Source organism: Conger conger, chromosome 10, assembly GCF_963514075.1.
Source record: "Conger conger chromosome 10, fConCon1.1, whole genome shotgun sequence".
Classification (NCBI taxonomy): Eukaryota; Metazoa; Chordata; class Actinopteri; order Anguilliformes; family Congridae; genus Conger; species Conger conger.
Genome location: NC_083769.1, coordinates 17,378,883 through 17,523,061, shown reverse-complemented (window position 1 = coordinate 17,523,061; position 144,179 = coordinate 17,378,883). Strand labels below are relative to the sequence as shown.

The window sequence follows — 144,179 nt, the reverse complement described above, 5'->3', positions numbered from 1 at the left end:
CAGGCTTTTTTGCAACAAGGCTTCTGTAACACCAGGTAACCTTTAATCTCATTCCAGAGAACATTAAATCAGATGACCAGCTGTGTGTGTGTGTGTGTGTGTGTGTGTGTGTGTGTGCGTGTTGGGGAATCGGGTGGAGTGGGGTCCAGTTCCAACAAATCTCATTGCCTCTTCTTTCTCCCCCAGCATCTACCAGAGCTTTCCCTGGATACAAAAATCTTTCTTTTCCATCTTGGCACTCCAGAGCACCACTGCAAATTTTCTGGATGAATAATTGATTGAGATTCGTTTGGCTCTTGTGCTGCATCCTCCGGTACATTTTGAGCAATGAGTTCAAATTCCCTGCGAATGCACAGTGCTTTCACCAATGGAAGTGGTAAAATGTATGAATAAAGAAGCAGGGAAAATGAGCCTTTCTAACACTCTTTTCTGTCGAGGCAGCAGTAGTGTGAAGTGACAAACAGGATGTGGATCTTCCCTGATAAAATTAATTAACAGAAATGTCAAAACTAGTTTGGTGTTTTTAGGGTACAAATACATCCGGATGAGTCATGAGCGCTTAGAAGAGAGAGCTCAGAAGACTATCAGGCAGCATTAGAGAGTGAAGTGGATTTGTTACCAGGTGTTAATCACAGGGGCAGTACAGTTATAGCCCTGAGCAAGCCTAATAAGCGAAATGTGACACATCCAAGACACCTTGTCAGTCTGAATTAAGGGACCGGCCCATCCCTTCACTGTCTGAACAGATCAACATCTGGCCCCGTGTCTGTGCTCTGTGATTGTCAAAGGTCCAGGGCAGAATGCTAATCTCATTCACTACCTGTACTGAGTGATAACACAAACAAAAGGGCAGTAATCCCCATATCATATGAACAAAAGCGCAGTCATCCCCATATCATGCATTAACAAAAGGGCAGTCATCCCTATATCACATATGAACAAAGGGCAGTCATTTCTATATCAGGTATGAACAAAAGGGCAGTTGTCCCCATATCACACATGAATGAAAGGGTAGTTATCACCATATGACCATAGAACACCACTTGTTCTAAACATACCACAGCTATAGCTTAGCTGTAGCCAAATAAATATCACAGTTTATGAAAATATCACCAAGAATTATGTGTATTCTGGATTTGGAAGACTTCTATTGAAGTCAGCTAGCATTCATTCAGTTCTGAATTTAAACAACTGTTCCCATTTTGCCTGTTGTTCTATCAGTGTTAATATTAGTGGGACCACGATCTGCATTTTTTCACTCATAAAGATTTTTTGTACATTGCCTTTCATCATGCTATCTCCTCTTCACGTCCTCTAGCCTACTGTTTGTCTTATTATAGGCGTATTATAAGAATGGAATTAGTATGCAATGTCACTCCAGAGTTTTCTCTCTGTTGCTGTTGGCTACCTATCTATAGCTACAGTACATTTCCTGATCTGCTAATTAAAGTTCTTTTCTTGTGGCAGCTCCATACCCATTTCTCAGCGCCCTGCAATCTGGATGAGTATTTCTGACGTTTTATGGCAGTTTCCTACCGCAAAATTACAAATAAGGCGTGTTTAATTTATTAGACTGACTGCATAATTAGTAACAGCCTTAGTAAATTGGTTGTTAATTTGTTGGTATCAATGACGGCAAATGAGTCGCAGCAGAGCAATTGTTTCTGTTTCCTTAGTAAATCTGGAGCCAATGTTAAGCTGGCTATGATAAACAAAATAATTGTCCATGTTTTTAATAAGTAAATCTAGCTATTCTTTCATTAAGTCAATCCAAGTCTATTTAATAGTATTTTGTGCAATTTGTTTTTGTGTGTTGTTGTGTTCTATAACCTATACCTAGCAGTGAGCGGAGCTACTAGCTATCATAACTACATTTTCCAGTAGCCTACTGTGTAACTATTTCCATGAAGTAAAATCAAGTAGAATTGCACTTGTATAAAAGAAAACAACTTTGGCCAGTATTATTAGTGGAAAATGGGGTAAGGGGGGCATCATTACGTAAAAAATAAAACCTGTAATTGCTGCACAGATCACACAATATGGATGTAAATGCCTTCAAATCAGGACAGCTTACAGTTTCTGTAACTTGTTTCATTTCAAATCCAGTGTTTTGGAGTAAACAGCCAAACCCCACTGTGCCCTGAATAAAATGTTGCCCCTTTGTGAGTGCACCCCCAACCGGAACAGTCTAGAACCAGGGAGAGTGAGAAAGTGTTGGGGGTGTAGAAGGTAAAAGCATGATGTGCTGTAGGCCACAGCACATCTGAAGACAAAACTGTCTTCACAATTCATTATACTGTTCACCTAATGAACATGTATGCAGAACAGTTTTTAAATTCAAAAGTATCGTGTTTAAACTGTTTGCTGACTTCAATACTTAAGTGTTGCGTCCATGAACGAATTTCATATTGTATCTGAAAATACATTCGAAGAGACCGTGAGAAACAACATTTAAATCCTGTCTCCTTTTTGGAATGTTACAGATGCATTTGTTCGTCTTCACTTCATGCTGCTGTGGAAGTGCGTAGTGTACAGCTTTCTCCTGCATCATGAGTTACAGGCCACATCAACGCAGAACAAATACCGCCTGCTTTCAGTAGTTCTGTAATTCTCACGTGAAGAAGGGAGTCACAATTAATGCTTGCTTTAGTACTGTAAATCAGAAGGAATATTTAACTTGCCCAATTTACATAATCTCCACCCTGTTTTAGCGCTTTCGCTCCAGGTACACATATGCGTAAACACATTTAACTATGCATCAAAAGAAAAGTCGCAGAGAGAACTAATCCAAATGACCTCCTAATAGAGAATTTGACCCATTGTGACAATTTAGTAAATCCCATGCAGATATTGCAACCTTGTACCGACCGCTTTTATGTTAAAAAAAAAGTCACAATCCATTAATAAATCTGGCCCTCAGCATCATTAAGCACTGGCTAAGATTGACCTCGCCTTCAAAGAACACATAGATAAACAGGGTAAAGGTCATGAAAACTCAATTAACACAGCCATAAAATGCAGATTTTGAAGTTGACGTATATGACTTGAGCCGCAAAGAGAAGACAGAGGATAGCCTTGACATCAGTCGACATCATTTTCTGGAACATTCCAAGACTGTTAATGGTATTTCAGCTCTGAGGTTAATGAGTCACATAGAGCGGGTCTAAATACCCTTTCATTTCCTCTGCGGAAATAAAGAAGATTACTAATTCCACACTTGAAAAGTTCAGTGTCCTTCTCATGACTATCTAACAGGGGCTGGGCGGTTTTAGGGTCGTGACAGACTTGTTTATGGAAGATTCCAGACAATTGATTTGTCTCTGTGGGTGTTGTTTTCTGGTGCGTCCAGCTAAAAGCCGCTTTGTGCACCTCGGGCCTGAATATGACGGTGCCAGTGTGCAAATAGCTATAAACAGAGAGAGAGGACAATGGTTAGGACGGTGCTCCATGCCTCCCAGTGTGCGTGAAGTCTCCCTGGACCCTTGATTGTACTCCTCCTGCACAGTAACAGGTAGAACTTTCCAGATTGGGAGAAAACTGTAAAAAGACCTTTAGTATCTTCAAAAAAGCGGAGCACATTTGGTAAAATACGTTCAGCATACTGCATGATATTTCATGTTATATATTATTTTATTATTTATTATTTATTGAGTGACCACTTTATCATGTCTAAGAAATACCTAATAAAGTGAGTGTATATTCCTATATGGTAGATGGTAGAAGGTTGTATCAGTGTTGGTTACTTCTGCACAGAGATTAAAGTTTAATCGGTCCTCAACAGAGGTGCAGTACAGACTACAGTGAAATGAAAGCCCAGGTATTCTGAATGTATGGTATACACCATGGCAGGTAAAATCAATTCCTTTCAATATTTCAAAGCTCGCCGCTGTTTTTGGTTTCATTGATTCATTTTTCATGCTGAGCTTGCAGCCTCCCTTCCTCCGACACTTTTACTCCCAGTTTCCACCCACTCTCCACCTATTCTAAACTTTTTTGGCCAATAGGTCTGCCTTTTCCAAAAATCTTCTGGATTCAGACATGCAGCCTTCTGGGTGGGTATGATTTTCAGCCCAGAGTGTGTGTCTAGGTTGCAAATGATGTTTCAGCCATGATATGGCATGTATGCTGAAAAGATATGACGTAATACAGTGGTCCTTACTCCTGGTCCTGGAGAGCCGCAGGGTGTGTGTTGTTACTCAGCACTTAATTGATCAATTATAGCAGTTAATTACACAGTTAACTCACCTCACCTGGGGCCTGTTCCACAAAGCAGGATTACTGAGTTAGCTGGATAACGGCACTGAGTAAAACCTGGACCCTGCCCAAATCTGGAACATGGACTGAAGTAAAAAAAAATTACTTTGTGAATTAATACAGCTAATTTGGTATTCCTGCTTTGTGGAACAGGCACCTGGTTTCCTGGGTCTGAAATTGTTGCCAATATTAAGGCGAAAACAAAAACCAGCACACCCTGCAGCTCTCCAGGACCAGGAGTGAGGATCGCTGATGTAATATATCCATACTTTAAGCCAGCCTGCAGCCAACTAGATAATCAGCACCATCCTTTATCTGTTCTGCCTGCAGTGAGACCGGGGACACAGAGAAAGCAATGCACACAGGCTCTTGGCAAGAGAGATGTTGTTGACATGTTGACATGCAGCTTGTCTTGCCAACCTGCACTGCTTCTTGTATATAGTTGAATACAGTGGTTCTCAAAACTAAAGTCCTGGGCCCACCCTTTGTATGCCAGTTTTCGCTACAACCGCAATTGAAATCCGAGCATTTCAACATTAAATTTTTCATGTTTTGAGGTATTATTTACCCTCTTAAACATTTTTTTTTTTGTCAAAATTGCTATGCGTGCTATGAAGAATAAGAGACCCGTATTCACATTGTGCTACATTGCAAACAATGACATAAAAATAAGTTTAAAAGTATAACTGACCTAATTAACAACACAGGTGAATCAACTGGTGAAAGTATGAAAACCTGGCCACTGAAAAAAGCCATTAATGAAGAACTCAGACAAAGTAAAATGATAATGAGCCAAACATGCATGGTGTTCACAAGTGTAAGGACAAAGGAAAACTAGCTGACACAGGGGGCCCCAGGACTGAGCTTGAGAAGCACTGATTTAATGTGTGTGTCTGCTTTTCTGGGTCAGTGCAGTCCATCAGCTGCCCCAGAATCTATTACATAACATAGAATGTACTACATTAAGCACTACGGCAAAACAATACCAGAGAATATTGGTAGAATTCTCTTCAGAAAAGTCGTACAGCAGTACATCTGACAATGTATAATTGTCTTTATATACTCAATGTGGTTAATTACAGTAAGGGATATTACGATCCCATAGAAAGTGGCGCTAATCAGACAATAAGAATAACATTTGCATATTCATAGTTTTTGCCTCAGAGCATGTGAGAGTGTGTTTTATTCTCATAGGGAATTTTAACCCAATTTTACCTCCGCAAAACTATTTTTATGCAATAATATTTACTGTTCCAATCATTCTCCTGTTGTGTTTCTCTAACCATGTACTGTAGTGTTTCCTTCATATACTGTATAATAAGACTCATTTCATTACAATGGGTTCATACTAAAACCGTAGCGAATCCACATTGCTTTGGTGGCGAGTAAGCAGCCATTTGGAATGAATGACCCTCTGCAGCAAATTTAAAACTAGGTCATCAGAACACCTTGACAGGTGGCGTTCTCTGCGCCTTTAGGATGCAAAGCCGGTGTTTCTGGGCCAATAATCGGGTTCTGACTCTAGGGGCTTGGAGACAGAGAGCGGTTCTGTTGGTGGTTTCATGCTGGGGCAAAAAACAGCCGAAGGCACCCCACATTGATTTCCAGCATTATGTGACCTTGGAATTATAAGGTTATATCTAAGTGGTTTTGAAATATTGAGCTTCAAAGGTACCTAAGTGAATCAGCTCCAAGCAGGTACAACCTTTTACAATGAGCATTTTTTCATACTTTTTTTGTGTAAAACTTAACACATATATTTGATGCCCTATATACAATATATTTATGACACTGACTATTTTTTGTAAAGACAAATGTCACTTACAGCCTTATATTGTAATTGTAATGCCTGGGTTCATCATTGGGAAATGCACAAGGATAATAGCTGTATGGCTTGTGTGCCGAATTCCAACAAAATACATGAATGGAGAGCGTATTATCGTTGGTCCTGTAGTTCCCTGTTGTGCTGACACTGTAGGAATACAGGGAACATGAGTTACTGGTCTCTGAAGAGGAGCTCTGATGCTATGTCTGTGAAAGCTGTAAGAAGCTGCCTGAAATATTAAAGCAGTAGGGGTGTTTTTGGCGCAAGACTGACAGAATAGGGTCATCTCTTTCTGTAAGCTTTTCTTCACCCGGTGAGCTATGACAATTATACAAAGATTTTAATGAATGTTAAATGTCCCGAGATGTGGGGGAAAAAAATCTGTAAATAATATGAATGCAGAGGCTTAATTTTATAATGTCCTTGAGTGATGTTTGCCATAGATTGCATGCACACATTCACAGAAATTAAATCAACCGGTCATGCTTTCCTGCACTCTGATGGTTTAAATATTCTCTTTCTGCGCTAATGACATCACAAAATAAATACGAGACAATATGCTCCATCCGCTCAAAGCTGGCCTGTCCCCAATAGGAAGAGGGCATCGTCACCTTGCATCATAGTAAGGCAGCAGTGGGTTATCTTCGCGATGACTGAACCTTCTCCAGCCCCAGCTCTGCTGAGCAGCAGGCCGCATCATCCAGGAAATATCAGCCAGTGTCTGAGAGAGGACGTTCCTGCTTAGCGCGCTCCGTCGCTAAGGCTGTGATTCCTCTAAATGCCGCTACAGACGATGGTCTGTGCCGACCTTCAAGGGCGAAGAGCGTTTTATGTAAACAAGCGGCCTGGCCGGGGCTCCTACTATGAGACGGCTGGTCTGGTCTTTGTGCTACGCATGCCACTGCAGTGGAGGGAGGGAGGACGAGAGACAGGGAGAGGGAGGGAGAGAGAGAGGGAGGGAGAGAGAGCAAGCACCCTCCTTTGGTAACGATAGGAAGGCGGTAATGCTACTAATAATAACCATTGATCAATCAATCATACTTTTCTTCAGCTTCAGCAGCTAATGATGTTCAGAGAATGTTTAATCAGTCAAACTAATTTCAGAAATGTTGCATTTTGTTCTATCCTATTCTGTTCTATTCTATCAGAATATGTCTGGCGGTCTTGAAACAAATGGCATTTTGTAACGTCAGATCCACAGTTGACCATGTAAATCAAATAACCTACAGTATGTCAAAACTCAAACATAAATTGTATTTAACAGGCTTTTTGCTTCACAAACATTTCAAATATTTGTCCACGAGCGGTATTTTTGGCTATGCTTTGCTTAAATGAGGCCCATTTACTGTCACAAGATGAAAGCTGTTCTCTCATAAGCCAATTGAACACTGCCTGACTGCCAATACCGACTTAGCTTTGGCATATCTCTGCTGATTGGTTTATGAGTAATTGGCCTGCTTGAGGAGGGCAGCAATGATGACATCTTCCGCCAAAAAAAGCTATCCTCTTGTTCTCCGTAACTTAATTTGGCCCGGGACCCAGAAGCATGTTTGCTAGATCAGCTTTGATGATCCTAGAGATAAACCTGAGGAAGCCTGATTCTTTTCAATTTGTCTACACTTCATGAAAACAGACCCTGATCAGCTTTGCATTTTTTGCTATTTTTTGTTTAGAACAACACTTCATGTGTACTTTACTAGTTATGAATGTAATGCTTTAACTTGTGGAAGAACCTATGCACTTGTAAGTCGCTTTGGATTAAAAGTGTCTGCCAAAAAAACTTTTAATGATGAAGGCTAGGATATGGACAAAGGAAATCTGATCCTGGGTTATATTGTATAATATTGTACCCAATTCTTTATGAAAATGGGACTAGGATTCCAAGGACACTTTGCGCAGTTGCTGGACTGGTTCTGTCCATGCAGTTTGTCTTTTCAGGTTGCAGAGTGTATCTATGCTTGAGGTATGGGAACATTTGAGGCAGGCCCAACCAAGCTTTACTATGATGAAGTGTTGGTTTAACACAGCCAGATGCTCCATGAGAAAAGAATATGAATGCAAGGAATTTCACTGTCAGTGCTCAGGCTGAAGTGGAATCACTGAGAAACAAAAATAAAGTAATTTATTTCAGTCCACCAAGAATTTATTTCTATTACTTTTCTTGGAAAATAAGACAAAAATGTTGCCAATGAGGTGCAACTTTGACTCAATTCAAGACGTGTCAATGGGGTAAGAAAATTTATCAAGCAAACAGTAACTTAAAAAACCTAATATTTTCTGTCTCATTACAAGACCAAAACACTCAAGACATATGTTTTTTGCAGTGACTATAGATTTCCTGAGAATGTATTACATTAAAATGTCTTAAAGATAAACACATTGTACTAAATAGTTCCCATTCATTTTATTGTTGGCGGTGGCATCCTACAACAGTTAAGGAACTGTGCTTCTAACTCTGAGGTTGCAGGATTAATCTGAGCAATACATGCTGGATAACATTCACTTTAGTGTTTTCTGTGCTCAGCAGGGTGAGAAAATGATATAATTTTATTGTGATGCCGTTTCACAAGGGAAAAAAATCACAAAATCATTTTTAATCTGAAAAAGGATTTATCACAATAATTGGCACCCATGCGTTTAGTACTTTGAGCACCCTCCCTTTGTCAAGATAACAGCACCAAGTCTTCTCTTATCATGCTTGATGAGGTGGGAGAACACAAACATAGGGAGCAGAGATCATGACTCCATAAAACAATCTTTCCAGGTCCTCAAAGAACTTGTTCTTCACTTGTGGACTCTCTTCTTCAGCTCATCCCACAGGGTTTCCATAGGCTTTAGGTCAAGGGACTGGGATGGCCATGGCAATAGCTTGACTCTGAGGTCAGTGAACCATTTTTATGTGGATTTGAAGTAAGCTTTGGATCACTACCCAGCTGGAAGATCAAGCCATGACCCAACAGGGACAGCCAGAAAAGGTTCTCATGGCCTTTGGAAGTAAAACAGCCTGATAAAATCAGCGAGAAACCCTGGTGTAAAATCCACCTATGACCATCTTGAAATTACCAGCTACCAGCTGTTTCAAAACATAGCTTGAGCTGTTTTTTTCAGCAGGGAATTCATCATACTTCACAGTGAGGATTATGTTATTTTCCACATGGCCATGCCTCTTTTTACATCAAACCCACAATTAGTGGTGGTTGGCAAAATCAAATATCTAAAAATATCTGACCATATAACCTGGTTCCAATGAAAGTTAAAGTGAAGTTGACCTGTTATGGACTAAGGTGCCCTATAGAAAGCCCACAGAAAGGCCAAGGATTCACAACGTTCATGTGTCTTGATCGAACACAATGCTGGCATTGCATCGTTAAGGGAGATGTAACGTGCAGGTCGCATCCGTCTGTTAAGGGAGATGTAATGCAAGGGTCACATCCTTCTGTTAAGGGTGATGTAATGCGCAGGTCACATCCGCCCATAAGGGGTTAAGCAAACTCCAGTCACTTATGTTTCTGGTTTGATGACAGCGTTCTTTTGGCAAGCCCTCCAAATAGCTTGTTGGTATAAAAGTGGCATCTACTCTATAGTAAACGTAGTTCTGGAGACATGGGGACCACAGGATGCAACCAACTTCTGCAGTTCTCCATAAGTGATCCTTGGAGAAACATTTACCTTCTGGAACCATGTTCTTCAGTGTACATGAGGGTAAAACACACTTGTATTCTCTTCCAGGCAGGCTCTTGCACTTATCTTCACTTAAGTGGAGAATGCCCTCCCTCCCTGGGGGATGAAATAGCAATTACAAACCACCTGCAGGACTCCTGGCCACAGACAGCATTAGCACAGCTTGGAGTCTAATGTCGGCTTAATAACAATCAAGACCTTGTCCTGGATAAACTGTAAATAATGCCATATCTTAAAGGAAGAAAACCATCAGACTATCTTTAGAGTCTAAATTGGCAACTGGCATCCTGTCCAGGGTGTATTTCTGCCTCTTGCTCAATGCATGCTGGGACATCCCACCCCATGACCCCAAGTAAAAATAAGAGGGTTACATGGATGAACACTTATGTATAATTAAAGTTCATGTAATTATGCTTCAAGTATTCTTAGTATACTATTTTTTTCACATGGGCTATAATTACTTAAACCACAGTTGGCAAAGTAGGTGTGGTGCTGTGAGCAGTCAGGTTCAGTCAGTCATTTAGTTGTATAGAGAACACACAGATGGCAACTATGAATTGTGTATTATGAAAGGGCTCTCTCATTCTGGGCAGACCACCTTTCTAACACAGCGTGCAATGTAAAGTACATCCTGTTGTACTGATGGCCTACAGCCTATGCAACCAATGACTGAATATGGAGCAGAAATGTGAAAGAACCATAGAAAATACTACTGTGTGTGTGTGTGTGTTTGCACATGCAAGCATGTGTGTAATTACATGCATAAACCATGCATTAAAAAATAGTATTTCAGAACTGAACAGTATTCCTTGTATGTACTGTATATTCATTTGCATGCACAGATAAACATATATGCATTTACTGTAAATGTACGGGAAGAGCAGGTTTTGAAAGATCAGAGACAAAGATGTGGGTTACTGCTGAGATTTCACAGTTCTTGGCACTCAGGGCCTGCATGTCTGCAGAGAATGCGGAGTAATAGCACCCCCCTGTGGATGTTAAAAACCCTGCCAGACATCACAATGAGAAATAAAAATAAAATCATTCCTGGTCCTGATGAGCCGCAGGGTGTGCAGGCTTTTGTGGTTACTCTACACTTAATTAATCAATTAAAGCAGTCGATTACACAGTTAAATTACTTCACCTTGTATCTTGGGTCTGAATTGGTTGCTAATACTAAAGGCCCACATGCATCAGTGTTCTCTCCTTGGCTTTAGTATATAAAACACCCACAAAACATTTGCAAAGAGCCCTCTGTCCCTAACCCTGCCCCCAGAGCCCAATTCTTCCTCCCCCTCCACCTCCTGTGGTCAGCTCTCAGTGTTAACATTAAAGTCATCCAATGATTGTGCAAAAACATACGTCATGTCACGTGGGGAATCGTTTTACAAACAGCTTAGAATAATATCACTCACCTCCTGGATAAAATGAAAAGCTTGAGAATATGAAAAATATGTGTGGGGCCCTTTAAAGCAAAAACAAAAACTATCAGATTATGTGGTTCTCCATGATCAAGAATGAAGATTGCTCTACACAGGCAGCTCAAACTCAAATACTGGAGGCCTGCAGTGCTTCCTAAAGCAAACCACACAAAAAAATACTGCAAAATACAAATTTCGCTAATCTAATTTATAGCATTGTTATTTGTAAATACTGGTGTAATTGGTAGGATTATACACACTTGAGCCAAGGCTGTCCAAGCTTTTCTTGTAGTTTCATATTTCTGCCATTAATAAAAAGTCACTTTCAGTTATACAGTATATGAATGGCTGCTTCTACATACAATACACATAATATTGTGGATAATTGCATGCATCTTGGTAATGCCTATATTCCAGACATCTGAAATATGACAACTGTTTAGTGTTCCTGCAAACATAATAACCAGAGATGCACTGTTGGGTTGGCACTGAAGTAGTCTCTTTGTCTGTCTCTCTCTCTCTCTCTCTCTCTTTCTCTCTCTCTCGGATTGGAATGTGCTTCATTTATACGTACATGAATACTGCATGACCTCTGAAAATGAGGCGCTGTCAAAGCAAGATCCACATAAAAAGGCTTAGTCTCCGTGGTCTTTTTCATCTTTCTGTCGCACAGCCTGTTTGTGTGTTAGACAGAAACCCACAGTATCGTCTGATAAGTACTGCGGACCCACAGCCACGAGGCTGTCCTCCCTGCCTCCCCATGCCCCTGGGTAAAGTGCCCTTCATCTCTGTAGCACACAGTTTGGACTCGGAGAGGAAGATAAACATGCAGGGAACAGCCTGTCAGGCTGTCCAAAGCATATTGGCAGTGTGCAAGTCAGATGTGTGTGTTTGTGTGTGTGTGTGTGTGAGCGCTGTTTTTCATTGGCACAGGAGGGAGGGTTACATGAATGGCAGCTTGGGGAGATGTTTTTTTCCGCATTATTGACACTAAGCCACTCCTCCACCTCAATAAATATCCAAGCCTCCCTTAATTACGCTATAAAATATATGGGCCAGGGAGTAAGTGTTAATAGAAAATATGGATATCTTCAATCATTCTGACTTCAAAACATGTCAGACGGAGCTTTTCCAACACATAACTTAATACCACATTAAATAAAAAATGACAAGAATTTTGTAATCTCTGACCTAGTGTCACAGCCTTGAGTTTCTCTGTGCAAACCTACACCTCCTGCACAGAGCAAAATACATGTCTCTCCACGGTTGCATTTTATGACAAAGATCTCAATTGTGTTTCTTGTAAACTGAATACTGGACTGAGCAGTGATGTTCACCTTGGCTTGTAACACATATGGGAAAAACAGGGCGAGCAATAGAGAGATACCAGCTGACAATGAAGCCATATTAACAACAGGAAACCATGCCAGTTGACAGCTGTCAACCGTTTGTTGTTATCTAATTACCTCATTAGCTACAACTACCACCGTATGTGGATTTTATATTTAGCTAGTTGCTAGCTGCTTGCTACTAGCCAAATAAATATGTTACAACATGGTCGGAAGTATGTTAGGTATTAGCAATGTAGTTACACGCATTGTGCTCGCAGCTAAAGTCATAAGTATCACTTTATAGCAGTCAATATTAACTATGCATACACACTTTTAATAGATTGTTTGTTGGTTGACCATTTTCTGACACGCAATTGACAACCTAGCCAGCTACTTCAGTTACCTACCAAGCAAACTCAGTTTACTGAGCGATAGATGCAGAAACAAACTGATATTGACTACAGTGGCTACCTAGCTAGCTAATCTGCAATCTTAGCTTGTGTTAATTGACTACAAAGTTGTCTAAAAGGCTGATGTGGTTTGATCTGAACTAGGTAGCTAGCACTAAGGTAGCAAGTTGCCATTGCCATATGCCAGTTCTCTTGAGTAAGGTAGTTTGTTGAATTACCTTTCTTACAGTAGTTCAAATTATTTATAGTGAGCTAGGTACCAAGATGGCTAGATAGCTATCAAACAGGGGGCTATAACACCAGGCCTTTTTTTTTTCATTAGCCCCGGGTCTCTTTTCAATGACAAATTATTATGCAATGAATTATCAGTATTGAGAACATAAAATATAATGTTAAAAGCACAAAAACCTCTCTAGAATGTGAGAATATTGATGTCAAACCTGCCTCCCGCTTAGGTGGAGGGTGAACCAAGGCTATGAAATCTAGGAGGGTGGCGGAGGGTCCCCCTCTACATGTTTTTATTTTTAAAATACACTTAACATTTGCTGCCACCTAGTGCATAGCATGAAGATGACTTCTCCACTCTGATCTCCTCCCTCCTGCCTTTTCTTTCAGCTCCTCTTCAGATGTGGAATGTAAAAAGTACTTAGTTATACTCAAAGTCATAGTAAAAAATATTTTTAAATAGGTTGCTGCCAGTAGTAGCGACCAAAAATGACAACCATATTTTGTTTGTTACTTCCACAGTACACTTATGGTCATTGTCTCCATGTCAGATGAAGCATCATCCGATGAGTTTTGAGGCATTTGTATGAACTTGAGCAGATGTTTCTGTACACATCAGTATTCATTCTACCACAACAATGATCTCATCTGTCAATTACATTAATGGCATTTGGCAGACGCTCTTATCCACGGCGACGTACAGTTGCTTAGACTAAGCAGGAGACAATCCTCCCCTGGAGTAATGCAGGGTCCCAGTCATTAACCTTAACCACTATGCAACAGGCCGCTCCACAAGACCTTTTTCCAGAACACTGTAGGCTCTTTTAGGTACTTCTTCACAAGCCGTGGCCTGGCCATTCTGTCTTTGCAGCTAACTAGTGGTTTGCATCTTGCAGTGTGGCCTCTGCAGTTCTAATTATGAAGTCTTCTGTAGACACACGCCTGCCTCCTGAAGAGTTTCTGATCTATCAGACAGATGTTTGGGGGACTTTTTTCATTATGGTAAGAATGATTCGGGCCCTCTTCGAGTGCTGTCTTCTTAAGGATGTTCCAAACAGTTGATTTTGGTAAGCCTAAAGGTTGGCCAATGTCTTCATAATGTCTTCCTTGACTGTTGGCACAACTTTGGTCCTTGGGTTGACATGCCAATAACAGACTCATGAAATCAAGCCTTCTGTACATACTGAAAGCTGTCTATATCCAGTACTAAGTGAACACAATTGAACACAAGTCACTAAACAGAAATGGTGGAGGCAGGCAGGCCAGCAAGGAGAGAGTTGCATCAGTCAGGATGGGAGTCCAGTACATGGACTACTGCTGGGTTGAGTAGGAGGTGAGAGAGGGGCAGATTATCTGTATGTTGCATAGGAATGTTCCAACAAACCACCATGACCACAGAGGGACAGGTTGTACTTATTCCCAGCAGATGTAGAAATGTGAATGTAAGTGACTTTGACCAGGGAATGATTGTTGATGCCAGACAGGGTTGTTTGAGTATCTTAGAAACTGCTGATTTCCTGACATTTTCACACACAACAGTTTGTAGAGTTTGCAGAGAAATGTGTGAAATACAAAAAAACATCCAGTTCTGTTGCCAAAAATCTGTTGTTAATGAGAGAGGACAGAGGAGAAGTGCCAGATTGGTCAAAGCTGACAGGAAGGTGACAGTAACACAAATAACCACTCATTACAACAGTACTATACAGACAAGCATCTCTCAACACACAATGTGTCAAACCTCTAAGTGGATAGGCTATAGCAGCAGAAGACCAATAAGTCTAAAAAATAAGTCTAATAAATAAAGATAATAAAGTGCTCACTGAGTGTATAATGTCATGTCATACGCAACAATTTGAAACTATAGCTTTTTTCATAATTTCTTTAAAGGCCCTGTACATGCAAATAATCATTTTATATCAAGTTATATTTGAAATAAAAAACAAATGAATATAATACAAAGATATTAAGGAGGATTGTGTATTTCACCTTTAAGATATTGTTCATGAAATTATTCCATACTCCCATCATGAAGGACTCTTTAGCCCAGATGCAAATAATGTGAAGATAAGCTTCATTTCAGAAAAGCACTTTTTATGATAAGATATTCTGATTTCTTAAAGTAAGCCTACTCCTGGCTTACTTTAAACCATGTCCAGAAAACCGGTCATTTGTGTTATAATGTGGCAATAGGGTCATGAACCGGCAAGAAGCTACAGTCTACCATAGAACCATTGTCAAAAATAAAGAAAGTTTTGCAAGACATTTTAAACACCATTATGAAATAATAATGCTTTATTTTGTTAAGTTGTACCACATGACCCATGAACCCCCCCATTTTATTGCCACAACCACTTAATGGCAACTTTTAACTGTCACTGCAGTATAGTTTGGGGTGTAAATTTAGGCTACTAATAATAAAAATGAACTTACTTATGTTACACAGCTAAAAGGTCATGTAGCGACTGCATCACTGAGTGACAGTACCTGTTCTAACCAGATGGGGGCAGCAATGTCATTTTTTGGGTTCCTGGAAACATTTGGTGGAATACTGTCAGGAACTCTTTCTGAGAGTAACATCTTAAAGACTGTTAAAAAAAGCGCTTGGGAAATTCTGGTGACCTGATATGTATGGGTTTGGCTCAGGGTTTATTGAAACTGCTTGGGAACCTGAGCATATATCGGCAGAAATCCCAGCAACTCTAACACTTCACCAGAGGACATACAGTATATCGGGATGAGACACAATCTTTCTTATCACCATCATTATTTTACTCATAGATGCTTATTAATTTCTATTAGTCAAAAGAAAACTCTGCTATTACAACTGGTTATAATATTGTTTAAAAAATGTTACAGCCAATAAAATGTTACAGCCACAGTAAAGAGTCAGAGTTCAAAGATTAGACTTACCATAACAGCCATGAAGATGGGCACTATTAATTTGGAGACAGTGAAAAGGGCAGAAATTGAAATGAAATATTGGCTAGTACACTAACAGCTGTGCCTCGCTCTGGGTAAGTGCATCTGCTAAGGAACTCTAATGTAATGTAACAAGGATAAAATACATAGTTTACTGATGCACAGATTTCAGTTTCAGCTGCATATTTTCTACTGTACATATAGAAATTCAGCTACATATTTTCTAACTATGACTTGCATAATAACTGTGGGTCCTGTGTACATTCACAGGACAGCATGTCCCGGACAAATAGATTAAAGTTTAGCTTTGGGTTTATGGTTAGCATGTGGTCATGGGGCTCATTCCAATTGCTTATTTTTCACCTCTTTTCTATTTTCCTTGCTCCTGTCCCAGAAATCTGCCATCTCTAAGGACATTCCAACCCATGAAATATTCTAGAAGTAGAAGTTAGGAACTCTCAAACTGTCCTTAGAGCAAGGAAACAAGAGCGCATCCATTGTGTAAATATTTTTTCAGGAACCGCAACATATATCGACCTGATCATGACATGTCTGTAACTAATGTGGCTTTGAACTGACGTTTGAAGAAACAAGGATAATTCAATTTCCATTCACATTCTCAATTTCTCTGTCCTTACTTCTTTTTAACGCCTCTTTTTCACGCCTTGACCAATGGGTGGAGCTAGGAGCAGGAAAAGGAGCAAGGAAAAGGTGAAAAGGTGAAAAATAAAGTGACTGGAAAGAGCCCCATGTTATGGTTTAGGCAGGAAGCAGGACAGATGACACTTGAGATGTGTTTCCCAGTGCTGGTGCCTGGCTTCAGACCAGTCCGGTCCGGTCCGGTTTCTCTTTGTACTTGCTCTTGTTTTGTCTCTTGTGAATAAGATATTGATGTCTATGAGACTTCCTGTATGAATGAAGGATAAAAAATGAAGCCTAGTTTCACCAGTAGAAGGCAGTGTTACATTACATTTCATAAGATTACATTACAGTCGCTTGGCAGAAGCTCTTATGCAGACTGACAGAGAGCAGTGGAGAACATAAGTGTTACTCTCAGTCTTATGCAGACTGACATATAGCTGTGGATAACATAAGTGTTACTCTCAGTCTTATGCAGACTGACAGATAGTCCTTAAGAACATGTGTTACTCTCAGGAATACTGTTTAGTCAGACAAGTCACGGTTGAATTCAGCAATGTCGATTGATGTCTAATGTGAATGCAACTTGGCAAAGCTCTGCCTTTTATCACTCCCTGTTATAAGCCAGCCGAAATGACAACAGGGAGTGACCAGTACAAACACCCTCTCTCCCCGCCTGCAGAATGAGCAGTGGCGTGATCAGGTAAGGCTGATGACTGAAAAAGCCCTGCATTAAGACGTAGTGTAAGCATCATGTGAGCTGACAGCACTTCCAGTTGTCTGCTCCACAGGCTTCTCATCATATGCCACAAAGGGAAGAGACCCTTTTGGGCAGTAAGGCAACCGTGCAGTGCAGAGAAGTATGGGAGGAGTATAAGTTCCAATATTAGAGTAAGATAAAGTAGGTAAAAGGATATGAAAAATAAGATTGTGCTGCCCCTTCAGTTAATAAGTTAATAAGAATAATAAGAATTCATAAGAATTTTCCATTTTATTATAGACACAACCAGTAAACACTGGAGGGAGATGTCGTGACATGCACGATTAAGAACAGCAGGCACCCTGAACATTAAATATTGAGGACAGAAATTTTAATCACACCCAACATTTTGGCAAATAATTCTAGTTCTCAGTTCACCTGACACAACTTTTGAGCTGACTCAGAAAACAGAGTGGTACTGATTAATGTGCTGTTCATCTTACACAAGCATGCAATAGTGAGTTGTAAGACATTCATGAAACTAACTGTGACACACACATAATGTCAAGCATTGCCTGACATGCTCCAGTATGCATCTAGGTTATATAGTAATTTTTCCAATTAAATAGTAGTTCTCCTAAATAGAGTCACCATACTATCAGTTGCTTACACACAGACCTAGTCTATTTTCAAGCCCATGGTAAAACACTTTTGAGTGGACACTTTAATACCAGAAAAGGCTCAGAATCAGACTGCATTGATGAGGTAGGAAACAATGATGTATTTGGGCAACCATCCCTAAGCCTCACACTACATCAGTGAGGAACAACCCTGACAAAAGAGGTAATAGGAATGGGATGGAGCTAGGGGACCAATTGGGATGATTCACCTACTGTTCAGCTCTTGGGTCTAGTGTTTTCAACTATACCATCTCAGACTTGGACCCTTCCTCATTTCACATGTTTACGGTTAGAACACAAATCCCCCTCTCCCTATAGCCAAATCAACATTTCCTCAAAGAAACATCTCAAACCAAACAGAAACAGCCTGGTAAGCTGTATAACCTGCTGTAAATCAATCATACAGATGGCCTCCAAACTCAGCTACACTATTCAAAATAGCTTTGAAATCAAATGAAATAAAAGATGCCATCAACATGTTCAACGACTCATTATGCCAAAATAACCCTGAAGACATTAATGTGGCAACAAAAGACAAACTCCTCATAAAAGCTGTAATTAATGCAAACCTTGAAAAAACAAAGAAGTATTACCATAGAAATGGTAAACAAAAACTGTCTGTTTACCAGTGAATACAAACAAATTAGAAAAAAAAAACAAAAGCATAGGCAACAGCATGACTCAACACTAAAACATGAATATTTGGAAACTCTAAAACAATATAAACATACAATTACACAAAATAAATCAACACCAACAACACCCTCCATGACATTGAAAATGCAATAGACCAGAGCCAGTACTTTAACCCTTTAAGTTTCACCCCTTTTCTTCACACAAGCTTGAAAATGACAAATCCCCCCAAAATATTGTTTCTATTCTTCAACCCTTTTGACTACAGGCATAACCCTGCTCTCCTCTGAAAGGTAACTCTTCTGGGATTGTTTTCAAAGAGTCAGAATTACTAAAGCAGTGTTTCCCCAACTCCAGTCCTTGGGACCCACATGCCAGAAGGTTTTTGTTTTTTTCAGGTGTGTGAGCTACTGGTTACAACAAAAACGTTCTGGCAAGTGGGTCCCGAGGACTGGAGTTGGGAAACACTGTACTAAAGTATTACTAAAGCAACGTTGCAGAAACTTAAACAGTGAAAGAGGAAGCTTTCATTCTCACCAAATAGATTTTCTGTTTTTGACACAGATTATTGTGGCTGTGGCTGATGTGGGTAGAAACACAGGTCAAGAAGATCATAACAAATAAGTACAACAATGACAACACACTTATCGTGGTCTTACTATATCTGCATCAAGGAGGTTTGATTTGACTCGCAGAAAAAGCCTGCATGGCAATGTATACAATAAAAGTGAAATAATAGGTCATCATTTTCCATCCATCCATTATCTAACCTGCTTATTCCTACTCAGGGTTGCGGGTACTGGGGCTTATCCCAGCGTGCATTGAGTGAGAGGCAGGAATACACCCAGGACAGGCCGCCAATCCACTGCAGGGTCATATCACTTTGATCAGATGAATTAAACAAAAACTGAGAAAATATTCAGAAATTGAAGTACACTGGCGGCTTCTTTATTGACGTGGGTACTAGAATGGAAGAACTCAGCATGGCATTTGGGTAACCTTAAATAAACCGATGCTTAATTTCTCTCAAGTGACAACTGATCAACCTGTGAAAAATAGGACCCCTGGGGCGGCCCAAAAGGTCATGCCATCTAAAAGTAAAAGAAATAAACATGCGTTGTTCTTTCTTATACAAACGCCACAAAAGGAGAAACCTTGCTTTTTTTCTTTTTTTTTTTCTTTTCTTTTTATTTGAATAGAGCTTGTGTGGTGTAATGTTCAAATTGATCCCTAAAAAGACAAGCCACAGGTGGTCCAAATCAAATAGGCTCTGCCCATTAACCAACAAACAGGGAGGGTAGTCTCAGCTCATAGCACGAAAATCTAATACCGGGCTTTTATTTTAATGACCGCACGTGGTCTAAAGTGCAACATGCAAGTGCATTTAGGACACAGGCAGATCCACTTTTGCTAGTTGAACAGCGGACCTATTTCAGCACAAAGTATGCCGCAAGGTTCAAAAAGTACCTGCAATTACTGACTTAATTAATAAGTGTGTCTTCAGCATTCAATAAACCAAGAGTGTCATCTTCCATTCTCTTTAAAGTGACTTGCATTTGCACCTTGGCAGATTGCTAATAGAACAGCATATTTAGCAAGACTGAAAAGGAAGATTTACCTCTGATGAAAAGGACCTGCTCGTAATTCTCAGAATTAATTGTATAATGCGGTGCTAATTAGTTTTTCCTAAATTCACGTTTAAGCAACAGGTGAAATCAGCTGAGTTTTTCTGAAAGTATGGAAAACCCTGCTGTGAAGAATAAGGATTTTAATTGTGTTAAAATGTAAAAATTTTAAAGAATCTTTTATTTTATTTTATTTACAGAGTAGTAATCTTTCAAATTATAATCTTCAATTCCCCAGGCAGGAGAGTGCACACACCTTGCACACCTGCCTATGTAGGTGCACATTACTATCTTATTATTTTTATTGGACCAATCCACCCCCGTGGGTGCAAGGCCATTGGCTACTTCGACAGTCTGGGCACTGGAAGGGAAAAAGACAACTGCGACAGTCTGAAACCAGCACAGAGACTGTTTGTGTTATCGCAGTGTAAGATAGAGCCCACAGACTTTGGGAGAAACAGATTCAGCAGATTCGATAGCCACAGCCACCCATAAACCTTCATTTTTAATGTATAAAAAGCCCCCATCTTGCATATAAAAGGAGAGTTCACTTAATAATTCAGATTCATGTTTTCCTTTGGCTCAGGCACTCTGTATGATAAAGTAATACCATTAATGTGCTAATGCAAGAAAACACACTTCAAATACCTCCACAGGAGCTTGTACATCAGTGTTATATTTTCTGAGACTCTACATATGAACATATTAATTGTATAGATTTTACTCACAATTATAAACATACATATCAGTTTTATATCCTACTGGTAGTTATTTCCTTGAGAACAGTGGTCCCAGGTTGCTAGGCCATAGGAAATATTTCCAGGATAAAATAAGATTACGAGTCATTTTTTAAAAGAGTAATTGGGTAATATGCACACATGCAACCTCCCAAGTCATGCTGTTGTTGTATGAAATGATTCATAGTTATTGCCTATTGTCTTTCTTTAGACCCTCAATACCAGCCACTGTAAAGCAGCCAGATAGTCTCAAACTAATTTAAGTATCTAAATTATATTTTATTGCACACCAAAATGGTCCTGGCCAATCAGAAAAATTCACTAGCCAAAGTAAACAATCCTATTAAGACTCATTTTCTAGCCTTGCCATCAAGCACCAGAGCAAAGCCCTTTCAGACAGGGATGTTTGATGATCAAAGTCTCAGTTTCTGAACCTTTGGAGTATGCCTGTGTCACCTCTGAACTTTCATTTCATTTCTCGTGTGACAAAGCAGAGCTGTTTCGCTCATAAACCCCATTTCCTTCAGCAGGAAAGGATGAGAACTGACTACAGGAAACTCCTACGCATTAGTAAGAGGAACAACAGTACACTGGTTTGTTGTTGATGGGCCACAAATTAGTGTAACACCATTAGAATAAACACTTCCAGGTAAACAGCATACATTGTGAGGTCTTTATCCGTCCTCTTTGACGCCCGACCAACTCAGGAGTCAGTGCCTTGCATGTAATTCCCAGTCAAAATGGAGCTTGGTATGTCATTGCACATTAGCTATCAGATCATTCCACTTAAATGGTAAATGGTTGGCATTTACATAGTGCATTTATCTAAAGCGCTGTACAATTGATGCTTCTCATTCACCCATACATGCACACACTCACACGCCAACGGCAATAAGTTGCCATGCAAGGCACCATCCAGCCTGTCAGGAGCATTTGGGGGTAAAGTGTCTTGCTCATGACACACAGGGCGGGATTGAACCGACGACTCACCGACTACCAGACGACTGCTCTTACCGCCTCGTCACTCACTTGTATACTGCTCACTGATAACAGACTGATTCTCATCAGGCTAATGATTGTATTAGCGTTTTTTGAATGTTTACGATTATCTATATTTCAATCTTACGTCGTTGCATGTACGAAGCTGCACTGAGAATCTTTGACAACGTACACAATGTGTACTTTCAAAGCTACCTTCCAATTAAAGTTTATATATCTATCCATGCGCTCATCAATAGTGAAATGCATGACTTTCCAGTTTGACATGGCATGTAGATTTTTCAACTTTGAAATGTAAGCACTTTCACTGCAGTCAGATTTTGTTCACAGTGTGAAAGAAACAAGAGGATGATGAACAGGAGGAAGGCCAGCAGTGCTACTCATGTATTCTTTGTGCGAGATCAAAAAAGAAACCCAGCAAGGAAGTGAGAGAGATAGTAGCAGCATCGTTACAGCTACCCTAGCGAGACATGAGCCGTTGTCTCTTGAAGTGTGAGAATTTATTAGTAATCCATTCTGGAACCACATGGCATGAAACACCACCCTGTACTCTACTGCATTCATGTTCACTCTGTGTGTGAGTGTGGAGACTTGATTTAAAAAAAAATCCTATCGTGCTTGCAATCTATTTTTCATACATGCAGTATATACACAGTAGGGTAGTGACCATATGTTACATGCAATACATGTTCAGTTCAGTACATATATTACCGATGCGATGCCATTATTTGTGAACAGAATTCACTTCCACTCTGCTTGAATATTTCATTAAACAGCCACCAGAAGAAAGGACTGTGATCTCAGTGGGGATAGATAGGACAGAAAAAGCAGAACAACAGAAAGAGGTCAGAAGGCATAAGCCTAGATTGTGAAAATAGCAAACTGTTGAGGAGGAAGTGAAAAAATCAGGAATGGACAGCAAAAACATAATGAGCGTTATTTATGTCTATGTATTTCAGTGAGTGGTCAGTTTAATCCAAACCAGAATATGTATTTATATTCAGAATGGTTTGTTTCAGGCAGGCAGTGGTCAGACAGGGTCATCAGAGAGAGGCAGGAAGCTGAGGCTGGCTCCAAACCAATCACAGAGATTAGACTTCTCAAAACCACAATGAGGAGCAAGCCAGACATCTAACCATTAATGGTGCGATTCTGTTTCCCTGGATGGAATGGGAAGTGTACTACTTTTTTACAATTATGTTCCTTTTCTGCAAATTTCAGGTATAGCCAAAATGAACAAAAATGCTTTGCCTGCTTGTTTGTGGGGAGTAAAATAGTAAATTTAAATCAAATCAATATTTGGTGTGACCACCCTTTGCCTTCATCCATCCATCCATTATCTGAACCCGCTTATCCTGATCAGGGTCGCAGGGGGGCTGGAGCCTATCCCAGCATACATTGGGCGAAAGGCAGGAATACACCCTGGACAGGTCGCCAGTCTATCGCAGGGCACACACACCATTCACTCACACCATTCACTCACACACTCATACCTACGGGCAATTTAGACTCTCCAATCAGCCTAACGTGCATGTCTTTGGACTGTGGGAGGAAACCGGAGTACCCGGAGGAAACCCACGCAGACACGGGGAGAACATGCAAACTCCACACAGAGAGGCCCCGGCCGACGGGGATTCGAACCCAGGACCTCCTTGCTGTGAGGCGCTTTGCCTTCATACCAACATCAATTCTTGTAATAACACTTGCACAAAGTCAGGGATTTTGTAGGCGTATAGTCAGGTGTGTGATTAACCAATTATACCAAACAGGAGCTAATGAGCTCAATTTAATATGTCGGTTGAAACACAATCATTAACTGAAACAGAAACAGCCGTGTAGGAGGGTTAAAACTGGGTGAGGAACAGCCAAACTGGGTGAGGAACAGCCAAGCTAAACTGAAGACAGTTTAATGTCAGAAGTCATACACCATGGCAAGACTGAGCACAGCAACAAGACACAAGGTAGTTATGCTGCATCAGCAAGGTCTCTCCCAGGCAGAAATTTCAAGGCAGACAGGGGTTTCCAGATGTGCTCTGTTGAAGAAGCACCAAGAAACGGGCAACGTTGAGGACCACAGATGCAGTGGTCGGCCAAGGAAACTTAGTGCAGCAGATGAAAGACACATCATGCTTACTTCCCTTCGCAATCGGAAGATGTCCAGCAGTGCCATCAGAAATGTCTCGTGTAATGTGTGAGATGAGTGTCCTGAAAACTGTGCTTCTGATTCTGTGGATTACTGGCCTTTGTGGACCATGTCTGTCGGTGCAATAATGCTCTTGTGGTTAAGACAAAAAGACTGAAGAGATTGTATTTGGTTCACCATCAGACTCCTATAAATCTCCTATTGTTATTCATAATGAAAAAATCAAGCAGGTATTTTCATACAGATACTGGGTGTAGTGATAGACCATCTGTTATCCTGGAAAGACCACATTGAATTTGTCTGCAACAAAAACAAAACAAAGAATCTATTTTTTCCGCCACCTTAGGTCCTTTGGGGCAAGTAGACAGATTATTATTTAGTTTTTTACCTCTGTGATCATGAGTGTTTTACAGTATTGTAATACTACTTGGTACAAAGTCTGTCCACTACTTTATAGTCAAAACTGATCCACCAAATGAAAATCTGCTCAAAGATTGTTGGCCAACCGCTGGAGAAACTTTATGAATCAGCCTACCATAACAACAAATTGAGGCTTGCTAACAACATTGTTTCTGACCCCAATCATGTTCTGAACAGTGAATATGAATTGCTTCCATTAAACAGAAGACAAAGGGTTCCACAATGTAATAGTGTTAGACTGAGGCAGTGTTTTGGACACCAATCGATCCTAAAATTAAATATGGAGGGTAATCCCAGGCCAAATATACGTTTAAGTCCCTCATTGTATTATGTGATTGTGATGTTATGTTAACTGTATGGATTTTGTTTGTTTTCTTGTCTTTGGTGTTGCAAATGGTGCAAATGATGATGCAAAGTGATGCAGAGTGTGTGATAAAGTATTATCAACCAAGAAAGGATCCCAACTCTGACCTTTTCTCCAAACTTACAGATAATAACACTTTATTACATGCTAGAAGAGTCCTTCCACTTGGTAGAACAATACTGAAGACATCAAAACTATGAAATAACACATATGGACTTATGTAGTAAACAAAAAAGTGTCAAACAAACCAAAATATGTTAGTTTGTGGAATTTCATGCCCTCTTAATGCAATTCAGAGTATCAGTTGTGTTCTGATAAGGCAGTGTTTGTATACAGTAAATGGCCCTATTTCACTACTGCAGTAATCCATATTATGACAACAACTGCTCAGCTAAGTAAAGAGAATTGACAGTCCATCATTACTTTAAGACATGAAGGTCAGTCAATCCAGAAAATTTCAGGAACTTTGAATGTATCTTCAGGTGCAGTTGCAGAAACCGTCGCTGATGAAACTGGCTCTCACAAGGACTGCCCCAGTAAAAGAAGACCAAGATTTACCTCAGCTACAGAAGATAGGGATAAGCAGCCTCAGAAATCGCCAATTAACAGCACCTCAGATTAGAGCCCACATAAATGCTTCACAGAGTTCAAGTAGCGAACACATCTCAACATCAACTGTTAGGAGGAGACTGCTTGAATCAAGCCTTCATGCTCAAATTGCTGCAAAGAAACCACTACTGAGGGAGACCAATAAGAAGAAGAGAATTTATTGGGCCAAGAAACACATGGACATTAGACCAGTAGAAATCTTTACTTTGGTCTGATGAGTTTTTTGGTTCCAACCGCCTTGTGCTTTGTGAGATGAGTGAGATTGTGAGATAAGGTGAATGGATGGTATACATATCTATATATCTGATGCCCATGTACTAAAATGCATCTTGGTAAATCTGCCAGATCTTTAAAACAACATATTTTGGAGCACAAATTCAATAAAAAAAATGCAAAAAAAGAAAATTAGCCAGACTCTTCAAAGAGGTTGGACGCCTTCTTTCACTTTCTTTGGCATTAAATAAGTTAAAACCAGCCACAGAAGGGGTGACATGAACCTTTTGAGAAAATAAAAGGAGGCTTTCTGGATTTATATCAAAGTTCAAAGTTTCTCTTCAAAGTTTATTTCCCAAAGGCATGAATGAAGACTTTACAATCAAAGGCTTTCTTTTTTCCTAATTTTTTCCCCTTTTATGTGTAACCCTGATGAAGGCATCTTTGGAAACAAGTTGGTTTTATGAATAATTTTTCATATTTATTCTATTCTTCAAGTTTGCAAGAAGAAAAAAAAATGTGCAAGAATCTTTTTTATATTTCTATTCATCTTTCTTAGCGAATGATTTATTCAGAAATTGAAAGTGGGAAAAGCTTTGTCACCTTTGTAGGATGGCAAGCATCCTGCTCTGGTGTCATTTGCTAAATGAAGAGAATTTGTGTCTGTTGGCTTCTGGAAAAAGGCAACTATCACATTTAGTGAGAAACCCCATTCACATCAAGAAGCACTGACTAAATTGACTAATTATGAATGTGATAGAAGGGTAGCTGACATTTTATGTGTAAAAGCTGCTTAATAAATGAAAGCAGCACTACGTTCACTGATTAAAGTGTTAGTCACTGCACTAACACAGGGTTTACCATCAACAGTGATATGAATAGCAGCTTGCATTAGCAGCTTCATCTCCATGCAGAAGACTCTGCTGACCTAGCCAACTGGTTGAAACACAAACAGAAACATCAGAAATGATTGAAATCACGGGCACAGTGTTTTGCGTAAAATAGCAAAATTAAAAATAGCTTTCCTTTTTTCCCCCAATTTTCTTAATTGGATATTTACTATTAACTGTATTAATAATATACTGTACATACACATATTCATTCCCATCCTTCTGCCACTTCAGGGGCCTTTCATCCCCCCATACAATTAGTCTACTGTCTTCCTGTGCAATAAAACCCTCAGTTTTGCTGTGATGTTTTACACAGAGCTTAGTATCCACATCCTCAAATCTACTATTTTGAGCTAAAAGTTTCCCCAATAGTATAATAGTTATTTCCAAGATATCATATGAATTGAGTACTCTTGTTCAACTCATTTTTTTGCGTTTTGAGTAGCTGACTGCAAATTTAATTAAGTCCTTTCCTGATCTGTTTATATAGTTTTTTAGAGAAGAGCTTGCAGCAGAGGCAGTTAGCATACATAATTACACAATACACAGTAGCACAGACAGCATACACAATTCAACATGATTCTACTAGGTTTTTCTCCAGTTACTAATTTTCTGTAAAAAGCTGTTGTCAACTTTTCTCATCCTGTCTTTTTGGACAATCTGATGGTTTCTGATGGAGCACCCGGGTGACTCTGTCCTAATCTTTTTAGGTCTCTTCAGTAGGTGCTGCCTTGATTGACTCACTTGCCCAGGCTGCACAGCAGCAGTAGATGGGGGCGGACATGTCTTTCTCTGCAAGCTGTGAAGAAGACATAGATGCTATCAGGAAACTCCGACCATGCAAATAAAGGTGTGTTCGATATCCATTCACCTGCAAACAAAGTCAAACATATACTGTACATGCATTTAAATAATTAATTGTTTGTATTTAGTTTTAACTACTTTATTGATATGTTTCAATGTTTTATCTCATTAATTTGAATCTGGAATTTAGGGAAGCATGAGTTGGTGCTTGCTTGTTAATGTATTCAGTATGCTTTTCAAATAGAGTCTCATGCATAATCTTTTTGGAAAAAAAAACATCTTTGTCTACATTTCCACATTTGCAAGTTAAGCAGCAAATTTCTGGATATTCTAAAACAAGTCTTTCAACCGCTGGTGATCGGAAATGTTTGTTTCTAAACAAGTTTGTTTTTATTCTTTATTCTTCATTCTCATTTTGTAGCATGAAACCACCAACCAGTATATGGAGAAATTATAACAATGTCCAGTTTCTGTGCTAATTGTCTTCAGTAGTTCCCTTGGATGAAAATATTCTGAATCGCTTCGGCGGATGATTTTCCTATCTGAGTGCTTCCAAGGGAATAAATGTATAGCTTATCTTATCCAGTATAAATACATTTGTGAAATCAGTTTTTGAAGACACAAGGACAATAACAAGCACTGCATTATTACAGGTAAGAGTGTATGTCTGGGGGAGATCCATTCACAGGATGAAAAAACAACAAATATTTCCTTAAAACACATTCTGCCAATTTATAGATTTCATGTGACCTTTTCTCTGAGCTCACTGACAAATTTGTCACGTATTTCCAGAGTTTGTTGTCAGGGTTGGAGGTAGTACTGGTTGTGGCCATCAGGGGACTTATTACTTTCACCTGATGGTCATTAGTGCTTACGTGATGCCTACCTCCTGAAGGTACTTAAAGCCCGCATTTCCCCGCAGTCTTCGCTTCGGTGTCACTGTTCGCTCTGCCACCTAGCCGGTATTAGCACATGGTAAGACTCAGCATTCGAGTCCGGTATTGTGCTGGTTCAGTATTCAGAAAAGGTAAGGAAGGGGTCTGCACGTTAGTGTGTGTACACTGCGGCCGCCTTCCTGTAGGTTCTTTGGTTCTTTGTTTCGTTTTGTTTTCGGCTCGTGTGAGTCCGTGGGTGAGGGACGTTGTCCCCGGTATTTTGTATTTTGGTTTGTGTGTTTTTTCGGAGCTGCGACTCCTGAGTCTTTATTTTCGTTAGCCCAGTCTTTTATACTGGGTTGTACTTTTATTTTGGGTTTTCCCCGGTCCGGGGCAGTAGTGCTAGCCTTTACGCACTCATTTTTCGTTTGTGATTTTCGCCCTGGTTTTGGAGGGTAGTTTTTATTTCCTGAGCCGTTATTTGGGGCTCTTTCTTTTATTTGTGCGGAGTTGTCTCCGTGTACAGTGCTGTCTCCTCTACCCCCCCGGGGTCTTAGTGGCGGGCTCGTTTGTGGGTCCGCTTACAAGGGGTCACCCCCTTAGTCGCACCTGGCTCTCCGCACCTCCTCAACCTCACAGAACACCGAAGCCAGCATGGAGAGGCCAGCGACTAGTGTGGGAGGGGATTCTCCTCTGGAGGCGGTTGTATCCGCCCAGCAGGCTGCTCTAGTTAGGCAGGAGCAGGAGTTACTAGTGTTGCGTGCACAACAAACTGCCACTGCCGAGCAGCAAACCAGGGTATTTCAACGGCAGGAGGAGATATTAACTAGGTTAGACCAACAGCAGGAGGTATTGTTTGGACTCGCCGAGACGTTCCGGCAATTAGCCAGCGAGTTTCGGTCTTCTCCTACACCTGCACCCATCTCTGACACCTCCCAATCGTCCCGTTCCCCCCCTACTTATCAACCCATTACACCGGTGGTTAGGGAGCCCAAGCTCCAGCTCCCTTTGCGGTATGGTGGAGAGGCAGGGAAATGTAGGGGGTTCCTCTCCCAGTGCCTAATTTTTTTTAAATCTCAACCCTCACGTTTCACCACAGAGGATGCTCGGGTCGCGTTCATTCTGGCTCTATTGACGGGGACGGCTCTGGCCTGGGCAGACCCGTTGATTCGCGGTCAGGCTCCCCTCATGAGTGACTCCCAGCTCCTAATGCAGGAGATGACGCGTGTATTCGACCACGATGTCACGGGTAGAGAGGCGGCATCTCGGTTGACATGGATAAAGCAGGGTGCCCGGAGTGTTGCCGAGTTTTCTGTCGAATTTCAGGCTCTGGCAGGTGAGACAGGGTGGGCGGACGACCCACTCATAACCTTGTTCACTAGCGCATTATCTGACCCAGTCCGGGATGCCCTGGCTACCATGGAGCCACCGGGGAGTTTAGGTGCGCTAATATCCGCGGCTATCCGCATTGACAACCGGGTCCGTGAACGGGAGAGGGAGAGAGTGGGCAGGGGAGGTCGGTCCAACTGGCCCATTCCGCTTCCTCCAGGCAAGGCTGTCAGTACCGTGGGGGCACAAGACACACACACAGGGGAGGTACCTATGCAGGTGGACAGCGCTACTCTGGTGCGCCCTAAGAAACGTCCCTGGAAAGAGGGATTGTGTTTCTTTTGTAGGCGACCGGGGCATCTAATTAGAAACTGCCCCGACCTGAAGGGAAAAGCGCAGTCCCACTAGTGGAGCGAAAGTCACTAGTGGGACTGGTAAGAGGTATTAGCTTTCGCACGTTTCTCCCCGTCAACTTGACGTGGAAGGGGGGTGAGGCTCGGGCAAACGCCTTTATTGATTCCGGGGCAGTTGACAATTTTATCGACCGACAGTGGGCAAGACACCAGAGCCTGCCGGTTCGGTCTTTGCCACAGCCCCAATCCATCACGGCGCTGGACGGTCGCCCGTTGGGGTCCGGGGTTGTGCGTCAGATTACTGAGTGGGTGGTAATGCGGATTCCGTTTCTGGGGCACCGGGAGCGCATTTTTTTTTTTTTGGTGGAGTCTCCGGTGTACCCTATTGTACTAGGTCACGGGTGGCTAGTAAAACATCAACCCCGAATAAACTGGGGAGACCGGAGTAATCCGGTGTCCCGGTGGGGTCCGCAGTGCGCCAATCACTCTGAGCAGACGCACACTCCCGCAGCCCCACCCGTAGAGACCGATATAAACTCTGAGGGGGACGAGGAGGAGGCTAGGGGGTTCCCCAGCCCTCGGGCTAGTTCTCAGGTGTCAGATGCGCAGGCGGAGAGTCTGGAGTGGGACTCCGTCTGTGACTGGAGTCCTCCCGTGGACGAGGGGGAGATCAGTGACGTCACTGACCGGGACTCTGAGGGAAGCTTGCAGGACTCTGACAGTGGAGAGGAGGGGCGGATGATAGGGGCTGTTACGTTTCCTCTTCCGCAGAACGTTCCCAGGGAATATAGGGAGGTAGCGGAGGTGTTTAGCAAACAGCGAGCCACTACGTTACCCCCGCACCGACCCTATGACTGTGCCATCGAGTTATTCCCTGGAACGTCGCCACCTAGGGGGTCGCTGTATTCGTTGTCAGCACCGGAAAGCAAGGCCATGAACGAATACATTTGCGATGCATTAGCTAATGGATTTATTAGACCATCTACATCACCAGCGGGGGCCGGGTTCTTTTTTGTGAGAAAAAAGGACGGGGGCCTGAGACCTTGCATAGACTATAGAGGGTTAAATACTATAACCATTAAAAATAGGTATCCCCTACCGCTAATGAACTCCGCGTTCGAGCGCCTGCAATCTGCATCTGTTTTTACCAAACTCGACCTCCGTAATGCGTACAATCTTGTACGCATACGCGAGGGCGATGAGTGGAAAACAGCGTTCAATACCCACACCGGGCATTACGAATATCTAGTTATGCCGTTCGGTCTTACTAACGCCCCTGCAGTATTTCAGGCACTGGTAAATGATGTGCTCAGGGAGACGTTGGAGAGATTTGTGTCCTCTACCTGGACGATATTTTAATTTTCTCCAACAATCACACCGAACACATTCAGCACGTGACCCAGGTCCTCACGCGTCTTTTGGAGGCGCGCCTATTTGTCAAGGCGGAGAAATGCATTTTCCATGCGAATACGGTGTCTTTTCTTGGGTTCATTGTGTCTGAGGGGAGAATTGAGATGGACCCAACGAAAGTAGCGGCCGTTAAGAACTGGCCTACGCCCACGTCAATAAAGCAGGTTCAGAGGTTTTTAGGGTTCGCAAATTTTTATCGCCGTTTTATCAGAAGTTTTAGCACGGTGGTCGCGCCCATCACGGCGCTTACGAAGAAGACGGTTCCAGCGCGCTTTGTGTGGAACCCCCGTGCGGAAGCGGCGTTCGCGGAGCTAAAGGAGAGGTTTTGCACGGAACCTATTTTAATAACTCCAGATCCTTCGCGCCCATTTATTGTGGAGGTGGATGCCCCCGAGCTGGGGGTGGGCGCTGTTCTATCCCAACGGTCCCCTCTAGACCAAAAAGTGCACCCCTGTGCGTTTTTTTCTCGGTCCTTGTCCCAGACCGAGAGAAATTATGACGTGGGAGACAGGGAACTGCTGGCGGTCAAGTTAGCTCTGGAGGAGTGGCGTCACTGGCTGGAGGGGGCGGAGCACCCATTCACTGTATGGACTGACCACAAGAATCTAGAGTACATACAGTCGGCCAAGACACGGAACTCGCGGCAGGCCCGCTGGGCCCTATTTTTTGCGCGTTTTTCGTTTACGCTGACCTACCGTCCCGGTTCCAAAAACACTAAACCCGACGCCCTCTCCAGGGTGTTTGATAACACAGACAGAGAGCACACTCCTCAACCTATCATCCCTGGGGAGCAAATAGCGGCGCCAGTGGTTTGGGAGGTGGAGGCGGCGGTGCGAGGAGCGTTGCGCCTCGAGCCGGATCCAGGGGGGGGTCCACCTCATTGCCTTTTCGTGCCTGCTGGGGTTCGGTCCCAGGTACTGCAGTGGGGACATGCCTCACGGCTGGCAGGGCATCCCGGGGTTCACCGCACAAAGGACTTCTTGTCTAGGCGGTTCTGGTGGCCCGGGATGGAAAAGGACGTTCGGGAGTTTGTGGCCGCGTGCCCGGTCTGTGCCCGTAGTAAGGGATCGCACCAACCCCCCTCAGGGCTATTACGACCCTTACCGGTCCCGAGACGCCCATGGAGTCATGTGGCCCTCGACTTCATTACAGGGCTGCCGTCATCTGAAGGCAATACGGTGATCTTGGTAGTAGTTGACCGGTTTTCTAAGGCGGCTCATTTTGTGGCGCTACCAAAATTACCGTCGGCAGCGGGGACCGCAAGGCTAGTAGTTGACCACGTCTTCAGACTACATGGTCTGCCCCAGGATGTGGTGTCTGACCGCGGACCCCAGTTCGCGTCTAGGTTTTGGCGTGTGTTCTGCTCCTTGTTAGGGGCCTCAGTAAGTCTGTCCTCGGGCTTTCATCCTGAGACCAACGGGCAGACGGAGCGCACTAACCAGGCGCTTGAGAACACACTGCGGTGCTTAGCCGCGGCCAACCCCACGTCCTGGAGTCGTCAGCTCGCGTGGGCCGAGTACGCGCACAACACTCTGCGCAACGCCTCCACCGGGTTCTCACCCTTCGAGGCTCAATTTGGATACGTGCCGCCATTGTTCCCGGAACTGGAGAAGGGGGCCGAGGTGCCCTCCGCTGAGGCTTTTGTTCGGCGGTGCCGTGGCACCTGGAGCAAAGTACGGGCGGCACTCCTACGGGCTACTGCTACCCAGAAGCGACTGGCCGACAGACATCGCCGTTCAGCTCCTTCCTACAGGGTAGGGCAGAGGGTGTGGCTGTCCACTCGCGATCTGCCATTGCGAGTGGAGTCGCGGAAGCTCGCCCCCCGCTATGTGGGCCCTTTCCGCATTGTCAGGAAGATCAACCCAGTTACGGTGAGACTCCAACTGCCCCGGTCCATGAGGATCCATCCCACCTTCCACATCTCACGCCTTAAACCGGTATTCACCAGCGTGCTGGCCCCGGCGGAGGTTCCTCCACCGCCTCCACGGATAGTTGACGGGGGTACGGCCTATACTGTGCGCCGCATCCTGGCTGAGCGTCGCGTGGGCAGGGGCAGACAGTACCTTGTAGACTGGGAGGGCTATGGTCCTGAGGAGCGCTGTTGGGTCCCCACTAGGAACATTCTGGACCCGGAGCTCATCCATGAGTTCCGCAGGCGGGGGGCTGAAGGAGCGTCTGGGGCCGCTCCTTAGAAGGGGGGTCCTGTCAGGGTTGGAGGTAGTACTGGTTGTGGCCATCAGGGGACTTATTACTTTCACCTGATGGTCATTAGTGCTTACGTGATGCCTACCTCCTGAAGGTACTTAAAGCCCGCATTTCCCCGCAGTCTTCGCTTCGGTGTCACTGTTCGCTCTGCCACCTAGCCGGTATTAGCACATGGTAAGACTCAGCATTCGAGTCCGGTATTGTGCTGGTTCAGTATTCAGAAAAGGTAAGGAAGGGGTCTGCACGTTAGTGTGTGTACACTGCGGCCGCCTTCCTGTAGGTTCTTTGGTTCTTTGTTTCGTTTTGTTTTCGGCTCGTGTGAGTCCGTGGGTGAGGGACGTTGTCCCCGGTATTTTGTATTTTGGTTTGTGTGTTTTTTCGGAGCTGCGACTCCTGAGTCTTTATTTTCGTTAGCCCAGTCTTTTATACTGGGTTGTACTTTTATTTTGGGTTTTCCCCGGTCCGGGGCAGTAGTGCTAGCCTTTACGCACTCATTTTTCGTTTGTGATTTTCGCCCTGGTTTTGGAGGGTAGTTTTTATTTCCTGAGCCGTTATTTGGGGCTCTTTCTTTTATTTGTGCGGAGTTGTCTCCGTGTACAGTGCTGTCTCCTCTACCCCCCCGGGGTCTTAGTGGCGGGCTCGTTTGTGGGTCCGCTTACAAGGGGTCACCCCCTTAGTCGCACCTGGCTCTCCGCACCTCCTCAACCTCACATTTGTAACTCAATGTGTCCCTGTCTCACCTCAGTGGTCTGAATGTCAGTCACAGATGCTCAACAAAACCTACAGAATCACTTCGCTCAAAAACTCTCCTGAAATCCTTCAAGGCCATTAACATCTATAGTATCAGCGGTAACAATAAAACTTCCCCCATGTACACGCAGTGAGCACTTTATAAGGAAGACCTGTACACCAGCTTGTTAATGCAAATATTTAATCAGCCAATCATGTGGCAGCAACTAATTGCATGACGTGGTCAAGAGGTTCAGCTGTTTGTTTTTTTTTGGGGTAGAAATTTAATCTATTACTGGGAAATGGATGTTGGTGCCAGACAGGGTTATTTGAGTATCTCAGAAACTGCTGATCTGCACAACAGTCTCTAAAGTTTGGTGCGAAAAACAAAAAAACATCCAGTGAGCAGCAATTATGTGGGCAGAAATGAGAGAGGTCAGAGGAGAAGGACCAGACTGGTTGAAGCTGACAGGAATGTGACATTAATGTAAACATGGGCGACATGGCTCAGGCAGTAAGAGCAGTCATCTGGCAGTCGGAGGGTTGCCGGTTTGATCCCCTGCCCGGGTGGTGTCGAAGTGTCCCTGAGCAAGACACCTAACCCCCAAATGCTCCTGACGAGCCGGTCGGGGCCTTGCATGGCAGCCAATCGCCGTTGGTGTGTGTGTGTGTGTGTGTGTGTGTGTGTATGAATGGGTGAATGGAGAAGCATCGATTGTACAGCGCTTTGGATAAAGGTGCTATATAAATGCCTGCCATTTACCATTTGCCATTTACCAATAACTGCACATTACAACGGTGGTATGTAGAAGATCATGTCTGAAGCAGCAGAAGACTTAATCTGAAAAATGAGTCTTATGAAGTGCTCAATGAGTGTATTTTTCATAAAAGCGATCATACATAATCCAATTTCTTCCTTCCCTGAGGCAAGAATTCTACATAGTTCCACTGCAATGATTTATGTTGTCAGTGACCTTGGAAAATGAATAAACAAATCATTACTTAAAGGTACAATAGGTAATTTCAGAAGGTCAAGAGAGGAATTGCAGCAACAAAGACCCTCAAACCACAACATGCACTGTTTTGGAAAGTTGACAGTGACAAACGCGACAGAGCCGCGAACAAAATGTTCGCCGAACAGGTGACTTTATGAAATGTTGACTGTTTATATGTATTGTTTTTTAGAAGTTTTCAGTTTAGCTAATTAACTATATTATGAGCAAGCAACTTATTTGGCTATGTAACTAGCTGGCTATATAAAATGAAGATATGATGGTGTACCAAAACGATGCAACTGCAACTTACAGTTAAAGGTTTAACAAAAAATGCATGATTCAACAAGAAGAGATAAAAATGAATGGGTAGCTGCCCAAATTGCACTCCAGACTCCAGCGATCATTGAAACTTTGTATACTATTTCTTATTATCCAAGCGAAGAATACATATCTAGTTATAAAATGATACCAGTTTGTTATCGGCAGCAACAAGCAAATTAGCTATTAGTTAGCTTTCCGAATTGACAAATATCCACCTGAGACACAACGTGTGTGAAACAATGCTCGCAACGCTACTATGTTCATATTGCCTCAGGTGGATATTTGTAAATTTGTCAACCTAAATATGGCTAATTTGCTTGTTGCTACCAATAGTGAACTGGTATTGTTTCATAACTAGATATGTATTCTTCCCTTGTATAATAAGCAATAGTATACAGAGTTTTAGTGATAGCTTGCAATTTGGGCAGCTACACTACACAACAGAACAAACTGAAAACTGAAAAGCTTAGGACTTACCTCCTCATAAACACAACATGTTTTCTGGCACTCATAAGCTTGAAGTGCCTGGAGGGGCCATTTTAGGAAGCTATACACTTCCTGCTAACTATCATGTCTGGAAGAACAAATCATGCATGTTTAACTTTTTGTTTGTGAAACATTCTTTAATCGATTGGTTAAAAGTTCTGTCCTTGGTCACCCAATCAAAGAGTACTTCTGAGTGAAAGGAAAAAAAACAAATTTTGTTTCGATGTTAGCTAACCAGGATAGGTTTCATGTCAGCACTTTAACATTCAATATTAAGCATCAATGAAGTAACTGACAAAACATAGTTCAGACATAATTTTTACGATGATGGATTAACCTAGCTATCTCAAGCAATTTTCAAGTCTCTACAAGTTCCATACCATATAGAAGCGAATGGAAAGCAGGGCTGCCTGTTTGGAAGGTAGGAAAACAAATAATTTTTGGATTAATAATTTTTTTGGAATTAAACCGCCACCCTGTGGGGCATGAAGGTGTAACTTGTTAGAGTCTGCAGATAGCTCTACACCCCCCCCCCCCCCCCCCATGCATACACACACACACACACACACACACACACACACAAGATGATTCCGTCGCCCCAGGCCTAATGGCACATTGATCAGGCAGGGAGACATGCAGTCCAGTCAGCACAGCACAATGCCCACACTGATGAGCTGGGCAGCATATTTAATGAGAAAGAGATTAATTTTGTGGATGTTCTAGCAACCTGTTGCAATGTTGTCAGTGAAAGACAGCAGCTTGTTATCCAGAACTGCCCTGGATTTTTGGCAGTCTGTGATGCAGAGGCCATTATACCATCAAGAGTAATGGATAGGTTCTCAGGACGGCTAGGAGTGTACCTGGTAGGAGCGAATTCTGTGGGAGTGAGTTAGACATGCTGACTGACCATTCAACTGGAAATATCATTCAGACAAGCTTTGATGCATTAAGCCATATAGAAGCAATGGGGGAAGCCATGGGAGGATAGTATTTATCAAAGATATTTTGCTTACGAGGCAACCAGCAGCAGGTCGAGAACTGTACCCTGGGCGGCTGCAGTGGCTTTGGTATTTTGAGATAGAGTCACAAGCTAGTGTACAGGTCTACCTAATAAAATGATCACTGAGTGTATCTCAACTCATGAAACTGACTAACAGTTTCAACAAATGAACCCAGCAAATTGTCTCAGCAATGTAGTTCACCACAGCTTGGCATTTGTTGAGCACAATACACTATGGCACAATAGGCCATAAGTATGTTTCAACCTTGTCCAAAACGTAACCCCTTCTTCTAAGATCTCTTATACCTGCACAAAGGAAACTCTTAAACCCAACAAATCAGAAACACTTGTGAATCCATTTGTTCCATTATGATGCCCTGGAATGGTGGGTCTAAAAGCTTTCAATGAGCAATTGTAACACATGTGAATTGTTTGATTACAAATCAAAAAGTGTGTTGCACATAGACAAATAAAAAGAAAATATACCTCAGTCCCAAACATTATGGAGCTCACAGTAGTTTGCAGAATCAATATACACCGTGCCCAAGAGACAAGTTAGTTATTACCTGACTTAGGTGCTGTCAACCAGCCAGTTTTCAAGCATGTAATCTCATGCAGTCAGTCAATTTACTTTTCATGTATACTGGGGTATGAAGGCAACACATTAACACATGCATTTGCCTCCATTTTAATTGAATGAATAATGAGTGGTATAGCATTGGCTTTTAAATTGACCTTTGACAATGTCAACCACACAATCAGCATATGAGGCATTTAATGAGACGTCAAGTCCAGAGCGTTTCTCGATGAACCAAAACATTGCAATTAGGTTTCATTGATTATTGGAGGAAACAAATCAAGCATTTCTGTGATCAGTGGGTTATATCACCAGCCAAAGGTACTGCATTATGCCTGGCATTTTTCAAGTTGCAAAATAGTACAGTCTGTTCATGTGTCTACGTAAAGAATTTCATATCTACAAGGCAATAATTATTTCACCAGGATACAGTCGCAATGATAGGGGGACAGTGTACATTTGATGCTTGCTGGACTCTTTAATAAATTGTTTGAGAGTAGGCAGAATAATTTTTTGAGAGTAGACAGAGAATAATACTGTGGATAATATATTGATATTGGTTTTTGGTGAAAAATATTTTTACAGTGCCGTGCAAAATTTGCCCCCTTCCTGATTTCCTCTATTATTGTACATTTGTCACATTGAATGATCTCAGATCTTTAGACAAAATGTAATATTAGACAAAGGGAACCTGAGTAAACACAAAACACATTTTTGAAATGATTGTTTCATTGATTTAATGATATCATCCATGTCACCTCTGTGTAAAAGTAATTGCCCCCTTAAATTTAATAACTAGTTTCACCACCTTTCAGGGGCGCTGGAATCATTGCAGAACTGCAGGGGCCATCAATCAAACATTACCCCCCAAAGAGAATCCATCAATATTATAACGCATGTTAACAATAAACAGCACAACAATATAGCTTTAATAAAATGAACGTCTAAAATGTAATGACGAAATGTTGGATATAATACTATTGATGGGACCAAACAATAGCTGTGCTCTTGCTTGCATGAAATGCAGCAAAAAAATTTTACTTTCTGCCATTTATTTAAATTCTTCCATTATGTTCACTTATCTTTTAGCACAATTATGTTATTTGCCATAGTTTTGAAAAGCGACGAAGTGAAATAAAATGCACCAAGCCACCATCTAAAAAAAATTGAGCACATTCAATCGGTGGAGTCTTAAAGCGTGCTCTCGTCTGCACATTTTTACGGATTCATAAATCAAAAGGTGTGTATATGTGATGAAATTCTTCAGGGCATGGCACGTGATGTATGTATGGCACTGTATGTGATCCTGTATGACAAAAACAACCAGAAATTGAATATGTTGTTTGTTCAAATAAATTGCCTTAAAGATAAAGTTAAAAAGTGATGGGCACTATGGTATGTGTGTGCGCATGCACGCATGTGTGCCATTGTGGAGTGTAGTGTTTGTGTGTGTGCAGGCTTACATGAATGTGTGGCGCTGTGGTGTGTTTATGTGTATGCGGCATATTGGAGAGGGTCAATAAAAATGGTTCAATAAAAATATTTCATGCTGTGCAGGTTTGGTGTCTAATAATGTGTTAGTGGTTTTAACCAATACAACCCTTTAACACTAAATGCTAGTGCATTCTGTATTTTGTACCAATGTGCAAAATATGAACATTCAACGTCAAGCGATCAAAAATAACTGCTTGATGGATGTTGATATCAAGACCATCTGAACATACACTTACTAAGCAATTTATTAGGTATTTATTATTTATTTTTACTTATTGGTCTTCTGCTGCTGTAGCCTAACCACTTAAGAGGTTTAACACGTTTTGTGTTCAGAGATGCTCTTCTGCATACCACTGTAGTAATGTGTGGTTATTTGCATTACTGTCACCTTCCTGTCAGCTTTGACTAGTCTGGCCATTCTCCTCTGACCTCTCTCATTAACAAGGCATTTCTTCTCACTCAGAGGTCAGTAGTTTCTGAGATACTCAAACCACCCTGTATGGCACCAATAATCATTCCACGGTCAAAGTCACTTCAATCACATTTATTCCACATTCACCATGACATTTGATCTGAAAAACAACTGAACCTCTTGACGTTGTCTGCATGCTTTTATGCATTTAATTTCTGCCACATGATTGGGTGATTAAATATTTGCATTAACAAGCAGGTACAGGTCTACCTAATAAAGTGCTCACTGAGTGTACGTCAGACTGTCTAAAATGTGCAAATTTGTTTAATGCAGTTAAACCACTGAGATATAAAGACATGGGGAATGAGAGTTTTTCAATATTCAGTTTTAAGTAATTTGTGCGTATTAAAATAATGGAAATCTTTCCATTATTTACTGTTTCCTTATTTTTAAATAGGCCTTTTTGTAACAAGAGTCATTTGAAATAACCAATAATCTGCTTTCCAAACATAGGTGATACATGTCCTTTTCAATGACCCACTTTCTCATTTACAAATGTTTTGACTTAAAGGTACATTACAAGACCATTGTAAATTCCTCACTGACATGTTGACTCACCTGTGTGTAAACCTGTGTTTATAGTCCTTAAATTCAGGTTTCAAAATATGCAGTTGATGGGCCGGCACTCTGTACAAAAACTTTAGATGTACAATAATTCAAGCTCATTGGTGGAAAATTAGTTCTAATTGCCACAGCCAATGGCATTTCAACATCAGCACGTTCACAGAGAAGGGGTTGGATAAACGGTGTTTTGGTTTGAGCGTGTTTGTTGTTGCAATTCCTTACTTGACCGTTAGAAGTCCAAAATTACCCTTTGTACCTTTCATTCTGGTCATTCTTTATATCAGAGAGTTTTATAAAACCATAATAGCACCAAGTCAAATCTAGCATGATTGCACAGTGATATGCTTAAAAATAAACATCCATAAATAATACCCAGATGCGGCTGTGTACATAAAGCAGAAGAAACACATTGTCACCGTTGCAATAAATTCTAGTTGCAATAAGACCAACAAATGTATTTTCTGTTTCCCTCTTTTTTAAGTGTATAAGCATCTGTGTAATAATTCATTTGTGTTTTTTCTGTATAATACATTTCAGCATGTCAACCGTGTAAGAGACAAGTGGGAGATGCTAATAAACTACATTGTTTTTGCAGTAGCAGTGATTTGCGGTGTTTACAGTGTTCTCTATGCTGATTTAATGCATCACATCATTTCACCACAACTCCAGCTAGTTTGCTTTGACACATTACTTTTCCAATAGTTTTCCAAATGACATTATTTTGTGATAGTGCTTAGACATTGTCCCTTGCTGCAGAGCATCTTGACATTTGCCCGAGGAAGCCTTTCTGAGGTGTCAGAGATGGTTAAGCAGTCAGACAGGATATATCAGACACAAGGAAACTGACAGTTCAATCATGGCCTTGGTACATTACTGTTAAAGGCAAAAAAATGTGGCTGATCCAATTGGCCATAATGTAACCAAAGGCCCGCCATAGCAACAGGTAACTTATTTATCTTAAAGAAAGCTCTTTTATGATTATATAGTAGGTGCGCTAATGTCTCTAGTCACAAATAACTTACATCACTTGCTGTGGGCACAACCTAATTCACCTGTGTCTTGATTGTGACAATTGCACCTCGACTGTGAACATATGGCTCTGTTCGATTTCGATTGGAGCAACTTACACAGAGTTGATGTTGAAAAAGAGAATGCGAGTGATCTGCAAAATGACATGATAAATATCCCCAAAAATTCCATAATTCCCTCTGCCTTCACTTATTTGATTGATTCTTTGACAAGTTGGCCTTACATAGCAACAGTAACCATGGGCAGCAAGGCCCTGTGGGCAGGTCAGCTCACAGTGCTAAGGCTCGCAGTATGAGTGTGAATGCAGAGTGAAAGATACAGCACTGCAGGTTATGACTGAGACGTAGATAGATTTTTATTTTTATTTGACGAATAAACACAGAAATGAAAAAGATTGTGTTCATGTTTCAAACTATTTTTTTCCTAAAGAGCACAGGTGCCAAAAGTGATGATTGTAAATAAAATCAAACAAAGTGAAATTGGCAATACGATTCTACTTAATTTAATTAATCTCAGCCTAAAGGAACTATATTGTGTCAATCCACCACTTCACTAGAGTATAAAATGAGGTAACATGCATGCAAAATCCCTTTGTCAACCATCAGCCTGGGAAAAGCCAAATAACTGTACAATTAAAAACATATATAGTTAAACGTACTACTGAGCAATGTAATGGAAATAATAAAAAGGCATAAAACATATGAAATGGTTGCAAACTTGCCAGGATGAGGACGCATGGTTTGGAAGATGCTGAGGGAGGCTATAAGTAACCCAAGGATCACAGTTTAAGAATTGCAGAGATTGGCTGCATCTTGGGGTCACCATAAAATGGCACCTCCATACCAACAAACTCTTTAAAAGGCTGGCATGAAGACAGCCCTTACTGAGCACAATAAACAAAACCAAGCATCCTGACTTTGCCAAACCTTGGAATTATGACTGGAAGAGATGCTATGGAAGGCGGCACGGATGGTGCAGTGGGCAGCACTGCTGCCTCACAGCAAGGAGGTCCTGGGTTCGAATCCCCGTCGGCCGGGGCCTCTCTGTGCGGAGTTTGCATGTTCTCCCCGTGTCTGTGTGGGTTCCTCTGGGTACTCCGGTTTCCTCCCACAGTCCAAAGACATGCAGGTTAGGCTTATTGGAGAGTCTAAATTGCCCATGTGTATGAGTGTATGAGTGTGTGAGTGAATGAATGGTGTGTGTGCCCTGCGATGGACTGGCGACCTGTCCAGGGTGTATTCCTGCCTTTCGCCCAATGTATGCTGGGATAGGCTCCAGCCCCCCTATCCTGTTCAGGATAAGCGGGTTCAGATAATGGATGGATGGATGGAGATGCTATGGTCAGATGACACAGAAATTGAAAAATTTAGCCATACACACCATCAACATGTTTAGAGGAAAAAAAGGAATGCATACAAGGAGAAGCACCTCAATACCTATAGTGAATTATGGCGGTGGGTCATTGGTGTTTTTGAGATGTTTCGCTGCCAGTGGTCCAGGGGCACTATTTAAGTTTAATGGCACAAAGAATTCAACAAAGTACCAGGAAATCCAAACATACATAAAAATCCGCACATAAATGGTTAAGTAAAAACAACACCCATTGTTCTGCAATGGCCATCTCAGTCTCCAGACTTAAATCCCATCAAAAACCTGTGGTCTGAACTGAAGAGGGGGGTCCAAAAGCACAAACCCAAGGATATCAATGATTCTGAACATTTCTGCATGGACGAATGGTCAAAATCCCTCAAAATATATCTCAAATTACGGGAAAAGACTCATGGCTGTCATCTTTGCCAGAGGTGTTTGAAAAAAGTTAAACCAAGGATGCCAATAATCGTGGAACCTATTTTTTGGGTAAATATTTTGATTTGAGAAATGTAAGACTTGTTGGAAAATGTTGGAAAATAAAGCTTTTTTTTTTTAGATTATAGCATTTTTTGTCCTGATTTTTTATCAAGGGTGCCAATAATTCTGGAGCCCATTGCATTTCAGTGAGACAATTCACGATGACTTAAGCAATATTTATTGAGGTTTAATGTAAATGCAGAGCCTTGATGCCAAAGTTTGCATCAAGGCCCTGCATCTCATCACTCCCTGTAAGCCAGCCAAAACAGGGAGTGACTACAAATCTCATGGGGGTTTCAGGAATATTCAGGAATACGCAAGACAATTTGAGCAAATGCAGCTAGCAAATGCAACAGTAACATGCGATATGAGCAATGGCAGCATAGGAGTGACAGCATAGCACAAACAATGCAGCAGAAAGAGCCAGGCAGTACTATGGCTTCAGCGTGCAGAATGAGCCAGGCAGCAGGGCGAAATGAGCAAGGGCCTCAACAGGTAAGCTTTGTGGTTAACATAGCGCCTCCCACTAGATGTACGGATCATGTGAGGGAGTGGCGCTTCTTGAGTTGTCTGCCTGAACTAGCTCTGCAGGCTTTGCATTATTTACTCTTTTTTTTAAAGATATTTTTTAGGCCTTTTTCATCTTTATTGGACAGTATATAGTATAGAGAGACAGGAAGAATGGGAGCGAGAGAGAGGGGAAGACATGCGACAAATGTCAAACGGTCGGAATCGAACCGCCGACGTCGCGGCTCGCAATGAGCATGCGGTCAGTGCTCTACAGGCTGCGCCACCGAGACACCCCTGCATTATTTACTCTTTGACATGGCATGTCTCTCTCCCCTACTCATGAACCCCTGTCATTTGGAATAGGCACACTTCTGAATGCATTTAACTTCCGGCTCTCAGCAGACTCTTTAATAAAGCCTCACTATAATTACATCATCACCCTGAACATTCTCGCACCTTCTGCAGCTCCTTCTTATCAGAAGCTAATGAAAGACACATGAGACCACTAGAAAGCATATGAGACCAGCAATGTGCTCTTCCTTCCTTTTTATCATTGGAAAATAAATGATAAAAAGGAGACTTAAAAAAGCACAGTGTTCTGCCATCCCTGGCTGGTAATAGCTGAGCATAGTGATACTGCAAGAAGTGGCTTGATGTCAAACGTACACGAGACTATTTGAAGGTATATCAAAATTCTGCTCATTAAAAAGTCTTTATCTGGGCTGTCTGTTCTACTTGCAAACAGGGACACAATATTCTGTATCCAGCTCATATTCTCATCTCACTGTGCTGGTGGTTGCCATTCTTTTAAATCCATCCATTTCTGGGAAACTGGAGGAAATGAAGCACTGGTACTTCTGTTTCTATGACTTGACTAAAGATAAGGATGACAGTGGTAATTATTAGAAGCCTATTAGTATTAACATTATTATTGTGGATGATGCATTTATTATGTTTGTTTTATCACTGTCATTAAGCTACTAACAAGGCTGACAAGCTTGCTCGAGTGGATAATGAAAGCTGTCTGCACCGCAGTAATGATCTGATGTTAATTAATTCTGACTGAAGGCACACAAAATTGCTGGACTGCAGAAGTGTTCTGGGAATTCCCATTGAACATATGCAAATTAAAGAGGTATATAAAATAATCTTTTCTTTGATATTAACACAATTATTATGTGCACATTGTTACTACTCACAATCCATTTTCAGAGCATTCCTTTGGGATTGTCACTAGGGCTGTGCTCAAAATATCAGTATAGCAATATATCGGAATTCAATTCTCAATTATCCACGTATTGAAACAGTGACCTCTGTATCGATAAAGTGGCACCCGTATATTGGCTTTTTTTTTTGGTATGTGTTTTGTCTGAGCCTGTTTAAAGCTATGCTATTAAAAAGATATTTTAGGAAGTCACTGTGGCTTAACAGTTTTTATGTTAAATCATATTTTATATGATAAGAGCTATGTAATTATTTTCTTTTATCATTTAGTACATTTAGGCTTTTTTTCCAATAGATAAATTCACTTTCCCCTGTGCATTGCATTGTATTGGGATATGTATTTATTGGGATACACATCATATCAGGATACATATTGTATCTTGAGTTACCTGCCAATACCCAGCCCTAGTTCTGACTTCCGAATTTATTGATCTAGGTTTATTGTGTGTTTGTACACCTGTTTTTATTGTGTGTGTGTGTGCGTGTGTCTGTGTGTGTGTGTGTGTGTGTGTGTACAGCATGTGTTAATATTTTGTGTGCATGTACATGCATGTTTGCCTGTGTGGCCACATAGTGTGTGTGTGTGTGTGTGTGTGTGTGCATGTGTGTGTGTGTGTGACTGATCCCAGTTAAAATGGGTGATTCCTCTTACATCTGACGTTATCCTTAGTAACCCAGGCCTTATTTGAGTGCAGAGATGAGATTCCAGTACGAAGATAAAAAAGCAGGCCTTCCCACTGTGACCAGTTCTCATACTGTTGTAAGGACCTTGCTGTTCGAGGGGGCTCTCTAACGCCAGAGCTCTCTCAGCCCATCGGAGTGAAGAGGGTACAGACTGGAGTGTCTGACAGGAGCCTCCCAGTGCTTCTTCCTCTGCAAACGACTCCCAGCCTCTCCTCAGAGCGCCGACGCACAGCCCCAGTCCACAGCAGGGAGGAAGCGTGTGGGAATCCGTAGCGCTCTCTGTAGCATGAGCCAGCTGCTCTTTCCCTGTTGTGGAGTGAGAGCGGGCTGCCTTCCCTCCTTTTAAATGTGTATGGTGATATTCGCTCCGGTAAGTTCATCCAGTTCCAGTTCTTTCTTTTTCGGGAGTGATTCTGTGATGTTAATGGCTTGTTCATTCTCTTCAGAATTTGGGAGGTTTTTTTATAACAAAGTGCTGTGATGCTGTGTTGTGGCCAGCTATGGTATGCATGTACAGTATGTGATTGTCAACTGATCTGATTTTACTGAATTGTTCTTAAAGATGTGTTAAAAGGTAATGCAATGTTTTAGCAGTGATAAGTGCATATTAATCATTTCAGTTGGGGAACACTGGGGAAGTCCATAGTGCATGTTTTGTCCAAACTGTCTAAAAAAGATGCCTTTGATAGTCATCTGAAAGAGTTTTACCCTGTTCATTGAATGTAGCATTATTTTTTTTCCCCTTCATATGTTGTTTCTGCTTTTGTTTCTGTGGACCCACGTGTGCTGTTCACTATTGTGAGTTACAGTAATAAGAAATAAGATGTACATATTTACTGTTTGCCTTGTGTGAGCAGAAATCAACAGGTTAAAGCAGTTTGTCATAAGGGTTCAGCCACTCGACAGCTGTCATCTCAGTTTGCGGTCTACCTGTCTAAATTATTCATTTGTTTTGGAGCTCTATTTAGCAGCGTAAAAAAAAATCTTGATTGTTAGCCTTGATTGTTAGATCTGTCAGAGGCAAGTAACACATGACGCAAGTTGCAATAAAGAGCACTTATCAGTCCCTCCGGATCATCTGAAAGCCAGATCTGAAGATGGCTTTACATCCTCCTCTTGAATGGAATCACATTTTATCTCCTAGTTCTGGACATCGGATCCCCACAGGAGGAGAAGTACCTCATTAATCAGGTGTTACTGCTATCTCTCTCAGTCCAGCGTGCCGTTCGGAGCGCAGGAAAAAAGAAGAAGCCCAGAATGATTCGCTTGTATCGTTCCTGGGGACTTAATTTTTCAGCAGCGCAAAGTTTTAAAGAAGTACACAGGATTTCAGCTCTGTCTTTTGTGTGAGCTGCGCTCAAGAGCGTGGGCACAAATCACGGCTCAACAGAAGCCCGCTGTGTCTCCGCTTCAACCTTTCAAACGCTTGTACATAATTCATAGCGACTCTCTCTACCACTGTAGTTAGGTGAAACGCTTGACACTCCCAATGAGCACTATACGGGAAATGTCTCCCAGGAATGCAGCTGCGAATGTTCCAGTCTCTCAAAGACTTCGGTTTGCTTGGAACGATTGATTGATTGACTGATTAATTAACTGCATTTGATCCCCATAGAATACAGAAAAACACATCCTTGCTCATGTGGCATAACGGGTGCATTAGAAATGATAAAATAGCACTTGAAAATGATAAATTGATTACGGGGTTATCCCCAAAAAAGCAACATTTAAATTGCATGCCCTTTTTTATGTTTTTTTACACAGCATACAATAATTTCAGAAGTAATCACACACTGTCATGATCTGATTATAATTATTATCATGGCAAATTGTCCACTGCAGCTGCACATTTTGGCATATTTTCTGGAAGCTCAGGGTAGAAAAACACATTCCTGCTTTTACAGTTTTCATAAATAAGCATAACTCATGGGAATCACGTTATTTGACAATGCACATATTGTGAATACTTGCACAGTAGAAATACTCTAATAATAGATCCCACTACATCCCAGAAGTCATCGGCTAGAGAATACTCAATTTTTCCTACTCCTTTCATCTACTCGTTGAAATGAAATTAAAAACCACTTCACCCCCTTTTAAGTGGCTAGATAGCTAGGTACAAAATCACAGAATTATGATGTCATTTTCTTAGGGAAGGAAAGGAAGGAAAAGGTACACAGAGTAGCATCTAAATCCAAACTCTGTCATTGTGAAATGGTGAACATAACCATATCTGTTGCAGACAGAAGATGCAAACCTTCTCAGATTCAAAAATGAATCTTTAAGCATGAATGAATCTTGCATGTCCCTATTCCCACTCTTTAATCCATGTGTTAGGATACTGTATAGTTAACGAGCATCCTTGCGATAGGATGCTTGCTAGCTATATGACTACATGGTTTGTTTTATGTAGTGCATAATGCATTTGATTTGCATTACATGTAGTATTATTTACACTGTATTTGTATTATGGCATGTTAAGTTATGCAATTCGTATTATGGCGTAGGTAGTGTGTAGCTAGCAGTGTAGCTAATCTCTCTGGACAACTGCATTTGCTATATAATGCAATATGTAGCATGTAATATAATTATATTCAGTCAAGTTCAGTAAACTGACATTGGCCAGTTTGGTCAGGTGGTGTATATACAGTGATAGTGATCATTACCTAGCTATTAGTCTTGATGTTTCAAGTGTCACATTCAAAATCAGTGTCACAGGTATCAATGAGTGACAACCAACAAGCGACAAGTGAGGTATCTGTCATGGAGAGGTCTTTACGGGTCCATGTGGATCCAAACACAGAGGACAGCACAAAAGTAAAGGATAGGACCAAAGACCTGAGCTGGTTTGCATGCACTGCTTCTGACTAATCTGGTCAGAACTGGAGTAATAGCAGCTAAATTGCAAATTGGGTATTTGCAACTGACTAACCAGACAGGAACCGACCTGTCCTGATTAATCATCTTATTAAATTAATTATTATAAATCTAAAACATGTAAAACCGGTGTTCATGTTGCATATCTTACCAGAGGCTACTCTGCCTCTCCCCATTGCCCAATGCTTTGATCAGCATGTGATGTCCAATCTATCAGCCCAGCGGTTCCCAACCTTTTTTTTTCCATAGACATTTATTCATTTATTGCAGACAGATTGAGTCAATATCTGAAGCCATTTATGATTTAAGGTGGTTTGCTTTTTTCCTAATTGAGCATCACCTTCCTTTTCTCTTTTAGCGGAACAGCCTGCCAGGAAACAGTTCACGGACGTTCACTGGTTTGTTCAGGCCCACTCATTTCTTTGTGTGCAGTGACTGTGCTGCTTGGTGCCGGAACTAATTAAGCAAGTTATCTAAATTCAGAACTCAGCCAATTATCACATAAATCAAAGAAACTACATTTCAAATTCTAAAACTGTTTTAGATTAAATAAAGTACTAGTAGGCACTACTTTGAATTCATATGTTTATTCAAATATATTTTAGTGTCAGGAATCGGGCAGAGGGAACCGATAACAGACTCACGTGAAAAGGGCAGGCTTTAATGAGAGAGTGCAGATCCAAAACGTAATCCACCAACAGGCAATAGTTGAAATCCAGGCAGATATATAAGAGGCAAATAGATCATCAACCGAAAAAACAGGCAGAGATCAAAACCAAAAAAATACAAAAACAGAGCAAAACCAGACAGAATATAACAGGTGCAAAGGCACACGGAACAGGAGGCTAGAACCAGGGCAGGGAACAGAATCATAGAAAGACAAACTAGCACTGAACAAACGAGACAGGCAGGTGTGTATATGTATATATATATATATATATATATATATATATATATATATATATATATATATATATATATATATATAATAGATATCGAGGGGAAAGAATAAGGTGTGTGACCTGGGGAACAGAATATAAGGAACAGGTGAAATGAATGACAAGAGACAGGAAGGAAGTACATATAAGGAGTGGAAGGCAGAGACACAGGTGTAACGAATGAATGCGAGTGAATGGAAAGACAGACAGACTACAGAAAGCACAGAGGGTAACAAGAGGCGAAAACGCTAGGAACTTATAACAGATAACAGAGAAACAGATGACAAAAGGGCACAGATGTGACATTTTTTTATTTTTTGTGTCTAGCAGCATCCTTGGCCTGGCAACTGTGGTTGGGAACTGCTGCATCACAACTCAATGAAAACTACTTCTGTGAAAGGAAAAACATGACGAGCTAGCCATGATTGAAGCCGAATTCAGCTATGTAAAAAAAAAGATTAGCACTCTGTATTTGAAATGACAGCTCTCTGGTTCACATTGACAAATAAACATTTTATGTAACTGTAACCAAGGGAAGATGCACATTCAGACCATTAATAGAGTGGGGTGAAAGTCCTTCAGCAACCCCCCAGAACAGCATGTGGCATGAATGGTTTCCTTTCATAAAATAGTAAATCTTTCAGAGTATAAAAATGATCTTTTGAAGAAAGGAGGGGGAAAGATGGAAACTTATCAGGGAAGGCAGTTCACCACCTGACCAGAGAGGAGGCAGAGGGACAAGCCTAGTAGTCATGGAGAGTTGACCCCAAAAGGTACCATTCCTCGACTCTTTCACTCTCAGTGAGGGCCGACTCCAACATTTCTTTTATTTGAGCGAAATCATGAAAACATGCGTCTGCGAGGGCTGAAAATTGTACTGATGAATTGCAATGTGGAAACTCGAAATCCGTTGAGGGTTGTATGACAATGCAAGACTATATAATGCAGCGATTTCTAATGTGGCTTTGTCCCGCCTTGCCTCAGTCACCTTGGTTACTTCGACAAAGGCTAGCAATCTTCACGCTGTGTTCCATTCCATTGAATCCTATTTATTGACACAACTGCCTTATTTCATTTAATTAGGCTAGCCTGATGCATAATTCACTGAACATAAATGTAAGACTGACCTTTCTAACATGATATTGTAATGTCAGTCTTAAAGGTCCCATATTGTGGGAAATGACATTTCCCTTGCTATGTGGATTAAAAAGGAGTTGAAGTTGCCATAAACACAGTGAAAGTATGAAAACATTCTGCAAATAAATCCAACTTGTGCTGTTCATGGATGTTGGAACAACTCCAGAAAATGTTAAATTAGCTAGGCTAACTGTTAAATGTTTGTTAACAAAGATGAGCAACAGCCAGCGTTTCCGTTATGTAAGCCATAAGGCCGATTTTGACCATGCAAACATTAAGTAACATTAGGGTATCGAAATAACGGTAGAGACATGCCATATTAGTGCATTCTCTTGATATAAAATCATTAGAATAGTTTTTGCAGTATGTTACCACACTGGGAGCCTGTAAACCATGCAATCCGTATGAAGAAAATATGCATTTCAATGAGGTTTGTACTTCCGTGAAGTTGTTAGATCACATTACATTACATTACATTACATTACATGGCATTATTGCCATTTGGCAGACACTCTTATCCAGACGTACAGTTGATTAGACTAAGCAGGAGACAATCTTCCCCTGGAGCAATGCAGGGCCTTGCTCAAGGGCCGGGTGTGCAGATCTTATTGTGGCTACACCAGGATTAGAACCACCGACCTTGCGTGTCCCAGTCATTTACCTCAACCACTATGCTACAGGCCGCCCCCACAAGTTGTGACATCGCAACGATGCACTCATTTGCAAATCAAACTGCTGACGGTGTTCAGTTCGTTGGAGCTAGCCAGCCAATGAAAACAGATATTTTATATTAATGAAAGACACGATCACAAAAACAGCCTGTTCTTGGTAAAGCTCATGAGAGGTGCTGGAGAATGGTCATGTAAACCTGGACAGAGATTGGCACTTAAAACCATAGAAACATCTTCTTAAGTACATCAGGACCTAAAATAAAACACTGGAAAGTTGTACAATATGAGACCTTTAACTCCCCCTCTCAGTCCTCAAATGAATATATAGGTGGCTGAAATGAATATAAACGGGCGGCACGGACGGTGGGTAGCACCGCCGCCTCACAGCAAGGAGGTCCTTGGTTCGAATCCCCGTCGCAAATCAGCAATGTGAACCAAAGACCAAGATGCAAAGAAATGTGCGTTATGCTGTCACGAATTGATGGACAATCACAAATGAAGGAACCAAAAACTGAAAAGTGGAGGTGAGGTTGTTAATCAAAGAAAATCCTCCCCCAGTTGCCTATAGCACAGCAGCGCCTCCCCACTATTCTGCCTCCCTTTCCCGCTCAGTTGGTTGGTCGGTATCCCGGATAATTTCCGCAAGGATAGAATGTCTGCTAACTGGCAGCCTAGAGTTGTAGTAGAGAGCAGCTAGTTATTTTAGTAACGTGATATAGATCTTCTGAGTACAGTTCCTGGATGTTGGAACAAATCCAGAAAATGTTAAATTAGTTAACTATGTTAGTTAGCAAAGATACTAGATCAACAGCTAGCGTTTCATTTCTGTAAGCCATGAAGCAGATTCTGTAGCCATAGTCTATTACATTAGGATATGAAAACAATGGTAACCACAGCTGTCAGGGGTATTTCACGTAGCAGCATTGCATTTACTCACTGAAGTTATCCAGTGAACTCAGCAACCCTTGCTTTGTTGCTGAGGGCCCAGAGGATTAACCAGACGACAGGTTTTGAAACTATTTTTGTCATAGTGTGTTGCCCACGCCATGTTTGCAGGAAATACATATTTCTGACTTATATTTCTGACTCATTTTGGGAGTTTTTTCAAAAGTAGCCTAGCTATTGCAGTTGGCCATCTTGCTCCACGTATTTATGACCAATTTTAGCGGATTTCAACAGTGGCAGTCCCTTGGACATCTGCTGTGTTCCAATTCCTGTATGCAGTGTTCTCAATGTCATAGGCTACAAGTGACTTCACTTGTACAGGTAGCTAGATCCTAGCTTCATGAAATAATTTGTGGTCGCACACCAGTTCCTCAAGTCCGGTCCGTTGGCTTGTCAGAATAATTTTAAGCTAATTTAGCAAGGCATTGAAGACCAAGCCGAGTGTGAAATTGAAACATGCATTAACATTTGGTGCATCTATGCCATGTGCACAATTTTTTTTCTCAACACTGAAAAGTGTTTGCACTGACTAAAGGATGAGCATACTGCATCAGATAAAAGCATGTTTGGTGCAGGTGCATTCAACTGAGTGAGGTGAGTCAAGCAGCTGTCCGAGGCTAGGAAACAATCAAATGCAGTAAATCTGCTAGCTACATTCTGTGTTGTTATGCAAACCATTAAATGTGATGTTTCAAAAGTCCTTTATAATTTGGTTCTGGCTGTGGTCTTGTCACTTTCAAAGATTAAATATAGACCTTCCATAACACAACAATTCACTGGGAGCCAAAGAATCATCTCCATCGATTCTCTACATTTCGAGAGTCGAGAGTGCTGGACAATCCTTTATGTCTTATTCACAATGAACCCGACGGTCGGGCGAACCTTGTCTGACTGCCCTCAGACAGTCTGTTCTGAAATGGATCCAGCTTTTGTCGGGTCCATTTTGGAACCTGTCTCACTTTTAGAGCCTGTGAAGACCTGTACTACCACATATCTTGCATCATGCTGATTTATAGAGTTTATCTAACTTGCATTACATTCAGCCAGTTTTGCATCATGTAACTAGGCATCTACAGTGCAGTCTGTATCCAATTGAACAATCCAGCACATTGGATTTGAAATGAAGTGCAGACTGTCCCCTTTAATTTGGGGGCATTTATGTTTGGTGATGCGTGTAGGAATCACATCCCTTTTTATCCTTTTTCAGGGGACCAAAAGTAATTGATTTGTTGGTTGCTTTCTAACTCTTCCTTAGTGCAGGTATAAGAAAGCTTACAGTATCTAGTCTTGATTTGAGGTCTTTTGATTGTTTGTTTGTCAATATGGAGATTGAAATGATATTTTGTGGCCAATTTGGCAACAGGCACTGGTGATGAATAAAACGAAACATTTCAAAACCACTACCCAATTTGAGTTGAAATTGTTTGAAAAAATGTGAGCACAGGTTTTGCAGGCATAGACAATGGGGATTAACAGAATAAGATTGTTTCTTGTAAAGCAGTATTCATAGAGGCAATTTTGTCCTTCATTCCCAGTCATTTCAGTGTGCATAAACTCAGTGCAACATACACTTTTTTACTGTTGGTGCCAAACAGGGTGGTTTGAGTATCTCAGAAACATATCTCCTGAATTATATTTTATGATCTTGCTTTTGTGTTTTTGAACATTGCCTTGCTACATCACACAATTACAGTTCAGCTTCAGCTCATGGAAAGACAACTAGACATTCTCCTTTTCTGGTACAGAGCAGAATTTATGGTTACTTCCTCTGACAGAAAATGCCGAAGAAGATGCAGGCAAGTGCACGCAAACACATATAACCTATGCACGCACACACGTACACACACACAGCACCATTAGACAGATATTTTAAAGGGAATACTTTGGATTTTATTTGGCTCATGAGTAACTGTGGGATAGTTTGGGATACTTTAGAACATTTGTATTAATAAAGTCAGAGCCATGTGGATGGTCATAAAATCAAATCAACAAGTCAACAAATCAACTAGCGATAGTTGGGATGTTTACATAACTAAAGTTTAGGCCTATGCTACTCCTGTCAGTATCAGAGGAAAGGCACAACACAATAAATTCACTGAATGTATTGTTCACTGTGTTCTCATGCCTAATTCACGGAATGCATTTTTTTACAATAAAATATTAATTCATATATGAAAATAATTTATTTTCTTAGCTTTTGTTTTATCTTTCAACCTGCCATTATTATTTCAAAAATTGACAGTATATTTATGTTTATTGCCGGTACTTATTCTTATTATGGACGTAACTCCTCCTCCAGTTGATAAAACTAAATGAACCTATTTGGTTGCTTCCTATTTGTTAAGGGATACAATTTATACTTTCTATATCATAAGGTTTTTTTAAAACAGCCCCCTGACTTAACATTGGTGGAAAGCTAAGTTTACAGCAGAAATGAGTCCAACAATTGAACAAACAAATCGAATTCACGGTAACTGCTGGGAGAATTAGCAGCTTCCTTGACTAATTTGAATGCAATGCTAGTGAAGTACATTTACGGACTTATGACTAATGTTCATTAATGATTACAAGATTGAGCAGTTGAAATCGGCTAAAATTGGTCATAAATACATGGAGCAAGATGGCCAACAGCAATAGATAGGCTAGTTTTTAAAAAACTCCCAACGAGTCAGAAATCTGAGTCCGAAATATATATATTTTTTTTTGTTCCACTTTTGACAAATGTTCCGCAGAACATTATCCCAAAAGGCTTGGTAATCATCCAGGTGCTTTTGCATTTGTGGGATGAGCATATACATTTCTCTTGGTAATCAATGATGTCTACCTTGCGACACTCTCACGAATCCCTCTTTGCCCCGTCTCTTTCTTATTCTAGAGTCATGAACACTTACATTGGCTGAGGCCAGAGAGGCCTGCAGGGCTTTGAATGTTCTTCAGGGATCATTTGTGCCTTCTTGGAGCACAAATGAGCCTTAGAAATGGCTTTGTAGCCCTTTCCAGACTGATATACTGTATTTCAAAACATTTTTGTCTCATCTCTTATGGGATTTCCTTTTATCATGGTATACTAAACCTACACTTATGCACAGAACGGTGGCCTACAATTAATTCACAGTGATGTAAAAGAATGATATGAAATTGTAGGAAGTGTTTAATTGCAGGTAATACTGCTAAATGTGGTGCAGTTGGTTATTAAAATTAGGGGGGGAATGGGTGAAATGGGTGTTTGATAACTTTTTACTCTTTGGATTCAATTAATTAAATAGTCATTTAAAAAATGTGTTTTGTGTTCAATACATTTTGTCTAAAGACCTGAAACAATTCAATGTGAGAAATATGCAAGAATTTCAGGAACAGTGTATATCACATTTCCATTGTAGAATAGTACAAAATTTACTTTTCTCATGCATTAATGGTTAATCATTCTACCCCCTGCTCTTATCTTTCTGTTCAGCCAACATTTACTATTAGTCAGAACAGCAAAGAAACTTACCATCACTGTAAGTCGAGGCAAACTCGTACTACTGTAACTGCTGGGGGGGGGTTGATGCCTACTGCAAGAACAGTAATAAGTGGCTTTCTAGCAAATGGCTATTTGCTATTTTAGTATTCAAGCATGCTGGGAGACCACAATAGAGGTGTTCAATCACATGATTAATCAAAGAAGAAATCTAACTGTAATCACCACCCAGCTCTGCACTGTGCACCATGCCTTAGTGTGCTGCACTGTGCACTCTAATATTGTTAATCTCCAAGTACCGTAACTGCATTCATTATGTGGTATAGCGCATTTTTGCAAAACCCCTCAGGTGGCAGCCAGAGAAGGAACATTCAGATTCTGCAAGATTTTAGTTTATAGTTTATTTGTCAGGGACCATGTACAAAAAACATTAATCTTAATTAATGAAAGATGTTTTACGCAAGATTTTATCTACTAGCTAATCTGCTGTCCCAGATTACTCTTTATATGACCAATTATGTACTTTATAAAAGAACATTTGGATAGAGAGAAAATGTGTTAGTTTTGTCCGACAGACACCGCCCTGGTAAGCAAAATTGATTATAAACATTTATTTAATCAGGAAGTTCCTTAAAAAACTTTTTTTGAGGGAGAGAAAGAGCACTAAAATGATGTCCAGGTACATAGGTTTCCTTTCTGCATCTGCCTGAAAATGCCATAATATAATTATGATTGCCAGCAGGCAACCAATCACGGGCAAATTGGCCAGCACTTACCTCAAAAACCACTCAAATACCATATGATTGGGCAGCGGCATACTACAGTATGTCTTCTGAAAAAGAAGTGACTTCAGGTGTATGCGCTTGCCTGCAGTGCATCGGTGTATGCATGTGCATGCGTGCAGTGGTTGGATTATTGTGTCAGTGGTTGGATTATAGTGTCCATCAGGGCATGTGATAGGGAACAGGGTGGTGCTTTTAATGCTGTAATATCTGAAAGCCATCTAGCCATCTGAAAGCCATATATTTCCCATAAGCTGTGCAAAACCCTTGATAATATATTTGATTTCAGTATATTCCATTTCTCTAAGGGTCTGTCAGTGTGCTGTAGTCCCTTGTTTATCCCTTTATCTGTTCCTTCCATCTTCATTTGGAGCTCTTTCCTTCTTCAAATATTCCCCATGTCCCTCTTGCACCCTCTCCCTAACATAAGTCTCCTTCCCCAACTTTGATGAAATCTGCCTCCGTTCTCCAAATCTCCAGTTACCCTCTCACTGCTCTCTCCCCCTCTTTCTCTTACACCCTTCTATCCAGAGTCCCTGTATTTCTGTTAACCCCTTCCACTCCTAGCTTTTAATTTCTGACTCCATGCTCTTTTTTTCCAATACCCTCATCTGAAGGTCAATTTATGCCCCCTCTCCTCTCGTCTCTGTAATGGAATATCTGTCAACCCTTGCCAATGAGTAAATGGAGCTGGAAAATCTTCTTGGCAACATTCCTCTTCCAACATGCAGTTCAGTAAAGTCTGATGAAAATAGCTTTTGTCTTGTTGATAACATGAATAGATGTACATGCATGTCCTGCCTTCATCTTTTCCCAGGTTAGAGGTATAGCCCTACTGTTAATAAAAATTTTTGCCTAGCTTTCATACTGGCTTCTCAGCCCCACAGTTGTGGAGCACATTGGATTTCCCACTGGTAGCTCATTTTCTATTTAGCTGGTGTAACCTTATGACTTTATCTTTTTTTTTTTTTTAAACAAACAAACAAACACAAAAATCACTGGGGCTATGACAGGGGACCGTAATACCAAGAGTGTAGCAGGTATTGGCCTTATACATTATAGATATAGATATAAGATATACACTCCCCGAGCACTTTATTAGGAACATTTTTACTTTATTAAACTGACTTTTTCATGCAATTCTCTAATCGGCCAATTGTGAGTGTGTGTGGTAGCAATGGAATGCATACAATCTTGTTGATATGGGTCAGGAGCTTCAGTTAATGTTCACATCAGCCATCAGAATGGGGAAAAAATTGATCTTAGTGACTTTGACTATGGAATGATTGTTGGTGGCAGACAGGGTGGTTTGAGTATCTCAGAAACTGCTGATCTCCTGGTATTTTCATGCACACTAGTCTCTAGAGTTTGCAAAGAATGGTGCAAAAAACAAAAATAAATCAATTGAACAGCAGTTCTGCAGACAGAACCGCAATGTTAATGCAATGTTAATGAGAGACATCAGAGGAGAATGACCAGACTGGTCAAAGGTAACAGTAACAGAAATAACCACACATTACAACAGTGGTATGCAGAAGAGCATCTGTATATAGAACACACAATGCATCATAAGTGGATAGGCTACAGAAGTAGAAGTAAAAAAAAAAAAGTCTAATAAATACCTAATAAAGTGCTTAGTGTTTTATTGTAAGCAAAGTTTTATTTTGAGAAGCAGATGTTTTCTGATTAAAAAAAACTGATAGGGTAAGAGCATTATATGACAGCTATCAACAGGCTATGCGTAGGTTCTTGCAGAAAGCTGAGGTGCAATTGTGGTTCTGATAACCCAACATGTCTCATCAAACATGAGTGTAAATGAATACATAATTTGCAAAGAACAGTTACCAGAGTCCAGTTTGGAGAGAGAAATAATATATAGTTCAATAAATCATACATTACATTACAGTCTGGCTGGCATTTAGTAGGAACTTTTATACGGAGTGACTTTTAACGTGAAAACATTTTTACTTAAAATCCACTGTACAGCTGGATGTTTAGTGAAGCAATCCAGATTGAGTACCTAACTCAAGGCTACAAGCGGTACCCCAGCTGGCAATTAAACCCACAACACATGTTCCCAAACCATTGTACGACACTGTCGCCACTCAAATAACAGAGCTGGAACTGGACCTGCAAATGTTTCTGTAGTCTTGCTCTAGGGAGCAATAGTAAAACAGTAAGGTAGTAAAAGCGAATAATGAACAGATCCTCTTCATGATGTTAAGTACACATATGGGAAGATGGCCTCTCATTTGTGGTGTTATGTTGAGAGTTGGATCTGCAAGGACTGCTGATGCACTTGACTCTGTTCTCCAGTGCCCTATAACTATGTTCCTAAGAATGCAGCGGGCAGCTGTTACTCTTGGCACGAATTGGTGGTTAGCAGCCAAAATTTACAGCCTGTGAATATGGCTATTGAGACAGTTACTGAAACTGTCTTCCAAAAATTATTCTTGGAAGGCTTAGACCCAGTGTCTACCATGTGTCTCCAGGAGCTTTTGGGAGTTTGTGTGTTCACAGAATACTAGGTGCTGTGCTTCATGTTCACAGAATGCTATGTGCAGTGCTTCATGTTCACAGAATGCTATGTGCAGTGCTTCATGTTCACAGAATGCTATGTGCAGTGCTTCATGTTCACAGAATGTGATATGTAGCACTTCATTTTCACAGAATGTGCTGTGCTTCATGTTCACTGTTAACAAATGTGGAACCAATAATTGTGGAACCCGTTTTTTGGGGAAATAAAAAATTTATAAGAAAAATATAAGACTTGGTTGATTCTATTGAATCATTAATAAAGCACTACTTTACGCATGTTGGAATAGTGCAGTCTGGGTCTATTACCAGTGAAAGATTGTAACATTAGGCTTGCACCAAAACTCATCATTTGGGTGGACACTATTGCCTTACATATAAATCATTTTTTGTAGTTTATTGGACCAATCTGGCAGCACAGCATATTGCCTCCTGAAGGTTCAAAGCCTCCCAGCTGCAACAGGCCCCCCTTTGAGTTTCATTTATAGATGAGGACTGTCTTGACTTGAGGTGTCGGATCAAAATGAATTACCTGTTAGATTGGTAGCTATGTCTTAATTGAAATTGACCACAGCTGTCAAAGGCATAGATAAAGCAACAGGAGATTAGCGTGATGATCCAACTAGAATTGTTTCCCCACAGCTTGAAATCTGAGGGGACATTTCAATTGAGAGGCACTAACACAAGGCATATACTGTAGAGTACCTTATAAAGTCCCCTAGATTCCCCTGACAATTACTGACAATTAATTGTGTCTGAGCACGATGTTTATTTTTATCTGAGTTCATTTTTGTCCGTGACATTAACAACATCTGAAGGCTGGTTCAGTATTTCACTTATTTAACTTGATTCATTCAGTCATGTAAATTGATGTACATTTAAATATTTTTGCTCAATAGATGTGAACTGCAATTAATGTAAGCCATTCCAAATAAAGGTGCATGTTCAGAAAACAAAGTTTAGACCGAAGTCGGTTTTCAAACATTTTCATGAGGAAATGAGTATTAGAAAGTTTGCAGATGGCTGCTACGGTCTCTACAAAATCTTCAGTGTTGAAGACAAAAGTGATCCTCTTAGCCAACTTAACTGTTTTTCATGATTAATTGAATGATATAATCATCATTTTGATATGGACTGTGCAGTCTTTATTCAGTAACCAAATAATATATATATATTTTTTACCTTTTTAAATAAAAGCTAATTCTCCTTGTGGTTTGGGCCTGCTGTTGCCATTTTTATGTGAACTAGGTTGTATGGAAGGGTTCTGTTCTTCTGTTTGTCTCCTTCACACCTTGATACCTGCACCATTGTTATGGATTGGAAGGCCTTTTCTGTGTAGCGTTCAGTCCAGCTGGTGTCTGGTCGATGTGGAGCGAGGGAGGTTTCATGTGCTCTTCAGGGTTTCTGAGCAGATTGAGAACAAGGACAATTTGACTGGCTCCTTAGAGACCGTCGGCATGTGTCTGCAGCAGTGATGGATTGCTCTTAAACAAATCCAGGCAGATGGAGACTCGGAACTCCTCAGTTTCAGTATCTATGACAAGTCATTATCTCCGCCATTACAGGAAATAACATAGACAAAGTCCTGAAATGCACTGGATCTACATTTATATTTGCTGTAGGCGTTTTAGCAAACTGTCTGATCCAGAGATATTAACAAAACTGCATACACAAAGAGAAGATACTAAGTTATTAGTGTCACAACCAGGGCCAGCTGTATGCATAGGTAGCATAGGCAGTTGCCTAGGGTGACACCCATTCTCCAGAACTTCTTCCAATAGGTTGATTTTGAGATTTTCTTATATAATGCACTGGAAAAGTATTTTTTAATTAAATCAAATGGAATGTAAACATGAAAGTAAAAAAAAAATTGCTATAGAACCTTGTTAACAGTGCTGTGACTGGGAAATAGCAGCTTGGCCAAATGTTGGCATGGATTTAGCTTGATGAGTCCAAAAAGAAATTCCCTCATACCGGAGTCTACACTCGGTGAGTACTTTATTGGGCTATTTTTTTAACTTATTGGTCTTCTGCTGCTGTAGCCAATCCACTTAGAGGTTTGATGCATTGTGTGTTCAGAGATGCTCTTACCAGCTGCATACCACAGTTGTATGCATTACTGTCACCTTCCTGTCAGCTTCAACCATTCTGGCCATTCTCCTCTGACCTCTCATTTACAGTGCATTTCTGCTCACAGAACTGCTGCTCAATAGATGTTTTTTTATTTTTCACACCATTCCCTGGAAACTCTAGAGACTGTTGTGCGTGAAAATCACAGATCAGCAGTTTCTAAGATACTCAAACCACCATGTCTGGCACCAACAATCATTCCACGGTCAATGTAATTTAGGTCACATTTGTTCCCCATTCTGACATTTGGTCTGAACAACAGCTGAGCCTCTTGATCACGTCTGCATACATTTATGCATTTAGTTGCTACCACATGATTGGCTGGTTAAATATTTGCATTAACAAGCTGGTGTATAGGTCTACCTGTACTCCCTGAGTGTATCTGAAACAACACGTGCCTCAGCCTTCATGTAATCATGGAAATAAACAGAACGCTTTATGATTTCGAAAAAATTAAAACAAATTAAAACAAATGAAAGTTACTTCAAAGCTTTGAAAGAACTACTTGAAGACCAAAGAAGAGCAAGGAGTGCTGCACAATCCACAATCACCTGACTTCAACCCCACTGAATATTTATGGGGACACTTGAAGACTGACCAAAGCCAAGCATTCAGTAACATCACAAGATGTTCTTTGGAACATTGTCAAATGCTGGGATAACATGAATCATCAGGCCTTGCACAAATTTGCCATGCCAGTTCAATGCATGTTGTCGTTAAAGCTGGGGGACAGATTCAACTTTTCACTCAAATAGTTTTGCTGGTAATATAATTTGTAATGAAAAGGTTTGTATTAAATTAGAAAAGAAAGCAAAATAGAAACATTTTCACTAGTGGTCTCAGACTTTTGGACCCCACTTTATGTCATGGTCTGGATCAGAGCACCTACTCTAGAGATCACACAAATCAGAGAGGCCAGACCAAAAACTGTCGAGCCAAACCCACTCTGGAAGTTTCTTCAAGCTAGTATTTGTCCCTGAAAGTCCGGTCATGGACCATACCTGTCTGTTTGTTTTACTGCTACCTGCTCCATGGTGTGTAAATTCCTGCTTTTCCACTCATGTGAATGACAGGCCTATCCGCACAAAAATGAAATGTTGTCTCCGAACTTTAGTAATGTCTCAGAAAAATGATATCTCCAATAATAAAATATCCCGTTATTGCAAGTTAATCAGTTTGATTACTAATTGGTAGCCTAGCATAACATACTGTGAACTGTGGCAATAATAGCCAAAATTACTATTTTTGTGTGTGTGGGGGGGGTTGGGGGGGGGTGTCATATTTCTGAAAGTTGAGATGTGTGACAATCAGTTATAACCAATCACCCAGTACTCATGGCCACATATGTTTTGTAGTAATATTTTACATTTTTACTGACTATTCATGACACAGTGATTTTGGTTCCAAGCTGTAAGGCTCATCCATGCACGCTATTGTAATTCTACAAAATATAGTTATAGACACCTCAAGTCAACCCTACAATGTATTTCAATGGATTCTTGTTAACTGGGTTTTATATGAGCATGGTGGATTTTACTTGAACAATTATAGCCATTTTTTGTACAGGATATGTTTTACCCAAGGTGGTCCTGTAATGCAACTTGCATTTACAGAGATGTTGCGTGTGCGGGAGTGTCTAGATCAGACTGTAATTGTTATGGATTCAAATACTCTGCCATGCCTTCCTGAGCTTGTCTGGTATATTTGATGAAATACTCTCAGAAAGTGCAAACCACCTCCTCGTGGTCCTCTTGCTTGGCTCAATTGAACCAGGCAAGATCTATCGAGCATAGAAAAGTATTTGAATCCAAAACGGTTACATATTTGACCCAGGTCTGAGCTAGATATGCAGGGAAGGTAAATGTTCTCTGTGGAAGTACTGAGATGAATCAGTGAAACGATAACAACTTAAGAATTAATGTGAAGTAAGAAATGGCATCATCAACGCGATAATTTGGGGATCACTTTTCAAAGTGCAGCCATTGGTGACCTATAATGTGTTTAACTAGGGTTTATCTTGTGAATAATAGAGGGTTTCTTTGGACGAAGGGGATCAGGTAGGTAATAAACCCTTTTGCATCATTAATAGCATTTTTTACGATCTCCACAAAAGCTTAATTGTGGACAGGGGTAGAAAATTAGCCTGAGGCATTGTATTCATTATGCATTACCTTTTTAACTATGCAGCAGTGGCTTAGGGTATAGCCACACATCCTCCAATGAAATTGTGTCGTATCGTGCTCGCCTCCCACAATTGGTGGCCTATATCAATTGTATTTATGAATTCCAATGTTGCAACAATGACTGAGTCCTCCTTATTCCCATATGGAATGCAGAATAACATTCAATCCCAATGTTATTGGGAGTGAGGTCTTCGTCATTTTTCATCAGAGGATGTGTGTGTGTTATGTGTAATGTTATTGGGAGTGATGTCATCATCACTTTTCATCAGAGGATGTGTGTGGCTTTATCTTAAATCAGAGGTGTGCAATTTTATTTGAATAGGATGCCATTTTCGGATAAGATTGGACACCCCTGGTCTAAATGCTTTACCCCAACAAACAAACAAGTAAATAAATAGAGAAGAATATTTTTCATATGTTAAAGAAATGTAAAGGATTTTTTTTTAGAACATAAATTACTTTTAGTAAACTGTTGGTACTCTATCACAGCCCTAGGTCATATATCTTCTGGTCATATTGCTAATAATTCATTAAAACCTCATTCCCGAGCAGCACGACTTGCAGAATGCGTGTTATTTCATGTGACTGATTGCACAGGCAGAAATATTGGTGCCTCACTCGGCTAGCTCCGTTCATTTCAGTGGAAGCGCAAAGTAATAAAATGAACTAAAGCGATTACCACCTGATGGCAATCACTGGTCTCTGAGGAGGCTCACTACCTCTGACTGGAATTAAAGCTGCCTCGTTTTTACAGGAGTGGTGGCTTGGCTGCTGGGCTCTCACAGATAATACATCTTCAGTTAAAGTAGATGTCTCACCGCAAGCTCAAATTATGTTTCACTAAAACACACCCTGCTTGAAGATCCCTGGGCAGGAACAGCACCTCAAGATCTGTTCAGCAGCAGATTGTAGAGTCAGGCCAGTGCAGAGTCTCTGACCCCATTTGTATGGCATTGATCATTTTGCAGCAGAAGCTCTTATGCAGGGGAGAGTTGGGATATTGTCACATTTCTCAGGCACATATTTGTATATATCTTATTTCAGTACAGTGTAAAGCACAGTTATGTAAAGTGTAAGATGACTTACTCCACTCTCCCCCTATGCAATGTATGGAGGAGGAGTACATGAGTCTGTACTAAAGGGAAGATCATTTTATCTTGAGGACAGTGCACTCAGGTCCATTTTGATGCAGGACTGCAGCTCTGTACCTGTCAATTAGATGAAGGTATTATCTACAACGCTATCTATTCTGCAGGTGGAAAAAGCCAGGTTCAGAAAGTAAATTTCCTCCCCAGAATTTTGTTCTAATCACCTGGATTTGTTCTTTAGCACTTCTTCTTTTGGACTAATTAGTGAAGTCAGCTGACTGAGTTCATGTGTGGAGGAAACATATGGCTGATTCTGGGCTCAGACAAAACAAATAACCATTAACATAAGATAAATATGATGCTCAACACATGCTGAACAAATAAACTCAGTTAATATATTCAAATTTAGAAAATGGAAATTATTGAAACAAAAACATTAAATTAGTGAATTAAAATTCGCTTGCTGGAGAAGTCTGTGAAAAGACATTTTATCCAGCAGAAGAACTGTTGAGCAGCTGTTTAGGGACCAAATCATATGGCAGATTTTCTGAATGTGTTCTCAACCCAGCGAGCGCTGAAACCCAGCCAAATGAAACGTCTTCCAAACAACTCAGTCAAGTGTGAATTTGTACTGAACCCAGCCCAGCAGGAAAGCAGGAGAATGTACTCTGCCCACCTCTGCAAGAAAGTTGCAGAGTATACTCACCCCAGCCCAGTGGGAAATCAGGAGAATGAACTCAACCCAGCCCTATGGGGAACAGGAGAATGTACTCACCCCAGCCCTATGGGAAATCAGGAGAATGAACTCAACCCAGCCCTATGGGGAACAGGAGAATGAACTCAACCCAGCCCTATGGGGAACAGGAGAATGAACTCAACCCAGCCCTATGGGAAATCAGGAGAATGAACTCACCCCAGCCATAAAGAGGTTTTGTGAACAGGTTGTGCGTTGTGCTGTTAGCTCTAATGTAGGATTGTGGGCTGGTTCAATGCTGTGTTCCTTTCTTTCACAGCTTTTTGCCATTTTTGCATTTGCAACATGTGGAGGGTACTCTGGTCAGCTGCAGGTTAACATGGACTGCCTCAACAAGACGGACAGCAACTTCAGTATCACCATCAACTTTGCATATCCGTTCAGGTAAGAGCAAGCACTGTCTATGTTCAAAAGGAAGATTTACATATTTTAAAACTTTTATTATGAACATGAAACAACTCTGGCCATACAGAGGGCTCAGTTTTACACATATCAACAGCACTTTTAAGAACATTGTTTTAGGGAAGAATTAGCTCCCAGAGTGGAATCTGTGTGCATCTATTAATATCTACTTCATACATGAATTGTCACTTTTCTGTGTGAACAGCCATGTATTTGTGCAGATGAAAAGATGCTCACGGCCACATTGTTTAACAGCTGTGCGGCTCGTCCGTATTGCAGAGACAGATGTGCGCAATGTCTGGGACTCAAGAGCCAGCTCCATTATTATTACCGAAGAGCTTCTGTCTTCATTATAAGAACCTGACAGCTGCTGGCTGCATTATCAGATCCACAGAGCTGCTGGCTGCATTATCAGATCCACAGAGCTGCTGGCTGCATTATCAGATCCACAGAGCTGCTGGCCCCATTATCAGATCCACAGAGCTGCTGGCTGCATTATCAGATCCACAGAGCTGCTGGCTGCATTATCAGATCCACAGAGCTGCTGGCTGCATTATCAGATCCACAGAGCTGCTGGCCGCATTATCAGATCCACAGAGCTGCTGGCCGCATTATCAGATCCACAGAGCTGCTGGCTGCATTATCAGATCCACAGAGCTGCTGGCTGCATTATCAGATCCACAGAGCTGCTGGCCGCATTATCAGATCCACAGAGCTGCTGGCTGCATTATCAGATCCACAGAGCTGCTGGCCGCATTATCAGATCCACAGAGCTGCTGGCTGCATTATCAGATCCACAGAGCTGCTGGCCGCATTATCAGATCCACAGAGCTGCTGGCCCCATTATCAGATCCACAGAGCTGCTGGCTGCATTATCTGATCCTCAGAACTGCTGGCTGCATTATCTGATCCTCAGAGCTGCTGGCCCCATTATCAGATCCACAGAGCTGCTGGCTGCATTATCAGATCCTCAGAACTGCTGGCTGCATTATCAGATCCACAGAGCTGCTGGCCGCATTATCAGATCCACAGAGCTGCTGGCTGCATTATCAGATCCTCAGAACTGCTGGCTGCATTATCAGATCCACAGAGCTGCTGGCCCCATTATCAGATCCACAGAGCTGCTGGCCCCATTATCAGATCCACAGAGCTGCTGGCCGCATTATCAGATCCACAGAGCTGCTGGCTGCATTATCAGATCCACAGAGCTGCTGGCTGCATTATCAGATCCACAGAGCTGCTGGCCGCATTATCAGATCCACAGAGCTGCTGGCTGCATTATCAGATCCACAGAGCTGCTGGCCGCATTATCAGATCCACAGAGCTGCTGGCTGCATTATCAGATCCACAGAGCTGCTGGCCGCATTATCAGATCCACAGAGCTGCTGGCCCCATTATCAGATCCACAGAGCTGCTGGCTGCATTATCTGATCCTCAGAACTGCTGGCTGCATTATCTGATCCTCAGAGCTGCTGGCCCCATTATCAGATCCACAGAGCTGCTGGCTGCATTATCAGATCCTCAGAACTGCTGGCTGCATTATCAGATCCACAGAGCTGCTGGCCGCATTATCAGATCCACAGAGCTGCTGGCTGCATTATCAGATCCTCAGAACTGCTGGCTGCATTATCAGATCCACAGAGCTGCTGGCCCCATTATCAGATCCACAGAGCTGCTGGCCCCATTATCAGATCCACAGAGCTGCTGGCCCCATTATCAGGACCTGTGAGCTGCTGGCTGCATTATCTGATCCTCAGAACTGCTGGCTCCATTATCCCGTTATCGGGAGTCTTGAGCCAAATCATTTTAGGATTAGTCCACTCAACATATTTTAATTACATCATTTGTGCAAAAAGTCAAGAGTAACAGTACCTAATGTAATTGGGGAAACCAGTCTCCTATCTTTATCTAAAATGGAGTTCCATACTCGAATGCAATAATGTGCTCCATTGGGTTATTTTACACTGCATGAGTTCCTGGCCCAGATCTGCGAACAGATATGCATATCAAGATGACTCCCCAGACAATGTTTACATGTTACGGAAATGTATATGGTCCTGTACTCATACTTTGCATTTGTGACTTTAGGACTAAGTTCAGTGCAGGTGATAATGATGATTGTGACTTTTAGCAACTGAAGCCACCATAGAACCAAGAACCTAGTCCAAGAAAACCGGTTTGCTGCTGCAAGGATTGTGTGGTTCGTGTGGTTGCAAGTTATCTTTAATTTCCTCCAGCAAAACAAGAATAATGTGACCTGGTAGCTGATACACTTGGATGTTTTTGAGATAAATTCTGAACATGCATTGAAAAAGTCTCCATTCTAATCACTGCCCTCCATGCCCTCACTGTTGCTTCTGATGCCTCTCAGCAAACTATGTCCAGGCTGGCTCAGAAGAAGTAAGACAGGCTTTTCACACGCTTTAAATAACAGAATAATTCACAAAGTGGACTCATGCCAGCCTGTTAAAATCAAATTAGGCAGTTTATCTCCATTATCGCCTCCCTATAGATGCCTACGCATTAAGGCTAATGTGCAAAAAGTAGTGCCCTCCCTTTTAGTCTTATCGGACGTGCCAAAAGCCCATTACCCCGTTGACGGTTGCTTTTATACAACAAAAAATTCATCAATATAGCACTTAACTAACTTTTCCTAAAACATGTAGCTCTTTGCTATTTTTCTATGGGAAAGGATATGAGATGAGTGGCTTCATTCCTCTGTAAAAGATAAGAGATCCCAGTTGGCCCTGAGGCCCGCAGAAGCTCCCTCCTACACAGGCTCTCCAGCACTCATCATTAGGCACATTCAGGATGAGATTTCTAAAGGGCCTGGCAGAGAGCCCCGCCATCAGGCGCTGGCTTTGTGACATATTTCCGATTTGTTCTCCACCACATCGCAAAAGGATCAGAACCACAAAGCGGACGCAGCGGTCATTTTAATGATTTCGATCCGCACAGCGGGGACGGGCCTCAGCAAAGGGCAGGGATGTTAGGTGCTCCCTGACACGTAAATGTGATGTAACTGTGCATTTCATAGCAACGCGGGCATGCACTTTTGCTTATAATACAGCATATGAGGACAGAAAGTGCGGTATTGTGAGAATGTTATTTTGTTTTGTTCTGGGTTTTTTTCAGGGTTTTTTTTTTGGAGGGGCTGATACAACACTCACATGCACTTTTCTTTGTATGCCGTATATTGTATACACAATTTCCTGATGTGCGATTTGCATTGAAGATGTGGTCTGAACACACAAGATCACATAAAGATCGGATTTTGATCTAAATCTGACCTAGTCAGTGTCGGGGGCCTGGATTTGAATGTAAATATTTCAACTTGCAACCTCTCCTGAAAACAACATCCTACTGGCCAATAACATCCCATGGACGACCTGGTAGTCAGGTCAGACAGAACGCTCAGCACAACCAACGACCACGAGAACTGTGATCTAGGGCTTGACTGGATGTACAGAACATTGTGACTGGTGTGTGGACAGACACATTGCATCGAAGGCTACGGTTACACTGATCTTTTCAAGTAACCTCTGAAATTATTCAACATCTGATCCCACAAGGCCACATTTGACAGTACAATGTGAGCTCTTGTGATCAGACCTCAGTTCCGATTTCATTAAAAAACGGAAAAGACACTGCTTAGCTTTTGAAATGGCTTTCAGTATTAGATTGTGTTCTTTTTTTATTATATTTCAACTACTGATGAGCCGACCTAGTGCCCACAACAGGCATGCAAGTGATCAGGAGGCAGCAGAGAAGGTGTGCTGTTGCTGCCAGTATTAGGCTATTATGCCAGTATCATGTAGGCAATCAGTAAATTGGCTATCATTTTCATCCGCCTGCCTCATTTTGGTTTTGTTTCGTACTTTTCTGCACAGCCACACTCCTAAGCTCTACATGAACTTGCCATACTTGTCCGAGAGGTGGAAAAATGTATCTTTCAGTCAGATTAAATTAGAAATATGGCTTTCAATTGCGATTTCTATGGGAAGCGCTCCAAAAGAGCTTCTGGTGCTGATACTGGCCCTGTTTGGGGACATTAAAGTCCTTTTGTTCACATGTGAGCGGGCACTCCAAGATCTGGCATTCATCTGGGCAGTCCCCCCACCACGGCGTTATTGACAACGGTAATTAGAATGTTTCACTCTGGCATGGCAACTCTGGCATGGCAACTCATGGATCTCTGTCGAAGTAGAAATCAACACAGGGTTCACCTCCAGCTGGCTGGCATTTTGCAGGAAAACCTGTCTCTTTATGTGTTGTTACTGAGCAGAGAACACTCAGTTTCTAAATCTATGTTTCATTGTGATGAGTGTACATGGTTGTATGAGGTTGTATGAGTTTGAATTCTCGATTTTCCGACAGTTATTTTATACACATGCACTGTTATACATGTTAGCTGTTATTTTAATTAACTATCTTAACTGTGAAGACTATGCTCTTCTGAATGAACTGTCTTAAAAAGTTCATGCTCTATTAATATGTTATATTTTAAACAGCCCTTTCAACACATATGCCCATTATCTGCCATTTTATACATTTATTTGTTTATTTATTTGAGATTTGAATCACTTTTTGAATCACACAGTTATATTATGTGGATTTTACATCTCTCAACGTTTACCTGTGAGATTTCATTCTTTTCAGGTCATGGCTTGTGTATAGTGACTCACATGAACGATAGTCTTTAATTCTTTAAGGCCAGCTAGAGGCTGCACCATCAGAATTACTCCATCTTTATCACTGTTAGAAACATATGATATGAATCCAATTTTCTTGGCCAAAGTATCTGTTCGAAATATAAAACTTTACTGCCATTTTAAAATTTAAATTGAATTTCTAAATTAATTGAACTGAAATGGAAGTGACCTCAATTCCTGATTTTTCTAATGAGACGTTTAACAGAATTTCAATATACGACTTTATTTTCTTTGCCCAGACACTGAAAGCTACAGTAAATTGCATATTGTGACATGAAAACAAAACATACAAGATGAATTGTTTTTGAATTGTGCTACTGTATAATTACGTTTTTGAAGTTGAAAGAAGTTCTGCAACACAGAATGACAACAGTTTTTTTTTCTCTGGCAGCTGAGAATATTTGAGTAGTTGGGTTGTTATTCTCTGAGAGAAATCTGAGCTGTCTGAAAGCATACACTGAAACACAGCTATATCAGCAGAGCTACTGATTCATGGGTAGCCAACTTGCTCACTTGTAGCCTGAAGCTTTGCTCTGATATATGCCTTTGTGAGTATGCTTTGCTAAGCCTACGACTGTCAAACAGCTATTCCTGAGATCTGAGAGGAAACTGTGTCACAGGCTAAATGGTGAAAAGTGACAGCCATTGAGTATGTGCTCAACTCCAAATGTATTAAGTGTATTGCAAAAACAATAGAATCGGCCGTGCTGTTCCAATGCTTTTGGAGGGGACTGCAGATCCCTGTGCACACACCAAATGCCCATTGGTATCAACCTGTATCCAACAATGCCTGGATTGTTTCCCATTTCATACTTTCTGGTATGATATACAGTACTGTGCAGAAGTCTTAGGCACCCTAGACTTTATTATATATATATATATATATATATATGTTCTTTTTTTTTGTGTTAGTATAAAAGAACATATTTGAGATTTCCAAATATTCATTTTCCAAAAAAAATTATTTTACAGAGACATTTTTGTATTTACTTTTTAAAAAGTAACATATTACTGTAAGCAATTGACTACTTTTTACATAAAAACCTGATCTAGGCTGTCTGAGATCAGAAGCAAGGAGCCAACTAAAGTCTGCAGAAGAACTGTGGCAAGTTCTCCAACATGCTTGGAACAACCTCACTGCTGATTGTCTTATAGAACTGCAGGACAGTTGGCTATCTCAGAGAAGTGATGCAGTTTTAACACCGAAGGGTGGTCATAAAAAATATTGATTTGATTCAGTTTTTAACTATTCTGCCAAATTACTAAAATGTAATGTAAAATGTATAGTACATTCATTTAGGACCTTTCATTGAATTATTTTTGAAAGAATCTTATCTGTATAGAATGTTATGCAGGTGCCTAAGACTTTTGCACAGTACTGTACATCTCTACTGGAATGGGAAGAGGATGCTTGGTGTGCAGGGGATGGCTCACAATGGTTACCTCCGTCAAGGGGCAATCCTTTCAGATATGCCTCTCTTGATCACAACGCCCTGCCCCAGCATTTCTGGTGTATTCACCTGACCTGAGACTGGGGACAGGGAAAAGGATTGGGTGGGATGGGACTGTCATTTCGGAAAATGGAGCTCTGAGAATGGGGTGGTTTTAAAACAAGAAACTTGCTGTTCCACGCCCAATGATTTCTGCTCCACGATTTCCTTGAGAGTGCAGTATTGTATAAAATACAATAATTTCACTTAAGGAGTTAAGCATACTCACTGAACTTGACAAGCAGCACAAAAGAAAAATCTTGCAATGACAGGACCAAAGAAGAGAATCTATTTATTTGCATCTTTGTGAGGCTTTCTTTTGAAGTTTGGTTGAATTATCTGGTAGCAGTTTGGGTGCATTTCAAAGGAAATAGCAGAATACAGCATTGTATTTAAATTTCTAGCTTGTGTATTGTTCTTTTGCATTATATTATAAACATGCCCTTTAATTATGTTTTTAGTGTATGTATAGTTGTATACAGAATAACCTGTAAACATGTAGGCTGTCTTGGATGAGGGCATTGCCATATCAAAGATAATTCGGTACATGATTAAAATTGCAACTATTAGCTTTTGCTTTGAAGGTATCAGGGCTCACAGCTAGCTTTGGTATGCAGTCAGTATATGAATATATGAACTGAATCATTCATTTATCTAAGGGAGTTCTAGCTGTGAAAACGTATATCTCTTTCCCTCTCCATGAGTGACATCTTGTCTCTCTGGTATCTCTAGACTGTAGAGTAGTGTCTCTCTCTGTGCACTCTCTCTGGACTGTAGAGTGGTCTCGCTCTGTACGTTCTTTCTGAACTGTAGAGTGGCCTCGCTCTGTGTGCTATCTCTGGACTGTAGAGAGGCCTCTCTCAATTTGTGTGAATGGATTCCCCCATTACGTATCTTCTGTCCAGATCTTTCATAAGACAGAGTCAAACAGACTAGCCAACTATAGTCTCAGTTATAGAACTATCAACAGTGACTATAGCTTTACCTAGAGCACTAATTTTCATACTACCAAGCAAACTCTGGCGCTACCTAAACACTAACTATATTATAACTATAATAAAAGTAATAGCCCTGCCTATACCCCTAGCTATAGCAACTATAGTTAGTTGTGATAATTGAAATAGTGTTGATCGACTCTGCTGTTTTCTTGCCCCACCGGGCCGTGGCAGGTTGTACCAGGTGTACTTTGATGCCCCCATGTGTGAAGGGAAGAGGCGGGAGCGGCTGTTCCTGGATGGGGATTTCTCCTCCTCGGCGGAGCTGTTTGTCACCACTGCCGTCTTCGCCTTCATATACTCCCTGCTAGCCACCGTGGTCTACATCTTCTACCAGAACAAGTATCGCGAAAACAACCGGGGGCCTGTGGTCGTAAGTCACAGCTGCCAATCCACACCTCTTTATCACCAAGCCTCTGTCTTCTCTAAGTTTGCACAGCTGAATGAACACTAAAAATCAGTAATGTCATATGGGAGTTTTTTTTTAGAGAGTATTGGGTGAAGGATTATTTATTACCTTGAGTATTAAGTGTTGTCTGTAGCAGGGAACACTTGGCTTAGACATTTTATACTGATTACAGGTGACATGGTTCAAAATATTGATTTAGTCTTAAGTTACTTATTCTGCCAAATTCAACTCACCATCTACAGTATACCACATTTGGATTTTCTGCAATGAGTTATTGGATGTGTGCCCATTTCTAACATAATAGTAAGGTTCAATATTTCAGACTCTTCTGGACTAAAAATGCTTTTCGGAATTCAGCCTTTGCAAAAGGATGCAGTGATGTGTTGCATTAAGTGATCTGTCGTCTACATTCCTCTGTGACCACAACAGGACTTCATCGTGACCATGGTCTTCTCCTTCACGTGGCTGGTTAGTTCTTCTGCCTGGGCCAAAGGTTTAGTTGATCTCAAGGAGGAGACGGACCCCGAGAAGGTGCTGCAGCTGATCTCTGCCTGTAAAATCAGGGCCAAGTGCAGACCTGTTCAGGAGCCTGTCTGGTCAGGCCTTAACATATCTGTGGTGAGTCTTCATAGAGACTGACATAAGTTTTAGCACTTCAGTCTTAAAATGCATGTCATAGGGGTCGGTTGAACATAGTATGGGCCAGAGTTTATATTAGCCAGCAGTGGCTGCTTTATGAACAGTAAATGTACACAGGGGATCCGTGTTGGAATTACATCCCTTTTTATACATAAACATGTTAGGGGACAAATAGTAGTTGGCCAGTTTCAGTCTTTTCTGATTAGCCAGGTGGTTTCAGTCACTTACTAAGGAAGAAGAATCAGAGGTAGTCCCAGAGGCAGTGGTCCTTAGAGACAGTGATAGAGAGAGTGGTCTTTAGAGACAGTGCCAGAGAGAGTTGTCTTTAGAGACAGTGCCAGAGAGAGTGGTTCTTAGAGACAGACCCAGAGAGACTGGTTCTTAGAGATAGTGCCAGAGAGAGTGGTCTTTAGATACAGTGCCAGAGAGAGTGGTTCTTAGAGACAGACCCAGAGAGAGTGGTTCTTAGAGACAGTGCCAGAGAGAATGGTCTTTAGATACAGTGCCAGAGAGAGTGGTTCTTAGAGACAGACCCAGAGAGAGTGGTTCTTAGAGACAGACCCAGAGAGACTGGTTCTTAGAGATAGTGCCAGAGAGAGTGGTCTTTAGATACAGTGCCAGAGAGAGTGGTTCTTAGAGACAGACCCAGAGAGAGTGGTTCTTAGAGACAGTGCCAGAGAGAGTGGTCTTTAGAGACAGTCCTAGAGAGAGTGGTCTTTAGAGACAGTCCCAGAGAGAGTGGTCTTTAGAGACAGTGCCAGAGAGAGTGGTCTTTAGAGACAGTGCCAGAGAGAGTGGTCTTTAGAGACAGTCCCAGAGAGAGTGGTCTTTAGAGACAGTCCCAGAGAAAGTGGTCTTTAGAGACAGTCCCAGAGAGAGTGGTCTTTAGAGACAGTGCCAGAGAGAGTGGTCTTTAGAGACAGTGCCAGAGAGAGTGGTCTTTAGAGACAGTCCCAGAGAGAGTGGTCTTTAGAGACAGTGCCAGAGAGAGTGGTCTTCAGAGACAGTGCCACTGACACCTCCTGCCTCTCCCTCTAGGTCTTTGGCTTTTTCAACTTCATCCTGTGGGCTGGCAACATCTGGTTTGCTCGCAAAGAGACTGGGTGGCAGCACTCAGGCTATCACAGGTATCCCGCAAGGAGCGCCTCGGAGAAGCAGAGCAGCCGATTCAGCCGGCAGCCCTACTCCCAGAGCAGTTTTGAGGAGCACCCCAGTTTCGACCAGTCAACGGGAGGCTTTATCACCCAGCACGCTGTTCTGGGGCAGCAGTCTAGCTACAACCAGGTGGGCAGCTGTGTGTCCAGTGGGCCCATAAATTTTGCTGGGCAGATATAGCATTGAATGCTTCCCCTGATGGGCTGTAATTGAAGGCTGTTCTAGGTCATGGGGGACTGAGTGGCGTGGACCGGTACACCACTCAGTCAAGCCCATTTTCTTGTGGTTTTACTGACCATAGAACAGGGCTACATCCTGGGGGCCAAATGCAATCTGTCGTAGATGCACTCTTGGTTCTTTGATTTTTGAGGAGCAAAAAAAAAAGTTGTGTTCCAGTGCATGAAAAGAATGTGACTCTAGCCAGGTATGTATCTTCAGTGTCAGCATACCTCCCAATACACAACAATAAGTACACATACAATATATAGTGTAGAATATTTTACGAAGGCTTCTGCTTTGTTTACACATATGTACAATCCATACTGTTTATACATTTACATAAATATTAAGTGGAAATTTGGCCCATCTACACATCTTTTTAAAAAGAATCTAGCCCCCAGGAGCAATGATCGAGAGATTTCCCTGCATACACCAGGGAGGAACAGTACCCCTGAGCCCAGATTCAAAGGTCAATGTGCAATAGACTGTGTGTTTCACACCAATTAACTAATAAGTATTCTACTTATTAGTTTACTTCTTAATATTATTAGTTCAGTTGAGACAAATTAATGAATGTAAAACAAGGAGAACAGTAACATTTGTAACATTACATGTTACTGCATTACATACATTACATGATTGGTGCATTTTGAAGTTGAAGGATGAAGTTGGACTTTGTTGTGGTTAGATTCAGGCCTGGACTCAATCAAAATTCATTCCTCATTTGAAATATTCGATTGTGAATTTTTTTTCATCAAAGTTAATGTTGGATAATTCATGAAAGTTTATGAAGATGAAACATTCGAATGTACCTGTACACAACATCATTTATGAACATTTCATCAGGACAATCGATTGATTGATTTATCCTGTGACCTGAGTCTGACCATTTGTTTTGAATAAATTCGTTTTTTAACTGTTTTTATCTTTTCAGCTTCAGCTTCCAGCACGTTTTTTTCTGTGGGAAGTTATACACCACAGACCTTTTTAATGGCTTTGTTTATTTCACACAAATTGATCCTTTGTATTTGTAAGATTTTATTGTTATTGTTGGCAAAGTGCATGAAATTGTGCAGTTAGTAGTTGTTACCTGTTTGAATTTTGACATTTCAGCCTTTGAAAAAAGTACTTCACTAAAATATTAATTTTATTTGCACACTGATTTGTGTTTTAATAAAAGTGAAATAAGTAAGTGGATAGTATTTACAAGTTTCTGGCACATGCTACCCGTCTATATGAAGAAGTAACATCTGTTGTTGTGAATTTATTATGCTGGTGTTCATATTGTATAGGGATTAAATTGTTTTATGTACTCTTTGTTCATATTTATTTTATTTAAAAATTAATACTGCACCCAGTCTGCTAAATAATGGCAAATAATCTTTAAAAGGCACATTAAATCTACAAGACCTTAACCATCTTTAATGAGAGATGAATATCTCAAACGTTAAAGCCTGTCTCAAGATTAACTGCCTTGTCTAATTATAGTCAGTTTCCATGCACTTTCATATTCCCTTAATCACACTTCCAAATACAAAAACTCATAGTTTCTCATTTGTCAGTGTTTCTATTGAATTAAAAAAAGAAGAATTCAGTCAATATTGATTTTGACTATTCAGATCACATGACTGGTCTTGTCACAGCACATTAAATTAAAAATTGGGATTGGTTTCATTGCTGTAGCCTACTGAACTTGCTCAATGATGTTACATTATGTGAACATGTCAGAATCGATATACTTCTAACCTGTGAACAATTACAGAATGTGAATGCTTATTGAAAATGAATTAAAAGTAATATTAATTAATATGCAGAAAACCATAATTGAGACTGTGTTCTTTTGAGGCTGTGTGTGCGTGTGTATGCGTGTGCATGCATAATAGGTTTAGGGAAACATACACTTCCATAAAAGACCTACTCTTTTAACAATAATACGTGGTGTTACTTTTAACAGTTCCATTTGAATGCCAATATGGTGAAAGATATTTATGTGCGGTAATGAAGACTCCTTGGGTGTACTCCTTGTGAATATGCACAGAACTGTTGCAATTGTGTGGGGTGAGTATGAAACCATAAACATTTTCAAAACATTGACGCACATAATTTGCCTTCCTCATATAAACAATTTCCCCAAAGATGCACATAATTATTTCAATGACGAGTGAGTGGTTTTGTACTGAAAATGTAAAAATAGTGCCGGATATTTTGATGCTTTCTTTATTGTGCTATTGCACAATTTGCCCTTGCCTAAATTCAAATAATGAATTACACTTACTTGCCCCTTGACGCGAAAAGTTGATCTGTGCTCAGTTCAAGTGAGACGATAGCTGGAATGTCTTATAACTAACAAGCAATTGATTTTGTACAGTACACCTGCACACTGAGAAAGCACTGTTTCACTCCAAAGCCTTAATTATATATTTACTAATTCCATTTGACACCATTGATTGAGCAGAATGTCTGGAATTCTGTCTATTTTCATGTGAGCCTTTCATTATAGAGAGTGGCTAGTGTTGTTTTCTGTTACGCCTCAATAATTGTGGTTGGACTTTGGGTCATATGTCACCTGAATTGTGCATGTGGATCTCAAAGGATTAGAACGACAAAAATATCATGCTGCAGAGATTCCATGAAATATAATTACACATATTGTAGAATGTATGTTATAATGCGGATTAACATTTGGTGAATATATGCCAAATTCATAAATATATTCATTCAAACGCATTCCAAAAGTGTGGTACTGTGATATCATTTTTCCCATAAATTCTTGGTAAGAGAGAGCAAACCTGCTCTTCGTTTCCACAGATGTGTCACAGGGATTCTATTTTGAGAAAAGGGGAGAGATATGCTTGCTTAATTTGTATGAGGGGAAACACTGAAGTGTTTGAAGCACTCTTCCCCTAGGTGCGCTCCCTGTGTGTCGTTTCCTTTATTAATAAGACACTCGGAGTGCGGAAACAGGCCTGTTACAGTCTAATGAAGAGTGGCTTCAGGGAAACCTCTGGCTAAACAAGCAGTATAACCCCCTACCCCAAACTCTGTACTCATTATGAACAAAACAGGCCTGCCAGGATGGAAATAAAGGATACCCCTTTATATAAATGGTTATATAAAAGATGGCCTGGGAAAAAATGCTTTCATGTTCGGACAGGCAAACTATGCCATGCTGAAAACAGTTTCAAATAGTGAATATATGTCACATCAGTCAATTTTACAGTTATTAAATCATAAAAAGAATTCTCAGCAAGTACCTGTCCAATCTGAGGAGGTTTAGCCACTTAATCTCCTGCATTACTTCTTCCAGTGTGTATGAAAAACAGTGGAAAGGCAGGTACTCTGTGGACACTTTCCATTGGTTTGTTTCCTGTTCACAGGCAACTAATGGAAACGGAATGATCTTGCAACCTTTGCATAATTTAATTCTTCTTCTGCTAATGGAGTCTAATGTACTACAGAGAAAACACATTGCATGGGGAAATGACTTTATAGTGCTTATAATATGTAGAATAGATTTTGAAGTATCAAAGGACAATTTACTGTGTATCATTCTGCACTTAACCCATGAGGCCTAAGCATTTATCCAAATGAGAAAAAAAACTTTTGACTCCCGGAATTGGCTGAGGTCTGCCAGAATGCAATAAATTAAATCTGAGAGATTTTCTGTTGTTGTTAAAGAACAGATGTTATGAGAAAACACATTTGCAGTTTGGTTCTCTTGTTTTCATTAAGCAACTCCTGTCCAAGTTCCGACACATATGTTGGTTACAAATATCTGATTGGTTGAAGAATGAGTCGTGTCACGATTCAAGCCAAGCTGATATGCCACATAGCGCAAATGTAATGCAAAGGTAACGCAAAGGAATCGCTCTCTGTTCTCCATTATTCAACAAACGTTTGTAGTCAGCAATGTGTGTGGCAGTGATGATGAAAGAAATTGCACATAAGATGTAGTATTGCTGCCTTGTGTTATCTGTGCTGTCCGCTGTGTAACTAGACGGACAATAGCAAAGAATAAGATATTTGGATTGTAGGGTGTGAAATAGTCTCTGGTTTACAGGTGCAACAGATGCAACACTGACCAATGCATATACATATATGTATACATATATACATATATATATGTAATACACAATAAAGAACACTTTTACTGCCAAAAATGAAGTACAAACAAGTACAAACTCAATGGTAGTAGTAAGTAAATTGGTGGGGGGTGGCCAGCAATTTCCAAAATTATTGGAAAGGTATTTGGACCATCCAGTGATGTGTTGAAATTAAATGAAATTATGAAAAATCTATTGGTAAAAAGGAGTGAACGGAGGTCTACTTAGCGTAGCTAAGTTTTCGAGTTTTATGTTGTAGTAATGAAACAGTAGTGCTTTCTAATGTATAATTTTTGGTTGAAGGAGCTGTGAAATTCTATAGTAATCAATAAAAATTCTATTACAGAAGAAATTACATTTGGGAAGTCATGTTACATTTTTGCATTGCAGGGGAAATAGCGTTAGTGTAACCATACATGGGCTAGACAATGTACAGGTGTAAAATTGATTTTTAAACAAAAGGACAATCTCATATGTGTCGTTCCGCACTTAAATTAGAGTCTGCTTTCCTCTCAGTAAGTGATACTAAGTGCATCTACTGCGTTGGAAACATATCGGCTTCTGTGAACTAGCGTGTTTCTGGGGAATGAGGTTGGTAGCCCTGTGCGCAGTGAGCTCAGAAATAATGACTGGGCAATGGAAAGTCATTAGCCTCTGAAGCTAGCTAATCATAGGTTTTGTGTACTGCAATTAAGACCTCTGTGCTGAAGAGATAAAGGCAGTGTTTGTCCAGCTTTCTGCAGAGACGTTAAATGCCCACAGGTGTTCAGGACACAAAGATGCTGACGGCCCAAAATTGCAGCGTAGTTGCCCATGTATGTAACAATTAGGGTTACGATATGTGAAGGAAATTAGAGGTTATATCAGAATTTGTTCCATGGCTTTCTGTAAGCAGCAATTTTGCATGAACATTCCCATTGCACATAGAAATTGCTGATCATGTTACTGCCAGTTCTGGAGGCAGACTACTGGACACTGAGACATTTATACTCAAACCTACTCAAATCTCAGCACTTTTCATTTATAATGCTCATCTCTTAGACTCCTACCTCTGACAATGCTTACTGTGAGCTTACATGGTAAAGTACATGTTCAGTGTCAAATCAATTGCAAATATACATTTTACTCTGATATAATACATGATATGAGCTATATTAGACTTACTGTATAGAAATTCTGTTTGAGCGAATAAACACTGAACATTTTAGTGTGCGCTGTATATCGAAGGCTGAAATGTTTTTGGACCAGAGAACCATCAGAAAAGCCTGTTGATATGTTAATTAAAGAGGGAAGTCTGGATGCGTAGACCTTCATCAAGTGCAGGTCTCCTTAAGGAATATAGTGACCTTGTTAGCGTACTTAACTGAATGTGTATGGGCCAGAATGATATTAGACAACCTAGAGGCTGGGCACAGGGATACAGGCCACCTCTGCTACCTCTTTATCTCTCTGTATGTGTCAGTTAGAATCCAGTCTGAAGCTATGATGGACCTGAGCATAGCTATAATACCCTCAGCCCGACAGGCTTCAGAGGTCTTGTGATCATTCCCTTTTATTAGTATTTTAGAGACTTACAAATGAACAGCCAATGGGTAAAAGTAATGGAGGTTTTATAATTCCGTCAAAATTATGTATGGCATTCTTTATATAATGAAAAAAAAAATAATTCACCCACTTTTTATTATCTAAATAAAATTGGTATAATAATAATAGTAAAAATGATAAGTGACCCGTGTGGACCCTTCCCACAATTATAACACACACAGGACTGCCATGCACACGCTTAAACCATTTGCTGTTACCTGTTATAGTGTATTAAATTATACGTTTCTATTTTGTGCAGTTGTATATATCTTTTTTTTTTTTAATTGCTATTGTTGCCATTGTTCTTGTTCTCACTAGTAATGTTAGGTTTGACGAGCTTGAAAAGCCTTGTCACAGAGCTGCTGGCTGTGACGTATAAAAACATAGGGAATAGTGATAGCTTGCTGTAGCAAAATCAAAAGAATTATTTCGGTTGGAAAGCGCCGTCGGAATTCAACTGATCCCATGTCATTTTAGAGAGAACAGTGTGCAGATAAAAACATTCAAGTTTTAAATCACTATGACAGGGACAGTTGTATGAATCGCCATTCATTTTCTTCAGAGAAATTCTACTTTGATCTAGAAAGCCATATATGGGCAAAGGCTCTTGCTCTGTGTTACGTCAGACTTGCCAGGCAGAGACCTTTTGACTTGTGCTTGTGAGAAGAGGACACATCAACCTAGATAAACTGTTTGATGACACCCAGTTATTGTCGAGAACATACAGTATGTTACCAAAATGAATGAATGGAAATGAATGACACAAAGGGGCACAGTGGGAACTCTGGGTAAAAGGGGCAGGTGCACCCAGAGCCACCGCATCTGCACTTGCCTGTGAAAAAGTGTCTCTAACATCACAAGCATGAATACAGGGAATTTGGGACACTTTTTTAAAATTCTGTTTCTTATTCTGCCCTCACCACCAGTTTTAATAAGATACCCATAACTCTGTAGCTATTTAAAATACTAATTTTCTTAGCTATTCATATACAGACACCACATTAGATATTTGGGGCACAGACACAAAGATACTTCACTTCATTTATAGATTATTATTCAAGCAACAGACCTTTCCAAATTATTTCTACTGTTCCTTTACCATTTCATATGGAATATTTTATATGATATGGCCAATGAGAGCCAGTTACATCTGATTGTCCTATCCAAAATAAATTTCCGAAAAAAATAAGTCAATTGTATAGAGCATCACATTTCAAATCCATTCACTTAAAAACTCGAACAATTAATACTTTTTACCCCCATCATTCTGCCTGTTATCCATCCTCCCGAAAAACATGAATTTACAGTATAGTGTAAAAATGTAAAAATCAGTAACATTTCAGGGTGAGTTAGAACTTTAGGTTGTGAGCCCGGCTGGCTTGTGTTCCACCACTGCCATTGCTCTGGGCCTGGTAAAATGCATGATAGGCACAAGAGTAGAGTGACATTTATTTACAAGCACTCAAATTTCAGCCATGTTATATTATTTTTCTTTGTGCTAAGTACTTTTTTAACATCCCAAATTTATAATTAGTAATAGTCTTAGTAAATTGATCTGTCACAGCAAACAAGCAATAATAAAACAAATGTTTTTTCATTGCAACTGTTTCCTTAGGAAATCTGGCCCTGAGAATGTTATACGCTGGCAAAAAGTACTTTAGACTTTATGCATGAAACAGCTGAACCTCTTGACCATGTCTGCATGATTGTATGCCTTTAGTTGCTGCCACATGATTGAATGTCTGATTGAATATTTGCATTAACAAGGTGGTGTACAAGGTGGTATAGCTAATAAAGTTTTGCCAGAAATAACAACCTCAATACAAAATTAAGCATCTGAAGTATGCAAAATAAAAATTCAGAAGCCTGAAGCCTTTTGGAACAATGTGCTTGGGACTGACAAACCAAAATTGGCCACCAATTTGGTCCAAATTGGCCACAAAAACATTTTGAGAATACCTTTTTAGAAAAGGGTGCATTATAGAAGTGGGTAATAGGTACTTGCCCTAAATGTAAAGTCAGATGTGAAATCTATCAACAGTAAAAATTAATGTGATGGATGTGTTCCATTTTTATGAGATTGTTTTCCTTACGTGTCCACCACAGGTGCAACAAGCACTTTGGAGGGGTACAGTCGGGCTTCAGGTGCCCTGCATTTACAACTCACAGGAAAGCATGGATAAGCACTAAACTAATTATATGAGACAGTAGAGCTCTCACTAGAGAGCATTGGCACTGAATAAAGGGCATATTTTATTACCTAATTATTCATGGTCAATTGTCTGGGAACACAAAGCGAATAAGATTTACTAACTGCGCAATATGGTACAAATTCGGCACCAGGCAGATAATGAGCAGAAGATTCACAAGAGAGCTAAGGGTGTTCAGCAGCAGAACCTTTTTAATCTCCTTCCACAGAATGATAATTACTGAGAGGAGAAAGAAGGAAAACCTGAGTTCTTTCTGATCAATAACCTTCTCCTGTACAAAACCCTCCATGCCTTTGTCCATTCCTTTGCTCTTATTTAAAACCTCCCCTACTCGCATATAGAGGACCTATGTATTATGCTGATGTGAACAATTTAATGGCACCAACTACATTTCCTATGAGTAAACAACTTATGGGCTTTCTGATGGTTTACCAGTCAAAAAAAAAAAACCCAAAAAAAAACAGATCAGTGTGTGAAAAGATGGAAAAATGATGGATGGATGATTTATATACAGTTTGCCCATTGTTGCGTACGTTTTACATCGATGCTAATAATATGAATGTTTTATGATGTTATCACATTGGCCTCCCCACCGATATGCAGAGGCTGGTGCCTTTTGATTAAACTAAATTTAATTGTCAAGTATGATAAACACATAATGAGTGCAACTAGTCGTTTTTTTATGGAGCAGTTGCCTCATATTTTGCATTGATTTGTGGAAGAAGTAATATGCCAAACAGCACAAGAAAACCATTTGAATGCAACCTTTGCTTGTTCCAAACAAATGCCCAAGTTGAGGTTTGAAAGAGTATGATTCAATATTAGCTTGACATCCACTAACACCAAAATGTGGGTAAATACGTGGCACAAGCTTTTGTAAAGTGGAGATAAGCAAATCACTGTCCCCTGATATGTTTTGAAATGCACTGAGCAAAAAAAAAAAAAAGTCTGGTGTCTCTCAGGAATAGGTGTACACCTGCCTGCCTGTTGCCTAGTGACGATCGCAAGCTTAAACTGAAGGCAGAGTAGGTTGATCAGGCCACTACATGAAGGCCAGATAGATAGAAGCAGATAAAAGCAGAATCATTTAGTTTCAAAGGCTATATTCACATCAATTAATTATTTTCCAAGCTGGCTGAAAAGAAAGGCAATCATGCTATGCTACTTCAGAATTCTGAATGCCTCCAAATGTTTCATTATAAATAGTTTGTTCATCTGTGCTTTTATGACATATTCATTGTTTAATCTTTAATCTTTTAATCTCAAAATAAATACCTAATATAGCATAAGGCATAGCATAAGGCCATTTCATGATCATGCTTACTGTATATATATATACTGCATATTGCAGTCTATTTGATAAAACTTTTTAAGCAAAACACATCAAGCGATCAGCACACAACTTTTTGAGAAGAATGGATACACAAGAATCTACGAATGAACATGAACATGAATGAACAAATAATAAAAACAATAAAACCAGTAGTGTTGTTAATAGTGCAGATATTTACATGGCTGGAAGCTGCATACAGGAGAGCTTAAAAACTTTTTTGTCTTTGTTGTTTTAATTTCTTATCTTCCATTTCTTAACCAAGACCTATGAGGGCATTTTTGTTTATTTTCGTTACCTGAGGCATGTGCCTGCTTTTTCTCTCTGAGTGTTCCGCTCCTGTAGGAGGATTAAATAAAAGGTTGAAAGAGAGATTGAAAGATTGAAATACTTCCCAGGGACTGTATTGTCATGACGTATGACAATTTGGTGTCTAAACCTGAGAAAAAAGTTATCAGTTCACTGTCTCTAGGACTGCAGGTTAGCCAGCTTGCTAAAATGTAGGCGGTTGAACATCAGGCTCACAGAAACACCAACAACAGGTGCTGTACAACACAGAAGCACACACAGCAGACAGAGACCGTTGTCTCACAGCTGTTAAAGCTGAAGGAACCTTCTCCCACTCCCCCATCAGTCCGGTCCAACATCAATATGATGGGAACGGATGATGTCCTTGAGGTGTTTGTGGCTCTGTTTGAACAGCCATGATCAGCAGCTGGCTAATGTCAGCTTGTACATGCTCAATCTCCTCCTATTGGGGGAGAGCCAGATAGCAGCCCACAATATTCCAGTTAATACCATGGCTGATTACCCGGGCCACCATCCCCGGAAGAGTCGGGCTGGACCCAGACATTGGCGACGACTTACCGATTCACCAATGTCAGCTGTTCCTTCCCCTGTGGCCAGCAGCTCCTGGACTCCTGTCGTCATTGGCTGCAGCTTGAACTCTGCAACCTGAATGACACCATGAATTTGGTGCCATTGGAGCAATTCATTCTGGGACTCCCAAAAGCAACTTCTGTTTGGCTCCATGGCTGAAAAAGACTTAGTGGTCAATGAAGAGAAGGGAGAAGACTCCCAAAACCAGGGGGGCACCCTCGAGAACCCAGGCTGACCCTACCCCAATCCTGACCCTCACCCCAGGCCCCGTCCTGCCCATCCAGGTTCAACCTGAACTACCGCCAAGATTGAATGCACCATTGAGGTAAGGTAACCCTGCCAAAAAAACAGCTCAAGCCAGGTTTTGAAACAGCTGGTTGCTTGTTGACCCATTCAGACAAGCTCAAGCTACCAGCTGAGACAAGCTACCAGCACAAGCTGGTTGACCAGCTCATACCCAGCTAGACCAGCTTATGACATGGCTGGATTTTACTGCAGGAGAACATTATATGGTGGCCATGGTTACCTCCTGTAACCCCCTTCCATTGATTTAGGGAACCGATTGGCACAGACGGGGAAAACACGATGAGAGCAAGCAAGTCTGTTAGTCTGTCAGGGCAGTAAAGATAAAGAGAAACTAATGAGGCTGCAAAAATCGAAAAGGTGGCCAGCTAGATAGAGGAGAGCTGAAAAACTTCTGCAATGTTTGGTTTGTTTTGCCTTTGTTGTTGTCAAGCCGTTCATTAATTTGTTTTTATGTCAGTGTGGGTGCTCTGTGAGTCTCTCTCTTTCTCTTCCCATGTGGGAAAATTACAGTGAAATCCTAACTGTCACATCCCCCTCCCATGCATATCACACAGCATGTGATTGCATCACAAACTACTTATGGTATTAATGGAGTGGATGCTAACTGCACAGTGAGACAGGTGTTTGCAAATTATCCATGGTCTACATACAACTGTTTTATTCAAACCAACTCAGCATTTGGGGGGGGGGGGGGGGGGGAGGGGTGCTTTATTTGAACCAATTCAGCATTTGAGAGGCTGTTAGTGGACAATAATTATCCATTAAAATCATGGCTACGTGACATATATTGAGCCTAGAACACACTGCCAACTTGCTTTACATAGTGCATTTAAAATGGCAGGGCTAGGCCAATCATTAATTAACCTTGGGATTTTTTTTTTTTTTTTTTTTTATGTCTGGACCAGTGGGTGCAGTCTTTGCAGCATGCCATGTTCTACACAACATAACCATATGCTATAGATGTGATGCAGACCTCACAGAGGTGTAATGAAGACACATTTCATTACCAATTCTGGTCACATTGATAGGGTAAAATTGCATATTTTAAATATATATTGAATAGTTTGCACAACATTAATAATTGCACACCAGTCATGATTTAAAGTGTTTTAATGGACGTGTGTTTGGTTGGTGTGGGTTTGTCCTCAGCATGGGAGGGGGTTGGGCTCCACCTGTAGAGGGAAACAAAAGATTCAGTAAACTACTTAACCTGGCATGAAATAGGTTTTAATGTTTGGTTAAATGCCATGATTGGGCAGGTGCAATAGTTCAGTGCAATACTACATTGGTGCAATGTCATTTTTTAATTGTTTGATCAATCACTTACCTTTGTTGTCTTTGTCTGTGCTCTAGGTGTTCAGGCAAAAGAGTCCCCGGGGTCCGAGCACCTACATACATAGTTCTGGGAGGGACCATATGATGGGATAGCAGAAGGGGGTGTTGTGTGGGGTTTTGCATTTAAATGTATATTGTTATCTTTTATTATTTATTGATTGATGCAATATTTATATAACCATGTATTGGATATGGGTAGACTATGCATATGTAAAAGGGGCAAAATTCTGTGTATTGTTTAATGTTATATACACCCCTGTTAGATGGTAGCATCCAGCTTAATTACCTGTGGCAGGGTATAAAGGCTGCCAGTGTTTGTATGCTCGCAGTTGTGTGTTGTGACCCTGAGATGCTCGCAGTCATGTCCTGGTTTGTCCAATATGGTTTCTTGTTTTATGTGGGTGAATAAATACACCTTTGGTTTGCACCATATCACCGCCTCTTGTTGCTGTGTATCCAGCTGCTAAACAGTTCAACCTAACAAGAGGTCACATTACTTCATACGGGGAGAGACAGAGCTGCATGTGCCAATTACAATGGAGATTAAAGTGTGTGATAGAGCTAGGACTTTGTGGCTGTTGAGTACACTGGTGAGTGTACATTCATCATATCAAGTGCATGTCTGAAGTTAATGAAACTTAATGTTGTTACGCAAAGATTTACAGCAAAGAAAAAAGATGGTACTGTAATTTCAAACTGAAAACAATTGGACCATGGCATGTCTCATCATCTTTGAGAAGGGATATTTCACTAAAATCCAAGTCATTTTGTTGAGCCTACCCCATTGTATTTGCATGGCATGAATACTATAGCAATATCAGCTTACCCTGCTGGCCGTTAATGGCAATACCATTCGTTCCGGTTGTCTGGCTCCCATTCATTTTTCAGACCTTGCAAAAAAGTAATAGTTTTAAAACACTAACTAACAATGGTGGATAATAGATTGATAAAGTACTAATGTGAAAAGGTCTAAAGAAATCTAAAAGATTTAGTAATCCATGGCTTGATGTCAGGAAATACTCTACACAGTTTATGAGGAATAGCAGTCTCTTCACAGAAGGTCATAACAGTCTCAGTTAATTCATCTAGTTCACTACAGGAACAGAAAACATCCCGACTCTGGAGGGTCATAATGTAAAATAATCTTCAGAGTCTGCCAGAAGCTGTGTGACGATACTTTGATACTTTCAGGAAAAAGACATTGTTGTCTGGTGACACAAAAATTTCAGGCTGTTGCATTTGTATTTTCTTGTCTTTTCTGTCAATTCTATTTATTGTAGGACGTAGGGCATTCAAAGTTTAGGAACAGGATGTACTGTAACCCATATAAGCTCTAGTTTTGGATTTCTGCTCAAGGGCGAGCCTCCCTCCCTCCCATATTCCTGGGTGTCAAAAGCATAAAATCTACAAAGTCATATACACTCACTGAGCACTTTATTAGGAACACCTGTACACCTACTTATTCATTCAATTATGTAATGAGCTGATCGTGTGGCAACAGTGCAATGCATAAAATCATGCAGATCAGGAGCTCCAGTTAATATTCACGTCAATGGGTAAAAAATGTGATCTCAGTGACTATGGCCGTGGCATGATTGTCAGTGCCAGAGGAGCTAGTTTGAGTATTTCTGTAACTGCTGATCTTCTAGGATTTTCATGCACAACAGTCTCTAGATTTTACTCAAAATGGTGCGAAAAACAAAAAACATCCAGTGAGCTGCAGACAGAAACGCCTTGTTGATGACAGAAAAGCCGAAATGCACAACACGTCGAACCTTGAAGCGGATGGTCTACAACAGCAGAAGACCACATCGGGTTCCATTTCTGTCAGCCAAGAACAGAAAGCTGAGGCTACAGTGGGCATAGGTTCACCAAAACTGGACAGTTAAAAGCTATTTCTGCTGAGGCATACAGGTGGCAGGGTCAGAATTTGGCGTCCACGGCATGAATCCATGGACCCAACCTGCCTTGTGTCAACAGTCCAGGCTGGTGGCGGTGGTGTAATGGGGTGGGTAATGTTTTCTTGGCACACTTTGGGCCCGTTAATACTAATCGATCATTGCTTGAATTCCACAGTCTATTTGAGTATTGTTGCTGACCATATACATCCCTTCATGGCCACAATGTACCCATCTTCTAATGGCTACTTCCAGCATGATAATGCACCATGTCACAAAAGAAAAGTCATCTCAAACTGGATTCATGAACATGACAATGAGTTCAATGTTCTTCAGTGGCCTTCACAGTCACAGGATCTGAATCCAATAGAACACCTTTGGGATATGGAAGAATGGGAGATTCACAGTATGACAATTAGCTGACAATTCTGCAGAAATTTCAATCATGTCAGCGTGGAATAGAATCTGAAAGGAATGTTTTCAACATCTTGTGGAATCCATGCCATGAAGAATTGAAGCTGTTTTGAGAGAAAAGGAAGGTGAGTGTATGAAACCTGAAAGAAGTGTCGTGCGTTACATTATTGTGGCTAATACTAGTTTTGAACAGACATATCGTGCATAAGTAGCATTAACTTGAATCCAAATGTATCCACACCCTTCTTTATAATGAGAGTTGATTGTTTCCATTATTTTGCACACAGTGTAAAAAAAAAATGTGTTGTGGGGGAAATGTGGCATGGGGTGAGGGATCTCTGTGCCAAACACAGTATGTTCATTAATATTGAGTGTTTGTTATTATAACTCAGAATTTGCTTGAAACTTTCATTATGATCATAATGGGACCTACATAGGCTGATGGATTTTGATGGAATTCGCTGAAGCTGGCTACATGCCTTGAATACATGTTTTTGTCCGCATATAGCCAGTGTGTTTTGCATTATTATTCTGTCTGTTCAGCATAACTACAGGCGCCTGCTATTTGTAATAAACGAAATAAACAAGCATTAAACCAGCCAATGGAAAGATACATGCTCTTAGCCATAAGATGAGAATGTAATGACAATATTACGTTTATGAAAAAATTTTTATATATTCAATACATATCTTGCCAAAACATGTGTATGCATAATTAATGTTCATGTGACAGGACACAACTATAAAACCTCTGTGTGAACTCATGCTCCCTTGAGAATGTACACCAAACCTCTCATAGAGTTCTCCCAGTGCTGTTTATAAATAAAGTTAATATTCCAACTGGAGTTGGATGGATCAAATACAGATCAATCTGCAAGAGTTCTGTGTTTCTGCAAAAGATTTATGTACCTACAAAACAAAGCACATGTCAATACCTACAAAGGAATGACTTACAGTATTGAAGGTCAGTATTCTGGAACGGTTCAGACAGATCCCAGACTTAAATCCCTTTGAAAATCGAAGGTATGACCTGAAAATTTCTGTCCAACAACATTCTCCATCTAACTAACAGAGAGCAGACTTACAAAGTATTGACTCTACTTTTACTCTACTTTTGTAAATGAGAAATTCTAAAAAAAGGTTGTTGAATAAAACATATGTTTTGATTGCATTGGTGAAGGGGAAAAGGGGGAAGTATTTCAATGCATTCAAATTTTAAATACAAATTGCAAAAAAGTTCAATGAGAGATAACTTTCTACACTGTAGTTAGGCATTTAGCAACAGATACAACAAATGGTTCATTGCCACTGTCACCCAAGGTTTCCTTTTAAGAAGGTTTTTGGTCAGGCTATGCTGTAAAGAAAGCAAATTGTTGTGACACATGTTTTGTGGAATGTGCTACATAAATACATTTGATTTCAAGACAAACACACAGGACATATTTCAGGTAATTGTTGATTTAAACAAAATGGTAAATGTGTGACAAAATATGCAATAGATAACACAATGTGCACAAGATATATTCCTCTTTTTGCACTTTCTATTTTCTGCATATAACCAACCAACAGTGCCTTCTGTGTACTGTGTATATTATAGAGCGTTGGTGCTAGACAGCTTGATTTCATCAAAGGTGGGTGGTAGTATCACAAAACACATTACCTACGGTCATCTTTAAGGCAGACTACATGAACAAATGCGGGCTTGACTTAATCACAAATAAGAGGTATTCATTTCTCAGTGAAATGCAACACTGGGGTTGTTTTATACTGTTGATTTGTCTTTCACAGTCTCCAGTTAAGGTCCTGGCACTCAGGTCTGAGGATTCAACGGTTTATAAAAATAATATTTGGCAGGAAATAAAGCAGAGTGCTAAGAGAAAGAGAGATTCTGTAGGAAGAAGCCGCACTGTCCTACGCATGTCAGCTGCACTGTCATTGGCAGGTTCTGTTCTGTTTCTACTGAGCACACCCTGAAAGTCTCGCTTCTCGAATTCAACAAGGCTGTGAATTCCCCCCGCACTCAAATTTTTAACAACTAGGGACAGGATGGTACAGTCAGTGAAGAAGACTGCTTTTAAAATTATCGACTGAGCTCGGGGCTTTCATGCAGACAATACTGTACACTTCATTCTGGCTGCTGGAGACAAGCTATTAAAGTATACGCCTCCAGCTGAACAGACACCTGAACTTGCAACATCTCAGAGTACAACTAAAAAAGGAGTTAGAAATCGCTTCCAAACTCTACAGATACACAGCCTGTTTTGAACTGTGTGGGAGCAACAGAACCTAATTTAAAAAGATAAAAGGTATTACAAAATCATATTTTAACCACACTATTTTTCAACCGCCAGGAAGATTTAAGCCACAAACACCAGGTATTTGAAGCACACCACTCAGTATGCACAGGGTACTGTTGGTTAAATAAAAAATATATCACAGCATACTGATGAAGGTATGTAGCATTATGCACATTGTGTTATTTAGTATTGCACTATTTTTTACACTTACTACTGTTTTTATATAGATCAGTGATTACTTGACTTGGTTGTCATGTCATATTTCCAAAGCAGCACATACAACACACAGGAACATGAAAAACAAATATACAACATGCAACAAGTACGACTCTCTCACTGATTTCCACCCCGGGGTAGGTACATTCTGTTCTAGCTGTGTATTTCCTAGTGTAAAGGTATATTATGGTCAATTTCCCTGAGATCTGCCTTTGGAATAGCGTAACACTGGTGTTTTCCAAATTGACGGTCAGTGCCCATCCTGACAGTACTGCTCGAGGACAGACAGGCTCTGCTGTAGACCATGTTCAGTGGGGGACAGCAGAATCAGATCATCGGTAAAGAGCAAGAACTAGATGTCAATATCATGAAGAAAAAACCATCCCCAGGCTACTGTTCACACTAATGCCTTGGTAGTTATTAGGGTAGAATTTTTTTTAAAATTCAGACTTCAAGACAAGGTTGAACAGCCTAGCTGCCTGTAGTACACTGCTGTACTTCTGCATCTCAGAGCAAATCCCATCAGCCCCACTAGCCTTACCAGTCTTGAAAGCCTTCAGTTGAGTCTATATTTCTACAAGTGTTATCTTTCTGTTTAATGGGTTTGGGTAGTTTTTGATTAATGCTTCTGGATTATTCTGGATGGGGGTGATAAACTATCATCATTATTCTCATATAAAGTTTCAAAGTGTTTTTTCCAGATTGTTCCATTTTGTATTGTTAATATGTCTTTAATACTGTAAGACAAATTTAATTTATTTGGTTTTGGTCAATGGCTTTTTCTATTTTATTAGGTTTCGCGGATATGTAATGTTCATTTTTGTTTTTGATCAGGAGTTTGTCGTTTTTCAGGGCCTGATGGTATTGCACTTGTATGCTACTTTCACAGGAATCTTTGTGTTTTTGTTTGACAGTATTCTTAGTTGTTTTCTGACATATTCACATTAATTATCGTACGATTTTCCTTTGAGGGCTTTGTTGTCTTTTCTTTTCCTTTGAAGGTTCATCATTTTTATATTTCATTTTGTTGCCAATTCTTCAAATATGTTATTTGAAGTTGTGTTGCCAAGTTAATTCCAGCTTTAGTACATGGGAAAGTTTGTAATATATAAGAATTACGTTTTATTATAATTCTTTACTGTTCGGTGCGCTTAAATAAACAGCACTGCAGCATTCTTACCATCTGTATTTATAGCTTAGGTCATACATGTTACTGGTTTCTGGTTTTGACACAGGGATATATTTTCTGGACAAATACGTTGTTTGGCAGTGGTCTGAAAAGGGAAGTTGTGGTGAAACTACAAATGCATTTATTTACACTGGGTCAATGTAATAGCATAATCTACAGCGCTGTTGCCTAGTCCAGAAGAATAGGTAAATCTACCCAAAGAGTCCCTGCCGGTCCTTCCTTTTATATATCTGGAGAAATTGTTGGCCATTTTTGTTAATAATATAGGCCAACTTTGTGATAGTGTGTGTATAGGGGACTGGGGCAGGTCAAATACTGTATATGTTTTCTCTCTCATGCCAATGAAGCATTCAAAAATGTAAATGTTTACTGTAAATATTGTCAAATGATACACACAGGAACAGGAATAGGAATATTGATACATTAGAACATGAATTTCTCTCTCTCTCATGCATGTTAGGTTAAGTGTGCTCCTAACATGTCCCTTGACCAAGGAACTGGCCTCAGAACAGGAGTTGGTCCCCAGACACTGCACTGTGGCTGCCCACTGCTTCTAAGTAACTAGGATGGATCATGGATTACCCCACAGGGTGTAATAAAGTACATTTTATCTTATCTATGGTAAAAAAGGGCTCTATGCGAAAGTACGCTGGAAACGTTAAGCACACTAATGCATCCCAATTAGTAGATGTGCTCTTATTTTTCCAGTTAGCACATCAATTTTTAGGAGCAAATGCACTTAGAAAATGGAAGCATTGCAGAGCCTTGATGGTAACTACTGGTTTTCTAAGGCCTGAGAGCAATAATTGGTGGCAAAAGGTTAATTAGGTAACATGCCACTTTTGAGATTTTTGTGTTTGAGTCAGATAAAGACCAAACTTCTAACCTCATTAAATAAACTGCGCCATAGAGAATCCTAAACATAAACTGATGAAGCTGAACTCTATTACAATTTTATATTACTCTGAACTGCAATGTTTCTGCCTTCACATATTTTTATATTAGTCTGGTAAAGTGTAGTATGTTCTTCATAGAAAGAAAAGACCAAAGCACACCCACCTCACTTGAATCTCAACTCTCTACTTTTGTTAAGTAATGGTATTTTTGGTTTACTGGTTTTGTTTAGGTTTGCAGAAACAGTTTTGTTATGGTGATCAATTCTGGTAGACATGATTCCATGGCACGCACTTGGTGACCAACCTTTCACGTGACTTATCTATTAATCCGCATTTTCCTGTAAATATCACTTCCTGGCTAACTCTTAAGGAAGTCATGAAATATTCTGTGCATTTATTTTTTCCTATGATTCACAGTCACTTAACTGAAGGTGTTTCACTGAAATGCAGAATTTTGTTCCCTCAGAAAACTTGTAGAACTTATACAAATGTATGGGAGTTATCCCTTGTTTCATTACTTCTGCATTCATTTTTGAGGAGACATGGTAAATCTTCTCAAAGAGTCTCTTATTCTCTCTACTCCCACAGAATCTGTTCTGAGTTTTCAGTGAGCTGCATAAAAGGACAGCGCACACAGTTAGGAGCTAACCAGAAATCACCTGCAGTAAATTATCTTTCTTTTAAAGGGACATCTTTTCGGGTCAGCCTGGGGATTTCAGCCTATTCCCGGCGACTCCAGCTTCTGTGCAATCATGCAGAGGTAGATGACACACTCCATTCTGTTCTGCAGTAATAGGCAGAATGGCAGAAACACATTCCCGTAGTGTCACCTTCTACATTAGAAAGCCTCACAGCGGTGATATGTTGGGTGGTAATGCTCGTTCAGGACACCCTCGCCTGAGAGAAGCCTGCTGGCCGACTCGCTGGAACAAGAAGCACAGATTTCTCACAAGTTTGCGTTCTCTACCAGGTAGCAAATGCGACAGTTGAACGGGATCAGGTATAACTACCAAACCATTACCTTGGCTGAGACGTTGCCTTTCTCAACGTCAGCTATATAGCTCTAGATTATTTTCATAACTGTTGTATTGTTCCTTAGCCAATCGCAGAGAGCCTCTGAAAGTGTATCTTATTAGTTTTTTTGGTTGTTAAATCATGTAGTGCTTCTCAACAAAACAATACAAGCCCACCACTGGGCACAAGGCCTAGACATAACAACAAGCCCTTCTAAAGCCCACTATGGGCATCGTCTATTGCCAAATCCAAATCCAGATTCAGTCCATGAGCCAGTCCACAAAGCCCACTCCAAAAATCCATCTGTAGCACTGATCCTCTTGCGTCACTGGAGAACCCAAAAGATCAGTGCCCAGTCTCACCTCGGTCTCTCTTGTCCAAGGCAGGACATTCCATCACCGAGGTCCAGCCCAACAGGTTCTCCCAGTAGGGGGGACCCCTCACATTCACTTCATCAGACCAAGATAACTGTCCACATTGTCTAGAAAATGAAGATACAGTTTTGTCCAGCATTGCATTATAGGTTACTGAACTATTTATGAGGGATAATAGATAGTCTACATGTTCCTACCAAAGGGTATGGACCATTACAATTTGTCAATTTATTTTAATTCAAATGCTTTACAGAGTGATATTATGATAAATAAATATGTATGTGTGTGTGTGTGTGTGTGTGTGTGTGTGTGTGTGTGTGTGTGTGTGTGTTTGTGCGTGTGTGTGTGTGTGTGTGTGTGTGTAGGAAATCACACACTTGTGTGTGCAAGTACATTTTGAGGTGGTGCAATGCAAATGTTTGTAATGCACAGCCAGGTGTTTAGGTTAATAATGGGGGTAAAATCAAAATCACATTTTGGTTTAAACATCAAGTTCTCAGTAACAGTTCTGAATTCAACCAATGACACAAACAATAACATTCAATATTCACTGGCTAATATTACAAACTCAAAGCTTCACCATGCAGTCAATGCATCCCAATAATTCAGCAGAACCATCAAATCCTATAACACAAGCTGGAACATCTAAATTAAGCAGAATTGAGCACCAAAAATGTATTACAAATGTGTTTAGAAATTACACAAATGAATGAAGTTAGAAGTTTCCCATATACGTGAGCACATACGGCTACTTATTTATTGCAGGTAATTGTGTTAAATCATGGCAGCAGGCAGCAGTGAAAACAAAATAACTATGTTATAATTATTTGTGTATCTACCAAAGAGTTTGCCATTTTATGTTTGTTTTTTTATTTTATGTTATGTGTGACTTGGTGACCCCCAAGGCACAACCAATCTCTGCAATTCTTAAACTGCGATCCTTGGGTTGCTTATGGCCTCCCTTACCATCTTTCTTGCTGTCAGTGGGGATAATATGCACTTGCATCTTCTTCCTGGCAAGTTTGCAACCATTCCATATTTATGCCTTTTTATTACTGCCCTTACAGTGCTAAGTGGTATGTTTAACCGTTTATGTATTGTTTGTACCCATTAGCCGACTTGGCTTTTCCCATGCTGATGGTTGACAACTAGTGAAACAGGTAGTGATGGAATGACACAATATGGTTCATTTTAACTGAGATTAACTTTCACTTTGTTTGATTTTATTTGCAATAATTGCTAGGGGTGCCAATGATTTTGGCACCTGGAGTTTTCAGAAAAAAAAGGATTACTAAATAACAAACATTTAAACATGAAAGTAAAATATTGAACTAAAACTATATCATTTTTCTGTATGTTTGAACATAAAACATAGATCATTCCCAATGTCCTTTGTTATATAAAAATTTTTCTCCATTTTTTTTAAGGGTGGCAATAATTCTGGAGCCCACTGTATATTTGGGGGAAAGCTGAATCATACTCTCTTAAAATGGTCCAGTAGATGATGAAAGGTTTTTTGAAAATCATTGGAATTTATTGTTGCAGCGTGCTGTCATTTACCAGGCATGCAAGAGGAAATGGATGAGGCACTGTTTGATATGATTTCATTATGCTCATGAAACACTCAACAGATTTTCATTCCACTGTAAGACTAAGGGCGGCACGGATGGTGCAGTGGGTAGCACTGCCGCCTCACAGCAAGGAGGTCCTGGGTTCGAATCCCCGTCGGCCGGGGCCTCTCTGTGCGGAGTTTGCATGTTCTCCCCATGTCTGTGTGGGTTTCCTCCGGGTACTCCAGATTCCTCCCACAGTCCAAAGACATGCAGGTTAGGCTGATTGGAGAGTCTAAATTGCCCATAGGTATGAGTGTGTGAGTGAATGGTGTGTGTGCCCTGCGATGGACTGGCGACCTGTCCAGGGTGTATTCCTGCCTTTCGCCCAATGTATGCTGGGATAGGCTCCAGCCCCCCTGCGACCCTGTTCAGGATAAGCGGGTTCAGATAATGGATGGATGTAAGACTAAGACTGAAAAATAAGTTGGCTTAATTTTTGAAGCTCACTTCCTGGTCTTGTTCAGGGCTGTTGCTCACTAGCACCAGTGTGCTTTCAGTGTAAAAAAACAAAATGACTTTCAAAGTGACGTCCATCTTCAAATATTGAACAAATAAATGACAGTGCTGAGATTTTATTTCATTTTACCTTGAATTGTGAATCACAGTATTAAAGCATGAGTTATACAGGATCTTGTCCTTTTAAATGTCATAATAAAACAATGCAATGCTTTCTGTGAAATGTCCTATTTTCTGTATGCTTCTGTATGTCAGTCAGGTTACTTGAGTGTAAGGAAAGGATAGTAAATGCTTACAGTTAGAAAATAACACTACTGCCATCTGCAGGAGGGAAGGGGAATTACAGCCCACAAAAGTTGGGCTGTGCCCAAGTCAGACTCCACAAAATGGGTGTATCATTGTTATATCACAAATTCCCGGCATACATACATAACATCACACCCATAACAAGCCATAATAAAGAAATAATGACGGAAATGATGCCATAATGACAAGAGATGTATGTAAGATAGAAGTGCTAACTGACAGTGCTAACAGACAGCAAAGCAAGTATTTAATCCATTTACCAAAAAGCAAAAAATTTAGGATCAAGGAATGTTGTTTATTTAATGATCAGTAAATCAAGCTGATGACTTTCAGTTATTAGTTAGAAAATACATGCAAATGAAATACTGTTCTCAACAGTTTATTTTGGAAAGCCCATTGTTTGGCCTATGTCTCTGACAGTTTTCTTATTTCTCAGCCTTATAATGCATTTATACCATATATTTTATTCTAAAAGTAACACTGCCATTATGAAAAACACTCCCTCCTTCCCTGTCCTAATATTTTTCAGCAGGCTCAGAGGGATTAGTCTTTACTGGAAAGCATGTGTTTCAACGAAAAAGCTTTATGGCACTTCAGGTACTGAGAACAGTTCATTTTGGGACCTGTGAGAGCTGTGGTACAGATATTCTAGAAAAACAAAGAGATGAAAGTATTTAGAGGCTTGCTGTAATACATTTTTATAACACAGGCCTGCATCAGGGCTGAACAGGGAGAGAGGAAATTCATTTTTCACTTTTGAGAATTCACTTCAAATGCTGTCAAATATCTCCTCAACATTTGATATTTGCATGCAGTAGTAGATGTAAGGATAGTCCATAGTAGTCTTTCATGGACAAGTCATGAAAGAAAGGTCACCTTCCATTTTAATATAGCCCTTTCAGTGGTTTGTAAATCATAGTGTGAAACAATGTACAAAATTGTTATGTCAAAGCCTTTGAAGACATCCATCTATATTTCGGACCAAAATTACTGAGTGAATCCATCTGAACTATGCTGTGAAATTTTGTGGTTGTTAATTTTTGTGAACTGGCAGTATATTGATTGGGAGTAATAGGAAGTATTGCTGTAAGTAGTGCGGAAGCCTATGATTAAAAGGGTTGATCTGAAATACATAGTTCATACATGTTCACCACAAAATTGCAGTCATGTTGTAAGCGGACAATTGCATTGAGAACACATGCAAAGTCCGTTTTAAATAGAAAAACACAGTTGTCGAGGTGTCAACAACCTAAAAGTACAGTTATCCATATTAATATTCACTGCATGCAGGGAGAAATTTCAGAATAGCATTACCCTTAGGGCTTGTGTATCCTTTGGAAATTCAAGGTGAAATTACATGAGTACTTTTATAGTGTGAGCATCACCCTCTAGTGGAATCTTTGAATATTCATTTGCAATGTTCCTGAGAATAAGAAATTGTAAACTCTCTGTATTGCTTCTCAGACTCATGGACAGCTTCTGTATTTCCATATAAAGGAAAGCCAATACAACTATCTCTATCACACTTTATGCAACATGAGGGAATACCAGTAATAAGCGTGTGTCTTCCCTTCATTAAATGGGCAATATTTTCTTACAGTATGAGAAACAGAGCACTTTTCTTCCTTGAAGAGTTAAAGAGGTAAGCTACTCTCATAAGCAACTTTTTAGGCTGGCATAGTTTACTAAACTTTTTAGCAAAGACAGATAAAAATTATGTAATCCACATAGAGTATCTATCAGTGTCCATTCTAAACAAGCGCACTATCCAAACTCAGGCAAATAACTCTGTGGCCTATAGACAGCTCTCCTGTAGCACTGTGTGGCTTGTGTGGAGGAGGCAATGTTCCTCAGCTAATTATGTGCTGAACAACAGGGCTGCTGGGCACAGTCGGTATCGGCTAAGCGTGGGTACAGTACAAGCACAGTACAAGACTGAGGGACCCATCCATACACTGGAACAGTGTCTTAACACCACGCAACATACTGCAGTCCCTAAACCGATTTTTTTCTCTGGTTGACCTGTGCAAGTGCATTACATGCTATGTAAGGGTTCATGAACAACTTCAACTTCTTCCTGAGGGACAGCTTGTTTATAAATTGGGCATGTGTAATCACATAAATGCCTTCTTAATATATGCACAGCTTGTACCTATTATTCTGTCATGGTGGTTGATGCTATGATACTGTGCCAGAACTGGGCATGACAATATATTCTACATTTGAATAATATTTTTTCCCTGTCATTGTTCAAAGAGCCAAGCGAAATGGCCACATTTGGCCCCTGGGCCATCAGCTGAATAATCCTGTTCTAAAACGCATCTTAGATAGATAGATAGATAGATAGATAGATAGATAGATAGATAGATAGATACTTAGAGTATAAAGATACAAAGTGTACTCTCTAACAAGTATACCTGTTTGAAAAAGCAGTGATTTTGAGCTCACTCCACAGAAAACATCTGGGACTGACGAGTGTAGACAGCTTTTCACAGTTTCTTCCCTGGCCTTTTCTCAAAGTGGGCATTCATGCTTCTCGCCTCAACAAGAATTAATCAGGCCTGCAAAATCTGAGCAATCAGTCACTTTTACAGTATATGAATCCACATGCCCATACACACACACACACACACACACACACACACACGACTAGATTAGCACTAGTTTAGCATCTTTTGCCCAAAGCATGAAAATGCCGATTTTTTTAAATTATTTTTTTTAACCATGTTACTGTAAAGACTGCTATAACATAACTACCCATAATGTGCTTTCTTTCTTTCACCTGAAAATCAACTGAAGTTGTAAGTAAACGTTGCTTATCAAAAGTACCACATTACAGTCCCCTTTAATTCAACTTATTTTTCAGGACAACTTACAATACAAGTACATTCAAATGAGAGCTAAATAATTTATTCATCATGTATCATGTATGCTTCAGATGACGTTTTCTTTGGTCAAATCAGCTTGATTTTCTACATTGAGTTTCATGGGCAGCATGCTCCCAGCATGCGCACTTCCGGGGGCTTCGCTCTCTGTCCCCTCCCACCCTCGCCGGTTCCAAATCGCTAGCGACGATATGTGAGACAACATGAAACTGTTATGAAACTGGCTCATTTGACTCCATTTTGACTCTAATTTCATTTTGGCTCTCTTACCCACACGGCGCCATAAGTGAGCCAAAATGGCGTTTATTTCCTCGTCCCCGTCCTTTGCCCAACCTGGATGAACGCCGACGTGAAATGCGTGCGGTAAATTACGTCTATGTCCCAGAATGCAGTCTGGTAAACAGGCATGGAAGCACCTGGTAGAGATCTCAGAGAGTGAACACTGCTTCAGTTAGGTCTTCATTCACGATATCTGTCAGCCATTGAATCTCAGCCATATTCAGAACATTTGAACCTGCGAGGGCTTAGCCATCATTATTTATAAATAGGTCCTGCAATCAGGTAAGAACAAAAAGATTTTGCTGTTTGCAGCTACGATTGATTACTGTGCTGTAGCTTGCTAGCTAGTTAGCAAGTGCAATGGTGTTGGTATAGTCTTGGTGTTAGCTAGATAGCAAGGTATTATCTGAAAGGACAATGTAATACTGTTAAACTTTTCTCGATATTCGACACACAACAGGAGTTGCCACCGAATTTTTGAAACGTCTGGCACATTGTTTAAATTTGATTAGATTGGCATCATTAAAATAAAGTAAAAATGTACACAAATTGCTCACATCAGCAAAAATTCCAGCAAAGCATTTTGAATTACAGGTTGTGCTACAAAGTTATAATTACAGTAAGCCATTTCGAACGCTATTTTACATATATAAGTACGTAAGTACTTTTTGAACCTTAAATGTTTGAAATCATCTGGTGGAACAGGGCATGCCTTCTGTAGTATACTGTTTGGATTGAAGTTAACAACTGGCACTGTGATGGTCTTGTCAAATTCTCAAGTGCTAGCTCTATGAACCGTGGACTCTTACTCTACCTTTCATTTGATGGTATATCAACAGAATCATTGAATTCGCAAGATGTTATTGTATTGTTGTGTTTAAGAAATGTTTAATGTTCCTGAAAAGCAGCAAAAAAAAAAAAAAATCATATTTCTTATAGCTGTTTAACTAATTATTAAACTACTACTACTACTACTACTACTAATACTAATACTAATACTAATAATGATAGTTACAAGTAGGGATTAGTAGAATCTGAACACTCTGAGCATTTGGTGACACAAAGTGTGCAATAGAATGTACAGAATACCTGGTCCTTTCAAGATAATTTTAATTTGGGCATTTGTGAAAGCCATACCCACAAGTATGTTTAACCTTAACATGGCATCAAACCTCCCAAAGTCCAACCGATATGCATATATGTGAAAGTGGACAATAAATCAATCAAATGCGTCTATTTCTATGGAAATGAAAATTGAAACTGTTCACAAAACTGTACCACCTAGTGGACAAACTTGATTTTGCAACATATTATTTGGTGAAATTATCTTTTGACAGGAAAAAAATGACCATCTCAGTTTTATCCCAAACAATATGCTATGTTATATAGAAAATAACTGGAAAATGTGGGCTCTGTAAAACATTTAAGAATGAGTAGAGGAGATTATATGTTGTTTAGATAAATTATGAGGTTTGATTGATGGCTTTGATTGAGAAAGAAATCCGAAAACAAGATGGAGTTGGCTCAAATTGACTGACCTTTGCTAGCAAACAATATTTTCACAAAAAACAAAGTTGAAATACCACCTTTAACATCAGTATCTACCTCCTGGTACAGGGGCTCCAGGATCTGTAACTGGTGGGGTAACACCAGCGTCAAAATAGCCACACTGGGGCAAGCCTAATCTGGAGTGAATTAATTATTAGTGAATTCACATACATACATCGGATGAATTAACAATATTTCAAGCTTCAACTTCATGTCTTGTCCCACGTAGAGAACTGACATTCTATACATTGTATACCATCCACAAGGGTGTTATTTGTGTGGGGTTTTGGGCTATGTGGATGGATTTAGCTCAAGTATCTCAGAGACTAAATCATTTTTTGTTCAATTAAAAATTGCAACCAGTGTTGTCAAAACTAAAGGCATAAGTAGGAAATGTACTATGTACAGTCAGGTCCATAAATATTGGGACATCGACACAATTCTCATCTTTTTGGCTCTATACACCACCACAATGGATTTGAAATGAAACGAACAAGATGTGCTTTAACTACAGACTTTCATCTTTAATTTGAGGGTAAATCAGGTGAACGGTGTAGGAATTACAACTGTTTGTATATGTGCCTCCCACTTTTTAAGGGACCAAAAGTAATGGGACAAACTAACAATCATAAGTCAAACTTTCACTTTTTAATACTTGGTTGCAAATCCTTTACAGTCAATTACAGCCTGAAGTCTGGAACGCATAGACATCACCAGACGCTGGGTTTCATCCCTGGTGATGCTCTGCCAGGCCTCTACTGCAACTGTCTTCAGTTCCTGCTTGTTCTTGGGGCATTTTCCCTTCAGTTTTATCTTCAGCAAGTGAAATGCATGTTCAATCGGATTCAGGTCAGGTGATTGACCTCTTTGGTTGCTTTCGCAGTATGCTTCGGGTCATTGTCCATCTGCACTGTGAAGCGCCGTCCAATGAGTTCTGAAGCATTTGGCTGAATATGAGCAGATAATATTGCCCGAAACACTTCAGAATTCATCCTGCTGCTTTTGTCAGCAGTCACATCATCAATAAATACAAGGGATTCCATTGGCAGCCATACAGGGTTAAATACAGGGTTCCATTGGCAGCCATACATGCCCATGCCATGACACTACCACCACCATGCTTCACTGATGAGATGGTATGTTTTGGATCATGAGCATTTCCTTTCCTTCTCCATACTCTTCTCTTCCCATCATTCTGGTACAAGTTCATCTTTGTCTCATCTGTCCATAGGATGTTGTTCCAGAACTGTAAAGGCTTTTTTAGATTGGCAAACTCTAATCTGGTCTTCCTGTTTTTGAGGCTCACCAATGATTTACATCTTGTGGTGAACCCTCTGTATTCACTCTGGTGAAGTCTTCTCTTGATTGTTGACTTTGACACACATACACCTACCTCCTGGAGAGTGTTCTTGATCTGGCCAACTGTTGTGAAGGGGTTTTTCTTCACCAGGGAAATAATTATTCTGTCATCCACCACAGTTGTTTTCCGTGGTCTTTTGGTGTTGCTGAGCTCACCGGTGCGTTCTTTCCTTTGAAGAATGTTCCAAACAGTTGATTTGGCCACACCTGATGTTTTTGCTATCGCTCTGATGGGTTTGTCTAGATTTTTCAGCCTAATGATGGCTTGCTTCACTGATAGTGACAGCTCTTTGGATCTCATATTGAGAGTTGACGGCAACAGATTCCAAATGCAAATAGCACACGTTTATCTGCTCCTTGTAAATTAGATAATGAGGGAATAACACACACCTGGCCATGGAACAGCTGAGCAGCCAATTGTCCCATTACTTTTGGTCCCTTAAAAAGTGGGAGGCACATATAGAAACTGTTGTAATTCCTACACTGTTCACCTGATTTGGATGTAAATACCCTCAAATTAAAGCTGAAAGTCTGCAGTTAAATCATATCTTGTTCGTTTCATTTCAAATCCATTGTGGTGGTGTATAGAGCCATAAAGAGGAGAATTGTGTCGATGTTTACATTTTACATTTACATTTTAGTCATTTGGCAGACGCTTTTAATCCAAAGCGACTTACAAGTGCATAGGTTCTACCATAAATCAAAGCATTACATCCAGAACTAGGAAAATACACATGGAATGCTGTTCTAAACATAGTCGCCATTTTTTTTGGGGTGGGGGGGGGGGTTAGACAAGGTTAGGGATATCAGAAAGGAGGGGCGGGGGAAATCAGGAGGGAGGACTAAGGTAGAGTTTGAAAAGGTGGGTTTTGAGTCTGCGTCGAAATAGGGGGAGGGATTCTGCTGTCCTGACAGTGGTAGGCAAGTCATTCCACCACTGAGGAACCAGAACGGAAAACAGGCGTGAACGTGCAGCTCGACCGCCAGGTGCACATAGAGAGGGAACCATAAGGCGACCAGAGCTGGCAGACCGGAGTGGTCTGGCTGGGGAGTAGGGAGTGATCAAGGATTGTATGTAAGGTGGGGCAGTCCCCTTAGCAGCCTGAAATGCCAACACTAGGGCCTTGAAACGGATGCGTGCGGCAATAGGAAGCCAGTGGAGGTCAATGAGAAGCGGGGTGACATGAGCCGACCTGGGCTGACTGGTGATCAGGCGGGCTGCAGCATTCTGGACCAGCTGGAGGGGCTTGATGGCACAGGCTGGGAGACCGGCTAGGAGGGAGTTGCAGTAATCCAGGTGGGAAATGACGAGTGCCTGGACTAGGAGCTGGGTGGCTTTCTCCGTCAGGAGATGACGGATACGGCGTATATTATACAGAAAGAATCTGCAGGTTCTGGCAGTGGAGGATACTTGTGGAGCCAGGGTGAGGCAGTTATCAAGCCGTCACCCCAAGATTCTTTGCCGTACGGGAGGAGGAAACTACAAAGTCCTCAACAGTCAGTGAGAGGTCGATTGACAGAGAGGACATAGCAGGGATGTAGAGAAGCTCAGTTTTGGCAAGGTTGAGCTTCAGGTGGTGGGAAGTCATCCACGCAGAGATATCAGCCAAGCAGGCAGAGATCTGAGTGGTGACTTGGGTGTCGGGGGAGAAGGAAATAAAGAGTTGACACCTGGCCTTGGAACATCTGAGCAGCCAATTGTCCCAATATTTATGGACCTGACTGTATGTAATGTAAAAATAAAAATTTTAAAAATAATAATTTTCATGTTTTTTTGGTTTTGGGCAATGCAATGTTTCTTTTTGCACATGAGGAGAACCACTATATAGCTCAGTGCGGAGCATGAAATGTGTGGCAACTGGGAGTTGACTGTTGGCAACTATAGTGGAGGAGACTGCTTCTCACCAATCCAGATTAGAGGGAAAGATGGAGAAAGCAGTATTTGGTCGAAGAGGTTTGGGGTGGAAAAAAAAATGAAGGCCAAAAGTAGTTGGAAGTTCCTGTAGTTAATTACACCTCAACTACTACAACCACAACACAAATTTGTATGTACAGCAAACTGCTGCAAAATGTAATTAAATTACATCTACATGTAGTTAAACTACTCGGCAACACTGATGCTTACCATATCATTTTCCAACTATAGCATCAGTGGGTGTCACAATCCACTGGGTTGATTTGACATGGCATGACCCTGTGACATCTTTTTCTCTATCGAAATGTTTTCATATTAAAGGCTTTTTCTTTGAGCAATTGTATCACAATAGGATGATACAATTTTATGATATTGCTGAGTAAACAAAATATTTGACGAACAATAACAGGAATTTTATCCAGCTTTTTGGTCATTTTAATCAGGGGTGCCAATAATACTGGAGGGCACTATGTCATAATAGCTCTGGAAGAATAATGGATTTCCTCAGTCTGACTCTTCACATGTATTCACAGTCCCAATGGCAGTATAAATTTACTCTGCATTCTGCAAGCACAACCAGTACAGGAGTAGCTCAACTATTTTTAAATAAAAATGTGTTTAGTTTCACAACCTAGGTCAAATACATAATTGTCTTGAATTCAAATACTTTTCTACACTTTACTGAGCTTGTCTGGTGTATTGGAACCTATTAAACACTCTCAAATAGTGCACCTTCCGGTCCTCTTGGTCAGATCATTCAAGCGCAGAAAAGTATTTGAATCCAAAACAATTACGTACTGTATTTGACCCAGGTCTGGCCCACAGGTGGACAGAATACTCCAGAAACTGGAATTCCACTCACACTTCCCTGGTGTCTCAGACTCATCTAAAGATAGATTATATGAAATCTGCACATTTTCAGAAAAATGGCACCATAAAAACTGTAAAGCTGAATGCAGCCCCTGCTTTGTCAGAAATACTCTGTTTATGAATTGATTGATGGCAGGGCTCGTATTTTATTTGACCAATGTGATGAGGGTGCATTCTTCAGGCTTTCCCCATGGAAGGCCTATGTATTGCAGCAACAAGCACATTAGCTGCAAGCCAAAAAGGGTTTGTCTCCCTCCTCTGCATGCTTTCAATGCACCAATAGGCTTCAAATTATGATCAGGTGAGCTTTAATCTAGACCAGTGATCTTCACTCCTGGTCCTGGAGAGCCGCAGGGTGTGCTGGCTTTTGGTGATACGCAGCACTTAATTGATCAATTAAAGCAGTTAATTACACCGTTACCTCACCTCACCTGATTTCTTGGGTCTGAATTGGTTGTTGCTATTGAGGTGAAAACACATTAAGGAGTGTGACCACTGATCTAGACCCCATGGCAGCCTCAAGCAAGTTCAAAATAGTTTGTAAAATCACAGCAGGCTGTGAGACTTAACCACAAGTCCATATCAATGTTCCATTTGCTATAAATCTATAATACCCACATAAGCATGATGTTTTGTGCTATAAAAAATTGGCAAATGACACAATTTATGATGCTGCCTTTTTAACAAATTTGTGCTATTCTTTCAAAAGGAGGTGATCCATCAGAGGATTAATGGAAAAAGACGTTAAACAGAGAGAGAAAGCAAGAGCCTTTGTCTGGGGTGGACAAAGAGGTCAGTATTTGTTTCTGTATTTCACGCCAACTGCTGCTCTTATTAATGAATCTGCCCAGTCATTTACAGCACCTGACATTTTAGCTACATCTCATGATAATCTGATGAATGACGACTGAAGACATCTTGTGTTCATTTATGACTCACTGTTCTGTGATCTAATCTGTGAGGGAACCACTGTTGATGTACAGTACATGCCAAAAGTATTAGGCCGTGTTTTTTTTACTTTAGGCAGAGAATAATTCAGCTAATTTGCATGTGCCTGTATTGAATAGTAGACAAACGTACCAACATTTTCATTCCATTTCTACCCCCAATAACAGAAAGATGGGTTTTACGTCACAAATAATCTTAGACACGACCTTCCTCAAAATAGCCTCCTTTGGCTTTAATTACTGCTAAACAAACTCTTGGAAGTCCATCCAATTATTTTGCAAAGTGGGAGGTGGAGGGGTGGGAGGGAGATGGAGAGAGAGTTAGATTGACTGAAATCTTATCTACCTTAGGTTTTCTTTAAAACCACAGACCTGTTGTCAGCTCCTTGTGCTAACATTTAGCAACGTCATCCAAAAACATACGTCATGTCACATGGGAAAGCGTTTTGCAAACAGCTCAGAAAAATAGCAGTTAGACCCTAAAATTTGCACACTTTGACTGAAATGGCAGTTGTTTTACTTGAATCAGTTTGGAACATAATCGAAAGCTCCAGGATGATATGAAAAGCTGAAAAACACAACATTTTATGCATGTGGGCCTTTCGTAGCTCAATTACATCTTCATCTGACACTTGTATAAGCTCACACATTAGTGCATTGATATCCTTGGGATACTCCCCTTCAGTTCAGACCATGGGTTTTTGATGGGATTTTAGTCTGGAGATTGGGATGGCCATTGCAGAACATGGCTGTTGTTTTTACTTAACCATTTCTGTGTGGATTTTGATGTATGCTTGGAGTCATTGTCCTGCTGGACAATCTACCAATGACCATGTCTCAGCTTCCTAACAGAGGCAACCAGAGTTTCTGCCAAGATTTCCTGGTACTTTGTTGAAATAATTGTGCCATTGCTCTTAAATAGTGCCCCTGGACCTCTGGCAGCAAAACATCTCTGAAACACCAATGACCACTGACTCATATTTGACAGTAGGGATGAGGTGCTTCTTGTATGCATTCCATTTTGCCGCCAAACATGTCGATGGTGTGTATGGCCATTGACCAATCTGACCATAGCACTTTGTTCCTGTCATAATTCCAAGGTTTGGCGAAACTCAAGATGCTTGTTTTGTTTATTGTGCTCAGTAAAGGCTGTCTTCGTGCCACCCTTCCAAAGAGTTTGTTTGTATGGAGGTGCAATTTTATGAGACTTGTGACCCCAAGATACAACCAATCTCTGTCATTCTTAAACTGCAATCCTTGGGTTACTTGCCGCCCTCACCCTTTTCCTTACCGTCTGTGGGGATAATATGCATGCTTCTTCCTGGCAAGTTTGCAACCATTCCATATGTTAAAGTGCTCTGAATTGACAGTTATATGGATTTTCCCATGCTGATGGTTGACAAAGGGATTTTGCATGTTTATGGTTGACAAAGGGATTTTGCACGCTTATACCTCATTTTCATACTCTAGTGAAACAGGAAGTAATGGAATGATGACACAATATATTGCCAATTTCACTTCGTTTGGTTTTATTTACAATAATTGTCACGGGTGCCAATATTAGTTTTCAGAAGAAAAATTTGAAAGTAAAAAACACAAACATGAGAGTAAAAGAATTGAAATAAAACTATATAATTTCCCCATATGTTTGAACATAAAATATTGATCATTATCCATGTTTATGATGTGCCTTTTTTCTAAATTTGTATTAAGGGTGCCGATAATTCTGGAGCCCATTGGATATGACTCATTGTACTAACCTAATTGAAGTACACGACTTGCTTTAAAAATAAATGTATTAATTGTCCCATTAGTATGCTATTATAGGCTGCTTAACTTCATGAAACTAATGAAAATGGCTACTATGCAGCTTGAGTGTGCAAGTTCCGTGTTATTGGTAAGCAAATATAAAATTGTTATGGCAAACTTTTAAAATGTAGTCCGTTAGGGTATTCTGTCATACAACTGAAACATAGGTTCCGGAATACATAATATGTGCACGCCTTACTTGTCCTCACGCAGTGAGTAAATTCCTTGATGTATTTGCATCGTAAATTCACTGTACTGACGCAAAAGCTGTGACTGGAGTAACGCGACAGACGTGCGGAAAAGTGTAGGCTTAAGGAAGCAGGCACTCGGTGCTCATGGCGAAAAGTAAAAACAGTTTACGTAAAAAAGCTTTAATAGACTATATCCTCGTCGTATTGGATGATAACCATACTACTGATTCAGTCTTGTCATATATAATTAGCCGCTAGTGCAGACGGATATTAATGTTAGAATTTTCGGTTTGGTGATTAAAGTTACCACATACAGTATCCACAAAGCATGGTACCGTTATTGGCGTTTTTGGTCAATGACAAAACTAAACATGCTTGTAATTCTGGAGCATGGTACCATTATAATGCGTTATGCAAGAATGCTTAGTGAATAAATCGCTGAATCTTATTACATCATGCATATTACATTTCACGCATAACTAGTAGCCAATACACCACCTGTAGACGTTGGATGTGAAGCAGGGGTTTCTCGCAAACGAATCCTGAGAATTCCTCAGGTTTCTTGCGCACATCAGTGAAGTTGTTAGTTTGGTGCCTCCTTAAAGTTTTATCTCCTAAATCTGTGCCTGTATCGCTCAGAATATACGTATCAGATGACGGCGCCGTTGAATAAATCTCCGCTATATTTATTTCGTCAACAGTTGCTCACTGGTTCAGACTACCCTCTGGCTTCAACACATATCTTGGAAACCGGGTATAGGTGACACGGGGAGTAGTAAAGCGTCAGGTAATGCTGAAATGTTGTTTAACCACCTTAAACGCTGACTGCTGTTACATTGTAGCGGAAAGAATGTCGGAAAGGGCCGAAGATGACGTCAGAGCGGAGCAGCGCAAAGCGACCAGGCAACCAAAGCAGCAGCAGATCCAGCAGGGAGAGAGTGTCACAGCAATGGCGACTGTAGGGGAGCGCAGATCTCTGCCCAGTCCAGAAATAATGTTGGGACAGCCCTGGAGCAACTGGGTCGTTGCTGCTAAGCTCCACGGGAACGACGGTGAGGAGTTCACATTTCAAAAAAATAAAATGACGTGTGTTGCGATTTGCGGAAACGGAAGATCTCGAGGTTTTTTGCGTGCATGCAGCTTTTTGAATATGAGAATTGCTACTAGTAGCACAGCTCCTGCAAGTGTAGCTAACTATTTATTTGGCTTTATCCCATCGCTTTCTTAGGTGCAGAATCGGAAGAAAGTTTGAAAGAGTGGGGGGGAAATCGGGAAGCCATGCGGCTTTGCAGAGACGGTGAGTGCTTTTCTCAAGGGGAGGTGTGTTTTGTTTTGGGGGATTTGCACAGCTAGACTTCGTGCACCGGCAGTTATCGGCGTTCCCTTTGAAGCAAGTGTATTTGGTGTATTTGCAGTTGCTAGGGTAAGGGGCAGATACAAATGTGTACACCAATCCAAAATTGTATATAACATGAACAGTAATTGTATCTTGTGGAGTGGGCTTTCATTTCTCACAAGACAACAATTAAACTAGGGCAAATAAATTGGGTATTAACGGTACTGTTCACTTCATAAAGGGTACTTTCTGTCATTTTAAACTCAAAAGAAGTACATAGGCTGTTATGAACAGCTGTGTTATTTTACATCTGAAATGCACTTCTCAGAATCATGCTGCTTCACACGTGCTCCGCTTAATCACCTCACTTTTGCAAGGGAAATTCTTAAATAATTCTTATTTTTGTTCCAAGTTTGTACAGTCGTAGCATTCCTAGTACTAAGCATTGTTCCCAAGTAAGTTACACAAGTCAACTGTAAAAGGTTATTGGGTTCTGATACAATGATTCAGTCTTTATTGTTCAATGAAATAATTAATTACTGCTGAAGTGATAATATAAAGTAGTAGAAATGTGTCAGACTGTAGTGAGAAAATGAAATGCAAAAAGAACCGTTTTAATATTGAGGTGCCACTTTGGTTATTAAGCAACATTATCGCTTAAGGTAGAGTAAACACTGTAGAGTGGAACAAATATACTATGAAAACACATAAGTATGAATTTGTACAGGATTCTGATCAAGTCAGTGAATCATGTTTCCAACAACAACAACAACATGTATTTCTAATTGTTTTTGTTTTTTTCAATTACACAACAAAAACTTTCTTATTCAGTGGCATGTTTCTGTCTGTCATGGCACATTGAGCTAAACACCTGGCATTCCATGGGTTAGATAATGAGGTCTGTTCAACATTCAGGCCTGACTTATTCTATTGAAATATTTGAATAGGTCATGTGCCATACAATCATTATCCAACAACGTATTTAACTATACCTCCCCACTCAACTACTTACCCCAAATAACTAATGGTTTCAGATACACAATTCACACTTGATTGATACCCAATGACTTGTTGTGATGCTCCTATAATGAGTAGTGGTTGTGAGGCTTAACAGGCATGATGCATAATACCATAAATATGGACCTTATAGAGCAGCGGACTGCCAACTTGAGGTGGTTTTAGAACTGTTAAAGATTGGTGAAGAATCGCAAATTAATTCTAAAATTTGTTTTACAAGAGTAGTCACTACTGTTCTTGCTTTACTTTGCTGCTCCCTCAAACTTGCTCCCATCTAAAGCATGCAGTTGTTGTGAACCCCAACTTGGGATGGGACTTTTCACAATTTTCTCTAAAGCTGATTTGTCCTTGCATTAATTAATTCCGTGGCGGAAATTGCTCTCTTTTTTGACCCCTCAGATCTTTCGGATATTTTACATATTTCTTGGAGTAATAACCATGGATATACTTTTGAGAGAGAGAGAGAGAGAGAGAGAGAGAGAGAAAAAAAAAACATTGAAGAAATGTAGGGACTACCCACCTCTATTTTCTATGCCTTCAGTGAACTACTACTTTGACTGAATTAATTGTATCAATTAATTAATTGATACAAAGAATTAGATGATGTTATTATTTTGTTACTACTTTTTACATTTTTGGTAAATCTAAAATATATTCTGTATAGCCCAATGTAGACCTTGATAATTGACACCTTGATAATTGTCCATGTTGCTTCCATTGCCAAAAATATGACCAGTGCCAACAATAATAAAGCCTATTTCAAAAGCATTGAGCGCATTGGATTGCTATCATTTGAGCATGAGTGGCGCTGTAGCACAGTGAACAGGAACACACCGTGGGGACAAGGCGATGATGAGGAAAAAGAAGCCTACTGTGCTGCTGTTAAGCTTATAGATATGCATATTTAACTGGGAAGCACACCCTCCGCCAACCTAATCTGTGCAGCCCTGAAAGTAAGCCTGTGCTGTGCCTGTCTGTGCTGTGAGGGCCAAACATTGGGGCTCCCCATTGATTGAGGAATATCACACTTTTGAAGGCCAAATAATACTTCCCTGATGGTATTTTGAAACTCGATTACCGATAGTTACATTTCATATGAAAAGCTGTGAAAATGTTAAACCCCCCCCCCCCGCCCAATATACAGTACATTGAAGTGCCACGTACTCAATATTTTTCACTGCCTGGAATGGCTTTCCTGCTTTGTAGCAAACATTTTGCTGGTCCAAATCGATTGGTTGAACTAGTCAAAGATGGCTACAAAGTCACATTGCATTTAATTTCATTCCAGGTACTAATATCTCAGAGAAGGGAGAGGGTGCTAGCCAGCTGATAAAAATGTTTTCGTCCGCAACATACAACTCCAGTCAATCTAACTCGGGGATAGAATGTCTTACTTTAGAAGGGTCTGAAAGAAATTTAATAGGAAATTTGCAGGAATATATTATTTCAAAGTGATAGTTGATCAGTTTGATTGTTGTCTAGCTTCCTTATTGCTGTTTCCCTGGCAAGTTAAGTGATATGAACAGTTGTTTAGGTATGAAGCTACGTCATGTACTATTCTAAATTATATAGCTTGCCAGCAAGCAGACTTCACCATGGCTTGGACAGGAAAAGTTTCCAGATAATAATTCCAAACTTTTGATTCCGCATTTTAATGAAGTGGCCTCAAGTCCAGGTTGGCTAATGTTAGCTTACTGCTTATGTTCTGTTAACATTATTGGCAATTTGCCATGACCTGATTAGGTAACTCCAACATATACCCATTCTCGTTTGCTTATGTTCGATCATCATGTTACTGCGATTATGTCGTACCTACCATATGTCTAATAAATAATTACTTTTAAAGTGTATTTTTGTGTCTTCTGGAATAGTTTTCCAGTAGCTTAACTGCGCAAATCAGTATAGTTGAAGTCATGTACAGCACTGATATTTGGTAAATGCTTTTGAATGTCACCCAGAGACTATAAGTGGGGAATTTTGTTCTATAAAGGACAGCATGGTTCCCAATTTCAGAAATAAAATCTCAGTTTGTGCATATCACCGCACAATAGACAAGCTGTTTATAGACTGGTGTGTAATCGCTGCTCAAGCATTAGAAGCATGCCTTTTAAAAAGACAAACCGAGACGTGACTATCAAACTGTTTACTGAAGGCATTTCATGCTTGCATTAGAATTACTGTGAAATATTGACCCAAGCATTGTAGATGGTGCAACTACAATAGAAGTGCCTAAAAACCCTCCATTGAATTATTATTTTTTAACTGGCAGTGGAACTAGTAATACTGGTAACACTGATGGATTTATCAGATGCACATACTTCTGTATTCATTCAACATTACAAGTCAAGCTGTGTGCATTTCACAGTTAATGTGTTCTTCAGAAAAGCAGCAAAAAACAATGAATGAGCCAGAGAAAAAATAAATTGCATTTTTGTCAGATAATTTACTGAAATATGTTCATGTAGAGGTATGTGGAGAACATCTGCATGCTCTCCTATGAGGGAAAGATTAACTATTAACATCTTGTTAACCACGGGCATGCTAGGAACGACTTAATATCAGCCAGGAGATCATTGCAACAAGGTAGCTGACAACTAACATTTCTTAATTGCGAGCATAATAAATGGTAATGGGAACTGGCAACATTGGCCCAATGTTGTATAACTTGTTGGTGTGTAATTATTACATGGACAGCCAAACCTGGGGTAATTTGAATATTAGGCAATACAAATCTCCATGAAATATTTTTTCTCTCGATAAACAGAAAGGATTCTCTGTAAAAAGTAGGTGGGAATGATTTTCTCAGAATGTTCCAGAATGACCATTCCGCAAAACAACTCATTTCTGATGAAACCGCATGTACTGTATATCTTGGAATAATTCTAGATGATTAGCACTGAATTTCTGTTCATCTGTGTCAGTGTGACATTTATTTATAAATGGCTGAATGCTGTGGCTGTGGCATCGTTCAGAGAATGCTGAATACACTTGGCAGTGTTTCTGGAACTACAGCTCTGTTCAAATTATTCACAGCTTCATTTGATAACACATCAAGCTTCTATTGAAAAGTTCCCAGAAAAGTTGGAACAGCCATGTCACTTTTGCTTGTATTCTGGTGAGTGTGACCAAAAAAAAGGGAAAATATTTTGATGAGCATGATGTCTGTGTGCACTTAGTGAGCTAGTATGTCAATTAGATATTATTTACTTTATTTATTTATTTAGCCTGTCTGGTCTGAGTTTAGGGATGACTGATGCTACAAATGGATAAGAACACTTAAACATTCATTAGAAATTGTTAACACTATCCGTGTAGTGTTCAACAATATATAGCTAACAACCTGCAGAGTTCCAACTGATGGATATTACTGGCGGCAAATGAAAGGGCTGATAAACTTTCTTAGAAGCAACTTGGAATGTATTGTTAATTTATCAAATGTATTCTCTGGCATTGTGCAATTCACAACACATTATCAACAAATGGGATGTTTTAATGCATAAGTCTTTTTGTTTTTGCACCTTTTAATGTCAACAATCTGTTTCAATGCTAAAATAATAAGGCAAATGTCAGGGAAGGAGGTTGTACATTTTCACAAAGACTTCAAAAAGAGTTCCAAAAAATATTTTTTCATGCCACAATGTGAAAACCCTTAAGTCCCAGACAGTCAGTTAGTGTTGGCAGGCGCGGTTTAGTTTTCTCGTGAACCTTATTCAGTTTTTCCCCCAAGTACAATATGTTGACAGGAGCTGGGAGCATTTTCGGATGAAGCGCTACTAGCAAAGTGGATATTACGAGCCCTTTGCTATGTTTGTAGGGCTCGGCTGTGTGCTCATGATAGAATTCCATGAAACGGATGACTCTACACCCCCCCAAACATAATGAAATGATTCAGAAAAAGTTTTGATTGTGATTGGTCGGCCGACCCAACAAGCAGTGCCATCCATTCTAACATCCACCCACTCCGCATGAGCAAAAACGGGGCCAAGTTGACCTCCATTTTTCAACTCACTTCTTGACTGAGCAAACCATGCTCCCTCCAGGGCATTGCTCATCCCTCCTGAACACTCCTCCTCTGTATGGCAGCTACAGTAGTCGCCTGGTAACACTGCTTTTCATATTTGGTGCTGACAGCAGCTGATCCCTGTTGCTAACACAGCTGCTCATCTTGCGTAAAAACGGTACTCTAAAAACACTCCGGCTCACCTTTTGTCTGCAGTGTATCTTTTTTGATTACTTTCCTAATGACAATAGCTGAATGGCGTGTGAATATGCTGAAAGGTTGTGGGAATACGCTACTGAGGTAAATATACGTCTGAATATACTACTTAAATACAAGCGCCATTAAGACGAGTCTCCGGACGTTCATGTCTGAAACATGACCCGGTGTCTCAGCTCCGTAGAATGACTGGGATAATGGCTTCCCTCCGCTTCACCTCCGTGATGACTCACAGGCTGCCGGGTTGTGGCTGCATCGGGCCCCCTCTGCATCACGGCTCCCTGACCCATTTAACTCTTACAGGCAGGGGAATTCTCATTCCGAGTATCGGCTCTTACTGCGCGTAGTTAATTCCTACATGTTGCTCTTCCTTGTTTTTAAACACTTGCTGAAAACTAATGCTACCATTTGAAATACCGTACAATCATTATGGCCTAAGCCAAGTTCGACGACATGGTTTGAATCTTTGATTATTCATCGTAGTTTTATTAAAACCAAGAAGGTAATACTGGTGGGAAGACTAAGAAACGTTGTTTGGATATTTATTGCCTTCCTGTACATCAGCAAAAGATGCAAATAAAAGTGGAGCGAATGCTTGAATATTAATGTGGTACACAAAAATAAATGTGAAAAGGAGGAACTGGAAAAACTGACAAAACTACCAAATGTAGATCTGATACTGCCTTTGGCGATGTGTGCAGTGCATTGATTCTGAATTGCACCATACTTCCAGCCGCCACAGGTAAATGCTCGTTCTCAAAACAAAAAACTTATCAAGAAATGCTTCAGGAGCAGAATGAGACGAGAGACTAAGTGGGTTATCCATACTTAAATTAATGACATAGCCAAATGTTAAATTGACAGAGCCAGGAATTTGGACCTGTAGAGCTTGGTGGATGATTTCACTGAGCGCAGGTTGCGCTGGATGTCCTTTTAAAAGCATTTTATTTTTTTTGCCGTTAAGGCAACATTAGTCAGAAAGAGTAATGTAATATATTGATGTTGTCTCCTATCTGTTAGTAACATTACAGCTATCTATTCGGAGGACTGGCTAGCTCTTATCCCTGTGCAACTGTCTGTGGTTCTGAATTGCTGGTGCATGCTCACTGCAAGTATGTTACTGAAGGGGAGGGGGCCCCAGAATATAATTTGCACCGGGCCCCGACAGGTTGGGCCACTGTTCATGGTTAAATATCTTTTATTATTACACGTGTACGTTATTCAAGTATTACTGTGGTAATACAGTGTAAAAATCAGGAAGGAGGGACAGCTTACCCCGTTTGCTTCTTGACAGTGTGATGAAACAAAGTCATGAAAACGAATGTCATGATGACATACAACACACAGCCCCATCTTGTTTATAACATCTTGTTGTAAACACTCAAGCTTCTGAGCTTTAAGGGCAAAGTGAATAGTTTTTATCACTCAACAATAGACTGGCAGCAGCATTACTTGGTCCCTTATTAAATTTCCAAGCAGTCTTGGAGTCTGAATCCTGTTTGCACATTAAGCCTCGATTCAGTTCCTGCTGTGCAGAGCACTTTGTACCATGAGAGCTGTTCGCTGTGGACATCTTTTCTGAGCATCAACAAGAACCAAGAACAGAACGTGCTTTAACGTTCAGTATTTAAAGCCTGCAAGAGAGTGCCTAATTTCAAACAAATAATCAACACTTCCATGTTGTTAAGCGACTGAAAACCCTCCGAGTTCCAATCACCTCCTGCTCTGATGTGTGGGTGCGATTCATGTTGTCAGTCTTTTGTTGTGATCTCTTAATTAGACTATCTAATTTGCTCTAGCTTTGAGGCATCAAGTCTGACTACATTGTTCTTATCTCTTTTGAAAAGGGTCTCCTTCATTTCTCATTCCTCTGTCGTCCTCTTTTACATGTGACAGATTATTTATATTTTGATTAATATTCACATATGAGTCCAGTTTTAACTTGGCAGACAGACATTGAGTGTATACCTCTGCATTTGCCTATTCTATGTTATACTGTGTTATACTAAAGTTGCTCTGGATGAGAGCATGTGCTAAATGAATGCAGTGTTTCAACACAAGGTTCCACTGCGTTTGACATGAAAGTGTTTTATGCGTACACAAATTCTGTGTTTCAGACCTCATCAGCACCTGCTATGAGATTGTTGATGTGTCACGCACGTAATGCGTGCAATTTAGCCAAAACGTATGATCATGATTGACAACCCACCAAGCCAATTACAATCACTTAATAACCTCTTTGTATGTGTCAGTTGTGAAATTTCAAATGTACAAAAAAAGTATGTACAAGCACCTAGTACATACAGTTTCTACAGTCATTCCTGTTGCAGAGAATAAATACTCTTTGTATTCTGTTTATATTTGACTTGAATGGGGAACATCTTATCTTACCTCTGTGGTGAAGACTAGCTTTAAATTCATACCTTGCCTATGCCTTGCTATATTTAAATGTCCTTCTCATTTATTCTGGATAATTGTTTACCTTCTTGGCTGATGCTTATTTACTTTAGGTTATGTGGAAATGAATTTAGTCATTAAATAATATGTTGTTCAGTCTGAGTGTTCTTTGAGAACTAAAAAAGATGTTTCTGACCACCAAAGTCATATTGAGACTTGCCAAAGTCTGGGTGTTTTTATAGTACTTATCAAATCAGCTCAACACCAGCCATACCTGTTTCACATGCACTTCAGGCTGCCTTTGTACAGTTTCTTACACGGACCCCTCCTCGCCTGGGAATGCATTATTAACCTGCTGAACTGCACTGACCTTGCTTCAGGTTCCTAGCCACGTATTCATAAAGCGTCTGCTAAGTATATAGGCAGGGGAACCCTCATCCTAGGTCAGTGCTCCTACTCTATAAACACAGGCCGTGGTCTCTATGAATATGATATTGTAGCATCACACACGCTAGTTCATGCAGTCATTCCCTGGATAAACCCACTTTACAATAAGATTGCATGAATTGGCATTAATTAATGTAGTTAACATTAATCAATTAAACATGGTATTACATTTTCATTAGTTAGTAGTACATCATTCATTAGTACATTTACTTATGTTATTATTTACATGAATATTCATAAATTAGCAAATCGTAAAATAAATTTTGAATTAGTTATCCATTGACACATGGATTGGAATTTTCATTCCAATATGAATTGACAGTACATAATAGTTTTTAACATTAATTGTGTACAAATACATAAACAAAGCTGTACAGATTAAATTCTCAGTGGTTTGTTGCTAACTACAGGTGACCTTATTGTGAAGTGTTGCCACACATACAGTAGTTATGTTTATTAAATCTATAATCCCCAATATTTTTCTACAATGCACAGAAAATCTTCAAATTTTACATAAATGTTTTTTATTTTATTTAAAAAAAAAAATTTTTTACAGTTGCATAAATGTCTTTTCTGTGGCTCTATGACAAACAGGCATATCAGCCGGGGTGGAATAAGGTTTGTTGTGATATGTGGGCACAGTCAGGATTCGATGCACTGAAACCCTTGGCACAAGCACATCCTCCCTCCTGAGTCATCCTCTGGGCTTTAAGAGGATGTGGTCCTTGATATCAACATTGGAATCATGCATGAGGGCATACGAGCACATACTGAGAAGAACAGTCCATCCACCCTCATACTGTACCAACAGACTTAAGGATAACCAGATATTGTAATAATACAATATAACAATACAATATTCTTCTTCATGAATATTTGTCAATTTTGGGAGGCTTGTCACCTGTTGTTTGGACACTACCCATAGTGGGATAAAATGTTTGTGAGAACTGTTTTTGATGCTGGTGTGGTATTGGAATCAACCTTGGGTGAATGCTAAATTATTACTTTGAACTCACATTCTATAGCTCTAAGGTTTAACCCTTAATAAGCCCATGAACGCTAGCTCTAGCAACTGCAGATATTTAATACAGAGATTAAAAAAAGAATATGATCACTTGTTAATCACAGTGGTTCTTGTTTGCAGTGTGACTTGTTGCCTTTATTGTGCCTGGACTTTTAGCTTAAACAGTAGGTAGCTTGTTTTCTGTGTGACTCCTCTGTTTGTACCATACAGACGGTTTGGTATGGATCCAGACCACATCCTCCATTGCCATCAGCCCCTCAAGGTGGGGAAAAGGTGGATTTAGCGATGCCCATGGGGGAAGGGACTTCTGTTGACAGGTTATACGTGTCAGCTCCAGCTCCCCCCTCTGTTCAATCAGACACCTGCAGTCTCTGCACCGGAAGTGTCTTCCACTAACTGACTGTGGTGTGAAAAGAAGCAGCCATTTGGTGTTGCAGGATTCTGGGGAGAATGTGTGTTCTCTTCCTGACTGACCAGGGGGTCAAGAAACAAGAAGGCACTCAAGCCAGGCATTGAAAATTGAGAGAATATAGGGGTGGAAGCACTACAATTTTGTCCGTATGCGCACATCTTCTCGAATGTTTGTTCAATTTATTTCTTAAATTCTCCCGAGTTGTCAATCATCGTAGTTTTTGTTTTAATAGGTTTGAAAGAAAGCTGAATCTAAAACTGCATTACTAATCTCATATCCTAAAAGTGGTTTATTCAAATGTCGACATCGTTCAGTGGTGTGATTGAGTCAGCACTTAATTTGTAAATCTGGTGATGGAACAAAAAGTGCCCCAGTGAGGGTGGTGACCAATGCTCAAGGTCCCAGAATTCAAGAGTGGAGGGGACCCTCACTTGGAATAGGGTGTGTGTTGGGATTGCCGCACTGCAGGGTGAGGGTGGGGGAGATTTGGGGGGAGTTGGGAAGGGGGGAAGGCGTTGCGGGCTGGAGGGTGCCGCCGAATATCAAGGACACTAAATTCATAAAAATATAATTTTTTATTTTATTCCTTCACGCACATAGTTCCTGAACGCAGCCAGTTTAAAACCAACCATTATTTTATAATGCTAACTGATTTAAGAGGATAATTCAGTATTAGGCTTGTGCTGGTATCGGCTTGTGTGAAAGGTTATTAGTATTCTCTCCACACTAGGGAGTGAGTTGGCTGTCAGTTGACAAGATTTTATGAGCAACTGAGCTTTCTCATACTGTATATATTTCTTACACATATTTTCAGCACTAGCTAGAATTTAGAATTCAGTGCTTGGCTTACTGTTACCTAAGCCATGTAAAGCTGTTGCCAGGCTCTCAAATGCATACTTGCTAGTACTGTTTTGCTAGTATTGTATTACTTGTTTTTTCTGACTGGCAGGAGCCTTCGGTAATCTTATCTGTATTAATCCATGGTGTCATTTTTAGTATTGGATTTAGCTTGTAGGTTTGAATGTATCTTCGATGTGTGTGGTAGGTCTCCAGGCCGGTGCGGGTTTGTATGTACAGTATATGCTAAGCTTGCCTAACCTACTTTCAAGAACCTGAAGTATTTGACCTTTAACAAATTGGGTGTTGAATACTGCCGTAAATCTGGACCAGCCTCTGTATCTGCCTTTCTCTGTTAACACGATTGCTGTGTTCTCTCTGTATGCAGACATGCCCATATTTGGACAGTGCCCAGCGCAAGATGACTTCTATCTGGTGATGTGCAGTTGCTGCAGTCAGGTGGTCAAACCACAGGCCTTTCAAGCACATTACGGTAAGCCAGAGGGGACATTTGTCATTTGCTCCAGGGATGCCCAGCGCTGGCTAGCTCTAGTACACCTTATTGTTTTGGTGCAAATGAAGGTGCAGCCATGTTTGGTGAATTTGTGGGATTGTTTCTGGTTCTGTGAGGTTGGCAGTAGGAACGCATTCTCAGACTGAACACCAGACTGCTCACCGCTAACGTTAGCCGCTATTGCTCGCTATTAATGTATTCACAACACTAATAGCTGAAGCTTAGACCAGTAATACTTGTAAAATAATAATGATACTACAAAAACCCTCATTGGTTGGGTGCAGAGGTTGTTCAGGGCATCACCAATCCTTCCTGTTGGAAGTGTCATGGCCAGGTGAAGCTGGATCCTCTCCTGGGTGAGAGCTGTTAGAAATGGTACCGCATGTTGAAGTGCATGTCTGCCTGTTGGTTCTCTCCCTTCAAGGGGTGAAATCTGTGCACGTCATCCAAGCTTCTCAAATTGGATTGTAACATACCATACATCCATCCAACCATCTGACATCACTTCATTTGCACTTGTAGTTTTGCATACAGTAATAGCACCATCGACTCAAAAAAGAATTCAAAAAGTTCTAATTTATTATTTCAGACCAGACCTGGGTCAAATACCTAATTGTTTTAGATTCAAATACTTTTCTATGCTCCATAGATCTTGTCTTGTTAAATTGAGTCAACCAAGTGCACAAGAAGACAGGGTTTGCGCTTTGAGAGAGTACTTTATAGGTTCCAATCCACCAGACAAGCTCAGCAAAGCGTAGAAAAGCATTGAATCGAAAACAGTTATGTATTTGACCCAGGTCTGTTTCTGACTACTGTTCATGCCATCATCCCAATCCAGAATCCCAAACTCCTCCCCTCAGGTTGCTGATTGGATCATGTTGTGAATGACAGCATAGGGCTGTGGACCTGTAAACTGTCTCTAAGCCAGTAGTGTGAGTAATAATACCACATCAAGTAATAATATTACAGTCATTATTATTCATAATCAAAATAATGACAATTTGTAAAACTTGTTATTCCAAGTTTTCATTATTATTAGTTTTATTATGGTTGATTATACTAATAATATTAAGAAGCATTATTCATAATTTTAAAAATTTAAAATATAAAAAAAGATATATTCATAATTATTTGAGCATCATACATACGCTTTGGATGGAAGTTGCTTATGTGTTGTATGGGAGTTTGTCGTTAGCTCGTGAGTCATGACCTCGTAAAAACCGAGTTCATTCCACCTCGCCTCGAGTCATGAATCATAACAGTGGTGACACATAATCCTTGTCTACGGGGGACAGACAGAATTGTGTTTATACTTCGGATGCTCACAGGAACGTAGCGCGCTCCTGAGTAAAGGCTCTCATATGGATTATATTTGGTGGTAATAGAAAGCGCTGCGTGTGATGTGCGGTTTCGGGCAGGAATGTGTTCCAGATACGCGCAGGGGAGTGTAGGCCTCGGAGCACTGGGACGGCCTTTGTCCCACATAACTATGGAGAATGGGTGAATCAGAGCTGGGGACTTGGGGGAATTCCGCGGCGGGATTCTCAGTAACGCGGAGTTTCGGCCTGTAATCCGCCAGCGCCGACTGCAGTGCGGAACCCTTGCGCTTGGCGAGGCCTCCCAGGTGCTTTGAGCTTCACCGCTGGGATGGGGAGGTACCGGAGGCCCCACGGTAGCAGAACGGAGTAATCTAGGCGGGGAGGGTGCGTGTTTTGCCTGATGAGCTTTTAACGGAGCCCTCCCTTTAGCTGCCTGAGAGGCTAACGCTAAGGCTTTGAATTCGGTGTGAGCTGATGTACAGTATAGTCCGTAAGTATTTGGACAACGGTGCGATTTATGTTCTTTTTGGAGGCCTGTAGCGTAGTGGTTAAGGTACATGACTGGGACACGCAAGGTTGGTGGTTCGATCCCTGGTGTAACAACAATAAGTTCCGCACAGCCGTTGGGCCCTTGAGCAAGGCCATTAACCCTGCATTGCTCCAGGGGAGGATTGTCTCCTGCTTAGTCTAATCAACTGTACATCGCTCTGGATAAGAGCATCTGCCAAATGGCATTAATGTAATGTAATGTTTTGGCGCTGTACTCCAGAACGTGGCATTTGAAATGGAGCCGTGTGATTTGAATTGAAGTGCTGACTGTCATCTTTAATTTGAGGGTAATGGGTTATCCATGTAGGAATTACATCAAATACAACGTGCTGGAGTACAGAGCCAAAAGAGAAGAGATTAATTGTAGCGCTGTCCAAAAACTTATGGACTGCGCTGTAGGTAGCAGGGGAGGGAGATGTGAAGGGGAGTCTGGGGAGTCAAAATGTCTGTTTGAGGATCCTGAGTGGGTTATGAGGAAGGGTCATGTTCTCTGAATGATGTTCAGGGCAAATCTGCTCATGATGTTCTCAGAGAGAGAACGTTTGTCTTCCACTTTGGTTGTTACGGTGTCAGTTTCACGGTAAGTAACCGTATATGATCTGTTGGTTACTGCACCATTGACATTTCTTGAGAAAAAATAAATAAAAATGATTCAGATACTTTGCCGTCTAAATGCTTCACTTTTTTTTTGCTTCCATAATAGGTGACCTCTTCATAAGAGTTTTTATTTAATGTGGCACATTAAATAATGCTAATTTTGGATGGATGCAAATTTTAATACTCTGTCTATGGGGGTTTTCTTTATTTTGGTTATCATTAAGCTAATCCCTGGTTAAGCAGAAATTAAGATAGCTGCATGGCATGCACTGTTAATTGCCTGATTCCTGGGCACACAGCTGTTGACTTGCTGCAGTTCTGTCTGAAGCTCCATTTGCTTACAAATTATTTATTTTGTTCTTCTAAATCGAACCAATGTTGATAACTTCTTGCTGAGAAGTGCTGCGTGCAAACAAATGTAGGGGTGTATAACTGATTGTGCATTAGTAATACCGGACAGGGCTGCTACATTTCTCTTCTTTTAACACGCTGTTATGTTTTGGGAATGGCCACATAAGACCGTGAAACCATAAAACCATGATAATTCTGGACAAGGTTGTCTTACCATGACAATCTCACACTATGACAGCCCTATGGTCCTCTCAGATGCCTGGTGGATTAATATGGGGTGCCCTCCAGGGTGAAGGATAGGTGCAGCAAGGGGGGAGGACTTAGCTGGGAAGTAGAGTCTCAGTTTTAACCAAGATGAGCTCAAGTCAGTGACTTGTCATCCAAGTGGGGTGTCTTGTAAGCAAGCTGTGATGTATGCTGAGAGAAATGTATCTGGGATGGGGGTAAGCACAGCGCATGTCTACTGAAGACCCCTTTAGGGGGGTCGTCATGTGTAATGTGTCATCAGCATAGGAATGATAAGACAGGTCATGTGGGGAAATGACAGCTGATGACTACCAAATGCTAACCAAGCTAGCTGCAACCTCAAATATCCCCCAGTTACACCTGTCTGCTTTCTGGTTGGCTGGAAAATGTCCCTAGCTCTTCTCTATCCTGCTCTCTGGTTGATTCATAATGTTGGATGGTAATAGGATACTGAGATTCCTGCAGAAATGAGGGGCACTGTCAGGAATCTGTCCCAAAAATGTCAACATATCATCACCGGAGGCAGTGCCCAGGTACCAGTCGGTACATGATTTGTTATTTAGCTGACGTTTTTATCCAAAACGACTTGATTAGACTACATGGCAACACTTGGCCTTGAACTATTTATCTTCTGGGTCCCAGTCATACCCCTTACCCCATGCCCTTTCGCAGTGTGGGTTGTGGGTTTGATAGTGGGCTATGTACACACCTACACCTACACCTGCTGCTCTGTTTAGGGATGGATGACACCCATGTCGCATCAGTAACCTGTACTTTTACTAAGTCAGGACTCTCATTTCTCACACTGCCTGTACTGAGTGTGTAACCAGATCTGGGTGAAACACTTAATTGTTTTGGATAGCTACTACTATGTCAGGCGTCAAGCCATTGTCCCCCATCCAATGAAATCAGAGTTGGGGAAAGTGCATGGGGTGTGGGACAACATGTTTACCATTTGCATGATAAAAATGTTCTTATACATAATTTCTGACCTGACCTGGGGCACATACATAACTCCTTGAAGTGCGTCTGATAGGTGCCTGAGCGTGTAAATAATAAGGGATCACCATTACTACAATCGTCACATATGCTGAAATCAACATTGTTATCGTACTGTTTTAGTGGCTATTTGCACTCATTTGGCTTTATCATATGCTTGTGGTACAAACACATGCTTGAGTAGCTAACAGCACAGTCTAAAAGCAAAGCCGATGACATTGACCTTATGATTTCATATTGCTTGGTATGCGTGTATAGCTTATTAATATTAACTTGCATGAGGAGTTAAGAAGATGGCTTTTTCTTCCAGTTGGAATGCTGGATTATTTCCTCCTGGTTGTACCGTTGGCTCTGTCCTCTCTAGGCGAGCATTCACGGCAGTGCATGTTATTGTTCTGTATAATTGCTCCTTCAGGAATAGGTTGGCTTATTATGCAATAATACACTAGAAGTTGTGACATACCGTGAGATGTTGTCACTGCTGCGCTTATCCATGACATTCGGCCTTCCGCCTCAGCCATGCACAACACGAGGTCGGAAATAACTGTTAAAAATTTAACAGTAAATCATCCATTACAGCAGAATTAGGAGGGTATTTGAGTGTTTACTGAACTCATGCCCACAGATTCTGGATATCCTGTTATTTTTGCCGTTGTATTAGTAATAGACATAGGCCTACATATGCTGGAAAAATGATTCATCATGTTTTTCCATGTTTTAAATGAGCCTCAGACTATTGCTACCATTGCCAAGCGGTTCGGCGTAAACTACTCGAAAGAGTCCATCTTTTGAACGACCTTCCTCCCCTTCTCTGGCGATGCAGTCGGATCGCCCCGGATATTTCGGAGGTGTCGTTTCCCATGGGAAGAATTTTGTCTGTGGGCGTGTGCGTTTGCTGAGAAGCAGGAGGTCATCCGGCTGGTAAAATGTTCTTCTCACCTGCCATCAAATTCCCCTGGGTGGTCATTACTGTTGGTTCCCACAGGACGAGCGCCACCCCCTGCACAGCTTTGACCAACAGAGCTCAACAGAGCTGCCATTTTAGGAACGTTTCCTGCTGAAAGTGGATTTGTGCTAACTGGAAAAAATAATTTTGGTGCACCTCTACTAATTAGTGCCTTCCTAAATGTTTTGAATGGGGGCCTTGTGTGTTTGGAAATAAATGTTAGCGTAGAGCCCTGTTCCAATATGCTGAAATTGGTATAAATCTGCAGCGGTGTACTTAAGTTGCATTTTAGTCTTTCGTCCCAGTGAATATGATTTCAAGGGCACCAGGCTGCTGTGTTATAAAAGTGATGAGCAGTTGATCTATAATTGGAGCTTGAGATTTCCGCACAGGAGCCTCGGGGGGCCGGCAGGGGCTCCTGTGAGCCTGACGCTTCGCACTCGAACAACGCCTGCAGTGTCGTCCCTTATATACACGTGTGTGTTGGCATTAAGCATGATTGCAATGCAGTGGGATTGGGGGGGGCTTTTTACCGAAGGACTAATGATGAAAAAGGATGATCTACAAATTATTCACAATATGTTGCCGTTGTATACAGTACCTGGATCCTCCACGCGGGGGAGTCCTGGCTTGTGTTAAATTCTCTGGCATATGAGGTCTTGTGCTGCCACCTACTGTCCTGTCTCAGGGTTTTAAAGTTGTTGCTGTCGTAACTTTCAGCCATATTGCATGCTGTACAAATGTTATCTTTAGTCTCTAGTAATGTCCAGTTATGCTTGCTCACCTGTACAGAGAGTTGTTGAATATTCTCCCAGTAGGTTGTGATGGAATAATTCTACTCTGAATGTGACCTGCAGCTTGAAATGAGTATAAACACATTCTTTGACCAGGCATTGCTCTGAACCTCTGTAATGATGTTAAGTCCATTGTTGAATTTATTGCTTGTTGGTGGCTATGAAAATGAGTCCTTGGCAGGTCCTGTTAGCAAAACTATCCAAATTATCTCTCCAGGGTACAGTTGCACACACCTCCTGCCCATAAACGGTTTAGTTTAGAGGTGATGATCTGTGGAGGGTGTTGTGTGTGCATATTAAGTATGTTGATGGCACGTGCCAGTTATGGGGTATACGGAGCCCGATTGCTAAGCATAGAGTAGTCGTGGGAAGCAAGCACTAGATGATGAGACCTTTCTTGCCACATCCCTGAGCTAATCAGATGGACACGTGGGGCACAAATAAATCAATATATAGGGCGGCCTGTAGCGTAGTGGTTAAGGTAAATGACTGGGACACACAAGGTTGGTGGTTCTAATCCTGGTGTAGTCACAATAAGATCTGCACTTAACCCTGCATTGCTCCAGGGGAGGATTGTCTCCTGCTTAGTCTAATTAACTGTACGTCGCTCTGGATAAGAGCGTCTGCCAAATGCCAATAATGTAATGTAAAAATAAAGAAGTATATTGTGGTTGGCAGTTGGGCAGTACCATTCTAACTTGTGGGGGGGTGCAAAATTGATGCAGAAAAAGTCTTTACCTCACCAGGGCAGTTTGTTTATGAAAGGTTCCACAGCAACTTTGTTTGTGAGACATTATGTTTGCGTCTATGTAAATGTCAGACCAAACAAAAGCACAATTAGTGTCTGAAAGTTTGTCTTGCAAGCTGCCAGACATACTCTGTGCTGTTTATATGAAGAACATAGCTTTTTCCCCCACCTCATTTTCACACTGTATCCTATAATGGCACGAGTATATGAAATCAGATTTTCTTTGTGAAATAAATATGCGACCATGTGTTGTTACGATAGAAATAATACTGTTAACGAATGCAGCTCTGTGGATAGGAATGTAGTAATTGGTTCCCACACCACCCCTGGTGTGGCTTTTTGTTTATATGTAAGAATATCTAACTGGAGACCCAGAATTTATGATGGTTGTCTTTCCCGAATCGGCAGTGGGATTCAAAATGTGTGCAGCTGCAGCTGTGGACAGGACAGATTGCCATTCCAGATTAGGGTGGGAATTGGACACGCTCAGCCCCACATTGGGTGGCAAATTTCTAATAAATAAAAAAGGAAAATGAAGAAAATAACACATAAGAGGGTTAACCACGTGTTTTCAGTAACCTTATCTGACCAGGAAACTTTTGGGCCTGTGTACACGGGGGTCCCCAGGAGTGCACTTGAGAGCTCCTCCAAGGACTGAGAGTGACAGCGGACGTAGGTGTGACTGACAAATGTACCACCCCCCTCCTCCCCCCCCCCAAAACAGAGAGAAGACACGGCCCGTCCAGCAAGCTCCCGTCGGCTGCCTTCCCCCTGCCCACACTGGTCTCCCGCCGCAACGGCTCCACACCCCACGCCAAAACCCTCAAACCGGCCAAAGAGAAGCTGCCTGCACACCTCAGGGTGCTACACCACAAAATGTAAGCCACCCACCACCACCCTCCCTTGGCCTTAAAGGCGACCGTCTCAATTTAACTGAGCTCAGTGTTGAAACTCCCCCTCTAGGGGGGTTTGGGGGTAAATTGACATTTTTAATAATTGAATACATCAATCTGGCGTACTCTGAAGTGAAAATGGAAAGATTTGCTTAGATTAAACATATATTTTTTAAATACTCATTGTCATCAATGGTAGTTACGGGCCTGGCTGGAGGACAGAGCCAAAAGAGCAGAAATTGTACCGCTGTCCAAATACTTATGGACTGCACAGTACGTTCGTGTGAGTGTAATGGCGGCCTCTCCCCCCCAGCCTCTCTCCGGCAGTGAAAGTGGAGAAGATCCCTCTGAAGGCGCTGGACGGCCACTCCGCCTCGGCCCCGGCCGCCGTGACCTCCACTCTGAGGCCCAGCCTTAACTGCCCCTCCATACCAAAGGCCCCCCTCCTGCCCCCCGGCCACGTGCCCAACGGGAAAGCCCCCCTGTCCTCTCTGGAGAAGAGGCAGGATGACGGCTCCGGCAGCAGGAGACACCTGCACAAGAAGCTGTCGGGTAAGATGGCCGCCGCCCCAACGTGTATCATAAAAAAAGTTTGTCTGAACTCGGCTGTTATGAGAAGTTAAAATTGGGGAAACTTTGAGATATTATTTATTTGTCAAAAAGACAATAGCAGCCAAAAATGAGGAAGACTTGGGGTGAAATGTTTTAAAATACAGTCATTCCTATAGGTACATTTTTCCAATCTTGTTCCAGGTCCCTATCTGTTTTCCTGTCGCTTGTAATCAGTGGTGTTCAGGGGCTAGTTAGATGCAATTCAATTGTAATCCGAGTGGTTTGTAACTGATGGCTTTCCTTCGCTACAGAGCGTGAATTTAATGCAGATTTCCACTGTGGAGTGTTGGACCTGACGACACGGAAGCCATGCACAAGATCGCTAACATGCAAGGTGGGTGAGCCGGCCTGCTTCATACGCTGTGTGTAGGTGGATCCACGCTTATTTTTGTGTGTCATTGGTAACAAAATATATAATATTAAACTAGAGTGTGATTCCATCCATCCATCCATTATCTGAACCCGCTTATTCTGAACAGGGTCGCAGGGGAGTGTGATTCTATTTAAGAATAAAAATATCTAATTTACACCTGAATAAGCAGATAGAAGGGGTGTGGAACATTACATTATTGGCATTTGACAGACGCCCTTATCCAGAGCGACGTACAGTTGATTAGACTAAGCAGGAGCAATACAGGGTTAAGGGCCCAACGGCTGTGCAGATTTTATTGTGGCTACACCGGGATTCGAACCACCGACCCAGACATTTACCTTAACCACTACGCTACAGGCCGCCTACAGGAACCCCTTTGGCCAGTCAGAGTTTAGTCTAAAAGCTCTGCTGCTAGGCTTTTAACAAAAACCGTGAGGTGGGACCCCATATCACCCCTATTTTAACCTCTTCGCTAGTCGCCAGTATATTTTAGAATTGATTTCAAGATTTCACTCGTTACTTTTAAAGCACTTCATGGTCTGGCTCCTGACCTCAGTCAGGGCCCTCTTGGCTGCTCCTATAAGTCCAAGGTTGACTGGGCCAATGTGGGTGCAGGTTTAGGGATTGAGCCCAGCACTAAGACCCTTGACTCTACTTATGAACTCCAAAATTAGTTCAGTAGTTGAATCAGGTGTGGTAGTGCTGGGCTCTAGCAAAAACTCGCACCCACACCAGCTGTTTTCAGATACGATCGGACCCCCTGAGCTGAATGGATATTAGCTGATAAACTCACGCTGATGGGGCCGTTTCCTCCACAGACGCATTCCTTAACCCAGCGGAGGGCCGTCCTGGGGCGGAGGAAGCGATTCGACGTGCTGTTAGCGGAACACAAGAGCCGAGCGAGGGAGAAGGAGCTGCAGTGTAGCGCGGACCCCTCTCAGCAGGCCCCACCTCTCAGGGACACCACCCCCTCCCCCTCGCCCTCCCCCGTCCCCCACGGCAACAGCACCGCTGACACCAAGCCTTCCGCGCCAAGCAAGCCCAGACCTCACAATCACAATCCCTGTCTTCCGCGGTGAGTATTCCTCATCTTCTTCACTCTGTACAAGTCTTCTTCACCCCACACTAACTGACTCCAAAGGCAATCAAAAGACTAGAATCAAGACTAGATACTGAAAGCTTTCTTATACGTACCTGCTCTAATGAAGCGATTGAATACCCCCGAGTATTCAGAATTACATTACATTACATTCATGGCATTTGGCAGATGCTCTCATCCAGAACGAGGTACAGTTGATTAGACTAAGCAGGAGACGATCCTCCCCTGGAGCAATGCAGGGTTAAGGGCCATGCTCAGGAGCCCAACAGTTGTGCAGATCTTATTGTGGCTACACCAGGGATCAAACCACCGACCTTGCATGTCCCAGTCATGTATCTTTGCCACTATGCTACAGGCTGAGAAGCCAACCATCTAAGAAGCCAACCATCCACTTACTTTTGGTCCCCTAAAATGTATAAACTATGTATAAATCCCCTCAAATTACTGCACACGAATCTTCCTCACTGCCCTTTGGTTTTTCTCACAACAAAATACTCTTTGTTAATGCACACTAGTCTTCCCACGTAATTTTTGAATTCTAATACTTTTCCGTGCTCAACTGATCTTTCCTGGTGCAATTGAACCATCCAAGAGGACCAGAAAGTGGGGTTTGCACTTTTTGAGTGTATTTTCATTACAGTGAAACAATTATGTATTTGTTCAGTAGCCTCTCTTTCTTAATTGCACCATCAATCTCAAGGAACCTCAAGCAGTATTTCAAGTGAGGGTATTCAAAATATATATGTCTACATGCATATACGTATTAAATGTAATGGGTCAGGCCACTATTTCATCATGTGCTCAACAGGTTGTGTATTTTTGACTTGTATTTCATTTGTTCTGTTCCAGGGGTTTGTGCGGGCATATGAATGGTCAAACTAATTATACAGTCATGGCTAATTGTGATGTTTCAAAATAATTGGCTGACTGAATACGAGGAGTAAAGGGATGGAAAGTGAAAAGAGCGCACTAGTACAAGCATGTGTTTGAGTGAACACGTGTAATGCGGTCCATCTGGTTACAGTGTAGAATTTCTGCCGGACGTGTAGGGACCGTTCTATTATCGGGTGCCTGACATACCTTGTTAAAACATGCGTGTGCGAGAAACGCATGGATGGAAATGCCTCAAAGGAGGAAATGTAGCCTATTAGTGGGAGCTATATTTAACATCACTTCTAGTTTCATAGGAGCGCTGTTTTATCACCAATATACTGTTATATCTTTTTATTATTAATAAAAAAAGTGAGAGAGAGTCCGATTCCACTTCTGCTGGTCTTTTTTTTTGGTCGTTTTATTTGAACTGTGCAAACATTTTCTATTTTCCATGTGACATATTTTCGCAATTCCACTGCTCCAAACTATTTTAAGTAATAATAGTATTATAAGATTATATAATTCTGTTCATTGAGCTATCCTGTGCATTCAGTAATAATACAGTTTACTGAAGTATGTGTAGGTTAAATATTAAACTGTTCTCTTTAACGTGAGAACAACAGCTTCAAACAAAAAGTTACATCTCAAATTCAATTTCAAAATGCTGCCACATGTCTATGTTTAAAGAATAATTAGACCAAATTTACCATGTGTTGTTTGTAAACATTCCTGTCAAACTTCTGTTAATTGGCGGTAATTAGTTAAGAGTAGATGATTGAAGTGGTGGGGTCAGGAAAATGGCTTGACACTTGGCCAGAAAGCCTGCCTGGCTCTAGGTGTTGGATGACAGCAGTGAGAAAACAAGCAGAGACAAACTGGTGACCCTAGTATCTGCTTTGGATGATTCATACCTCTGCACCTCCTGTAAAGCAACCTACACCTCTACCATTTTGAATATGGATTTTAGATGCATTTATTTGGGAGATATTTAGTCATTTGTAAAAAAAAATGCATATCAGTGTGTTTTTTCCCCATACCTTAGACCAATCGTCGTATATGTTACCGTAATATGTTGCGGATGCAAACTAACTTTGTTTAACTCTCCTTTGAATCACAGACCGAACAGCTATCCCGCACACTTAGGGGGAAACGGTCACGCCCTTGTCCTGCTCCGAGACTCGCCTCTCCAGTCCGCTCCCCCCCCAGACGGGACCTCCCGTCTGTCCAGCGATGAAGGGGAGAACGAAGAGAGGGAGGAGGGCTCCCACCCTCGGCCTGCTGCTGTAAGTCTCTCCCCTGTCCTCTCCTGTGTCCTAACATATCGTTTGGGAGGTCCTCCCAGGACCTTAATAGCTTGAGTTGAAGCTTTGAATTTGGACATAATGTTTGGTGAGGTATGTGATTATCTCTGCCATACCATCCTGTAGTACCATCCTCCCATGTCAATCTGCTGAAGCTGATCAGGACTGGGCTTGTTTTGCATATACGCATATATGTATGCGTGTTTTCACTTTCAGCTGTCATATCAATGAAGCCAAGCAGGGCTATGTTTGATCAGTAATGTCAGCAGTCATCTAGCTAAAGCTAAGCAGGGCTAGGATTGGTTAGTACTGTCAGCAGCTATATGGATTAAGCTAAAATGGATTGGTACTATCAGAAATATTCTAGCTGAAGCTAAGCAGGGCTAGCATTGGCTAGTACTGTCAGCTGTCATCTGGCTGAAGCTTGGCTAATACTATCATCATTAATCGATCTAAAGCTAGGATTGGTTAGTACTGTCCACACTCAGCAGTTATATGGATTAACCTAAACTGGGTTAAGACTGATTAGCACTATCAGCAGTAATCCTGTTGAAGCTAAGCCGGGCTAGATTTGCTTAGTATTTGAATGAAAGACCTCCTGAGTTAGATGCTGGAAGATCTGTGAGTCAGCAGGGGGCACTCTTAGACTAGGGTTGGGACATTTTCAAATTTTCTCCACACGGTGATAATTTGTGTTTACGATTTCTCCAAATGCTGAAGCATTTTCTCTGGCTTTACACAGAGCTGCAGGACAGGAATGAGTGAATGGATATGGAGGAAGAGCACTAACAGCAGGCCCTGTGTTACTGTGACCTGTGTACTGAGATGTTTTGCGACTGTTCACAGTTTTGCACCTTTGGGAGCCGTCAGTTTGGGAGAAGCTGCTACACGTTCAGCCGACGGTGGGATCGGGTTCGAAATGCCCTCAGTGCCATGGTGGAAAAACACCTCAGCTCTCAGATGTGGAAGTGAGTCCCTGGCCGTAAAGCTCAGTCACCTTCGTACAGACTGAACCTGCTCATGTCATTTCCTGTGCAAGTATAGACATGAAAATTAAATGCATTTTAATTGTTAAAAAAAAATATGTGAAAAATGCTTTCTGACCGTTGCAACCATTGAAATGACTTTTGCCATTGAATGTTGGGATTCATAGCTTTCAAACCAATTTTTACTGTATTAGGATTGTAAAATGTAAAGCCCACTGTGCCAATTCATATTTAAAACAGGTAATACTGCTAATTTTGTGCTGTGAAGTGGTTGAATTTATCTCTGAGAACAAGTAGAAAGCTCTTGTCGAATTTTGGCCTTCAGTATTGCTCAGTCAAGGTACATTTTCACGTGACATCTTTTTGCCTTTGAGCACAATCTCCATGGCAACAGATGACTTGTCCTTGGCAGCCAGAGGCTGTTCAGAACAGAAGGCTGGCTTTTCCAAGTTAGCAGTATGTTATGGGCACTACATATTTTTTTTTTTTCTCCCCCTTACATGCTGAGATGGATCTAGCCAATCTCTATAGAAGTCTCAGGTCTTGTAGGAGCAAATTTAAAATATAGATTTTATTAAATTGAAAACCGACTGTGGTGAGATGTGTAATTATTAATGTATGTATAATTGCCATTGTAGGAGTCGAGCAAGATGTCTCGCATAATGGTTTTCTTCCCTTTGTAGGCAGTAATCACTGTAAAGCTAAGCTAGCCCAATTACAAAAGTCTAAAGAAATTCTAAAGCATTTGGGAAAATTGCTGCATCCTTACAAGGCAGTGTAGCGCCAGGCTGGGGAGGGCCTCAGCACCACATGGTGAACAGAAAGAGAAAACCAAACGGCTTGTAGCAGAAGAAGAAGTGAGAACAAACACAACTGAAGAACAAAAAGGCAAATCTGGCAACCCCAAATCTTCATAAGGGGGAATAAAGGATGATAAAGAAAACAACAATTGTACCAACCTGCAGCCCTGCTACGGTGTCCACAGACCAGCTCCCAAACCCCAACTACAACCCAGGCCTCTTGTAGCCCTCATAATGAGGTAATTGGCCACAGCTACAGTGATTGCAATGAATGACAGCTGTGGCCGTACCTACATGAAGGGCCGGTGCTGCCACCTGGTGGATTCCTCTTCTTTGCTCATTTCTACAGTCTCCAGCTTCACTGGTCCTGATACTTAAATATCAATTTGTGATATAAAAGAAAATTTTTTAATTAAAAAATCAGCTGTGCTACTGTTTGGTGCTGCATTGTTTGGCGCACCATGTAATGGTGACAATGAGCAGAATTCCATGATCTGAAACATGGCTTTCTGAAAACTTTTCTGGCTTTGTTATTTTCCATCAAGGCCTGGAAATGTAAATTCTCAAATTCAGTGTCGTCCCGAGGTTTTTGATGCCTGTGTGAACCTTGCTAGCTTGCGTGTGAAAAGTCTCACACAACACTGACCCTTCCTATCCGCCCGCTGCTTTCTCTTCCAGGAAAATCCCGCCCGCCTCGCAGAACTCCACGCCCCACAGGACGAACGGCAACTCCCCGGCCCCGCCCCACCACAGCAGCAGCGGTGGCGGGTTCCTCCCGCCGGCCCCCCCGCCGCTGCCCTCGTCCCCCTACTCTCAGTCCCTGGACAGCAGAGCCGTGCTCTCCTACGGGACCACCCTGAGCGCCAGGCATGACCGGCCCCCCTACAACAGCGCTCAGCCCAGGCAGGGCCCCTCCTGGCCCCAGGTCCCGTCTCTGGCCTCCAGCCGGCCAGGCCTGAAGACCAGGCCTGGAACGAAGCCCTTCAGGTCCAAGGAGGCCGCGCCCACCACCACCACCAACTCCACTGGCAGCCTGGGCGTGGCCAAGAAGAGGAAGAGCAGCTCGCCAACACACCCCACCGAATCGTCATCCTCCTCCTCCTCTTCCTCCGTCTCTCCAGTGCTGAGGAAGAACTGCGTTCTGAACTCCAGGGGCCCGGGGAGTGCCCGCCCGCCCTCGCTCGCGACCCCGCCGCACCATGGATCCGCCCTCGGAATCAGGCTCGACCAATCGGGGAGGGGCCCTCCGACGGGCAGCCCGGCCGAACCAATCAAGCGCATGAGCGTGGTGATGAACAGCAGCGACTCCACCCTCTCTCTGGGGCCCTTCGTGGCGCACGCGCCAGGCGGCGGCCTCGAGGGGAAGAGGCTCAAAGGGCCGGGGGCCCAGGGCCCCGGGAGGGCCCTCAAAATGGCCAAGCTCCCAGCGCTCAACAATGTCCACGGCAAGCATGGCCAAACCATCCCAGGGTCACAAGGGCTTCCCCATAATGCCTTTATACAACAGGTGGGCCTTCACACCCATTGTAACAGCTGTGTAGACACAACATGAAAAAGCATGTCATGTGGTCCTAATGCGAAACTGAGGAGTTAACCAGCCTGCAGTAGACTGTTTTCATACTCAATCAGTTTGTTGCTGAGCTAGCTAGCCAATCACAATAGCGATTCATTGATATCAATGAGCCTTAAAGCCACAGTCACTAAAACGTCCTGTTCTTGGTAAAGCTCATGAGAGGCGCTGGAGAATGGAGATCTAAAACTGGATAGAGATTGTTTCTGATACTTAAAACCGCACGTGTGGTCATCAGGCCCTAAAATAAAACACTATAACGGTGTTCAATGTGGGACCTTTAATTACCAACCCACTATAGGGGAATTTGGTATCGGTATCTTGGTGACAAACTTAAATTTTCATCGACCAGTTGTGCACTTTAGTGGACTGCCAGTCAGAAGTGAGCTCGAGATGAATGTCTTTTCAGCTCACACAGTGTGAGACCACCTGCTTAGAAATTATGTTTAGAAATAACAAATATTTAATCCAAAGGAAATGTTATTTTCCTGTTTCTGAATGAGTAAAAAGTACACGTTTACCTTAATGTACACTTGAAATGGAAGAAGAAAGGGTCTTTAACCTTTGCTCCTCATTTCCTCCAGCCCAAGGCACGTCCCTGACGGGGGGTTGTGTGGTTTCCCACAATTCCGAGCCAAATAACCACACGGGCTCTCCCCGCCGCTCCAAACCGGAGGAGGCCTTGCCTTGCTGTCCCATGATCCTCAGGGGCAGAGACCCGTCGGGACAGAGGCGGTAACCCCGCAGAATCCCCCAAACAAAGCCATTTGCTGCGGGCAGCTCGCTGTGACAACGGAGGCCGTACAGATGGGGTCATCGTTGCCCGTGTTGCGTGTTGCAGTTGACTGGATTGGCTGGCTGGTCTTCCTTTAGAAGGCAAATGTGTTGTGTGACCTCTCACTGCAGCTGTACGGTACAGACTACGGGGCCATGCAAAAATACGCACATACACACACACGCACGCACACACACTTTGGTGATGAAATGCTATCTTCCTTGTAGCACGGATGCAGAAGCAGGCAATCTGTGTTTTAGCAGGTCAGGTTCTGCTGAGCTAAGATTTTAAAGAGGTTCAACCATCACTTGAAGTCAAGCCTGGGAAAACTGTAGGTAGCTCAAACTAACAGTGATTACAACTAATTCCCCATTTTCTGCTGGGTTTTACGGTTTCATCTTTTTTTTTTTTTTATTGCTCAACTTCAACTATGGAACCGTGTCTGTTTGTCTATGAACACCAATCCGCACTTGAATAGGTTATTAGATCAAGTTATGAAGTTCAGCAGTTATCCGAACCAACTCCTGCTCAAAGGTTTCCTGACACTTGTGGTGTTTTAAGTGATTCTTTGTGATTATTTAAACAAGGGCATATATAGTTGTGGAAAATGAAAGCCATCAATCCAGAATTTTAGATTCCACTTCAGTTTCATGCCTTTGATAGTGATGAGTTGCAGTGCTCATTCCAGCAGACACACACACACACACACACACACACATACACATACACATACACAGTCACACTTGCTCACTTACACACACATACACAGGCACACCATAACACACACGCCCACACTCAGAGACACACACACACACAGCTCTGAAGACCAAACCTAACTATTGAAATAATAAACATAGGACCACGATTGCTGTTTTAATTCATGTCTGTTCTGAGAAAAACCACATCTTAGCTAGTTTTTACAAACTTGATCTAGCAGTGAATGTCAGGTCAGATATGCTAAATATGAACATACCTTTTTTAACTAGCTAAAAGTAATTGAAGGCCATTGACTTGTTATAGATTGTATCATCTGGAAACCAATGCCACCTTTTGTCAACTACAAGATATTACTGTGAATAGTATTGCCTAAACAGAACACTATTATGTACACAGATTATGCAAGTTTGTTTTGTTTCTCTTCCCTGCAGCTGGTATTGTGTGACTACTGTGCACAGGTCAGGAATACATGCAACTGTCCAGTTCAGCTTTACCATGTGTTTTTGCAATCCATCGAGAGCTAAATTCATACCTTTGATAAAGGTCAGCAAAGAATGCTGTGAAATAAACAATACAGGTCATGAGCTGAACTTGATGATAAAATAATGTTAGGTAAATAATATTATCTTGAATTAATTGCTCAGAGAAAAAAAGAAATTGCAGAGCTAATATATTACCATTAAAGATTTTTATCACAATTATTCACACCCTAATAATTATTTTAAAATCCGTCAACAATAAATCTGCATTGATAGGCTGCCTTTGACTGTTAATCTCATTCCTAAGGAACTGTATTATAGCCTCCTGTGTTCCCCTGGGGTATAAAAATGAGGTAACACATGTAGTCCATGGCAGCGTCCAAAATCAAATACTATCTTATCCTATTTAGGATGTCAAAATAGTATTAGTATGTCCGAAAACCATAGCCGCATAAAATGTCGTGCTAAAACCTGGATGTCAGATGTCAGGTGAAATATAGTGTGTGAACTCTGGACACTATGCTGGCACGAGTATCCCACAGTGCACTGCAATAGGTCACAAAATGGTGAATCATTTGCCAAGTAAGACCTAGAATTAAATGCTCTCCCATTTCCATGTGATGAGTTCAGCCTTAAGACGGTGTGTCTGGCTGTGAAAGCCGTAAAACTGACAGGCAAGCAAACGTCCTAGAAAGAAAAGGCTTAAGTCTTAATTAGTGACAGATGGGAAACAAGCCTGGGATAAGTACACCTCTTCTGCCACTTGAAAAATATTTTGAGGACTGCTGAATTTGAAACATTAATGGCAAACTCTTAAGGTGGAAGTTCAGCTACTGTATATTCAAGCTTCTCTTGCCATTCCTGTAGATTTCTCAACCCTAATGATGTCTGGCAGTCAATGTAGCCGCAACGAGTCAGATTTCTATCTATTCCTTTGGCTTTTTCTTCTGCGTATTACAAAATATTGAAGTATCCCTATTTCAGATGGCATATTTTGTTAAATGTACATATTTGAATATGTATTTTTGCACATGCATTTTTCTTATCCATTTTTCCTACAATTGATCAGTATGTATTTATTTACAAAATAAAATAATACTTTAAATTACTTTTAACTCAGTGGTTCACTGCCAAGCCAATAATGCAATACACCTATTAAAAAAAAAAAAAAAAAAAAACAGATGGGCAGTCTCAGGTCCTTTAAGGATGAAACATAGTCATGCAAGTGCAACCAAAACGCCTTTTAAATGGAGGCGGTCCGTGCACCATGTGTACGGCTGATTGGTCCTTTTAGACCAATGAAGTGAAGCCACGTCAAAGCAAAGAATGTTGAAGGCTGTCCCAGTCACTGGACTTGCTGACCTAGCCCATCTCTCCCATCCATACTTCTGGCCTGTTAACGTTTCATAAGGGCAACAAAACTTTTAAAGTTGTAGGGAGCAGGGAGATTATATTCCTAAAATACGAATAATTAATCTACAATACAGCTGCTTGCATCATGGTTGCCAAACCTTTGTGTTAAAACACTGCTTTTATTGCGAGTTTTACTTTTGCAGCCTTTACAATAATTGAACAAAGAAAGTGCCTGAGAATGCTTTGAGACTGTTTAATTGTAGCTTCTTATTTCCCCCCCCCCAAGACTTGAATGTTTTTAGGAGCTTGCTTTTCCCATGTCTGCTTCCGGGTCTTAACTGTAGAATAAAACAGTGTTAGCTAGTGTCGGTGACAAACTCCAGTGAAGAGGACCTGCTCTTGAAAAACTTAAGTGAATTTTTTTTTAAATTTGGGTCCTGGTTGATCTGTTAAATTGACTACTGTTGAATTGTAATTCAAGCCCCCACCCCCCTCCCCAAATGAAAATATTATGTACTGAACCTGTGTGTTCATATGACTGAACACCTGTTGGGTTGAACAACAGCCCACAATGGAAAGATTAATTTTACCTTTAACTTCAGTCTCGACAATTCTGCCAGTGTTTCGATGATAGAACTAAGCAGAGACTCTTCTTCTTCATTTAGCATTATGAATATGTAATGTGAATTTATGACAGAAAGCAGCTTGTAATGGAATTGTTTTAAATGCAAACTCCAGCTTATAATTGTGTATAGTTGATTTTTGTATACATAATCAAATGCATTTGATCAGCTGGACATGTGTTGGCTGCTATCTAATTCATGAACAAATGTCATAGGATAGAAATTTTAAATATTTAAAAAGAGATTGTATAGTATATTTGTTTTGTAACAGGTTTCTGTAAATAAATAAAAATATTTATACTGTTATTTATACATGGAAAAAAAAACCCATCTTGGCTGCTTTTTCTGAAATTGTGCTGAAAATGTTTGAACACTTTGGAATAAAATATCAATAGAATTCATATGAAATTTTTTACAAATAACATCCAGACATTGTGTTGAAATTTTGATGAGGTATGAACTTTTTAATTAATTTTCACAAGTGGATGTATTAATTTATTCTCACTGATTGAGCTGAATATCTGAATATCCCTTGATTTGCAGTTTTTTTTTCTTTTTCAATTGAGGACTTGTCCAGCTGTCTGAACATTTTTCTAAATAAGAGAATGAATGTACATTTTTTTTTAGGGTGAATTTTTCCTTTTGAAAATGTAAACCTTAATACCTTAATCCAACAAACTGATCCAAAAAGCTTCAACCATACAGTATAGTCTGGCCTGAGTGAGAGGTACAGTGCTCAGCGTAAATGAGTACACCCCCTTCGAAAAGTAACATTTTAAACTATCTAATGAACAAAAAAACAATTTACAACATGTTGACAAGACTAAGTTTTATTTAACATCTGTTTAACTTATAACATGAAAGTAAGGTTATTAATATAACTTAGAGAACAAAACTTTCAGTTTTACTCAAATTAGGGTGATGCAAAAATCAATACACCCCACTGAAAGTCTCTGGAGCAAAGCTAAATTTTAGACTACAAATGTCTAATTTAACAATAATCAACCAGAGGTGAGTCGAATTATTCATTACACAGGTGTCCAGCAGACTGTTAACTATAAAAGGGTGTTACTTCCCTTCCCATTTCATGTTGTTAGCAATGGCACCACATGGAAGAGAAATGTTGAGAGACCTGAGAAAGAAAATAATTTCTTTACACCGCAAAGGTGAAGGCTACAAGAAGATCAGCAAAGCTTTACTTATCAGTCAGAATACTATAGCAAAAGTGATACAAAAATTTAAAAAAGATAGAACTGCAACCATCTCACAGACGTCCAGGCCGTCCATGGAAGTTACCACCTCGACAGCAGCGTCTTCTGATGAGATGGGTTGAAGAAAATCGGCATGCAAGTTCACTGCAGTTATCTAAGGAAGTAGAAAGCCAAACTGGGGTGACTATTTCTTGTGACACAATACGGCGTACACTGCAGAGGAATGGCATGCGTGGGTGCCGTCCATGAAGGAAACCTCTCCTAAAGCCCAGGCACAAAAAAGCCCGCCTAGAGTTTGCCAGGGCCGATGCTGACAAAGACTACTGGGACTCTATACTCTGGAGTGATGAGACCAAGATAAATGTTTTTGGAACTGATGGCTTCAAAACTGTATGGTGTCGCAAAGGTGAGGAATACAAAGAAAAATGCATGGTGCCTACAGTGAAACATGGTGGTGGCAGTGTCCTTATGTGGGGTTGCATGAGTGCTGCTGGTGTCGGGGAGCTGCATTTCATTCATGGCATCATGAATTCACAGATGTATTGCTCTATACTGAAAGAGAAGATGCTACCATCACTCCGTGCCCTTGGTCGTCATGCACTTTTCCAACATGACAATGATCCTAAACACACATCTAAGGCCACTGTTGGATTTCTGAAGAAGAACAGGGTGAAAGTGATTCAGTGGCCAAGTATGTCTACTGATCTGAACCCAATTGAACACCTGTGGGGAATTCTGAAGAGACATGTTGAGCATCACTCTCCATCCAGCATCCAGTCTCTAAAAGAGGTCATTCTTGAAGAATGGAAAAAGATCGATGTAGCAAAATGTTGTCAACTTGTTCATTCCATGCCTAGAAGACTTGGTGCTGTCATTAAAAATCATGGGGGCCATACAAAGTACTAGATGTAGTAGTTTTTGTTGTGGGGTTTTTGCATCGCCCTTATTTGAGTAAATGATGTGGAATGTGGAATCTAAGTTATATTATTAACCTTACTTTCATGTTATAAGTTAAACTGATGTTATATTAAACTTGGTCTTGTTAACATTTTGGAAATTGTTTTTGTGTTCATTGAGATATTGTTTAAAATGTTACTTTCCAAAGGGGGTGTACTCATTTACGCTGAGCACTGTAGGTCTCAAGCCTCTGTCTGCAGGCCAGTATAGCTTAAAGTATAGGTTAATAAAATGATACTAAGGCTATGCGAATGTACCTAAAAAATTTGTGTATCAAATGTTTCACAGCTCTGAATGTCTCTATTCCCAAAGCACATGAATTTGATGAAAATGGAAAAAAAGACAATGTAAAGGTTCAAACACTTTTGAGAGTGCCTTAGGAGTGTTATCTCACCTTACAGAAGTAAAATGAGTAAGCCAGTGAGAGTGGGAATGAGCAAATGTTATTCACTGGCATAGCCTGTTCACCTAGTAGCTGAAAGAACGAGGAGTATCTGAAGTCGTACAGAGATACGCGGAGCTGTCCTACTGCAGGCAAACTGCAACTCCTCCACAATCTCAGCACTTTGATCACCTGGTTATCAATCAGAAATGAGACAGAAGTTGACATTTACATTACATTCATTTAACAGATTTTCTTATCCAGAGCCACTTACAATATAAGAGCATAGGTGAATTCACCTGAATTATACTATCTGAGCGATACTGTTAGACCTTGCATTTCTAATCCCATAATCCATGTTAACTCTCTACCAAGAACCAAAATACAAATACTGTGTATTTACACATTACATGAATAACAATGGCTCATTTGGTAAAGGCACCACAATCCAGTCGCTCAACTGCATCGGCCTGGGTATGTGAGGCTTAGGGATCCGTGTTTAATCCTTATCGAGTGACACTCACTGGCCTACAGCATTTCCTATGTGTGTACTGCGTGTTGATGCCACATATGAAAGGACTTCCTCAGACTCAGCTGTAGTCCGTGGTGTGAACATAAGAATACTGGTGACACCAGGTGTTTTGGAGGACAACCGCAGATGTCTTCACTCCAAATCGGCGGTGGGGTTTGTGCATGAGTGTGGCTCCAGTTGCAGATAGGTGGCCATTTTAAATTAGGTTGGGACTTGGTTGTGCTCAGCCCCATGTTGGTACCATAATAATAGAAAATTTTAAAAAGTGAAATAGGCAACAGTGAATATAAATGATATCTTGACTCTCTACAAGCATGTCAAGGCCCAATGCATTTCTTACAGTCATACCTTTTCTGTGTCATCTGGTTGTTTCAGCACAACCATGCTCCACAGCCTGCTAAAAGTCCCTGGTAGGCTACATTTCTCCTGTCACAGAGACAGCTGACGGGGCTGTGGCCCTGCCACTGCGTGTGAACACTGGGGTGCTGTTCAGTGCTGTGGTGGGGTAGGCTGCTGCCTGTCC

The 144,179-nt window shown here is 40.9% G+C and overlaps 2 protein-coding genes across 3 annotated transcripts; both read left to right on the top strand.

The window, feature by feature from the left end:
• Positions 1–45,777: 45,777 nt before the first annotated feature.
• On the top strand, positions 45,778–76,966 carry LOC133139049 (synaptoporin-like). Its single transcript, XM_061258317.1, has 5 exons — positions 45,778–45,997; positions 65,387–65,511; positions 72,901–73,099; positions 73,565–73,753; positions 74,813–76,966. The coding sequence occupies exons 1-5, from the start codon at positions 45,974–45,976 to the stop codon at positions 75,107–75,109; spliced, it is 834 nt and encodes a 277-aa protein (XP_061114301.1). The 5' UTR covers positions 45,778–45,973; the 3' UTR covers positions 75,110–76,966.
• Positions 76,967–100,867: 23,901 nt separating this feature from the next.
• LOC133138791 (ataxin-7-like) lies at positions 100,868–140,880 on the top strand. Of its 2 annotated transcripts, XM_061257827.1 has the most exons (13): positions 100,868–101,014; positions 107,134–107,216; positions 110,214–110,423; positions 110,600–110,668; positions 121,446–121,550; positions 128,845–128,998; positions 129,327–129,565; positions 129,877–129,959; positions 130,817–131,073; positions 133,088–133,253; positions 134,118–134,239; positions 135,736–136,564; positions 137,212–140,880. In XM_061257827.1, exons 2-13 carry the CDS (start codon positions 107,156–107,158, stop codon positions 137,227–137,229), a joined length of 2,313 nt encoding a protein of 770 aa, XP_061113811.1. In that variant the 5' UTR covers positions 100,868–101,014; positions 107,134–107,155; the 3' UTR covers positions 137,230–140,880. The 2 variants fall into 2 exon arrangements, with proteins under 2 accessions (XP_061113811.1, XP_061113810.1); XM_061257826.1 differs by lacking the exon at positions 137,212–140,880 and having other exon boundaries at positions 135,736–136,948.
• The last annotated feature ends 3,299 nt before the right edge of the window (positions 140,881–144,179 follow it).

What these genes read in the sequence shown, in the direction of transcription:
- LOC133139049 (XM_061258317.1), top strand. Translation starts at nt 45,974, where the DNA reads ATGTGTATGGTGATATTCGCTCCG. An exon ending in AACTTTGCATATCCGTTCAG is followed by an intron (nt 65,512 to 72,900) that starts GTAAGAGCAAGC and finishes GGGCCGTGGCAG; the next exon opens with GTTGTACCAGGTGTACTTTG. An exon ending in CAGGCCTTAACATATCTGTG is followed by an intron (nt 73,754 to 74,812) that starts GTGAGTCTTCAT and finishes CTCTCCCTCTAG; the next exon opens with GTCTTTGGCTTTTTCAACTT.
- LOC133138791 (XM_061257826.1), top strand. Translation starts at nt 107,156, where the DNA reads ATGGAAAAAGACGTTAAACAGAGAGAGAAAGCAAGAGCCTTTGTCTGG. An exon ending in CATGCGGCTTTGCAGAGACG is followed by an intron (nt 110,669 to 121,445) that starts GTGAGTGCTTTT and finishes CTCTGTATGCAG; the next exon opens with ACATGCCCATATTTGGACAG. An exon ending in GGCCTTTCAAGCACATTACG is followed by an intron (nt 121,551 to 128,844) that starts GTAAGCCAGAGG and finishes CCCCCAAAACAG; the next exon opens with AGAGAAGACACGGCCCGTCC.